Source organism: Wyeomyia smithii, chromosome 1 (assembly GCF_029784165.1).
Source record: "Wyeomyia smithii strain HCP4-BCI-WySm-NY-G18 chromosome 1, ASM2978416v1, whole genome shotgun sequence".
In the NCBI taxonomy this organism is placed as follows: Eukaryota; Metazoa; Arthropoda; class Insecta; order Diptera; family Culicidae; genus Wyeomyia; species Wyeomyia smithii.
In genome coordinates this window covers 20,876,205-21,020,383 of record NC_073694.1, presented here as the reverse complement: position 1 = coordinate 21,020,383, position 144,179 = coordinate 20,876,205, and the positions used below count along the sequence as shown (strand labels likewise).

Here is a 144,179-nt window from a genome sequence, read left to right as displayed (position 1 = left end):
TTACAACCTTTTTAGTAATTCATATTTAGCTCTGTTTTGCAAATTTGCTTTTAAAACTGATTCGTGCTGTGGTGCAGGCGTGTTATTCTCCTCAATATGTGAAAAGGGCAGAGTAAATATTCACCGCTCACTTTTTGCCCAGCATGTGCGCTGCGTGTGGCAATTTTTTGCACCAAATTTCTTTTTTCTGCTTTGTGCTGTGTTTCTGCCGCTCGCAGAAAAACTAATACACTTGCTGCTTACACCACACCTGAGCAGAACAAGAGTTTCGAATCACTCTAGAGTGTCGATGTCAAAGAACGAACTGTAGAACGGTTTAATTTGAACTAAAGTAACTTTTTTTTGTGAGAAAATATTAAAATACGTTTAAAAAAGTACTACTTTCGAAAAGTTTTGCTTCCAAAATGTTATTATTTACATTTACTTAGATGGTAAAAACTGTATCTAGTAGGAAATTTCCGCAGTTTTCAAGTTAAACCAATGGATCTAAATGGTATACATTCGAAGTTAGATCCACTCCATGGAGGAGCATACAAGAAACTTTAAAGTTACATATTCCTAAGTAGATTAATGTTAGAACATATGCGAAGACGATTTTCTTTCATCGAATGTGGCCCTCTGTCAGCCCCTGAGATTTTCCAAACAAGGAACCAATCACTCTGTATGTTGCCGTAAGACGTATTTCTAGATTAAAAATGCAAGACTGCATACAACATAAGTGAGAAATGGCACGAAGCAAGATTCCTTTTGGACCTTTAGTCATCATATTTTTTATCTCTATATGATTTTTTGGAGCTCGTTTGTGATTTCTATTAAGTTCTGAAAGTTTGCGCTGAATATAATAAAGTTGAGCAGACAAGATATGTGAATCAGCATTAGGATAAAAAGTAAACCAAAAGGAGAGAAATTGGTACACACATTTCGAAGAGTATTTTTTTCAACTCATTTTTAAAATGAATTGGCAATATTTGTTAAAATTTTTAGTTTGAGTTTCAACAACTGAGACGCTCACGGCAAACCTAAAGAAACGATTTCCTCCTACTGATTAGGGTTGACTTATGATGCTAGGAACTAGACTCTATCAAATCCGTGAGACTTGTACCCTGTCGAAGTTCCCGTGGCCTAGGAACAGAACATTGCTTTTGCTGTGTTCTATTTCCCGTGACGACTGAAGACGTAGGAATGCCCAAAGATAATCTCGCCCCTGAACGGCACGAACGAACAACCGGGGCTGTCCTTAGAAGCTTGGAAGCCAAACTTTAGATGATCTCGACTGAACAAGGACAGCGTTTGAAGACGTTCTTTTCTGAGATATTTCTGAACGCAGGGTAATTAGTCTCGACCGGTTCGAGGATGAACAGCAAATAGTATTGTGATCAAAAACGGCACTTCTCACAGCGCTGCTAAGCGTTCGCGCATAGCAGCCAGAATCGATTCGTTCCCCTGGCGTCTCATGGCGGCGATCGCCCTCAAGGAAGATCGCCAGACGCGGCAAACTTCCGCATCGTTTTTTTCTTCCTGTGTTTGCACCCAACAAATCACCGTTTTCCTGTTCGGCATAGATTCCGGGGCAATTATTAACCCCCCAGTCATCATCGCATTTCGCACCGATGCTTCAATTAGAACATAGACAGACTCGGTTGGATTCACTAAAGTGCGAAGATTCTCATTTGGCAAGCGAGAAAGAAAAACCTTCAACCTACAGAACGAAATGAGCCACAATTGATTCCCGCCCCATTATTCGATTGTTCAAGGAAGAAGCGGAGGCCATTATCAAAAAGTCTGCAGCTCCCACGATTGTTAGGTCCCCAAAATCCGGTAGCCACTAATTGCCCGCGCCCTTGTGCTAATCAACTTTCTTCGATTTCACGACCGGAAGTCACCTGTACTCCGAACGATCGATCGATCGATCGGTTGGGACCTCCCATCGTGCCAAAGAAGAAGTCACCCCATCGAGTCGCTAATGATCTTAACCAAATTTGGACCACCAGGCTAGACTTTCCACGTTGGATCGTGTCGAAATTTTCGGATTCGGACCTTTCCGGGTTAATTACGAAGAGCGCGCGGATCAAATCTTATCTGCCGGGGTACGAAATGCAATCAACAGTTCGAGCAAACCTTTTTAGGGTTGGAGGGAAGTCCATAAGTTAACTAACATCCCTCCGCGGTCCGCGGTCCGTCCGTCCCCACAGAGCCAGAAGGAAGCAACATACGAGTACGAGAACCACTTCGCGAAGCAGAAAACAGAAGAAGAGAGTCTGCTCTGGGTGTTTGCATTGTGGGAACAAAATTAGTTCCATTTTTCATGTTTCACGATTTCTGCGGTTCTTCCCCTCGGCCGCCGGCCGGTTCAAAGCACTGTTGTTTATTACCCGCATCTCCTTCCACCGGTTCCACGGTCGTCAGTTCCATCCAACCGTTGGCAAAACTGGCCCCGAAGGGGACTCTGAAGATGTTGTTCTTTACCCCTGCCCCTGTTTTGTCCCCTGCCGTCCGTCCGTCTGTTTCGCGACTCAAAACTCATTCGGCGTACGTTGTTGTTGTTGTTGCTGTTGGGGAGAGGGGGAAAAGAAAGCCTCTTTAGGAGGCTCCAGGCTTGGCAGATTTGATTAAGAACCCGCAAAAAAAAAGAACAACTTGGAGGCCAAGAGTCGAAGAGTGGTCATCTAATCTCGTCGATCACCCCGTCGAGAGTTCGTTTCGTTTGGTTCGACCTGAGGATGATACTCTGTGGGATAGCGAACTTCTGCTTGTCCATTCGTGTGTGTGTGCTGGTGTGTGTAGAAGGGCCCGGAACGAAGTTAGCGAATTTCCCAGTAGAGTGGAAGATTCGATTCCATTTCCAAACCCAGGCGGCGGCGGCGGCGGTCTGGCGGTAGATTCTTCCAGCAAACCCGATGATGGTTTTGGGAGAATCCAACCCTATTCGAAACAACAGATGTTTGTTCTGATTCCGACTCGCTGCTTTGTGTAAATAATCTGGACAGGAAAACGGAAATGTACGGAACGGCAAAAGTAAACAAACGAAAAACAGTTCTTGGATTGGTTTTTCGCTCTTTGCGAGCCGTGATGGAATGGGGGGATCCGATCCGATAAATCAACATCTTTAAAATTCGAGTCAAACTTTGATAATGAGAGCGCTTTTTTCCTCTGATTTCGGACAGCGCAGCTGACGGTTCCTCATTTTTCCCAGTTTCCGCTTTGTCGACTTTTAATTGAAGTTTACCAAAAGGTAGTTCGACCTAGTTGAAATGACTGTTCTATTCTGTAGAACGGACTTTTGATTGAAAAGTATAAGCGAAGACATGGAATTAAAAAACTTTCCCTTTGATCTTAGTTTTTCCTGAGTCACAGATTTGTTCCGAATCGATTGAATGTTTGTGGTAATATACAGCTTGTATTTCCAAGCTCGGTGTTCATATTGATTTTTTATCCATTTTTGTCAGAGTTACTTCCTTTGTCAGTTCAGAACAAGAATTGAAATTAATAAATACTAGAACTGAACACATACAACAAGAAAAAAAATGTCAAAAGGGCCAGATGTACTTAACAGAAAAGCAACAAAAATATAAAAATTAAAAAATGTGGCAGAAAAAATGTTTTAAAAAAATGCAACAATATGTGCACAAAAAAAAACAATCTTCAATGGGCTCAAAAATGTACTACAAAGACTGCTAGAAAAAAAAACAGTTAAAAAATCTCAAAACAGGCAGTGAAACTTCATGACAAACGTTACTGAGGGTCCAAAAAGGTACCAAAAACATCGAAAAAGACAAAAAAGAATTCAAAATTGAACAAAATAACCTAGAAAGGGAACTGCAAAACGTCATGACAGATGTGCGAGCCAGGAGTAATTTTCTAAAGTGATCTAAAGAACATAAGTATCGAACCGAGAGGCAAATACTATGCCAAACAAAGTGTGGGTCAAATCGAATAAAAAAGAAGGAAAGGCAACAAGCCGGTGGAATCGATGAAAGATGAAAACAGATTCAGGAAATAATAAAATCAGACTGAAGATAACAAAGGTAAAAAAAAAAGAAAATTAAAATCGGGATAAAAGCGACCAAAAAAAAAGTCAAATTGAGTGAAAAAGCTCAAAAACAAGGATCGAAAAATGAACTGGGAACAAGAAAAAACATTACCAATCTTGAAAATTACACAAAGGAAAATCACAACCATAGAAACCGTCCCAAAAAAATTGGGTGTCAGGAAATAGCAAGAAAAAACACAATAAACTGCAAGATACAAACAATGTGCACGAAAAAAGGACAAAATGTGGCACAAAGATTACAATAATACACAATACGTAAAATGACACAAATGGGGTTTACGATATTTGTAAAAAAAAATACAAAAAAAAACATAACAGATAACAAACACTAGCGAAAAGGGTTTCGACAAACGAAATAAAAACCGAAAAGCACAGAAAAGTAGTCGAACAAAACCTAAAATGCTCTGTAATGTATTTAACATATAGTGAAGAAGCAAAGTAAAAACAAGTCTTACAAAATGGCTCAAAAAGATACGAAAAAGCCAAAAAAGACGTTCCAAAAACACTACAAGCAGATAAAAGAATACAAACAAGACCTAATCATCATTTGAAAAGAAAGGTAAAATTTATGAATAAAGCTTCAAATGTATGATTAAGACTTGAAGCCTTATTCAAAGAGTTTTAAAAGACTCGTAAAACATGAGTCACCAAAAGGGTAAAAAAACGTATGAGAAACAATTTAAAATAAAACAAACAGAACGAAAGCTAAAGTACAAAAATGATTGCAAAAATAGGAGAAGACAAAAATTACAAAAAAAGAGAAATGGATTGAAAAAGGCATAAATCAAACCAAAATTGCAAGAAAGAGAAACAGCAAACAAAACGTACCAAAAAAACATATAACATAAGTCATGCAAGATCTAAAATGAACTTAAAAAGGCACCACAAAATGAAGAAGTAGAGTACGCAAAATAAGATATACAACATATGCCAAAATTACAGGAAAAGATTCAAAAATCTCAAAAGAGGTATCAAAACGACTCAGAAAAGTAGAAATCATGAAGCCGAACTTGTATAGAACTCAAGCATGATCTAAATGCATTAAAAAAAATCCATAAGAACATCGGAGAAAAAAGAAGCGCAAAATATGAGTCAAGCAATAGAAAAAAGCTCAAAAATCGTTACGAAAACGAAAGTTTACTGAAAAACCTAAAACGCACTTGAAAAGTCTCCAGAAAGGATGAACAAATTAGACAGTTTTCAATAACTCGCAAAACTGAACGAAATACGGATTACAAAATAAGTGAAGAACACAAAAATAGAACAATCGACCAAAGTGATGGAAGAGGCGAACAGACTCATGACGAGTAAAGCAGGCACAACTAGGTTTAAAATCAAGACCAAAATTAGACACACCTAAAAATTTGATTAAAGTCGAAATGCAAGCAGAATATAAAAATATATCAGAAAACGATAATAAAGTAGACAACAAGGCGAACAAAAGACCTACAATGTGCACAAGAGAACAACAACAAAAAATGTTGAAGGCACAAAACAGTTACTGAGAAATCATAACAAAGATACTAGAAGGATACTGACGTATCACTGGTTGACTCCGTGACGAAAGACGACTCCTTCTCACTATGCATCTTTCAATGACTTAGCTTCTTTATAGTCCTAACAGTCAGGGTTTTCAAAATTTGAAACATAAAATTCACTCGATGCTTATGACAAACAACACTGCAACGTTTACTTGGTACTGCACACCTCTATAAAGACGAGGAATTCGTGTTTTCAAGGGTTGTAGTAATCCCTCATCAAACAAACATTGCTCTGTTGATGAAAAGCGTCTTCATTCGATTTCTTCATCACAGAAACGACGATTATCATTTTAAATCTTTTCCGTTAAATTTATAGTCTGATAATTGATTCCGGGACCGGGTAAATACTTCAACCAGTATTTGGAGAGTAAATGTTAAAAGAAAACTATTTCAGGCTCTCGTACCACCGTACAATGTATTCCTAATAGCTACCTTTAGAGTAACGAATAAAGACGTTGCGATCACCATTGGTATTTGAAGCATTCTTATCGTCCTGTTCCTGATGGCAATCCGGTTGTCTTTTTGACAAAGCTCCACTGGAATCTCTTTACAACATTTTTCTGCAGTGCTAACAATTTCCAAACAAGAATGCTGTATGATCGCGATTTTCAAAAAAAAAAAAAACGCCATGTCGTAGTCTGTGACCGTCTAATTTTCTATGTGAAAAATCACATTTCCACTGCTCAGCATAGTTTTTACCTGGGCAGATCTGTTACGACTAACCTCATGGAATTCACATTAGTTTGCTTACGTTTTCAAGTCGATGCGATCCATTCGGATTTACAAGCTGCGTTCGATCGTGTTGATCACGGTGTATTTGTTTTGTCCTATATGGAATTCTCAACTGCGACCACAATCGTTGATCTTTAGGGAGAAGGATGTTTTATGTGCTAAATGCGATTAACTAGGTACTTCAACTGACATTGTAGCTTCGTTACGACCTAGGGATACTCCGTAGCAACTTCGAAGTACCCCAAGGCAGTATTTTGGGATCTCTACTATTTTCGTTATTTTTTAATGCTATAGTAGCAGACTATGACTCCAAGAGCTGGTTGATTCTTTCGCTGATTGATACCGCCCTAATCATATGTATTATTGTATTGATTAGTATCCCTTAAAGCTCCGTAATCAGATTTAACTGAAAAAAGGGTGATTTATGATTATCACATTACTGCAAGATACTTGAAGCGACGTTGCCACTGATCTTGCCGTTATATTGGTCACTAAACTTACAATCCAACCGACAACCCGACCTGGTTTCGAGACTTGGTGAGGAACTCGACGATCCTGGTTCCTTGAAAAATCTTTACTGATCACTAGTGCGTTCCATAGTAGAATCTACCTGCGCCGTGTGGGATCCATATTGAAAGTTTTGGACCCAACGTATCTGTCCCTGATATGCTCTTGGTTGGCATAGCACTATTAGAACTGCGTCAAAGTTGCACCTAAAACTTCATCATAACTGATTTAATGACAGCAAATAACACTATTTGTACTGCTTTTTAGATTTTTATGTTCTATGCTATTTTTAAATTCTAGTTCCCATTTGAATGATATTTTTAACTCTAGTTTTAATCTCCCTGAGAACCTATTTTGATACGAGCAATTTTGTAGAGAATAATTTTTACTTATTTTAACACAATCATTTTGATTTATAAGCAACTTTTTGTGACACCTTTTTATATTACTTTCATTGAAAAATTACAAAAGGGAGATTATTATCAGTGAAAAGGCACAAAAATAAAAAAGAAGAAAAGAATTTTTTGGAAACGTGTCGTCCCGGTTAGAAAAAAGATATCATTTTCCAACGTCTCAGAAGAAATATATCCTAAATTTATTACCCAGATTGAACAGATCCTTTGGACTCGAGAAAAGTCCATCATCAAGTAGTTCATCATCGCAGCCCTATTCTCACCGCACCGAAGCTTCGCCAGCAATAATTACACCACCACTCGAACCCCAATCAATTGGACCACAATTTTATTCGAAAACCATGCCGCGAAGTATCGCATCAAGTGGTACCATCTTCGCACGACGTTTGGGAAATATTTCGCACGGTCTTCGAGAGATTCCCGAGAGCAACAACAGCAGCAGCAGTACCGACTAAAACTGATGATACCCTTAGTCGACCACGGAGTTCGGAAAAACGGCTTCGCCTCTTAGCCGGCCAGCCACTCAGCAACGGATTCTGGGACGGTTAGGACCCGCAAAAAAACCAAAAGAAACAAAAAATAACCACCTATCCGAAACCACCGCAACGTTAGACCGATGATTATTTAATTATGCTAATCACACACACAGCCACATCAAGGGGTCGTTATGAGCTTGATGGAGATGACCGTTCAGTGCGAGTTGAGTTGAAAAGGCAACCAACGAAAAAAACCAAACTTCGACGGATCGCGATCGAGAAGCACCAGAAACACAACCACAATTCATGAGTTGGGGGGGGGGGGGGGGGGAGTGAGAGCGGAAGGTCGCGAGGAGCCAAGGGGAAGAGCTATTATTTGCTCAATTTCTAAATGGATCAAACGTTGGGGTTTTCTTTTTTTATCGAATCGATTTTTTTTCTGTTGTTATTTTCCGATCTCCTTCTTCCCCCCATCATCTGCGCGCGCCATTCTGCCATTCTTGGGGCTTGGTGAAACGTTCGAATTTTACCCTTTTCGCGCGGTGATTTGGGCGCAGCAAATCGAAGCTGATGAGCAATCTTAAGGAGAGATGCTCTGCCCGATAATTACCGATTTCTTCTCGGTTGCGCTCGGGACGGATCCCGTAGGCTACGGCCGCCGCGCAAAAATAACGAGCGCGCACGTACATATATGGTTCGGAAAATTATAGGTTCCTCGGGAACCCCTTCGGAGGTGCCCCCCTTTTGGGCGCATGGAGGAGCGAGAAAAAAAAACTTTATACTACCTATTAAATTTACAATCGCCAGTTTCTCGCGCACTTCCTGCCGGGAACCTCCTCTTCTTTCCTGCTTCTTTCTTTCTCTCCTTCGACCGATAGAAGCGGGCACCTCGGATTAGCACACGCATGCGTGAATGCACCAACCGACGCACCGGGGGCACTGGCACTGTAGCTCTCTTCTTGTAGAAAAAAAAAACTGGAGTCGAGACCGCCGGAGGCTTTATCCAGAGCAACTTGCTTCACTCTGCTTTGCCTCTGCGAAAAAAAGGCCTCTGTTCGAAGCAACGGTAACTAAATACTCTAATTTAACGGCACTTTTCCCCACCGCACTCCCCGGTCGATTCGGTTCGTTCCTTCCTTGGTTCTTTCTTTCCTTTCTTTCGTTCCCTCCATATCTAGCCGAATAGAAATAGCCAAGTGACCGGTGCTAACAAAAATAACAACTCCAAACAAGAGCAGAAAAGGCAGAAGCAAGCGAACATCTCTCAACATCTTGTCAGTCGAGGGTCGGTCGGTCGAGGTGGCCCGGCAACGACGTGCGACTAATTGCGCGCGCGAAACCGTGAGATCGGCCCTTCCAGTGCTGCCAAATCCCGGAAGTGCCCTTCCGGCCAACCAATCAAGGTCAAGGCCGCAAATGGGCAAAACCTCTTCCACCTTCTTGTTTTGATGAACGAAAGTAGGCACCTCTGGCAACACTGCCGCCCGCTGATTTTGCCAATCAGATCACTTGATCTGATTTTTGCGCGAAAAGCCGCAATCGACGTTTGCATCGCCGCTTTCGCCTACTCCGATACAGGCTGTCGGAATTGCCCGGACTTTGACTTAGATGGTGTTTCTTTTCTTGTTTTTTTTTTCGTTCAAGTAGTGCTAAAATGAAGAAGAATTGCTTTCAAAACATAGGCTAATGAGACTCGGGTGCGCGTTGAGTTGGGAAAGGTTAATCCGCGCTTGGCTCAAGTCAATCGCCAATTGCTACTGCGGGAACTTGGGAAAGGTGACCTCCATCGATCGATTGATCCAACAGTAATTGAGACGCATCAATATTCCATCAAAGAGCACTATAGAGTGAGTGTGTTTTTGTTTTTGTTCGCTGGCTTTGTTGGAGAAGGTCTAGAGGATGTGGCCGCTCCGGGAAGCCGTCGAGGGCTTGCTGCCTCCTCATCAGCGGTCGGGTGATGCATTGTGGACATCGAGGGCCTCCTCGATTGCACTTGTGCAGACCTTGGCGCGAAGCATTGGCATTGGCTGTACTAACGGAATGTGGTTTGCCACTCTTGCGACAGAAGGTGGAGAGAAAATCTAGAGCAGGGTTTGAACGACATTACGATGAAGTTCGAGTGCCAAAATTGGTCAACATACAGTTTAAAATATTTTGAAGGCCAACGTAAGCCTTGAACGGTGTCGGTAGAGTAGGTGTTCTCGAAAGTAGCGAATAATTGAAAACAGACCAACAAATCTAGAAACCAAAAGCGAAAATATGAAGCGACACCAAAACTGAAGCAGCTCAAAGTAGAACAACACGAAAGAAAATATGTATTCGAGATAAGGAATTTGTTAGCTTTTGGACTTTTTAACGTTACTGTGTTTATCTAGCGTTTCTAAGTGTTTTGAAGTAATTTTGTATCACTTTTTGCGTTTCTGAGAACTGTAACGTTTTTGTCACTTTTTATAACTTTCACGGCTGTAACATTTCCAATGATTTCACGAGGTTGTTTGACGACATTTGATTGTTTTTTTTTTTTCAGTCTTTTACACTTTTTTTTTGGTAGCTTCGACCTTTCTATCCAACATGTTAAATGAAGTTTATTTTGCGGCTATTCATGTCGGGTTTCACACGCTGGAATTTATGGAATTTTTGTGGATTCCTAACATATTTTGGTTGTTTTTGTGTATATTTGTAATGATTTATTTTTTAGTTTGCAACTTCTGTTATGTGATTTTCATTGTTTTTTTACTAGCATTATCGTTTCGACTTGATTGTTTCCTGTCTTAGTTGAATTTTCAAATAGATTTTCACATTTACGACGTTTTTTGACATTTATAAAACTTTAGATCCATGTTTCGTAATACAAAACTGTGTTTGTCAGTCTCATATCGTCCTGCGCGTTTGAAAAATAAATTTTATTCACTTGTCCACTTCATCAAGGCCGTTATGGACCTCCGGCTCAAATGCTGCTATGAGCCTAGACTATGTTGATAACAAAGCATTTCTGAGAAGTTAGTAACAACTTCCTGCACCAGACAGAGAATGGTCTCAAAACTGATGTCTTGGAGGAAAACATGCTGGTACATGCAACAGCAGACTTGTAGCTCTTGCTTCCTCTCTCACACGCCCTAGATGTTTGATGCACGTCCTTGGCTCAGCACGCAGCTAATGAAGAACAGCATCATACAGCAAAAAGATCTCTTTCATGGTGCCTTTTCTTCCAATCTCTGTAAAAAGACCATAACCATAGAAACTCGTATCACTCTCAAGTTTTGAATGTTAACACTATACAAGTGACAGATTGACGCTAGGTGACAGGATCGTCATATAGAAATAAAAATAAAAAGTCTCTTCTTTTACCAGGTAAGCTACATGGAGTACCCGGTGTTTGATTGTTTGCTTGCCTTTTTCGCTTTGTGCCATCTTCTTGTATTTTGATTTTCATATGCTATATTATACTAAGACACAGAATATTAATGAATTAATGGCTGGGAAAACCTGCCTTGAAAATTTGATTACAAAACACATGTATATTTACTTTATAAAAATCATACAAAAAATAGGATTTTGTCCATAAAGATTGTATTCCAAGGCTAGATGACGAATGGGTTCATAATTACTGCGCTGCAGAGGTAGCTCTAAAAGTCGCTGTTGTCGTTAAGGATGAGAGGGTACAGTAGAAAGGACGGCAGAATATTTGAGCAGTCAGAGACGCCAGTTAAAATTTCATTAGAAAATAACAAAAATAGTAGAGATCCCAAAATATTACCTTGCGGTACTCCGGAGTAGCTACGGAACCAGCTAGATTGCGACGTACCCAATTTAATGGTAGTTTTTCGATCATGAAGAAATGAATTAATCTAAGCTACCATCTCAGTCAATCAGCACCTACTATATCGCAATTAGCACATAATATGTCGTGATCGACACGATCGAACGCAGCTTTCAATCCCGTAAAGACCACATCGACCTGAAAATTTTGGTTCATACCATGTCACCAAACTGATGTGAATTCCAGAAGGTTAGCGCTCACGAATCTAGCTTTGGAAAATTTTCAAAAAAATCAAATAAGTTCTTTAAGCAGACAGTATGTGAAGTAGGGAGAGCGAAAAAAAAGCCGACTGGAAATATGATACAGATTTGGAAAAATATACCGCATCCCGACGGGACTTTTACCCGCAATCTCCCTGTCTCCGGCATGATATTTTGACCAATTAAACTACGGGGGACGGTGGTACTGTTCCACAATCTATATCGTATCACATCCCGCTGCCGCCTTATTCTATTGCTCATCCCTAACTACACACAATGCTGTGCAAGCGTTATTCATAGACTGAAAGGAATGTCTCATCACTCACAGAAAAGTCAGCTGATGGATTACTCTTTTAGACCTGTGTGATCGAGACCAAAGTCAGTCTGCTTATTTTTCGCTCTCCCTACTTCACATACTGTCTGCTTAATGAAGTTGTGTGTTAACGGGTAAAAGCCGTTGTTAAAAAATAAAAAAAAATAGAAATTTAGTTCGGAAAATCAAATAACTTGACCAAAAATAATAATCGAAATGAATGATGTGTGATAGGAAAAAAAGTGGTAATTTTTTTGCCGTAGAAGTAAACTTTTTAAAAAGACTTGTATGGGTGTAAATGAAAATCTCAAATCGGAACAGGGACAGAAAAATATTCTCCAATTTCAAATGCTTGTCACTCGGTTTGCTTTCAATGTATATTCTTCGTTCTTGCAAAAACGAAACAGAATCAAGATAATTTTGCGAAAAAGTCAATCATATATTAAAAATCAAAAACAAAATACAAAATTAACCCGTTAAGTCCCGGGACGGAACTTGTTTTTTGAAAATGCTCGTTCTCAGCACTGGAACGGCCGATTTGGGAAAATTGAAGAGCCAAGTTGAAAACTACTGTGGGAGACTGAGAAAATAAGGTTCCCATGAAAATACGTACTTTAGTAAATTTTAACTCGTTTTTCTCAAAATATTTGCATGCTAAAATAAATATTTCATCGCGTATTGGTTCAGGAGACCTTACCGCAAAAATGTAGAGCTAAAAATTTGAAGAACGGCTTTGTTGTTTGAATTTTTATTAAAATACGTAGTTTTCTGATTTTGTACTGATACAATTTGGGAACTCCGAATTTCACTCTTACATACCATATTTCATCCACCTGACATGATTTGATACATGGAGCAATTGATACGTATGAACATTCCCAGTGTTTGCTCAATCTGTTTGAAAAATTAGAAAAAAACACAGACATATTTGCGTCTCACAAAAACGGGGAGGGGTCCAGAGGGGTGGCACCTTTACCAAAACGTCCCGGGTCTTTACGGGTTATAACCTAAGAAACGTCACAAGAAAATATCAACAAAAATATACAGAACTAAACTCAAACCCAAAAAAAAACTGAGCAAAAACAAGTAAACAAAGTTGAACGAAAAAATCGTTTGAAAACAATAAAAAAATAGCTAATGCAATTACTAAACAGAGAGAAAATTCAGAGTCGAAAAGACCCAATCATAAATGAGAAGAAACTGATCATGAAAAAACTAATTAGGAAAATATACGAATATTTTATTCCACTTTTTTCTAATTTCTATAACATTTTTTCGTTTTTCTTAACATTTTTATGTTCGCTACATTTTTAACACTTTTTTACATATTTCATTCAATTGATTTTAAAATTAACTAACACAATATGAGCAATTTATGATATTTTTCATACCAGATTGTTTTCTTTTTCTTCTGAGACGTTAGCTAAAGGTCAGAAGCTTCTCTTTTCTATGCGGGACGACAAGTTTTTTAACGCAAACTGATGGCAAGATAAAACAAAAAGTCCAAAAAATTATAAAAACGAGTTATATAATCAATAAATTACACCGGTCGACGAAAGCAAAGAAAAAGACTGCAAAAAGGGAGACATTTTGGATTTTTAAACAATTTAAGGGGATTTTGGTGCCCCTAGTCGCCTTTGAAGAAGTGCATCAAAAAGCCCCAAAGCAATTACTTGTCGGGTTCATCGTTTCTACGTTTGCTTAGGGGACGACTTCATTGAAGATTTTGAAGATTCGACGCGCTTCCGAGACGGCTAGGGGCTTTTCAGCGCTAGGGTGAAACCTGCGTTGACTAAATATTCATAAAGTTAGTAAAAATATCATTTCTAAAATTAAAGTCAAATATTTAAAGTACTCAATAAGTTCATATGAACTTGCAATAAATCAAATTTTATTCAGAAGAGAATCAATTTCAAAGGTGCATAAAAGATCATTTAAACGAAAAAAGTGTCATGGACAAATAGTACTATCAGAGGCAATAGTTCGGAAACACTTAAGACAATCAAACAGCAAAAAATAATAATCGAAATGAAAAGGAATAATTTGATATGTGATAAGTGAAAACAATCATTGGATTTTTTTTTCAACTCAAGGTAAAAGTTGTTATAGAAGTCAATAGAATGAAAAAAATATTAACAAGTCAAAAATATTTTAATTAAACAATAACGGTATCGGTAAAAATGAAAACCACAGTTGAAATCGGTATCGAAATCCTCTTGAAATAATCTTGAATTCGTCAAAATATACTTGAAATAGTAAAATTCGCCGAACATAGGGGCCGTTCCTAAACCACGTGGTCATATTTTAATCACTTTTTATAACCCCCATACCCCCCGTGGTCTTTTGTGGTTTTTTAGTCAAGACTCTTCCCCCCCCCCCTCCCCCCCTTGCGACTTCAACCACGTGGTCTTTTCATTTATCAAGTGCCGAAAATTCACTTAAATTTTGACGTTTTTATTACTAAACTTTCAGTACCTTCAATATTTTGAAGAAAAAATGCAAAAGCTTCATTCTTGACTTGCAACAATAAATTATAAGTCAAGAAAAAAAACCGCGTAGTCGTTTCGTTACCCCCCAGCCCCGCGCATGGTCTTTCGTGGTCTTTTGACAAACCCACCCGTCCTTTCCTTCATGACCACGTGGTTTAGGAACGGCCCCATAACATAACCCAACAATAAAAAAAACTCCAAGCAAATAGTAATCATCTCAAAACATTCACCACGAGGTTTTGAATAGCAAGTAGGTCAGCATAAAGCAGAAACGGCTCATAAAAAAAATAACAATATGGCATATAACCTGTGATGAGCTTTTCGAAACGATTGAGTTCGAGTTAATGAATAAAACAAATGTTTACACTAACGTTTAACGTACAATTTTCTGAGTTGCTATTTGGCCCAAGCTCAAGCCGCCAACGATATTTTAAAAATAATCTGATGTGTAGAAAAATTAGTGTTGCATAGGGATACTACATCTCCCCCCTTTGGGAATAAATGACAATAGCATTCTTGCCAAAAATTTTCGTAAGCTTGAACATCGCATCGTACCTTGAGATCAGCTGGGGTTCGGGTGAAACCTGTGTGTGACTAAACATTAATAAAATTAGGAGAAATATCCTTTCTTAAATTGAAGTCAAATATTTGAAGTTTTCAATAAGTTCATATAAACTAGAAATAAATCAAATTTTATTCAGAAGAGGACCAATATCAAAGGTGCATAGAAGATCATTTAAATGAAAAAATCGTCATGGACAAATTGAACGATCAGAAGCAATAGTTTGGAAACATTCAAGGCAATCAAACAAAAAAAAATAGTAATTGAAATGAAAAAGGAATAATTTGACATTTGATATGAGGAAACAATCATTTGGATTTTTTTTCAACTTGAGGTAAAAGTGGTTGTAGGAGTCAAAAAAATGAAAAAAATAAGTCGAGAATATTTCAATTAAACAATAACGGTATCGTTAAAGATGAAAAACACTGTTGAAATCGGTACAGAAATCTTCTTGAAATATACTTGAATACGTCAAAATATACTGTAAATAGTAAAATTAGCTGAACATAACATAACCCAACAGTATTGAAAAACTTTAAGCAAATAGAAATCATCACAAAACAATCAACACAAGGTTTTGAATAGCAAGTAGGTCAACATAAATCAAAAACGACGCATGAAAAAAACAAAATAACATATAAGCTGTGATGGGCTTGTTGAAACGATTGGCTTCTAGTTTATGGATGAATCAAACGTTTACACTAACGTTCAATGTACAATAATTTGTAGTTGTCTAAGGTGCTATTTGACCCAAGCTCAAGCCACCAATGATATTTTAAAAATAATCTGATGTGTAGAAAATATAGTGTTGCTTAGGGATACTACATCTCCCCCCTTTGGGAAGAAATGACAATAGAATTCTTACCAAAAATTTTCGTAAGCCGATTTTTTTTACAACTTTTCGTTTGTTTTTTTTTTGCTGAAAGTTTTCGAATTTTTTTTTTTACATATTTTTAGTTCACTTCAATTTATCTACTTTTATGAAATACTTATTTGTGGCTTCTTTCGTCCAACAATTAGATGATTTGCTTATCACTAATAGTTCTAATACTTGATTGAAAACCTCATTCTTATATTCGAATTCTTGATCAGTTCTAAGAACCGATGGTGTTCTGTTTATTTTCACGACTACTCGTACAATTTTCACATTGAAGTGTAGTTTTTATACAATCTGTAGATTAGAATATAGGTTTTTTTATGTTTGTTAGCTCCAACATCATCTCTTGTGGGTATGCCATGGTAGTAGTTTATTATTAAACTGATTCCAGATATGTTTTCAATATATTTAATCGGCTGCTATAGTAAAAGTTTTATTTGTGTTGATTCTTTGTTGCAAACTTGTTTGAAAGATGTTAATTTTGTCATTGTGAAGATTTCACTCTTTAGCACTCTAGCAGAGACATCTGCCTTGTGTTGTTTGTATTTGCACCTATGTTTTCATTAATGTTGGATAGTTTAGTATGGAAAATTGATGCTTGAGTCAATTTCTTACGTATACTATTACGTGTGGCTGCGCGCTGAATAATTAATTTGGGTAAATTGAATGTTTGGTCGGTTGTTGAGGGCTTGACGAATGTTAAATGTCCTCATTTTTTCTTCGACATCAACTATGGTTTGTTTTCAGCGTAAACTGGCTGGTCATTGAGACACAGAAATAATTTAAACATAATAAAAACTTTGAAGAGAAGTCAAAAAAATGGGAAAAATGTTGTTGAAAATGGTATTAAAATTAACCACGTGGTCATGCTCTGATCACTTTTTATACCCACCGTACTCCCCCCCCCCCCCCACGTGCAAAAATGCAAAAGATTGATTCTTGACATGTTGACAACAATAAATTATAAGTTAGGAGAAAAGACCACGTGGTCATTTCGTCCTTTTTTTTCCTACTTTTGACAAACCACCCCGTGCCCCCGTTTATGAACTTTTTTCCTACTGAGAATAGATTGATTCTGTTCAATAGTAAGTGATCATTCTGCTGGGATGTCTGTTTATCGCCTGGTGTTTGTGGCGTTATCGGGGTCCAAAAGTGTTCTTGCTGTTCTGTTGGGTGTAGGCGGACCAACATTATTTGAAGAATAGGTTAATGTTTTAATATGTAGAGAATTGGTTCACCGGTACACCATAGAGATACTACATCATCCCCCTTTGGGAAAAATGACAAGAGCATTCCTGTAGAAATTTTTCGTAAACGTGAACCTTGAGTACACAATTGTGTTGTTTAACGACTTTTCCTTCGATTTATTGTACTTCAAAGTTATTTTTCATGTCTAATACGTGTGAAAAGTTTTTTTTTTTTCAAATCAAAAATGGTCGATTTAATTTTTGCGTATTTTCCTTAGAGATGATTTTGCTCAAATGCAAATTCAGTAAAACCATAGTGACAATAAGAACGTAACAAGTAACAAAATCAAATAAAAAAATAACCAAACAACCAACATGACATAAAACGTTGTATATACATTTTAAACGTTGCAGGAAATGGCATGAAAAAATCACTTTATTCGCTCGCATAGGAGTGAGTAATACTGGAAACAGCGAAAAAATTATGATAACTCAAAAACAGTATAAACCACAACAAGAGGCGGTCAAAACAAAGAGTAGTGGAAAAAACGTCGCAATCAAACGACGTGATGATTAATTATAGAAAATTATAGAGACTGAAAGGCTTAGTATGAGTACAAAATTGAAGATAACCTTAACACAAAAAAAAACACAAATTGATGAGAAGAATGTTAAAGTATAAACGTTTTTTGATGAACTTGAAAAATGTGACCTTTTAAAGTCAGTTTTAATAATGTTGAGGGTCATTATCAATGTCAGTTTAAACAATGACCCAAAATTCAGAAAGAGTTGAATTTGTTCAAAATAGAACTGATCTTTGAGTTTTTTTTATTCTTGATGTTTTCTAATAAAACATCAATTACATTTCAACCCTCGGAAAAAGAAATACAAAAAATAATAGTCATCTTTTCACTTGACACATCAATTAAATCTGATAAGTGCTGAGCACATTTTTTTGTATTCGATATAAATATCGATAATGGAATCGCATATTACAGACCAGCAGTCCATCGACCTTTTAATTCGATAATTCAACAGAGCAATGAGATTTCCATAATTCGCATAATGCAAATTCATCAAAAATCGATTATTCTCATCCAATCGAATCGGATAAGCGGGAAGTTAAAAAAACTGTAGGTTCACAAACCCTGCACCGTTTGCGCTATTAATAGACCTCTCTTGAGCACCACCGAACAAGCCACGAATCGATGTAGACGCAGCAAAAACTCGAAACGAAAACATCATTTGTCATCGGGATTGTACATCGGAAACTAGCTCCCGGCTCTTGCAGCTCTGGCAGACCGCGAGCGCGCGCGCTCGATCGCTTACCGGTTCTAGAAACCTTACCGGTACTTACCACTCGTCAACAAGAAGCAACAAGCAGCCGGCGGCGATAATATACCGTGTACAGATCGATAAACGTGTTCTATTTTAATCGTCTTTGGCGAAGAAATCTTTCTCTCTATTGCTTAGCTCAGTAGTAATAATAATAATAACGACGTGACTCGAATCTCGGCGCTCGCAGTTCACCGGAGCCGATCGATCAAGAGAGGTTCTTACCCTCCGCGCGCTAAAAACCAGTCTCCAAAAAGTTACGCAACCAACCCCTCGTTCTCAACATTTGCGCGGTGTGCGACCCACATCAACTTATTATGCGATGCGATGCGATGTGGTCCGGTTTGGGAAGACAGATCTGCATTCGAGTCGCGTTGATGATTGTGCGATCGGGGTTGGCTTCGACCAGTTGACCATGATCTTGAGTGCGGCCGCGGGACGCGGTGCTGCTGCGGCAACGGCCGTGCGAACTTGACCGAAACCGGTGATCGGTGCGCGCGCGGTGATCCTTTTGCGGAATGCAGAATGTTTACCTGTGTGACCATAAATATAGAGCAGCAGCAGCAGCAGCCGTCAGTAGTGCTGTTGACCAACACTTGCGCTCTGTAACCGAACCGGATCGGTGGTGGTCATGGTCTTGCTCTTGGAGGCTCGGAAGCGCGAAAGCAGCAAAAAAATCGTGCAGATCAACTTATACTCGAGTAGAGGCGCGTGAACGCGAAAAGGAACCAGTTTTTACAGTAATAATAGCAATAATACGCCACTTATGGAAAGAAACACTGACATAAATTTCGAACAGAGTGTGGCACTCATGCTTCGTACCACCTCACCCCGGAGGAAAACTCACCCCCTACCACACACCTCCCCCACCCAGCACAGAGTAAGAGCAAAATAAAAAGTAAGTCAATGTAATCAAAGCCAACCAAACGCGCTGTGGATGCTGTGAGGGAAGATTTGGAAGATCTCCTCCTTCCGTTCACGTCTCCGTCGAAACGAAGGGGGAGAGAGCAACAAAAAAAGCCTCTGCCTACGGCAGCTTGTTAATGAGCCCCACCGGTGTGCGCCTGTCGCGCCCAAAAACCTGCCAACGGTGAGTGAAAGTATCACCCGCTTTTTTGCATTTCCCACCGCTGTTGGACCCCTCGAAATTAATGGTCACTTTTACTCGCTGCCGCCCAATCGATCAATCAATCACCAAACACGATCAAATTGTGGGTCATCTTCGTTCGAGCCACCGCCTGTCATAGTTTGTCTTTTTTTCTCTCTCTCTCTCTGTCTCTGTTGTTGCTCGGTAGGTTCGTCACTTGCGCATCGGTTGAAATTACTCATCGGCAATAATAATAATAATAATCGTCTAACATCTCCATTATTGTGACCTCCTTTTAACCGGCATTTTTTTTTCTTCTCATTTTCCCACAGGGTATAAGGAAACAGTCGCCATGATCAGCAGGAGTTCGAGCCTCAAGGGGCTCGAATCGATAGCAACCTTTCTAATAGCAGTCACGATACTTCTAGTCGGGACATCACAAATTAACGCTGGTAAGTGTTAGTTTAACCTATTTCCGGAGGAAAGCCGGAAAATTTGTAGTTAAAAAAATCTTAGATTACTGCTCTGTGAAGAAGAAATGCCCAATTAGTAAGCGAAATGAAATTATTTTTCTTTTGAGTGGTCATGTGTACAGTAATTGAGCAAAAATTGATGGCGATGGTGTCATAAACCCGCACCAGGCTTTTATCTCCCGGAAGGGTAATTGGAGCAGTTGGTTGGGAAGATTCATACAGGACGACGACGACAAGTACAGTTATTCTGGTGGTTTCTAGCAGCAGTAGTAGTAATCAAACGGTTTGATTGGGCTGTGAATTGCTTTATCACTTCGCCCGGGGAGATGAATCTTCTGAAAGGGAAGTTGCAGCTACAACACTAACCAACTTTACGATTCTAATTAGTTGTGCGTTTAGAGCTTACATCGAGTTTCAATCCTAATTGTGGTTAGACTGAATACCGTTAGGTTTTTTCTTCGATTTTCACTTTTCAATTACCCTGCAGTTCTTGAAGTGTGTTGAACTTTGACGTACATTGAAAACGATTAGAAAGGTGAACTCAAGAACTGAAACTGATTTGAAACTCAGCTTCAAATGAGTTGGAATCGAACTAAAATTGAACTGAAACTAAACTGAAACCGATCTATTGAAACTTCACTCAAACTGAACTGAAGCTACGCTGAGAATGAACTGAAACTGAGTTTAAAACTTACCTGAAATGGATTTGAAATTGAACTAAGCTGAACTCAAACTGAACTGAAATTTACTTGAAACTAGGGAAAAAACTGTACTGGAAATAAACCGAAACTTAACTGAAACTGAACTGAAACTTAACTAACACTTAACTGCAATTGATCTGAAACTAATCTGAAACTGAACTGATACTTAACTGTGACTATGCTGAACTAAAATTCAACTGAAACTGATTTGAAACAAAGCGTAAACTCAACTAAAACTGAACAGAAAATAAAATAAAATTTAGCTGAAACTGAACTGATATTCAATCAAAACTTTACTGAAACTGAGCTAAGACAAACTTCAACTGAACCCAAATTTAACTAAAACTGAACTGAAACTGGTCTGACACTGAACTAACAGTAGATTGAAACATAAATGAAGGTGAACTGCGTATGAACTGAAACCTAACTGAAGTTAAACTGAAATGAAACTGAATAAAACTTAACCGGAAGTGATTTGAAACTGAACTGGAACAAAACTAGAACTGAACTGAAACCTAAGTAGAACTTACCTGAAACAATACTAAAACAAAACTGAAACTGAGCCAATACTGGTCTGAAACTGAATCGACAGTTAATTGAAATTGAACTGAACTGAAACTGACCAGAAACTCAACTGAAACTTAACTGAAGCTGAACAGGAACTGGTCTGAAACTGAACTGAAACTCAACGGAAACAGTACTGAAGCTGAACCTGAACCTAATTGAAATTGACTTGAAACTAAACTAAAACTTAACATAAACTGAACTGAAACTAAATTAAAACATAGCTGAAACGAACCTGAAACAGAATTGAAAATTATTTGAAACTGATGTAGAACTGAACCGAAACTTAAACTGAACTGAAACTGAACTCTAACTGAACTGAAGCTCAACTGAAACTGAACCAATAGTGGTCTGAAACTGAACTGAAGCTGTACGGAAACTTGAATAAAATTGGATTGTCAGTGAACTAAAACTAATCTAAAAGTAAACTAAATTTGAACCGAACTAAAAGCTAGAGAAAAATACAGACAGACAAAAAGAAGGTTCGAGGCACCTGTCATAAATGACGTGGGTTTGGATCTCACCGCTGTTAACACCTCTACTTCGAAGTGGCAGCAAACAACAAATTACACCGACTCAATCCAACTCAAAATTTTAACTGGAACAATGATCACAGACACAAGTTCACGGAATCACCTTCAAAGATATCTTCTAGAAAGTTGTTTCTTTTACTGATGTTCCTCATATGCTTTAATAGAATTTGTTATAATTTAGAACGTGACTATAGAACGTGCCTTGCCTGACAAATAGTTTCTTCTGCAATGTTGTGTAGAATTCTATTTCAAGAATGTTTGCTAAAAACCACAAATATCTAGAAATTCGAATTTCAGAGATACAGTACCTTGAAAAAAATATCTTTTTAAAAACAGTTTTCTATTCATATGTTCAGCTCTAATACCTCTAACATGACTGTTTTAAACAACTTTGCAGAAAAAAATATTCGTCTTCGAAAGTTAGGTGTGGAATTGTAACTAATTCCAATGAAGCATATAAAGACAGAACTAAATTGGACTTAAAACATTTATTATCTCCGTGCGTTTCTTGATGTGGCCCCAGTAGTGTGGTATTTGTTTGTTGGGCATATAAACGGAAACCTAGTACACGTGCCGGCCGCTGTACTGTAAGGAGCGCACAAATGCATGTAAAAGCCGAAAAAACATCAGGCCATATACTCGAAATTACATTTAACCCAGTCTAGTTTCGTGTTTTTCTGTTATTCATAAAGTTTTAGGCATTAGATTTGTATATATGAATGAAAAAGTAGCTCTGAAATCTGATTTTTTTGGGGTTTTCAGCATACAGTTTTGTAATGAAATTCTGCACAACTTGACAGAAGCAACTATTCGTCTAGCAAGTCGCGTTCAAAAGTTAGGTGTGGTACCCTCTATACGGCGAAAATTATAACTAATTACGTTTAACCATATGAAGGACAGCAGTAAACAGAGCAACTAACTAGAAGATATGGGTAACATAGGACTTTAAAAAATAGTTTTGCCATCCGTTTTTTTGGTTTGATACTGTTTAAAATCATCTCTAATGATCATCATCTCCAAGATGGTCTCGAGGTACGATGCTGGCCCAACAAGCCAGTCGTCGTGGGTTCGAGTCTCGGCTCGGGAGAGACTGTTAGTGTCAGTAGGATCGTAGCGCTAGCCCCGCAATTGTCCTGTTCAGTAAACAGTCGGCTGCGAAGTCTGTATATAACAAGTTCCGGATCGGAATGTAGCACCAAGGCTTTGCTTTTACTGCCTAAAATCAGCTGCGTCTGTCAAAATGTTTTATGGCGCTGCATCTCTCCCTCTCTAATGAGACGAAAGCATCTTGAAGACATATCTTTAGGACTGCTAATAACGGAGGAAATCAGTTCATTAATTTGTACGATAGATAACATAAAGGAAGTCGAAAATTATGAAATATTCAAAAAGAATAAAAACAACGAGAAAAATAGACAACGAACGCAAACGCTATGAAAATAACCAAAGTAAATTTTGTACTGGAAATAGTGAGCAAAATGTTTTATAAATAACCCAATCCAGTGCTGATAAAAGTCATTTTCCCCAGCAAAATTCTTCGATAATTACAGCCAATCATTTTCAATTTTCACTTCCAATGATCGCAGCACTCTTTCAGATACACTAGATTTTCGTCCTAGTAACGTGCTGTTATACTCAGATGAAATAGATCGCGCGCATCGTTCTCGGTTACGGAATCAAATTTGACGACAAATCCAACCTTCAAAGCGAAAAAGAAAAACAAACAGTCCACTCAACCAATATGAACCTCACCGAAACACTTTTTCACTGACACTGACCGATGCCTTGACAATCTTCGTTAACTGATAAACTGATTTTTTTGTCTTGCTTCCATCGCATGAAATATAATAAGGTGTTTTGACAGTTCACTTCCATGCAAAAAGCGGGAAGGGAGAACTCCGAAACGATTGTAAAAAAATAACGTTTATGGATGCTTTTTTTCACTTTTACTCAACAGTGTCAACAAATACCAACCCTGACCCAATCTCGAGATCGGTTGTCTTTTCAACGTTTTGTTTTTCTTCCACTTCAACACTATTATAAAACAAACTAATTTTACGCGAATATAAACTGGGATTGAATAAAACAGTCGATTATGGAAAACTTACGAACCTTACGCAACCCTTTTTATTGCGATAATATCGATAAGAGCCGGAAAACTATCGATTTTATCAAATCATTGACTACTAAGTGTTCTTAGCGCCACCATACATTGCCACATGCTAATAAACCGTTGCATCTTTATACACATGAAGCGAAACTCGCTTGGATATCTGTTATCTGTGATTGTACTGTGTCATGAATTAAGAAAATTCGAAATTTGTATTATATCCAGAGATACATTTCAAAAGGTCCTATCTGCTTTGATCGATTTTTTGATCGATCACTTTAATATAATCACCACAACTTATTAAACACTAGCCTTCTGAACGAAAACCACGCTTGGGAGAATTACTAAAAGAAGCTACAGAAAAACGATGAAAGCATATAGGACCTTTTGAAAAGTTTATCTGGAAATAGCGTTCCTTCACTAAATCATAAATATTGTCCACATGCCGTTTCCATACTAGGGGAAAAGCTTGTTCACCTGAGCTGCAACCTCGAAGTAAGAGATGAAAATTTCGGCTAATAAGGCGTCATCCATAAATTACGTAACGCTCATAGGGGGGAGGGGGGAATCCTGAGCGTTACTGTTTGTTACACAGGGGAGGGGGGAGGTGAGTTCAGCGTTACGTAACGAAAAATCTCTGGAGAGACTCTCCAAAAACGAGCATTTTTATCAAGAAAATCCTTCTGCAGCGTTACGTAATTTTCATGGGCGTTTACGTTTCGTATTGATGATCGAAATCAGACGCTTTATTTAACATACTTAGAATAATCCGATTTAAGTCAAATATGCGCCATTTTGTTCGCAAACTTGATGCCATTTAGAAGGCAACTTCATGATTCCCCCTTTAAAAAACGCCCCCTCCTTATTTGCAAAAAACTCAGACAGCCAGTTTTCACAAGCCTCTTAGATTGTTTGCATAGACCGGAAGAGATGCTTATCACTCGGTGTCAGGGCCGGACTATACGGTGGGTGCCTTAGGACATCCCATCCGAGCTCTCGTAGCTTCTGGCGGGTCATCAAAAATGGGTGAGGCCGAGCGATGTCCTGGTGGAAAACATCACCATTCATATTAATCAATTCTGGCCGCTTATGTTCAACCGCCTGTTTCAAAAGGTCGAGCTGCTCACAATAGAGAACCGAATTGAGGGTCTGGCCATAGTTTAACAGCTCATAGTGGATGATTCCCTTCCAATCCCACCAAACACACAGCAAAACCTTCCTGGTCGTCAATCCGGACTTGACGATGGTTTGGGGCGGTTCACCGCACTTTGACCACGATTTTTTTCGCTTCAAATTATCGTACGCTTCCAAAAATGGGTCGAGTTCATTCCGTTTCGGCAGTGCATCGTTGGCGTTGATTCGGTCTGAGCGTTTTTTTTGCGTCAACTCGTGTGGCACCCAAACATCCAGCTTTTTTGAAATCCAATCTTCTGCAAATGGTTCCAAACAGTTTTATGGTCTATACCCAGTTCCTGGCCAATCGAGCGAATGCTCACATGCCGGTCTACTTGGATGATATCCACGATTTTATCGGTTTCTATGACGATTGGCCTACCAGTACGGGGTGTATCTTCGACAGCCACTACACCAGAACGAAATCGATCAAACCAACGCTGTGCAGTGCGAATCGTTACAGTATCGGGCCCATAAACTACATAAATTTTTTCGGCTTTCTTCGTTGCATTTTTACCTCTCAGGTAGTAAAAACGTAAAACATGACGAATTTCTTGCTTGGTGGACTTCATCTTTGGCGCTCTATAACTTAAGACTGAAACGTACGATCACAACACTGTCAAAACGTCACTTGTAGCACAGATGATCGTCTCTAAATAGCCGTATAGTATGACCCGACGCGATAAGTATAACACAAGATATGTTCAATTGTTACCATCTATTGACAGAATACGACATTTCTTCTTCCCCAACCCAATATATTTGTTTCAATTTGGATTTGGCGGGGAACGTTCGCTTAGGAACACGGTAATAACTTTAGGAGATACTTGGTCTTCCTCTTGGCGGATACACCTGCTTAACCTATTCCACCGATTTTTTACGCTTTCTCCCCGTGTTACGGGATACTTTCGTTGCTCATCTTCTAATCACGCAGCCATTTTTCACGATGCGTGCACATATATTGGATAAACAGGGCACATAGAGATAAGTGACTTTCCACCTACGCACACTAGTAAACGTGTAAACCCGTGTAAAGTTGCTTTTGTTTCCTCCAAACTGTAAATCATCGCATCTCGTTGCTTCGACTTTTATCACTTTTTACCATTTTTGGTCGATTATGTTCAGCAGCTTCTTCCGATTTCTGATCACGAATGAAAAAATTATTCAGAAACAAGTTTAAAACATATAATGGGTGTTCAACTGAATATTTGTTCTGCTGCTATAAACATAGCATTGTAAACAAAACTATTTGTAAATATTTTCCTCAACTAGTTGCACTAACACGCTCGCACGTAAAAAGGTCTATAGCCAACGGGTTTTTATGAACTTTTGGTACTACGGAAGCTAGTGGGATTTGAAACATGTAGTTTTCTATCTTTCATTCGTGCGAAGTCCACGGTCCGGTTTCCGTAGTCTAGAACAGATTCCAGGATTTAGAGTACAGCTATTAAAGACCAGACAGGGCTAAAAATCCAGAATCAAACGGCCAGGGTTCAAAGTCTGGAGCTCTGCGTGAAAATTCAAAGTCCAGGGTTCTTAATGCAAAATCTAGTTTTCAGCTTCTAGAGCATATAGTTAAACAGTTTTTCTCAGACTCAAAAACCCATACTGCACTCAATGATACAGTGTTAAAAATCCACTCTAAAATCTAGAGTCCAGAGTTTGCATTCAAAAACTATAACTCAACGTCCAGAGTCTAGCGTCTGGAGTCTGGAACAGGAGTCCAGGATTTAAAACACAGAGACTGAATACTGGCTACCCGGAGCCACACCAGACTGCAGAATCCAGAATCTTTTCTATAGTATAGAGTTCAGAATCTAGAGCTCATATTACTGAAAAGAATACGTAGTCTAGAATGTTGAGTTTTGAGTTCGCTGCCTGGAGTCGAAGGTTCGAAGTCTAGAGTTTGAAAGTATGATTCCACACAAGACTAAATTTAGAATCCAATCCTAGATCCAGAGTCTAGATTCTGTAGTCGAAGTTCACAGTCCAGAGTTTGAACATTGATGACTAGAGTCAAAACTACTTCAAAGATTAACGGAATTCAATCTAGAGTCTGGAATCCGGTTCAAAATTTTCAGTCTGGGCATGAGAATATAGAGTTTACAGTGTAGACTACAGTGTCCAGTCCAAGGTTTGAAGAGTCTAATACAGAGTTCTCTATGTAAAGTACAGAGATATTGAAAATTAGATCATACTAAATCATCCATAATCTAAAGTCCAGAGCTTAGAGACATGTGCATAAACCTAGAGTTTAGGGTTTGGGATGTGAACTTTAGATTTCAGCTTCATAAAGACCATACTATAAACTGTATAAGTGTACCGTTTAAATAGTGTACCGTTGAAAGCTCAGAGTCTAGGGTTTGTGGAGTCAGAATACAGGTAAAGTCCACAGATTTGACTGTTCCTAGGCCGCAAGTGTGTACGCTTGGAACCTTTTTTCGTCGACGGGGACAAAACGACGCAGAAACTCAACCGGACTGCGTTTGAAGTTTGAGTTTTGAAGTGGTCTTACGGTTGCGCTTGTTGTCCGGAGTGAGCAAACGCGGCACCCATCGCACCGACAGCTTTCTCATGTCCAAACTTTTCATACAAAATATGATTCAGGTGGTCTTTTTAAATGCCCGGTATCTCAGCTATATCGCGCACCTTCAATCAGCGGTCTTACAATACGAAATCGTTCACGTTAACCTCGCGTTATCCTCCGTGGTAGCCATTTTCGGGGCACCACTCATTAAAAATCGACGTGCAACCACGTTAAACTAATTTTTGATCCTGCCAAAAGCAAGAATCGAATCACCAACCGATATTGTTCTTTTTCCATTGTTATCAAATCTGGCTCAAATATTGACAGCAGTCGTTTACGAGAATGTAATTAACGACTGTAAATCTCTCTTGTGACAGTGGCGCCTTTAGGCGGTGAGACTAAGTACTAATTATTATGACTTATGAGTCGAGAACAAAAAACCTGCATAGATCATTGCACGGCGACGTCACAAAACAAGAAGAAAAAAGATATTTGACAGTTGTCGTGGGTTTGTTTACATAGTAAAATTTTCGGCTCGAATAAAAATGCGGAAGTGTCTTGTTAAAAATTGCGTTTTCAAGAATAAACCAAGAGATTACAGTGATGAATTCGCATAGGCGGAGAGTTTTTCCATCTTTTTCGTACTCGTATCATTCAAAGTGGATGGAACACCTTGTAAACAAACCCGGGGGAACTATCAGAAAAGTGAGGTTATTTTTCGTGTGCAATGATCTGTTGATGATAAACTTCTCTAAAGTCAAAACATAGTCATAGATAAACTAATAAAGGTAGATAGGGTGAAGGTCCGAGAGAATGCTAATTTTTTGTACAGTCCTGAATCCAAAGTCCAGCGAGTTGAGTTCTGAAATCGGAGTCTGGAGTCCAAGATTCGAAGTCCCCAGTTTGAAAACCAAATTACACACAAGAACCAGATTACACAATAAACAAAACCAGTTCAATTCAGAGTGAGTCTAGAGTGAGTAATTTAGATTGAAAGGTTCAGAGTTGAAAGTCCGGAGCCCAGTCCTAAATCCAGAGTTCTGAATCTAGAGATCGAGTTTGGCCCGAGTTCCGAGTTTAAACATCAGAGTCCAGTACAATCTCATGTTGAGATTTCCAGAATCCACAACAGAGCACCCAGTGCAAAGTTCAAAATTTCAGGATCCTGGATTTCCAAGATGGAAAATCAAAGTCACGAGTCCAGCTCAGAAGAGATGCAAGAGCTCAGATCTCAAAGATCAAGTTCTGATTTCCAGAGATTGTAAATCGGATTCCAGAATCCTTATCAATGAATGAATTGTTTGAAAAATAATTTTGAAATATGCTGAAAAAAGTGTTTTACTAATGCCTTATGAGTGTTACAAATTCATATCATAAACAGTTCAAAAGATCAAAAACTGCGTCAGGGTTGTGCTAGATTTGATGTAAACGTAACATGAATGCAAATGTAACGTTAGCTTAAGCGCTTGATGTTGTCAATTACTCAGCACCCGATTATTCCAGGTCAAACATGCTTCCGAGACTCTTCCGATCCCCTTGCAGAGGGTCTCAAATATCGTTTTAAAGATCTACAGTTGCTTTCACATAACGATGATAATAATGATGATAATGACGGCGATGTTAATGATGATGGCATGGGAAAGGGGGAAAACCCGTAAAAAAAACAAGTGGTAAAGAATGTTCTTCCCACTCAATTTCCAAAGACGAATGACATGTCCGGTACCGTTGTCTTTCGACTTCTCCAGTGAAACTGTCAAAAAGCAAAACAAATTCGCCGTCTGTTGTCTGTTGTTGGCTTTCATCTCTCCCTCTATCTTCCGAGAGGCTGGATGGATGGAATCAAGTGCACTTCATCACCCGAGGGTCGGACGGAGAGCAGAACGTGTCTTGTTGCATATTTGGTTAAATCATTACCTTCCGAAACAAAAAACCACCGTAAATTGACCACTTTAGTTGAATGTTTACGGCAATTAAAACGAACTTTATCTCCCTTTCTTTCCATTGTTGGCCGGGCAGACATTTCTAGATTGCGGGATTATTTCATCATAAAAAGGAACGATAGGAGTGAGAAAGATAATGAAAAAAAAAGGAGAGAAAAAGGAGAGAAAAAGGTTACGGGCCAAAGCACGAAAGTAAGAAAGCTAACTGATATACCGATTAGTGTCGATTATCTTGAATTAAGCTTGTAGCAGCAGCCAAAGCGCATGAATCGATCACCGAATCCAGGACATCGAACCGGGTTCGTGCCCACAAAATTGGATCACCAATCATTGGGAGATGGGCGGAATCCGGTGAACTCTCTCGTCGGTAGCGCCACGCGAAACTGGAACAATTTCCAACAAGCACTACTGAAACCTGCGTCGGCCGACCGAATGGACCAATTTTTTCTTTATTGACGAAATCCGTTTCAGTTTTGCGTTGCATTCGTGTGCACCCCGTTTGTGGGCTCGATTGCACGGATTGGACAAAAACTTCCGTCCGCATTTATCCTAGCGTTGATTTGAAAGATGTTCCACCCTCAATTAACACCAACGACAGCCACGCGGAAGTCAGCAGGTTGGCGTTTGACCGTTGTTTCCGCTCAATGGACCTCGAACAGTAAACAGTAGAAACGCCCCCTTTGACAGCTCTGCTGCTGTGGAATAAATCTACAACAACAACAACAAAAAACTCGAGCATAGAAAAGAATAAACTGAAGCTCTCAGCAGGTTCCGTGGCTCGCGGTTGCAAAAAGGTTAATTGCCACAATTAAGACACGCCGTTTCTGCACTGTCGGGGACGGTCAGACCTGTACTACCTGCCCGCGCCACCATCTTTTGGTTTTCATTAGTTTTTTTTTTTGGTTGGTGGAATCTGAAACCGTAATAAACAGCGATGATGATGCGTTTGATGTTCTGTTCTCTGCGCAATTGCAAGTTTCCATTCTGTGTGTAGCGAATGAGAGCATGGCTAAAACTATGGTAATGAGTTCCGTTTTTTTTTTTTTGGTTTGGTTCCTGTGCTTGGTCAAGTCCTAACTTGATTCGGAGCTCGGTTGCAAATTGTTGCCGAATGACCAGTCAGAAAAATTTGATGCTGTTGCTACTGGCGCATGTGCATTCGAGGGACAAGGTCTGCGGCAGTTTAATCCAAGTTAGGGGTCGAAAAAAAAAACACCAGCTTCAGAACTTGGAGTTCTATATCTATCTTTATAAACTCCGAATATGCTTTGTGCTCTGGTCTAGACTCTGGATTCTAGACTGTTGAAACTTTGGAATTCGAACCATAAAATATATAAAAACACCAGCTTCTGGATTTTATGGCCTCTACACTGTTGAACTTGAACATAAATCCAAACTATGGACTCTAGTCGACGTCGAAACTTTGAACGCTAATTTATAGATTCTACAATTAAACTTAGACCTGTGGGCTTTTCTAATTTTGTTAGCTGGATCTCTGATAGTAGAATCTGAAATCTACGTTCAGGATTTTCTTTTCTACACTCTGAACTGTTAACTATGGATTCTGAAACTTAGAGACTAGATATAACTTTACTGTACGAGACTGTGGTGTGGAATTTGAAGTCTAGACTACACTCTCCGGACTTGGAATTTTGAATTCTAAACTCTGCGCTCTTAGGATCTCTTCTCTCAAGCGAACTCGAAACTCAGGTCCTAAACTCTGAATTCTGAATCATACCCTCTGAATCCGTGGTTCCTAGATTCTAGAACCTGTTCTGCAAAGTTGGAATTAAGACTAAAATTTTTTAACTCCGGCCTCAGAGTTTTAAACTGGACCCTAGACTCTGAAGTCTGAACTGAATCCTCGAAATTTCAACCTTAGTGTGGATTTCTGTCCTTGGTGTTTAAGACTTAGGACTGGATTCTGCACTGTTGACTTTGGATACTTCAGTTCTATGTGTAACCTCAGATTCTTTAATGTGATATGAACTCTAATAAAATCCTGGACTTTGAACCTTACACTACAGACCGTGGATTCTAGACGCAAGACTTTCAAACGGACTCTAGACATTGAACTGGAATCTAGACTTTCAGAAAAAAGATTTTGAATTCTGAACTCCACGCTTTCCGCGTTTTGGTTTTTGGACACGATTTTATAAACTAGACTATGAAATCTAGACTTTAGAGCTTTCCACTCTGAACTCTTTACTTACTTTCCGATAGACTTTGAATGCCTCTGGTGTGAGCTCTAGAATCTGTTTTCCAATCTCTAAAAATCATAGATTTTGGACTTTGAGATATGTGTTCTTGATTCCCATCAGAGAGGGACTTTGCTTACCAAAAACTCTGAATTAGTTTAGACTATGGGCTGAGGACTGGACTGTGAAATCTGAACTGTAAATTTTATTTTCCAAAATCTTATCCTAGTGTACTCGTGTGAAATCTGGTTTCCAAATTTTGATTTCAAGATTCAGCTCTTTGAATTCTAGACTCTAAATGGCATGATGGCTGGGCATGATTGATTGCACTAGACTCTGGAATCTAGACTTTAGAGTTTTCCACTCCGAACTCATTACTGACTTTTTTCTGGGCTCTGGATTCCTCAGTCTGGTGTGGACTCTGGAATCTGATTTGCAGTCTTTGAAAATCATGAATTTTAGACTCTGAGATTTGGGCTCTCGATTCTCATCTAAGGTAGACATGTAACTCGGATTTCCTGACTTTGAATTTTGAATCCTGGACTCTGAAATCTGCACTGCGGGCTCTGAAGACTGCAAACTCTGATTTTTAAAATCAAGACATTGAACTTCCCTAGTAACAATATTGGTTTAATCAAAGTTTTGTAGCGCTTAATACAACCAAAACAGCGCTATAAAACTTTGATATAACAAGTTTTGTTACTTGGGTTTGAGCTACAAACGCTGAATCTTTTATCCCAGACTCTGGACTAGATTCTAAAAATCTTCACATTAGTGTGGACTCTAGACACTGATGCTCCAGCTCTGAACTGTGATTCTATAATCTAGACTCTAAACTGAGGACTAGACTTTGAATTACAGTTTTTAGGATCCGAATCCTGGATTCTAGGCAATAAACTGAATTTTTACTTCTGGATGCTTAAGTAAAGTTTGGATTTACAGCCTGATCTCATACAAATATTTAGTTTTGATGTGTATTTTTTGTCGCATTAATTTTTTTATTCTGGAGCAACCATTGTTCGGTTCCAAGTCTGCACTTTTGACCCTAAATTAGAATCTAGACTTTGGAACTTCGCATCTTTTACTCTGTACTCTAAAGTTAGGAGTTCTGACTCTAGACTTTGCATTTAGAAGCTCAGAATCCAGATTGGATTTCGTAGACTTATGCCCGGCATCTGGGTTTCAAATCTTATATGCTGGGCTCCGAGCTCCTAAGTGAGCTCTGGATTTGGATTCAGGATTAGGGTTTGCAAACTTTGAACCCTGCTTCCTGCGGCCCTAAATTAGAGACTCTAGGCTTTGAAATGGGCTCTGAGATCTAGAGTATAATTTATAGTTTCAGAATCTAGACTTTAAGTCTTGAACTACGGACTGTGAAATTAGGATTGACATTTTATTAAGACTTCAAACTGGCAACTACCAGCTCCGGTTCTGGGTTCAATCTTCTGGATTTTGAATTGAACTATGGATTCTTCTAAACTTCGAGTGACTCCAAATTCTAAACTCTTAATTGGCCTCTGGCTTCTTGAGTATTGTGTGGAACCTGGTTTTGAAACTCGAGAAATCCTCTGGATCCTGCATTCTGGATTCCGGATTATAGACTCAACTCTTTGGACTCAGGATTCTTTGTTGTGATGTGATTCCAAGGTCTGGGTTCTAGACTTTAGACTACCGGATTCCAATTCCAGACTCCATTTCATACGCTCTGATCAAAACTTTGGAATCAGATCTTGATTTTCGATTCTGAATTCTTTAGTCTGGACTACAGTCTGTAGACTGTAGATACCAAATCCTAATCTCTGAACTCTGTACTCCGGCCGCTGCGCATTTTTAACTCCGAACCCCAACTTCTAGACTAAAATCTGATGTGAACTCCGGCATCTGAGTTCATATCTCTAAGCTTTAGATTTTGCATGTTGAACTCCGAGCTCCGAGTTCTTTATTGACTCTGAGCTTTACACTCTGCGAACCTAAATTGTGGACTCTAAATTGTTGATATCTGGAGTATGAACTCTGGTTTTCAGAACTGAAACTTAAAATCTTGATCTCCAGACTCTACATGTTAGACTAGATTCTGAGAGTCCGTACATTATATTAATACTGTACTGCGAGTTTGAGCAACTCTGAGCTTTGGTTTCTGGAATCTAGCTCCTAGATTTAAGATTGGACTCTGAACTCTCAATGCCGAGTTACTCCAAACTCTAAACTCTGAAGTGGAATTTATATTCTTCAGTCTTGTGTGGAGGCTGGTGTCCAAACTCTGAACGTTTTATGGACTCTGCAGTAGAGACTGAACTCTGCATGAGGATTTTGGTACGCAAACTTTGAACCTTGCATTCTGCGGCCCTGATTGGTAGACTCTTGGCTTTAGAATGAACTCTGATACCTGAAATATAACTCTGGATTTGAAAATCTAGATTTTGAAATTTGAACTCCGAATTCCGAATTATGGACTGGATTCTGGAATATTTGCATTTTATTTGGACTGGTCTCCAAGCTCCCAACTCTTTGGTTTATGGACTCTAGATTCTAGAATATTGATTAGACTCTGGACTTTCGACTCTGATTTCTTCCAAACTCTAAACTATAAACTGGACTCTGGATTTCTCAGTCATGTGGTGAAATTGGAGTCCATACTCTGGACGTCTTCTAGACTTTGCAGTAGAGACTGTACCCTTTGGACTCCGGAATCCAGAGTCTTTATTTATTCCTGGACGCTGAATCCTTCACTATAGACTCTAGACTCTGGACCTAGAATCCAGTTCTAGAACGCTGAAAAATATGATTTGAATTCTAAATTATAGACTCTAGATTTTTCACAGGATACTAGAAGCTGAATAACAGACTTTTGATTCTGATTGCTTCATTCAGATTGTGGCCTCCTAAGCTCTGTTCTAGACTCCGGGTTCCAGACTCTGACTTTGAACTGCACTTTGGACTATAGACGTTGAAATTCTACCTGTGGACTTTAGACTTTGTTATTTTTCTTTGTTATAGAATTTTTCAGCTGTTGGACTGGTTCGTCTCATACTGATATAGACTCTAGTATTCTAGTTTTTAATCTAGAATCCTCAACTTTTAACTTTAAAATCTGAACACTGAACTTTGGACCATGAACTGGACTCGGGCTCTGGACTCTGATATCTGTAATTTTATTCCTTAATTTCGGCCTGGATTATAGACCCAATTTTTTTCTCTGTGGACTCATCACTGCGACCAGGTGTTTTCTGCACTCCGCACTTCATATTATTGGCAGTATCACTATTGAAGTAAGTGATACGCTTATCATTCATATCCGTGCTTGTGTGTAAGGTTTTTTCTTTCCGTTTCAAGCTTACTGCTCTACTATACCGAGGATTCTCCACTGTGGTTTTAGCTCTGAATTTATTCCTGAACGCTGTGAACTCTTCACTATAGACTCTGGACTTTTAATTGGATTATATAATCCAGAATCTAGTTCTAGAATACCAAATTATAGGATTTGGAATCAGAGCTTGACTCTAGATTCTAAATTCCTAAGTCTGGTTGTGGCCTACGATATCTGCAATCCTGAACTCTGCTCTAGGCGTCTGACTCTGGACCTGGAACTGAACTCTGGACTAGACTTTCTGTTTATCTCTATTATAGAGATTTTCAACCTCCAGACTGGTTCGAATGGTTCTAATGTAAACTCTAAATTCTGGTTATTAATCTCTTGACCCTGAACTGTAAATTTCAGAATCTGTACTCTGAACTTTGGACTTTAATTAGATTTTCTGTTTATTTATTTCCTTCTACTTCATCTGACTTTACAGGTTCAAAGAAAGGCGATCGGGAAAAGCCATTGTATAAACTGACACATTACTTTCGAATACTAAAAAAATTGGCACAGCGATACTGACATGGTTTAGTAGAATAGCTCGTGGACTTCGTCGAATTGCCGACATAATGAGGTTATCGGTTCATTTAGTCCGTTCTCGGGAACTCCAGTCTCAGCGGTTCCCTCCGACGTAAGGGAAAGTCAAGAAGTATGCACCGGATGTGGTTTTTAGCAATGTTCCACGGTAGCAATATGAGCATTTCTTCTGGGTTGCTTTACACCGACTAATCCAAAGATCCGTGTAAGTAGTCCATACTACACACGCAGTCTCGAAGGGAGATCGTACTGAAGCTCCTTGCAGTCCTCAACGTTCCTTTGAGGTGTTATATTTTCAAGTCGTCAGCATACATTAATCGTACTATCGGAGCAAGCAGAATATGTCGTTGAAAAGTATTAGGAGTAATAGTGGACCAAGGTTGCTGCCTCGGGGAACGCCAGAGCTGTTTGTTAAGTAACCGGAACCGCCGCTGCAATTTCAACGCAAGGTGTGACTCTAGTCAACGTGTAAAAAATGATGGGCTTCCTAAACGGCGAAAGTATATACTGTGTCGATTTGATCACGATTTTCAATATCCATCAGCCAATATGACGTAAACTGGGCAAGATTTTCACCAATAGATCACTCTGGAAAGAATCTAGTAGAGACTGAGCTCTGGATCGGGATTCAGGCTCCCAGACTTCGAATTCTGCACTCTGCGGCCCTGAGTTGTAGACTCTCGCTTTGGAATGAACTCTGATTTCTCAAATATAACTCTGATTTTTAAAGTCTAGGCTTTAAAAGTTGAACTCCGGACTCTGAATTTCGGATTGGATTCTGAGAAATTTTACACTTTACTAAGACTCCAAGTCTCCAAGCTCGCGACTCTGAGCTAGGGCTTGTGGAATCTAGCTTCTAGATTTTGAATTTTGAATTACTCCAAACTCTAAACTTTTAACTGGACTCCAGATTCTTCAGTCTTGTGTGGACTTCGGACGTCTTCTGGATTCTAGATTCTGATTCGGAGACTCAACCCTTTGGACTCTGGATTCCATTGAATTTATTCCTGAACGCTGAACTCTTCACTATAGACTCTGAACTTGCAACCTAGAATCTAGTTCTATAACGCTATGATTTGGATTAAAAAATCTAGACTCTAGTTTTTGCTTAGGATACTTAAAGCTGAACAACAAACTTCAGATTCTGAATGTTTTGTCTGGTTGTGGCCTCCTTCATCTTCAATCCTAAACTCTTCTCTAGCTCCAGGCTCCAGACTCTAGAGTTTGAACTGTACTCTGGACTATGGTCTATAGGCCTTATTTTACAGTTTCCAAACCATGGAGTCCAAACTTTTAGACTAAACTCAGGAGTCTAGGCTCCTGAGATTAGAAACCAGAGACTGGACTCTGGTCTCTCAACTCTGAACTGGAGACTGGATTATTCAGTCTTGTGTGTGAAACCGGGCTTCCAGACTCTGGACGTCTAATTCTGGATTCTAGATTCTGACGATCCCTTACTGTGGTATGAAATCTGGATTTATTTCTGGACGCTGAACTCTTCACTTTAGACTCTGGACAACCGGATTCTAATTTTAGAATTTATTTTCTTCTACTCTAGAATCTATTTTCTACGCTCTGAATGAGAAAAGAAATATATAGACTGTGGAATCGGAACTCTAAATTTGGATTCTTTAGTCTGGTTATGGCCTCCGGTATCTTCATTTTTCTAGACTTTAGACTCTTGATTTTGAACTGCACTCTGGACTACAGACTTTGACGAACTTCGGACTGTATATTCCAGACTTCTTTTTATCACAAAGATTTTTGGCATCCAGGACTGGATCGTCTCGCTTCAATGTAGACTCTGGATTCTGGTTTTTAATCTCTTGACTGTTCAGAATCTGGACTCTGAACTTTCTATTTCTTATCTGCTATACAGTCTCAATGAGGGACGATGGGGAAAAGCCTTTGTCTCGTTTAGATTGCATTGGGTACCGGAAAAAGAAAAGCCAAGAAGCAAACGTTTTTAGGAGTTAGGGTAGTGGCCCGAAACTCTCCGTTATTCCTAACTACAGATTCCAACTGACGTCGTTTCAGTTTGTTTTTTTTTCAGATGATGATGAAAAAAAACTAAGACAGATAATTAAATCTGTATAAATTTTCCATTAATGGTAATTATTTTATCTTATTTGCAAAAAAAATCTACGCCCTTGCGAGCGGCCTTCCGGCGGACGAAAACATGCGTGTAAGCATGTTTCCAAGCACTTTCTTCGTTTTTTTTTATTAATTCCTCCTCCGTTTTCGCGACAAAATTGTTGGAATAGATCTTGCGCTCCAAATTTGCCCAGAAATTCTCAATGGGACGCAGCTGGGGGACGTTGAGCGGATTCGCCGAATCGGTACCACATCAATATTCAGCCGTTCCATCTCCTCCAACGATCGCTCCGAGTAGTGGGCCGAAGCCAAACCTGGCTAGAACACCGTGTCTTCGCCCTTCTGGTATTTCTTGATGAACGACGCAACTTTGTACTTTAAATTTCCCCGTTCACGGTCAGCCCGGAGCGAATGAAGAACTTAAATTTCTTGGGGAACTTAAATTTCACCTCGGAGTTCACTTCCTTCGTGGAAGTGCACTACGAAGTACCCTGCCAGTCGTTGCCATCCAGGGTGGTGAGATAGGTCTCGTCGTCCATCACCACTGCCACGTCGCGATTCATCGGGAAAATCAACTTGACCATCTTATTCAACCGCTGTCGCTGCGTCGTTGTCTGCAGCTCCGAGACCAGTGGACGGGACTGCCGCTTCCTGACATGTATGTCCATGTTCTCCAGATACTTTTTCACTGTTTTACAGCATGCGCCAACCTCCCGGCCAAGTGCACGCAGCGATTTAGCCACTTTTGCCTCGGTCTTCCTCTTCAGCATTCTTTGAAGCTTCTTGTCCCTCAGGGTCGTTGGCCGTCCGGAACCGGCATTTCTCTCAATGCTGTAATCGTTGTCCAATAATGTCAAGATGTCAACGTGCCGCACGATGTCCGTTTTTGACGCGGTGAGGTACGCGCACACTTCTGAACGGAGTAGCTTCACTTTTTTCGCCATCACAGTTAGAGTTTGACTGATAGAGCTGTCAATTTTATTTTTGCTAACTCATGGGTTACTATGATTGATGATGCATGGGTAGTTTCGTCAGTGCGATTAAAGGTAAACCCATGAAAAATGGGCAATTTCCGCCCATTTTTTTTACCGCAAACGTTAATGGAATTGAAGACACATAAATCTTCAATTGATGGAGTATTAAAGGTGCCTCAACAACATTTAGCAACAATTTTGCAGCGAATACTACTCTGATGGAATCACGCTTTCTATTCCAAGAAGTCTGCACCGGATGTCGTATTGTGGCATGTTAGCTGCGTTGTTCTACGGCTACAATCTGAGGGCAAATCTCATGCATTTCTTCTGGAAACCGGGCAAGTCACGAGGGATGATCGCACCAGCGATCAGTACAATTACGCATTTGCAATTACGTCAGAGTAATGATTGCGAAAAGTGAGACTTGTGTTCAGCCGGACCCCCAGATCCTTCATTGAATCAACACGCTCAAGTTGAGTTTCTCAGGCACCAATCTTAGAAGAGATCGATCATCCACCGAAGTTTCTTGCAGTTCTTAATGGATGTTCCGTATGATGTAATATATTTCCAAGTCGTCAGCATACACTAATCGCACTCCATATGGGAGCAAGCAGGGGCGTTGAAAAATATTAAAAACAACAGTGGACTAAGGCCTTGGGGAACGTCAGAGCTGTTTGTAAACGGCCCAGTTTATCAGTGTTCAATGGTCAACACGGTCGAAGGCGGCCTTCAAATCAGTATATACTGTGTCGATTTGATTGCCATATTCAACATGCTTCAGGAAATATGAAATAAATCGAATAAGATTTGTATCAATGGATCGCTTGGGAAAGATTCCGTGCTGGTCCAGTGAAATGTATGATTCTCCTGTCAGAACCCAAAGTAGTTTGAAACCTGCACAAAGCGATGTAATTCTGGATCTGACTCTGATCTCTGCGACCCTAATTCTGGTGGAATTTGGACTGGATACTTTATTCCAAACTCTGGATCCAGTACCTAGGAACTTAACTGGATGCTGGATTCTGTAGACTGGTATGAAACCTGGTTTCTAAACTCTGGGCTTTAGACTCTAAATTCCTTTGGTTTGAAGTGGCCCCGGCATCCCTAAATCGTGAATGCTTTTCTAGACTCTAAACTGTTCAACTATCTTTTGAAAATCATTCTGCTTATATTATCTAAAGTAAATCATACTCTTTTTTTATATGTTATTTTTCCATTCTCTATGTTTATTTGCTTATATTTTGTAACTATTTTGGATTTTTGTGTCTATTTTCTCAGGATTATTGCTGTCCCGTTTTTAATTTTTTTTAGGCTCAGTTTAGCTCAATATGATTCTATTTCAATTTAGTTTCAGCAAAATTTTAGTACAAAATCCGAATTTGTTTCATTGAGATTTCATCCTTATGATTTCATTTTTATTGGATTCACTTCTTGCGTATCAATTTAGCCTAAATTTAGTTCCATTTCGCCAGAAAAGTTTCAGTTCAATTCCACCTCCATTTCAGTTCAGATGCAGACAATCTTCGATGGAACGACTCTTGTATGCCATCCGATTTCACGAGCAGAAACTTTTTTTGCGGTTTCCACCCTGCAACCCCGCCAATAGAAAAGTTCTAACGATGCTCATGATTAACAGTATTGTTTTTCTTTCAACAACTAATCATCCCATCTTGCTCTTGCTCGAAAACAGCCACGGCCTACTGTTGCGTGACACAACCGCTGCTGGCGGACCTTGAACAAAAAAACAGGCGCTCTGCGAAAAGAGGAAAAATAGCAAAACATAAAACAAATCACTGCAGAATCTCTGCAGATTCTTCCACCTTCTTCTATTGCGCGCTCTCGGGAAACTATCGCGATGAAACCGATCCGGCTGCTGCTGCCATCATCTGGCAGCCATCTAAAGTATCACATAAATCATTATGCAACTTTTTTTTCACTTCTTCTGTTTTTGTCTTCAATCTACGCTGTCCCTCGCCCTTCGTCCGTCCGTTACGAGCGGTTAGTTCCGCTGTTGGTGCGAAGCTTCCGTGAATCGGTCCACCAGATTCCTAACCCCAAAAAAAAAAACCCACAAGCAGAAGAATGGAAAAACTTCCAGAAATTGAGATTTCACACAACCAACCGCCGGTCGCTCCGTGGAATCCGCTTCATTCTGACAAACAAAGCAAGGTGTCTGCATCATTAAAGTTTGCCCGTTTTTTTTCCTCTTACCTTTCGTACCTGAGAGTCTGGTTGGTGTCGACCTAGCTCATTGCCAAGTTCACTACCGTTATAAACTAGTTCCTCCTCCTCCTCCTCCGTCCTAGGTCTGCGCCTTCGACCGAGTCACACCTGACTCGTCCAAGGAGGAAGAAGGCACACGCGCAAAGATGCACACGCAGCAGCAGCAAGACGATCATAAATTATACGCCCTACTATGTAGATTTTATTCTGCTCCCGGCGGAGGGAGAATGCAGAAATTAAAATCAATGTCACGCCATTCGACGGCCCCTCTGGAAGCGACGACAGAAGCAATTAAGATCTGGCTGCGTTCTCGCTCGAATCTAATTTTCTTCGAACGAAAAATAAATAAACAAGCCACTCGGCGTAGAAGATTCTCGGCCAACAGGGGAGAATGAATATTCATCTAGTATCGTTTACTACTTTGATAACGGTTTTCCCCGGGAGAATCTGGTTTAGCCAACTAAAGGCGTCATAAGTTTAATTTCTTGTGGGAGAGAGGGGGTGACGGCGACGTCTAATTATAGCAAATTTCTTGTTTTCATCCCGAAAAGTAAACATCTCATCGTAGGCTTCGACAACAGACAAAAAGCGGTGGTGTAGCACACTGACAGAAGCAGGTTTTAATGCAATCCGATAAAAATCTCCCCCCGGTGCGCTCCCGTGTGAAGGTTCCGGCAGAATGTAAACGACACAAACCTGATAGCCATCTTTAATTCATGAGACCTGTGTACCTACCTGGAAACAACCGAAATAATGACTGGATGGATCCCAGCGCTCCGATATGGGCCCTTAATTTTCCTTCTCTGGCACTTTGTTGGCCACATTCTGACCGTTCCGAATCCGCTGCTTGACAGACTAGTTACTAACGGTTACTCTTCTTTCTTCGCTGTGGAGAATGGAATGGAAGAAACGAATCGGACCGGACGGATGATGGGGATGATGCATCATCCGTCCGGTAGGTCGCTCCCGTAAGCTGGCCCGAAAAAGGGATGATTTATCTCGATAATTAACTTAGCATCTGTGTGCATTTTGCCACCAATCGCCCCCGACAGCCGCCGTGGACGAAACGTAACGCAAACAAGATATGACAGAAATGATTCATAATTTTTTGCTATTTGCCAATTTTCCTTTTGTGCGTGTGTGGTTCGTACCTTTGTCAAAGGGATGGAAGGAAACAGGGTCGTAAAAGTCTGTTTCGGTAACAAATTGAATCGACAGCCGGATTGATGGCTCTTTTTTTTTTCGCAGAAACTTTCACTGGGAATTGTGGTTTTATGAGAGCAGGGTTTCATGACTTGTTTATGTTCTATGTTAACGTTTTTTGTTTGTTTTATCTCTTCAGCACCTATGTACGAGAGCGATCAGACTGACTTAGAGAATTCCGGCGAAACGATGGGCTGTTACTACAATTACCATCCCTACAGCGAAGGCGACCGCATTATGACGAAGGAACCCTGCCTCAACTGTACCTGCCACGATCGTATGCTGATGTGTTACCTGCGGGTATGCCCCTTCACGAAAGCGATCGGCCAGAACTGCACGATGGAGAAGCGCGAGGACCAGTGCTGCCCGGTGATCAAGTGCCCCGAGGTCGAGGTGGTGGTGGACCATCAGACGACCCCATCGACGGCCGTTGGCGCCCCCGATCAGTACGGTTGTATGATCGATAACCGATTCTATCCCGACGGAGCTCAAGTAAGATTCGCTGAAGTGTTCTCAGTGTAAGTAATTTAACAACCTGTTTTATTGATTAGGTGCCATCAAGCCCCCATAAGCCTTGCGAACTGTGCTACTGCATTCATAACATGACTACCTGCGTGATGCAAGAGTGTACGTTACACATCGACGGATGCCAGCCAATCTACAACCGGGGTGTGTGCTGTCCAGTGCGATACGATTGCGGTAAGTTCCTAGTCTAGATCAAAAGGAAAGTCTTCACTAATCTCCTCCTTATTGTTATACAGACCACGAGCGAGATTCTGTTCCACTGCAGTTGGAGGACGAGATCACCACGACGGTACGCCCAACGCCTGGCTTCATCCTGCCGACTACGATGTCCCCACCGGTCACGACGGACTGCGTCCATAACGGCGAAGTGTACGCGGACGGTGCGCTGATCACAACCGAAAAACCGTGCGAACACTGCTACTGCATGCGTGGGGACATCGTGTGCGCCGTCCAGGAGTGCGGAACCCCGCTGGAGAACGAAGGCAAGAACTGCAGAGCACTGCCGCCAGCACCGGACCAGTGCTGCCCGGATACGTACATGTGCGACGGTGGAATGGACGCCACGACGATCCAATCGGACGAGCAGCTAGCGGGAGAAACGGCGACCACAGTCAAGGCACCGTCAGCCGTTGCTAGCGACGAAACAAAACCGGAGGAAGAGGAAGACACTCAGCAACAGCACGTACCCCACGAAGGAACCATGGTTGATGATAGCACCGACAGCGAGGAGGACGACTTCCCCGCGGGACCTATCCATCACGACGTTCCCACCAGTGATGATGATGATTCGGAAGAAGCGAAACCACAAGCTCCGATCGAGGCAGTTGCAGATGAGAAACCAACGGCAACTACGACCCAACCAAGTGTTGCAGCTGACGAGAAGGAAGCCACTACCCAAAAACAACCAGAAGCTCCTTCCGCTGAGGAAGAAAAACCAGAGCTAACGACAGCAGCTCCGGCGGAAGCGGACGCCAAACCAGAACCAGAAGAACCAATCGTCAGCCACGATGTGCCAGAAGAATCAGTCACCACCGAGCGTCTGGCTGAACCCGAAAAAGACTTAGCCGCACCAACCGTTGCCAGTGAAGAAGACTCCGCCACAACCGTAGCACACAAAGAAGCGGACGCTGAAGCTCCGGAAGCCACCACCGGCTTCGCTTTTACCGCCACTGACGAAGATGTTGCTCAAACAACGGTAAGCCATACCTACCTACCTCCGCTGCAGGATTCGGAAACCACAACCACTCGAGTAGCACCAGAAGAAGCCACTACCTCCGCTCCAGCTGCCGACGAACTTCCAGTCGAATCGGAATCCGACCAACCGGAAGCTTCCGCCACCACCTTTAGACCACTGGAATCGACTACCTACACTAAGGAACCGGCCCACAAGTACGAAGACAACCAGCCCGAGCAGGACTTCGTCGAGCTTCCGCCAGCTGTCGTCGTAACTGAACTCCCACCAATCCCATCCAGTGAGACTCCCACCACTGCCAAACTACCAGAAATGCCCGAAGAGGAACCCCAAACCAGCTACCCTCTGGAGGCGGACTCACACGTTCTAGATGACAAGGCAAGCTCAACCACCAGCCCTGCCGCCGATGTTCCTGCTGTGGAAGAGGAAGACGAAAAGCAGCCCGATCTAGACGAACCAGTCGAAATGAACACCGTCATCCCGCTGGAGGACGACATCAAGAAACCCGCCGACGATATGTTCCCCGCTGCCATCCCCGGTGAAGGTGACTGCTTGGTAGATGGTAAGAGCTACAAGAACGGTGCCTCCATCCCGGCGAACAGTAAGTGTCAAGTGGCCTGCAGCTGCGCCAACAGCATCGTTCAGTGCGAGATGGTTCAATGTGCCGCCGCTCCAGCCGACAAGGACTGCGCTCCGGTTCCGGCCGCCCCTGGTGAGTGCTGTCCGACGTATAAGTGTAATGCCGTCGATTCGGACAGCTCGGATGAATCCCAGGTGCAAGACGCCAAACAACCTCAACCCGCGGAAAGCTCATCCACGGAAAGCTCATCATCGTCATCCTCCTCCAGTGCCGACGAAACAGAAGAATCCAAGGAGGAAGACGAAGAACAATCGGAAAGTGATTCCACCTCCGACGACGAGTACGACAGTGGTGAAGACGAGACCTCCAACCAGATCCAGGACCAAGCAGCACATACGACGAAGCGTCCACTGGTGCCCTCCACAACCGCCAAGGTCGAACAGGATGAACCTTCGAAGAGTGAATCTGATTCCGAAAGCGATGAAAGCGACTCCGAAGAGGAAGACAAACCAGCTGAGGCTACCACTGCAGCACCTGCTGCTACTGCTGCTGCTGAGGAACCAGAAGCCACCACCCCGGCAAAGGTCGAAGCAGAACAAGCCCCCATGGACGATGATGACGCCGAAAAACAACCCGCTGAACCAGTCGCTCCAGTAACAACTGCTGCTGCTGCCGAGGAAGAGGTTACTACTGTTGCGACAGCCGCCGATGAAGAGGAATCAAAACCTGTTGCCCCTGAAGTCAGTGACGAAGTCGTTCAACCCGAACTACCAACCGAAGTGACAACGGTGAAAGTTGCAGTAGCTGATGAAACGGAACCAGAACTGACCCCGGCCAGTGAGGCTGATGAGCTAGCTGCCCCTGTCGAACATGACGAACCAACCGCTGACGATGAGAATGAGATCCAAGAAGTTCAAGCAACGACCTCGCGAGTACAGGAACCTGCCGCCACCCAAACTGTCGAACGAGACGAAGAGGAAGAGGTGTCCGCTACAACCGCAAAGGCCGAAGAACCTAGCTTACCTGCTGCTGCAAATCTACCAGTTGCCACCCAGGATGAGGAACAAAAAGAAGAAGAAGAAGTGGAAGCAAGTCCAGCTACGACTGCCCAACCTGCTGCTGTTGCTGCTGATGCTGAACCAACCGCTGTCGAGCAAGATGTTCCGGAGGAAATAGCACCAGAAACCCCAGCCACAACTGTCGCACCATCCGCGTACGCGGAAGAAGAAGAAAAGGTCAGTCCTGTCGAACAGGACGCTCCGGAAGCACCCGAAGAAGCACCAGCTACCACCGCCCAACCTGCCGCTGCCGATGAAGTTGTACCAGCGGAGAAGGACGAAGTCCCAGCACCAGTTGAACATGATCTACCGGAGGCCCCAGTGACGGCAGCTGAAGCTGCTGAAGAAGCTACCACAACGGTAGTCCCATACGATGACGGCATTCGATTCCCCGTAGATGAAACCGAATCCGATCAGGTACCAGAGCTGACGAAACCTGTCGTCGCGGATGAGCAGGAAACCGTACCAGAGCATGACGATAGCATTCACTTCCCCGATGAAGAGGAAGAAGATGATCACGAAACACCAGTGCATAAGCCCGATGTGGTTGATGATCATGTACCCGGACACGTAGGTCATGAGGAAGAAGCGGAAGAAGAGGAACCGAAAGTAACCACCGCTAAACCAAGTGAGGACAAATTACCAGCGGTGCAAGAAGTAACAACGGCCGCAGCAGCGGAACCTGAGCACGATGCAACGAGCGCACCAGTGAGTCACGACGAATTACCGGAAATGCCAACCGAAGAACCACGGCCCCACGTGCCGCTAGAAGCGGACGATCAAATCAAGGAACATGACGAAGAGCATCCGGCTACCACCGTGCGAGTTGAAATGGCTCCTGTAGCTGCCGATGAGGAAGAGCAGAAACCGGTCGTCCAACCTGCTGCTGCCGAGGATGAGAACGTGAGCTCAGAAGAAGACCAAGAACACGTTCCGGTAAGCCACGATACCGGCGCCGAAGACGAAGACAGTGACGAGGACACGGCTCACGTTCCGGAAGTATCGGCTCCAACCTCGTACGAAGACGAACACGACGAGGAAGATAAACCGACTGTCACAGAGGAGCCAGCTGTTGTGAGCGATGAGAAACCAGTGAAATCGGAAGAGAAAGAGGAAAAGAAACCAGTTGAAGAAACGCCTGCAGTTGTGACGAGTGATGAAAAACCAACTGAGGAAACACCGGTGCCAGTAGAAAGTGACCAGAAACCGGTTGGCGAAGAGGAAGAAGAAGCGAAACCCGCTGAGGAAGAGACTCCAGCAGTGGTGAGTGATGAAAAGCCGGTTGATGAGGAGGAGGAGGAGGTAACGAAACCAGCTGTTGTGAGTGACGAAAAACCAACAGAAGAAGAAGCGAAACCAGAAAGTGATCAAGGACTTGACCAGAAGATCGACGATGAAGAGAAACCTGCTGAGGTTGAACCTACCGTGGTTGAACACGACAAGGAAGAAGAAACGACTGCCGTGAGTGACGAGAAACCAGAGGTTTCAGCGGATGAAGAAAAGGCACCAGCTCTTGATGAAGAAGTTCCAGCAACGACCTTCGCTCCTGTGCAAGATGAGGTTAAACCCGAACCGGAATCCGATGTTAGTCAAGCTCCAGTTGTGGACGAGAAGGAGGAAACACCTAAGCCAGCAGTGGTAGCCGATGAAGACACGACTCCGGAAGATGAACTGGAAAAGGAACAACAAAAACCAGTGGAAGACGAGGAAGAAACGGTTGTCACTACGGCTGCTCCGCAGAAGGATGTAGAAGAACCAGCTCCAGTTGACGACGATCACGTACCGGTTGAAGCTGACGAAGAAGAAAAACAGCCCACTACAGTTGCCCCAGCTAAGGACGAAGAAGAAGCACCAGCTGCTACGTCGGCTCCTGCCAAGGATGAGGAAGTACCAGAAGCTGACGAGGTAGAGAAACCAGCTGAGGAAGTGGAAGACGAGAAGGCACCAGCTACTACACTGGCACCAACCAAGGTAGAAGATGAGGTGACAGAGTCAGCCGAGAAAGAAGAGGAAAAACCATCTCCAGTCGCCGATGAACAAGAAACAGCTGAAAAACATGACGAACAACAACCAACAACCGAAGCACCTGCTGCTGCTGCCGCTGATGATGAAGTAGTGGAAACAGCTGAAGAGCATAAACCAGAGGCTGACGAGGAGGAGGTGAAACCTACCGAAGCACCAGCTAAGGATGAGGTAGAACAAGAAGAAGTCAAACCAGTTGTTAAGCCAGTTGAACCAGTAGAAGCTGAGGAGGAAGTCCCTGAGTTGGATGACCATGGCCAGGAGGAAGACGAAGAACCAACGGAGGTAGAACCAGCCGGCACAGCTGACGAAGCAGAGAAACCAACTGCAACTGATGCTACGGTAGAGGAAAAACCAACGGCAGCACCTGAATCCGACGAAACTGAACCGGAACAAGACAAACCAGCTGTAGAAGCTGAAGCACCGGAAAAACCAACCGAAGCTCCAGTTAGTGCCGATGAAACGGAGAAGACTACCGATGCTCCAGTGACGAGCGACGAGGAGGAGCAACCGAAACCAGCTGTCACTGCGGATGAGGCCGTACAACCAGAGGTAGAACCAGTTGAAGCCGACGAGCAAGAAGAAGCCAAGCCAAGTACTGTTTCTGCACCGGTTGCCGATGAAGAGAAACCAGAGGAAGATGAGAAAGCTCCGGTGGAAGCAGAGGCTCCAACTACTGCTGCAGCTCCAGCTGCATTGGACGAAGAAACGAAACCTGAAGCTGATGAAGAAAAGGAGGAAGAAAAACAACCTACGACTGAGACTCCAGTGAAGGTCGCCGATGAAGAAGAAGCTCCTGCGGCTCCTGAGGCTGATGAGGAACAAAAACCGGTCGAAGCTACTACACTGTTGGCAGCCGTCGAACCAGAACAGCCAGAAAAGGAGTCTGATGAAGCAGAAAAACCAACTCCCGAAGCTGACGATCAGACGAAACCCGCTGTCGCTGATGAGGTAGAAAAGGACCAGGAAGTCACTGAGGCGCCAGCTGCCGTTGCCGATGAGGTAGAAGAACACAAACCCGAAGAACAGGAACCAGAGAAACCAGAGCCAGTAGCACCGGCTGCCGATGCCGAGGAGAAACCTTCTAGCACTGAAGAAGAGGAACCTGTCAAGGTGTTAGATGAACTTCCCGCAACAACCGCCACTCCCGTCGAACAGGACAGTGAGGACGATGTCGGCAAACCTTCACTCGAGGAGGAACCATCACAAGCTCCAGTTCAGCCAGCTGAAGACGAGGAGGAAGTACAGCAAACCCCAGTTCAACCAGCACAAGAGGATGAAAAAGTGGAAGCTCCCGAAGTGATTACCCCAGTTCAGCACGACACAGAAGAAGCAGAAGAAGATAAACAACCGGAAAAACCCGAGCCTGTGGAAGCTGATGAGGAGAAGCTTTCTGAGCCAGTTACTACTGTGGCACCTGCCGTTGCTGCTGCAGATGAAAAGGAAATGACAGAGGCACCAGTTGAAGCACCACTTGAAACTGAAATAGACGAACCTGCACCGGTACCAGTGAGTGACGTTGAAGAGGAAGCTCCAGAACCGACTACAGCCAAAGCTGAAGAACCCGAAGCCCCAACGACCAGCGCTCCTGTTAAAGCCGACGAGGTGGAAAAGGAGGCAGAAGTAACAACACTTGCGCACGAAGAGCCCGCTAAGGAAACAACCGTCGCACCAGCATCAGAACCAGCACTTGAGGACGAAAAAGAGAAAGAAAAACCAGTTGAGTCCACCCAGGGCGAGCTTCCCAAACCGAGCGAAGAAGAGACTCAAAAACCAGTGGATGCTGATGAGCCTAAACCTGAGCTTCCAGCGGAAGAAGAAGAGGACACACAACAGGTGGCTAAACCTGTATTCGATGAGGAAGCTCCAAAACCAGCCGCTCCCTCAGCCGAGGAGGATGAAGACTCACAGCAAGCGGCCAAACCAGTATTCGATCAAGATCAGGATAGCCAGAAACCTATTCCAGAGGTGCCAGTCGAAGACAGCTACGTTCCACCGAGCTCCACTGAAAAGCCCGACCAATCCGAAACCCCGGGACCATCGTACGGACCTCCTGGTTCTCACTACGACAATAACTACATGCCACCTCACTATCCACCGGTGTCGTACGAGGATGACTACGCGGAAGAGGAAGACCCGACGGCATTCGGGCCCGGAACCTGTCGGTACGGTGGCAAACTGTACGTGTCCGCCCAGCAGATTCCCCGCGATGACCCGTGCGATTTCTGCTTCTGTTTCCGAAGTGACATCATCTGTCTGCAGCAGTCCTGCCCACCGCCGATCAGCGGCTGCCACGAGGAACCCATCTCCGGCTTCTGCTGTCCACGGTACGAGTGCCCCGTCTCGATGGCTACGGTGCTCAATGTGACGACCAGTACGACCACCACCACGACCACCCTGCCGCCACACTTCCTGTCACACGCCTACAAGGGCGCTGTAACGAAGCGGGGTTGCCAGATTCAGGGCAAGGCGTACAACGTCGGCGAGACGGTTTCCTCGGCCAGTGGGCCCTGCATGCGATGCACGTAAGTATTTTCCACGTTGCTTTTTGGAACGAAGTCTTGACATTTTTCGTTTTTTTTTTTCAACAGGTGCGGCGGTGACGGTCAGATGAAGTGCGAACCGAAGGCCTGCAGTCCCGAACCGATGCTGCAGCAGATGATCGCCGTGGCCGCCTCCCGACGGAGATGAAGGGACTACTAAGTCGAAACAACCAACGGATTGGGATGTGCGAGAGATACACAAACACAGACATACAGAGAAAGAAAGAGCGAGCGAGAGCGAGAGTGAGTATGCGAGATTGTGAGTAAATTCAACTTAGGAAGGTAATCTCGAGCTAGAACACTTTTTTTCAAAACGGGAGAGACAAAGTGAGAAACTTGTAAGATAAGACGGGGAAATGCCAACTTTCGCGCAAAGTGACGGAAGTGGCCATTTCGATGGTTAAGTAAAACGGAAGGGAAAGAAGAAAGGAGAAGAAACAACAAAACGTAAGAGACATCACACGAAACAAAAGTAGCTCACAAATCCATACAGAAAGAAGCATATTGTCACGCACACACACACGCAAACATACGGACAAAGAGTTCAGAGACAACGATTTTTTAACGCTGAATTAGCGGGCAGCCATTTTGTGTTCCACACCGCAAAACCATGGCTGACTGCAATGAGGGCGATGAATGGGAACTTAAAGACCTTTTTTTTGAGTTTTGTGTATAAAAAATTGTTTCACAACAATACAACAAATTAGCAGAAACAAATTAGACAAAACGTCGGAACGTGATCGTCGTGTCTCAAACAATTACTTCTAGTCTCTCTGTTTTTTTACATTTACAAATAGAAGAAAAAGGACAAGAAAATAACATAACAACAACAATAACAGTAAAACCCGCGTTACGAACAAAAAAAAACACAAACTCACATTGACATTGAAGCGCTGATTATTTTGTCTTTATGTAGTTGTTTGTTGGAAGAACGCGAACGCGATCAGTAACAAAATCACAATCGAAATTACGATCCTATTACAGCATCACATACACATCGAAATGACAACCCACATCCTCACACACACACACCCACACACTCAGAGCGCTCTTGTAAGTGTAAATTGAACCTCAACGTGAATGTTATTTTTTATGCTTGGATATGAATATGCATTTCCGTTTTTTTACGTGTTAAATTTATTGATTTTTGATGTAACAATCGTGTAGTAATCCAGTAACAATAGTGTATCACACCGGTAAGAGGTGCATCGACTCGCCCCTCGTAACTTTAGAAAAATTGCTCACAAGCGACCAAATTTTTATTCACAGCAAAACAGACGACGAAAAACGCTCCCCGAATTTTCGACCGACAGACTGGCAGCGCGCGTGACAGGTGACATTTCAGACGTGTCGATGATCAATGGATTCCGTGGACGTCTGAATTTTTCCATAACTTCCACTGAACTCATTAACTATTGACAGTGTTACCGGCGTCTAGCCGTCTGCTAGCTAGGAAAACAGACACTTTCGTTTTTAAAACTGAACACAAACGAGGACGAAAGATGTGATATGTATTTATAGAGAAGACAAAAACATTCCATCTTTATAGATTTTTGCTTCGATTTCCAACCACAAAAAAAACACACATAGACAACCCCAACCTCGTTTGGAGCCAGTATTCATTCAACAGCAAGCAGCAGGAATTTACCTTTTTCCGACTCTCTGGTCGTCTCTTGATTCTTTTTTTTTTGTTTTTTGTTTGTTTGTTTCGAACGGTGTTCCGTTTGTTTTCGCACTTACCCAATCGAACCAAGTTTGGTTGGAGAGAGAAAAAAAAAACAAATATTTTATAAACCAAGATCGCGATCGAGTCAACTGGCAACCACACTCAGACACGCACACACACACGCGTGCGTGTGTTTTGAAGGGGGGCGAGCAGAGAGCGTGAAAGATGTAAATATTACTAATTTATAGCGAAAGATTTAGAGAGCGAGAGATCATCCGATGACACTAGTAGGGGTTTTTCTCTTTTCAGACTTTGTCGAATGAACGAAATTGTTCGGAAATAATAACAAAAATAAAATAAAAAAAAGGAAGAAACCACATAAAAAGAGAGAGAGAGAAAAAAGAAATATTTTTATCTTAGTTTACGTGTTTCTGTCACTTCTTTTATACTTGTATATTTGCCATAATTTTAATCAGTTTAATAATCAAAATGCAATTTTTCAAAATAATTTTGAAGGAAACGAGTTAAGCAATATTGCACTTTAGGAAAAAAAACCCTCCCGTAAGTAAGAAAGGAATAGAAAACATTTAAATAAACAAAAAAAAATCCAAGCGAATATTGACTATCGATTAAAATGTATTACTTAGCTATTAATTTAATCAAAGCAACCCATACTTTATAGTAGAACGAACCGCAAAAAAAGACAGACAGTCGCCAGAAAAGTAGTAGAAAAAGAAAAAAAAACATCATTTCTGCATGTAAAAAGTATTGAAAAAAAATCACAATCGGATCGACCCAGAATATTAAACATTAAACGGAATCGAAAAAAAAAATCAGGTGACGTGATGGCAGGAGAGCGAAGAACGCGTGAACTGGAGCGACGTTAAGCTCGCCCGTGCTGTACTTTCTTACCCGACCTGACTCCGGAGCCGGGCTCCGGTCGTCGTGCCAACACCAGTGAGAACCTCGAGATTGTAATTTATTAACTAACTTTTAACATTAACGTTTTTTTTTTTGCTTCAACGGTTCCCGGGGGGTCACTAAACGCGCACCCGCTGAGATGTACTTATAGTATCATAGTACTCGTATTTTGTTTTTAGAACTTTGACCAATCCTCGATAGACACTGTGAAAATGAATCATGTTACTTTCGCTTAAGTTATTACACGTTAGAAGAAGAATAGAATCAAAAACTGGAAAACAAACCAGGATAACGGTAGGAAGCACCCCTAGTTTGCCTCCAGCTGGTATCCTTCTGCGCGATGGCCTCTTCCTGTGTCTATCGAACCTTTTAGAGAATTAACCCTTGCTTTGATTTAATAACTCGTTTGAAACCCCAGTAGTGGAGCCCGCCACAGGCGGGAAAGCAACACAGCACGGCGGCGACCAGAAATCTTGCTCAAGTTCAATTTTTAAGTTATTTAATTTAACAAAAAACATACAGACTCAAAAAAACACACACTCATCCAAGCAAGTTATGCTCCGGTCGAAGCTGAATGAGAGAGCACGTATAAAACATGAAACAAAAAACAAAACGGACACACCTCAAAGTTTCCTTTCCCCGAAACGGCGAAAGCTAAACAAACACACACACACAACCCTCGGAAGAATAAACTCCATTTTCTTCGAACGTAGAAGAAAATTAGAATAAAAACAACGTGCGCTCGGACAAGCATATGACAACAATTACACAATAGCCAACAACGCGAGCGAAACCGAAAGGAGACACTAGAGACAGATTGACAGATAGAAAGAGAGAGAGAGAGAGAGAGAGAGCGCGCGCAACAAGAACGCAAGAATAAAGAAGAATTAAAAAATAAATCAGGATATTTTTAAGTGTCCTTTTATACTGAAGAAAAATTTTTACGTAAAAATTGAATAAAAAATAACTGACGTGTTTTGATTGCCAACGAGGATCCGAAATCATTGCCCCATTTTTTCCCAAGAAGTGCTGTCTGCTAATTTTGGTTTGAGCTGCTGTTTGTTTTGAGTAAACATTTTTAATTTGAGTACATTTGCCATTAGAGGTAAGTAATTTTTCATTGCTGTTCAGTTCCCATTTCAGATTACTCAGCCTACCGACTTGATTCCACCGACAGTTTAATTCAGAGACACATTTTTTCTTACCATTGCGCCAATGCAACTAGCGGCGGGTGTTGGAAACTAGTTCAAAGTAAGGTAACAGAATATTATTTTACGGAGCTGCTCTTACATTTTCCCGCCAACATTCCCGCAGTTAGTAAATGAAATAAAGCCATAGTGTTAAATAAAAGTTACAGAAGTTCTTACGAAGGTTTTCGTAACTGCGCTATCGTCGAAAAATATCTTCCGGATGAGCTACGACGGCGGATAGTAATACATAAGGATAGATCGCTAACGGAAATCGTAGAGACGTGGGCGATGATGGAAGGCGCGACCAGCAGATCAAGGCTATTGATTCATTGAAAACACCTGATCGGGCACAGAATAAAGAAGAGAAGATTTTTCAAGTGAAATTGGAACACAATACAAAGTACACGAAGCTGTATTTAAATCGAGGTTCATCGCAAAATGGAAAAACTTCTCGCAATTGTTCTAAGCCCAGAAAGCGATTTGTTACCTGCTACTGTTGTGGAGTAGCCGGTCATTTGGGAACATTTTGCCATTTGTGTAAAAAAGTTAGGCATTTTGAAGCGGTGTGTCGAAAGCGTATCACCGAATCAGCTTTCGCTTCAGGAATAATGAAAACCAAGAAAATTCGCCTAATTGAAACCAGCGACAGTTGCGAGCTACTACAGATAAATTACCTCAGTTATAAATCTTCAGTGTTTTCAAGTGATTTGAAGGTATACTACTGCTTTTACGATTGTAGGCGGAATTTCTCTTAAGTTTGGTCGACTCGAGATCCGATAATAATGTGATTAATCAGGAGGCCTGGCCTTTTTCAAAACTACAACGTATCAAGTTTATCAATATGATGAAAAGATCGGGACAAATTATCAAAGGTTATGGAAGTAACCTTATAGTATTTTTGTAGAACATTTCGACTTTCTAAAAAATCGTTTTCAGGTTGCTCAAACGTGGTCAAATAGGTCTAACGAAAGTTATAGGGTAAAAGGTGTGCATCACCAAATTATGTTACAAAGGTTGCGTGAATAGCAATCTGCCATCTGACGAATTCCTAGGGTGGTCGTATGGGTCTAGCGGAAGTTATAGGGTAAAAGGTGTGCATTTTGTCAGAGGTGTTACAGAAATGCTCTTGGTGATGTTTGAAACACGAAAAATACCCATCACCAAACTATGCTTTTTAGTTAGCGTGCATAGCAATCTGCCAACTGACAAAATCCTAGGGGGGTCGTATGGGTCTAACGGAAGTTATAGGGTAAAAGGTGTGCATTTTGTCAGAGATGTTACGGAAATGCTCTTGGTGATGTATAAAACATGAAAAATACCCATCACCAAACTATGCTATAAAGTTAGTGTGTATGGTAATCTAACATCTGACAAAATGCTAGTGTGGTCGTAAAAGTCTAACGGAAGTTCTAGGGTAAAAGGTGTGCATTTTGTCAGAGGTGTTACAAAAACGCTTATGGTGATGTATGAAACATGAAAAATACGCATCACCAAACTATGTTACAAAGCTTGCGTGCATGGCATTCTATCATCTGACAAAATTCTTAGGTGGTCGTATGGGTTTAACGGAAGTTATAGGGTAAAAGGTGTGCATTTTGTCAGAGGTGTTACAGAAATACTCTTGGTGATGTTTGAAACACGAAAAATACCCATCACCAAACTATGCTGTTTAGTTAGCGTGCATGGCAATCTGCCATCTGACAAAATCCTAGAGTGATCATGTGGGTGTAACGGAAGTTATAGGGTAAAAGGTGTGCATTTTGTCAGAGATGTTACGGAAATGCTCTTGGTGATGTATAAAACATGAAAAATACCCTTCACCAAACTATGCTATATAGTTAGTGTGTATGGCAATCTAACATCTGACAAAATTCTAGTGTTGTCGTAAGGGTCTAACGGAAGTTATAGGGTAAAAGGTGTGCATTTTGTCAGAGGTGTTACAGAAATGCTCTTGGTGATGTTTGAAACATGAAAAATACGCATCACCAAATTATGATACAAAGGTTGCGTGCATGGCATTCTATCATCTGACAAAATTCTAAGGTGGTCGTAAGGGTATAACGAAAGTTATAGGGTAAAAGGTGTGCATTTTGTCAGAGGTGTTACAGAAATGCTCTTGGTGATGCATGAAACATGAAAAATACGCATCTCCTAACTATGCTATAAAGTTAGTGTGCATGGCAATCTAACATCTGACAAAATCCTAGGGTGATCATATGCGTGTAACGGAAGTTATAGGGTAAAAGGTGTGCATTTTGTCAGGGGTGTTACAGAAATGCTCTTGGTGAGGTATGAAACATGAAAAATACCCATCACCAAACTATGCTAAAAAGTTAGCGTGCATGGCAATCTGCCATCTGACAAAATCCTAGAGTGATCATATGGGTGTAACGGAAGTTATAGGGTAAAAGGTGTGCATTTTATCAGAGGTGTTACAGAAATGCTCTTGGTGATGTATGAAACATGAAAAATACGCATCACCAAATTATGTTACAAAGGTTGCGTGCATGGCATTCTATCATCTGACAAAATTCTAAGGTGCTCGTAAGGGTCTAACGAAAGCTATAGGGTAAAAGGTGTGCATTTTGTCAGAGGTGTTACAGAAATGCTCTTGGTGATGTATGAAACATGAAAAATACGCATCACAAAATTATGTTACAAAGGTTGCGTGCATGGCAATCTGCCATCTGACAAAATCCCAGGGTGGTCGTATGGGTCTAACGGAAGTTATAGGGTAAAAGGTGTGCATTTTGTCAGAGGTGTTACAGAAATACTCTTGGTGATGTTTGAAACACGAAAAATACCCATCACCAAACTATGCTATATAGTTAGTGTGTATGGCAATCTAACATCTGACAAAATGCTAGTGTTGTCGTAAGGGTCTAACGGAAGTTATAGGGTAAAAGGTGTGCATTTTGTCAGAGGTGTTACAGAAATGCTCTTGGTGATGTTTGAAACATGAAAAATACGCATCACCAAATTATGTTACAAAGGTTGCGTGCATGGCATTCTATCATCTGACAAAATTCTAAGGTGGTCGTAAGGGTATAACGAAAGTTATAGGGTAAAAGGTGTGCATTTTGTCAGAGGTGTTACAGAAATGCTCTTGGTGATGCATGAAACATGAAAAATACGCATCTCCTAACTATGCTATAAAGTTAGTGTGCATGGCAATCTAACATCTGACAAAATCCTAGGGTGATCATGTGGGTGTAACGGAAGTTATAGGGTAAAAGGTGTGCATTTTGTCAGAGATGTTACGGAAATGCTCTTGGTGATGTATAAAACATGAAAAATACCCTTCACCAAACTATGCTATATAGTTAGTGTGTATGGCAATCTAACATCTGACAAAATGCTAGTGTTGTCGTAAGGGTCTAACGGAAGTTATAGGGTAAAAGGTGTGCATTTTGTCAGAGGTGTTACAGAAATGCTCTTGGTGATGTTTGAAACATGAAAAATACGCATCACCAAATTATGTTACAAAGGTTGCGTGCATGGCATTCTATCATCTGACAAAATTCTAAGGTGGTCGTAAGGGTATAACGAAAGTTATAGGGTAAAAGGTGTGCATTTTGTCAGAGGTGTTACAGAAATGCTCTTGGTGATGCATGAAACATGAAAAATACGCATCTCCTAACTATGCTATAAAGTTAGTGTGCATGGCAATCTAACATCTGACAAAATCCTAGGGTGATCATATGCGTGTAACGGAAGTTATAGGGTAAAAGGTGTGCATTTTGTCAGGGGTGTTACAGAAATGCTCTTGGTGAGGTATGAAACATGAAAAATACCAATCACCAAACTATGCTAAAAAGTTAGCGTGCATGGCAATCTGCCATCTGACAAAATCCTAGAGTGATCATATGGGTGTTACGGAAGTTATAGGGTAAAAGGTGTGCATTTTATCAGAGGTGTTACAGAAATGCTCTTGGTGATGTATGAAACATGAAAAATACGCATCACCAAATTATGTTACAAAGGTTGCGTGCATGGCATTCTATCATCTGACAAAATTCTAAGGTGGTCGTAAGGGTCTAACGAAAGTTATAGGGTAAAAGGTGTGCATTTTGTCAGAGGTGTTACAGAAATGCTCTTGGTGATGTATGAAACATGAAAAATACGCATCACAAAATTATGTTACAAAGGTTGCGTGCATGGCAATCTGACATCTGACAAAATGCTAGGGTGGTCGTAAGTGACTAACGGAAGTTATAGGGTAAAAGGTGTGCATTTTGTCAGAGGTGTTAGAGAAATGCTCTTGGTGATGTATGAAACATGAAAAATACGCATCACCAAACTATGCTTTTTAGTTAGTGTGCATGGCAATCTGCAATCTGACAAAATCCTAGGGTGGTCGTATGGGTCTAACGGAAGTTATAGGGTAAAAGGTGTGCATTTTGTCAGAGATGTTACAGAAATGCTCTTGGTGATGTTTGAAACATGATAAATACGCATCACCAAACTATGTTACAAAGCTTGCGTGCATAGCATTCTATCATCTGACAAAATTCTAAGGTGATCGTAAAGGTCTAACGGAAGTTATAGGGTAAAAGGTGTGCATTTTGTCAGAGGTGTTACAGAAATGCTCTTGGTGATGTTTGAAACACGAAAAATACCCATCACCAAACTATGCTTTTTAGTTAGTGTGCATGGCAATCTGCCATCTGACGAAATCCTAGGGTGGTTTATGGGTGTTACAGAAATGCTCTTGCTGATGTATGAAACATGAGAAATACCCATCACCTAACTATACTATAGAGTCAGCGTGCATGGCAATCTACCATCAGACAAAATCCTAGGGTGGTCATATGAATATATTGGATGTTATAGAGTAAAAGGTCATCGGTCGAACCAATCACAAAACAACAAAAACACGATTCTTTCAGTTTTATTTATTATTCGGTAAAAAATGCATGAAATTTTAGTTTTCCTTAATTTTCACTTGTTTTTTACTTTTATTCAGAAGTTGTGTGGAATAGTTTTCCTTAGCTTTTTTTAGCTTGATTCTTCTGCACTGCTTAACTAAAGTTGGCCTTCTCCTGCGCCACGGTAAACGACTGTCCCCCCTCCTGTCCAATGTTTGAATGTAAATTACCATTATCATTTCGTTCAACTCTTGGCTTGTATGCTTTTTGCTTCTTTACTCTACAGTAAGTTTTTTTATTTGTTTTTTTTTGTCTTAGTTAGAAACACAAAAGTTTACTGCTTGCTCTTCTAGCCGACTCTAGTTTGACAATTGTTAATTCGCTGCTGCCACTACGTGCGTGTCTGTGTGTGTGCACACGCGAGTGTTTTTTTTTGTGTGATTACTTTGCTTGATTTAGCGTGTAATTCGTTGATTCAATGACAAAAGGAAAGAGGGAAAAAACCGATTTTAAGCACATCCAAAATAGTTACGATCATAGAACTGAAAAGGTGTTTTTTTTTTTTTTTGTTTTGCATGCTCGCAAGGGAATGTGTGCGTCTTAAATTTTTGGGTTTGGTGTATGTATGTTTGTAAAGTGACATTTTAGAAGATGACTAACTACAAAGTGGAGAAGATATAATGATTAGATTTGCGGTTTTGTTTAGTTTGATTTTCTCCCGTAAAGCTTTCCACAGTAGAGAAAAATAGTTTGGCCTTTCGTTTGGTCTTTTCTCCCGCATTCCGCTTGGAATCACCTCTAGCGGACTGTCGTTTTTGTTTGTTTGTTTTATTTTGGGACAAGGAATTTATTTACATTTTGTTGTCTGTCTGTGAATTCAACTAATTTCTTTTCCTCTTCCACTTCCCGCTCTGTATTGCAGCCTACAAAAGCTTCACAGTGCACTAAATAGTATCACAAAGTACAACTTTTTTCTTTTGATATTAGTTGATAGTAAGGATGAAACGTCTAGCGGTAAAAATACCTGCAAATTGTGCTGTTTCCTTTGTTGCTAGTGCAATCCTGCAGCAAGCGCCGCTTGCTTGATTTTTGTTGTGGACTTTTTCGACAGAAATTTCACCAGGGGTGTGTGTGTTTTTGTTTGATAACTTTGGGACTCACATTTGAAGGTTACAAAAATGGTTTTTGGATTCAAAATTTCACAATTCTTAAACCACGGGCACGCGGGTTTGCTCTAAAACGACCAAACCACGTGCGTCTCTCTTTCAACTATGTTTTTTTTGTTTGTTATTTTTGTTTACGATGCGATTATTCCCACGCGTACGTGCGTGTGTATTAATGTGTGTTACATTTTGGCTTTAGTATTTTTTTGTAATATGTTCACATTTAAATACGTCAAAAGGTTGGAATTTTTCTTTAGTTTAAATCTTTTGCTTTTAATTATTATTATCCTACTAATGAAAGTGATGAATTTAATGGTAGGGAATGATTCAAAAACACTTAATAGGAATACGATTTTTTTTGCTTTTGCAGTTCGACTAATGCTGATAACTTGTGATATTGAAAGACTGAATTTAAAAGGCTCTTCATTTTTTTTCTTCTCTACTACATTATGAACGGTGATGCAATTGTGACATTTTCATGTGACAGAAAAAAAAAAATTAAATGGTAAAACATGACCTCTAGTAGCTAGTAGTTTAATTTTTAAAAGATTTAAAGAGTTCTGCATGCCGTGCTATGTGTCTTGCCAACCCTGTAATGTTTTTTTTTTCGTTTCCCGAAGGTGGGGAAAATCGCCAATTTTTTTTTTGTATTTTTTTATTCGCAAACTCTTATCGAAACTTTCGTATAATTGACCACGCCTAACAACTGTCTGACGATTTCAAAGCATGTTGGAAAAGATTAATAGAATAGTTTTAAATATTTCTGTTAAAGCTTCCGCTAAGTTTCCGTGAACAGTCTCTGGATGTGAATGAGAAAAAGGCATGATATGATGATGCGTTCGAAGCAAGATTTCAACGGAGAAAATCAGGAGAAACTATTGGTTCTGTTGGCTTGACTAAGCATGTCTCGGCTAAAATCTTTTCCGCCCATCATTCAACCGGATTTTCGGTTGCACCTTCCATAAAAATACGTTCTAATTCATAGCTTTTCTTCTAGGTTATTTTAAACTTTCGTTTCATAGTAATATGTTTTACGATATAATTTTTTTTTGACTAACAATAAATGTGTGTGCGCAATTGAGTTTACAGTAAATTTCCTTTCAAAGGTACAAATTTTATCATATCTTTTTCTCGACCTCCATCCTCCTCCTACCCTCTCCTTCTTCGACTTCAAAAACACGTTAGTATTTAGTAATAATCATATAATAATACGGTTGCCTGCATGCTGCTTGTTGTATGTTTATGTATGTATGTTTCAGTACAAAATATAGGCTCTACTGACCCAATAAATATATTCGTTTTTTAGTGTTCCCCAAAACAGAAAACAAACTAAGTTTTTTTGCTTGCTCCAATTCGAGTATATAATTTTTCTTCAATTCTCGTAAATAGATAGATAATAGATCTTCGATTCAGCTTTTGGTTTTAATCTTATTTAAATAGGATACCCTCTTTGATTTTTTCTCCTTCCTCAACTTACCAGGACAGAATATATGCACGGAAACAGGTACAAAATACGAGTAAGTAGCACGAATCACCAATTATTTGTTCTTTTTTTAGTTTTTGCTTTGCTTTAGTATTTAATCTCACATTTTTAAACTGTCAATCCACCGAAAAAAAAAAGAAACAAGTTTGGGAGCACTGCCAACTCAGTCGGAGGGAACTGCCAGTTTTTGTTTTTTTTTTGTTGGTAAAACAGAACGAAAAAAAGCTGACTTCTCATCTATAGCACCTGGTGTTAGATAAAACAGAAAACAAAAAGCCTAATCGAACTTCCCATCCCACATTCCAATTTGTTCAAATTTTCAGTTTAAACTGTACCTAATTTTGTGCTTGTTGTTTGTGGTTCTCCTCCTAACCTCACACTTTCTCACTAAACAATCTTTTGCTTCTGTTTTTTTTTTTGCTTTGATAAAATCGTTCCAAAACAAGCTCATCATCTACCTTCTTCTGTTTAAAGCAGTTGTTTATTCCTCTTCATTCCATGCAAAATAGTTTCTTCTGCTCAAAACATTCAACGATTACAGATGAAATCTTACAACTAGAAAATGTCTGTATGTGTGTGTGTGGTTGTATTTACGTTACGCGTTACGATTGAAACACCCAAAATGATGCGGTTCAAAACAAAACTCGTCTAACAATCATGCACGGACTAAAAACTGAATGGCACAACTAGATTTCGGGTTAAATTTTTACGTCTTTATGTTTAAAAGGGGTTTGGTTGCTCAAACAAACTCTAGGTCACTCCCTGGCATCAGCGAAATATCGACCGCTACCGAGTCACGATCAACCCGCTCTACTGGTTGCGGCTGCTGCTGCTGCAACCCAAGTTCCGGTTGCTGGGGTATGACCCCAGCCCCGGACGAGCTGCGACGCAGCTTGCTCTTACTGTGGCGTCCTCCGGCTACGACCGCCACTTCGACGATATCCTCGCTGATGACCGTGCTCTGCCGAGGGGAGAGCCCTAGCTAGTTGAATCAGGAATCCACCAGGACGTGCCATCGCGTCACCAGCTCCGATCGGGGGTTCATCGCGTCCCGCATGTCGCCCCAATGGGCATTCTCCTCCGGGCCGCTCGAGTTCAGCCCCAGGCTGAACCAGCCGACCATCTCGTTGCGCTTCATGTTCCGCTTCGCGTACACCGACACCATTAGGGTGACGTCGTTCAACTGGAATAAGGCCACCTACAAAAACAAGAAAAATCTCAGTTTCACTCAATCCCAAAAGGTTGACCAACAAACATGGGCGTAGCCAGAATTTCAAATAGGGGGGGGGGGAGCAAGCTCTTCAAAATTTTTGAAGTAAAAAAAGGTACACTAAGGTCGCTTTTTACGCGGCCTTTTTACGTGGATTCCGGAATTTACGCGTTTTTTTACCGGCACGTATCCCCTGCGTAAAAAGCGACTTTAGTGTGTTTTGAAAAATAGAAATAAATACTAGTCTTTAGTGATTGTTACATCAAGTCAACCAGTGAAAAGTTGTCCTTGACATCAGAGTGGAAAATTTTATTATTCTTTGTCCAACCTCGAATATAAATAGATGTTCTTTACTAAAAAGTCTTCAGTTCATTTAAACCTTTGATCATATTATTTTGGCGACGAAGATCTTAAGAATCCACGAACATAGCAGAAGATAGAGTTGATCAGCAGCCGCAACGGGAATTAAAGATACGATTCACAAGATGGCCCAAATTTTACAGCGGATAGCGGTCCAGCAGCAGCAGCGTCAGTATCAAACCCCGGAGCAGATTTTAGAGTCCCTCTCTTCGAACATCATCGAGTTTGTCTTCGACGAAGAAAACGGAGTTACGTTCGGACGTTGTTGTTTAACCGCTACCAGGACCTCTTCGAGAACGATGCAGGCCAGCTGAATGATACGGCAAAGGTACGTTTACTTCTCCGGAAGCTGGACACCCATTCGCACAGCCGCTATCTCAACTACATCCTGTCAAAGCTTCCCAAGGACGTGAAGATTGAAGACACAGTCAAGATTCTCAATAAAATTTTCGGGCATCAAACATCAAACGTTCCGGAAGCGGTTCATGTGTCTTTTCACGATTGTTGTTGACCATCTGCCGATGAACACTCAGCAAGCAGAGAGCACTCAATCGCTGTTCAAATATTGTTGACCTCAGCCAGGTTTTCACCCGACGTAATGTGCTGAACGAGCGTTCAATCGTGTATGTTTCCATGGCCTTCTCAGTCGCAGGGAAGAAAGAACGGGCTTTAGCTAGCAGGTCTATAAGATCCAACTCTTCCAAGTTCTTACGATCTGCTCTCATACTGCTGCAATGTTAATACAAAACTTCCACCTCTCCAACAAAATGGTCAACTTCATAAAAAATTACGAAATTTTAGGTTTTGCGCTTGAACTCTTCCAACTAACACTAACATCATCGAACCGTGTTTCCAGTGAGGTTACAAGAGAATCAAGGTAAGGAATTGTCACAGCTCAGTTCCAATACTCCAAGCTGCAATATCCTTGGTGGATCAACTGAAAAACCTGTGCAATTCCACGCAACGAAGCGCAAGCATCTCAATTATTTTTGATCTGGCTGTTAATTTACACAGATGTTTCTATGGGCTAAAGATGCCGTTTTGTGCTATTAGAATCATTGAAAACAAAATTCTGCACCAATGTCAACGTTTCGGGTGGGGGGGCAACGCGCTCCCCCCTGCCCCCCTCTGGCTACGCCCATGCCAACAAACCTGAAAGATAAACGTCTCCTTGAACAGCGGATTCGGTTGACCTCGGCGAGTTGAAGTCTTCGCCCTGGCCATCTCCTGTCCCATGCTACTGACCAAGCAAAGCTTCACGTACGTGTCGGGTACCTTGTTCAGGGCAAGGTTTCGGAATTGGCTGCCTTTCACGATCTGCAATCCAAAAAACTCCTGTTGATGCGAGTCGCAAACTCAAATTATAAGAGGGGTTGAACCTACCTCCACTGTGAGTCGGCCGGTAGTTCCGTTGTAGCCTAGTCCAAGCAGCAGCTCGGAGACACCACCGTGCTGCATGGAGGTCGTTGAACCCGTACTGTCCGATCGCGCCAGACTTAGCAGGTCGCTTGTTGATCCGGTGTTCTTTAGTAAAAAAAAAAAAACGAATAATTCATTAATATTCTAGGTAATCTTTGGGCCGCTGATTGCTTGTTGAATTTTCTCAAAAAAAATAAATTGGAAAATTAATTCTAAGATTCGTCTAAATCTCGTTTGACACAGTTCTAAGCTGAATAAACATCCAGTTTGGATTTATGCTAGACTTCTTCTAAATATGGTATGAATTAAATCTGAGACATCTAACATTGGTTCAAAAATTCTTGTCCGAAGCTCGCCTAATCTAACATTGGAGTGTGTTTAGCCCAAACCTAAATCTAATCTAGTTTTAGTTGGAACTGGGTTTTGTCTGGATCAAGTTCAAAACTTCAAAATTAAGGCAAGAACTAGAGCCTTAATTTGATCATGATTCCTTATGGATTCGGTCTTGATTTAGTCTATAACCCGCCTAACACTGGTCTAAGTCCGTGAACATCTAACATGAATTTGTACAAGATTTCGTGTAAATCTGGTACAAAGTTAGATTTTGTCTAGATCTGGTCGGAAATCAGCCTAAATCTGTTAAGAATCAAGCGTGAATCGAGTAGGCGGTCAGGATCTAACCTGGAGTTCATCTTAATCATAAATACTTTATTTTGCCTAAAACCTGTCTAAATCTGGATTGCTTTGGGTTCTCAAACGAGTTTATTCGAACTTATATTCAATCCGAATTTGGTAAAAAAAAATAAAACTGTTAAGATGTTATCTGAATCTGGTTTGAATCCAATGGGAAACTTATTTTAATCTGGTCTGAAACTAGCTTATCCCTCTAGTGCCCAGCCAGACCTCGGTAAAATCACTATGAATTTTTATTAACATTTTTTAAGTATTTATTGCAGCTTTTTAGAGGTTCAACTGAAGCATGTCTTAAGGCGGCAACTCAATTGAGATTGGAGAACAAACTCGGGGATTTGGAGTAGATCGTGCCAAAAATCCCATCCAAAAATTACTCTGGACTTGCTCAAAATTAGATATTCAAATAGATTCAGTCTGAATTTCGCCCAAAGCTGATTTTGTTAATTTTGGATAAAATGTAATCAGGATGATAAAATATGGATTTACAGTGGAATGCCACATCTCAAGGGACCGTCGTTATAGAGAAATGTTGCAATAAAACGAAGAAGTTTGATACACGTGAAACAGAAGAAACCATTTAGAAGGTCGTTATAGAGAGGTTTGTCACTGTAAAAATTGTCACTTAGAGGGATTCGACTGTAGTCCGAATTTGTTCAATTTTTTTTTTAGTTTTGATTTGAACCTGTTTTTGTCTCAATTTAATATAATCTGAACTGTTTCTAAATCTGATCTAGTAAAGATTTGACATAGATTTAGCTTGCATGTTGTGTAGATCTGCTATTAATTTGATCTGACATGTTTTTGAATCTGACTTGAAACAAATTCTGGACTGGATTTCATAAGAATCGAATTTTGGATTGTTCAGAAGTCGCTCAATATTGTTCATGATTGAGTTATGGTTTAAATTACCAAATATGCATTTAATTCAATCCGAATCCAGTCTGAATTAATCTGGATATAGTCTTATGTCAGACTATAATTATTCCGAACCTGGTTAAGATCTCGGATCGGATTTGATCTCTGATTTATCAGGTAATTCTGGTCTGGATTTTCTTCTGGATATAGTTTGACACTAGTCTAAATTTGGCCTGGAATTCAGAGTCTGAGTTTAGTGCGCATGTTGCTGAAAACTTGTCTAAATCTGGTCAACTCAGATATCAAATCTAGGGGAACTCAAATCTAGGGGAACTCGTAGCTTCAGTTACAGTTACAGCTTTGTAAAAAGAATGGTCAATGACATGAGTTAAAGTCTTAGTAGAATCAGAGGGTTCGCTGTTTTACGCAAGTATTTATTCTCAGGCTTAACCCCTTTCCCTACCAATTCCCCCTTGACCCTTCCCTCACGACATATTGCAAAAAAAAGTTGAAATAATACCCCTCCAGGTAGTTATAATTACCGATACTTGGCAGAGTTATCAACGAACGTCGGTAAAGAAGAGCAGTAGAACCTCATATATAGGCGTGGCGATGGAAAGGTAAAAGTATAAGTATCCGTCACTGACTACGGTGGAAACATAACCTTCCTGTATTGTGCCGTGTCAAATAAATGTTGTGTGAACAAAAAAAACGTAACCTTCCTGTCCGTTACTGGTCATTAGAGATGCCTCTGGCAACAACAATTTTGACACTTCCTTCTTTATTTCCACAATCGATCGTAAGGACGTATCCGGCACCGTAATCGATTTTTACAAAGCGGAAGCTTCTGAATTGTTGTACATTGAAGATGACAAATTAATTCAATCAGAAACTCGTGTCGAATCGAAACTGGATTTTGTTTGTATATTGTTGAAAGTTATCCACGTTTGGTTTGGTCTAAGTCGGTAGGGGATCTACTCTGGACCTAGTCATCCAGATAAGGTTGAAATCCAATCAGTTCAGTATTATATCTGGCTTTGTTTTGGAACTTGTCTGAATCTAGTCTAAGTCTTTCTGGTTTAAATCGTGTAAGAATCTTGTTTGAATTTAGACCAAACTTCTACCGGATCCGATCTGAAATTCGATCAAGATTTCTTTTGATTAGAGTCGTGATCTAGTCTAAATCATTTGGAACAGGTTTAATTCTAGTAAGGATTTATTTCTGAATCTGGTGTTCATTAGGTCTAACTGAGATTCGGTCTAAAAATAGTCTGAATCTGGTAAGAATTTGGTCTAGATTTTGTCTGAATCTGATTTAAAGCTGCTGTAAATCTATTCGGGAGTTGGTGTAAACTTGGTTGATTTTAATGCTCTAGATTTAATCAAGATTTGTTCAGGATCTGGTCCAAATACAGTCTGAATTGGTGAGATCCCGACTGGAGCTGAATAATCTAGTCCAAAACCCACCTAAATCTGGTCCAAATTTTAACAACATTGAGTCGGAACCGAATCTGCGTTTTATTGAAGTAGAATACTTCTCTCTGGAAGTTCGGCTACATAGGGATGTGAAATGAAAATCTAAACCCGAAAAAAGTGAAAAATATGTCCAATTTCAAATGCTAATAAATCGGTTAGTATTCGATGGATTTCCTTCGTTCGTGTAGCAATAGATTGGAAAATCTTCTAAGATTCTTCTCAAAAGAAGATACTTGTAATTTTATTATTCACACTATTGTACTATTGAAAATAGTCAAGCCTTTTCAAAACGAAAAATTCGACCTCTAATTGGTTGTTATATGATTGCTTCCCAAGCACGGTCGACAGAATCATATAACTTGCAATTGAAAACATGCTATTCGGCCTATATGAGAGCCTGTTTCAGCCGAAGCCGCTCATAATAGTTCTAGACAACGAAAACAGCGTCCTTCCTTAGCAGCAGCACTAGCCCTGTACTTGGTCACCAGCGTGTGTCGCCTGACTGCCATTATTCCCCCCGTGTTCGGGCAGCATGAAGATTGCCATCAGGAAATCCAATTTTGAACAACAAAATGCCTTTTTCAAGGCAAATAAACAAGTCATTGAAAGTTAATAGTTTTTGACAACGCAAGCAAGCATTCTGTGTTGGATCCTAGCAATTTAAATTTGTCACACCCGTCTAATTTACTGAATGTGAAATAGCTTCCACAGTGCATGTTGTCTGTGTATCTTAATTCCTCCACTGTCAGGGCAGCTCAAAGGTTGCGATCAGCAACCGATTTTGAACCGCAAAATGCCTTTTTCAAGCCCTGTTAGAACGCATTCACAAAAGCAGTTAGTTCGACTTTGCAGAGCTAATATGAAGTCGATTTAATCAATCAGCATGAACAGAATTTCGTCGTCTCCCAGCTGCCAAGTTGCAACATGATGCAACACGCAACAGCGAGCAAACGTAATCGCTTGATGTTACAAGCCGCAATACGGTTAGGGGTAAAATCGTTGCGTGTGTGAGAGCACCATCGGTTTTTATTCGCTGGATACAAAAATCAAATGCGAATTGTGGAATAATTCGTCTGAAGAACATTACAAAATGGTAAAACAGAACAGAAAGGCGTGGCCTATTTCGTAGCACCCTTCGACTACAAAAGAGTGTTTCTGGGAAAACTAGCTAAATTCATTAGTCGAAATGACAGCTGGATGGACCGTCCACAACGTTAACAGCAGTAGCAGCAGATATCAGCACTCAGCAGTAACAGAGGATAACAGCGGGTTGCACCTGTGGCTGCCTTCAAATTAAACAAATCATTGCCCTGTGGTTGGTCACCACGTCTCAGGCCTCTGCCAGGCTGAACGCCAACGCGAGCGATCGGGCGAGATTTTCGCCGTACATCAGCCGGCACTTCCTCTGATGGAAAAGTTGGATCATTTTGTTCAGAAGAATATAACTTCGGTAATTTTACAGAGATGCGATTGCATTATATCCGATATGGAATTGAACAATTGTTCTTTTGAGGACAAAGAAAACACTTAATCTGAGGAGTTAATAGCTTTGGGTACCAGTAGCAGTATGGTAACAGCCTCAGCGGTGCAGCCGGTACTTCCATGAGGCCGAAGTTACAAGGAAGTAAATGGAAGCGGCATGGCGAAACAGTTCGGGTGTGCTTAGACGCGCGTCATTTTTCGTTGTTGATATTATTCCCCACATGAAACGACGCTCTTTCGTACGATAGCGGCGGTATAAGCGGTAGATGCATTTGCCAACACTTACTCCAGTGAAGCCGTGTCTAATTCCAATATGAAAACACCTTTATATTGTGTCGGCCATGCGCATTAGGTCTCTGCCAGGCTAAACGCGAAAAGCTGCGCGAACCGATTCGCCGTAAGTAGAGCTGTGTAAAAGTATTCTACTTCATCCTTGCGGTCGTGGCTTTGCACACAACCCTCCTGTGATTTTTTAATTTAAGCACACATTTCTAAAACTTTAGTCTGAATGCTTCCTGGATCTAGTTTGGAACTAATCAAAGTTTAGTCTAAAAGTGACCCAAATTTCACCTCAATTCAGAATGGATTTGGTGTAATTTGAAAATCGTGTTAATCTAATTTAGAGAAAAATTGCCATGAAACTAACGAAAAACGAGCCTAATTTTATTTGGTTTTCGTCTAAAAATTTCTCTAACTCTGAACTGAATCAGATTTAAACTAAATCGGGAGATGGTCTAAAACTCGTCTAAATTTTGTTATTTTTTTTTCAACCTGGTAAAAATTTGAGTCTGAGTTTGGTCAGTATCAGCCTGGATCAAAAATGAATTTCTGGTCAAAAATCCTAAATCTAAACCTTATCTACATTCAAATGGGATTCGGGGATACATTCTAATCTGGATTGGGCAAAAATTTCACTTGGATGTGTTATACATGTCGGCTAAACCTATTACGAATCTAGTCAGAGTTTTAACTGGATCTGATTATATTTTGTTCAGGATATAGTGTAGAGTCGGTTCAAGAACTACTTTGAATCAGGTTAAAATTTGGTTTGCATTTAATTAGGATTAGCTCATGATCTGGTTCAAATTTATTCTAAACCTGGTCTAAACTTGTATTGGATTCAGTTTGAATCTTGTCTAAAAGTGGTCGGTATGAAATTGATCTATATTCAGTCTTAAACTTCTATTCTGGATATGATCTGAAATATAAAAATATCTAAAACTGCTCTAGATTTGGTTCAGATTTATTCTGAAACTAGTCTGAATCTGGTTTGGCATTGGGTTGAACCTATCCAGAACCTGTCTGCATGTGGATCTAGTCTGAGTTCTCAAACAGTTTTTTTTTTCAGTATTTGACTTGAATATATTATGAAACTGAAAACCAAATTATATGTTTTGTCATATGTTTCTGGATATAGTCTAGGTCAGGTATAAATATAGTAGGAATCTGATATTCAGTCAAAATTAGCCCAAAATCTCGCCGAAATCAGGTCTAAACCTAGGTAATGTCTACTCTTTATTCGATTAGGACTTCTGTTAAATTTAGTCTTACTCTGGTCTGGAGAAGAATTTGGTCTGGATTTGTTCTGAATCTTATCTAAAACTCGTTTAAATTCCGCCTGGAAAACTGGTATGAATCTTATTGCAATTTGGAGTATAAATCAGATCTCAATCTGGTAAGAATCTACTTCTGATCTATGCTTAAACTGGTCTAAATTGAACATGTTCCAAATTTGGTCCGGATGCAGTTCAGCTCTAGCTTAGTTTACGTTTAGCAGATATCTGGTATAAAATTTGCCTGAATCGGGTTTCAAATGGAGTCAAATTTACCTGGGTCTTGTTAAAATTTGTTTTAAGCCTGGCCTAAATCTGGTGTGAAAGTGCTCTGAATTTGATCGAATATAGTTCAGATTTAGGCTGGCATTGGTCTCAATGTAGTCTGGACTTGATCCATGTTTAGTTTGTGACTGGTCTGGATTAAACCTGAATTTTTTATAGATTGAATCTGAATCTAGTATGTATTTGATCCGGGTACAGGAAACTATTCTCTTTCTAGTCTTTACTCAGTTCAAACCTGGATCTGATCAAAATCTGATTAATATCTAGTTTGTATTTGGTATGTGTTGAGCCTATTTAAAGTGAATATTTCATTTGATTCTGGTCTGGATACGTCGTTCTGTATACTGTCTGGATCTGGTGCAAAACACATGTCAATTTACTTCAGGATTTATTCTCACTCTGACCTGGGGCTTGAAACCAGTTTTAATTTAGTTTAGATTTTGTCAGAATTTGTTCAGGATCTGGTCTGAAAGCAATCTACTTTTAAACTACTGGTTTAATCGAGTTAAAATCCAGTCTAAAATTGGTTAAGATTTTTTCGGAAACTGGTCCAAAACATGACAAGTTTTACTCAAAAACTCAAATTGATCGTGATCTGGTCTGGTTCTTCAACTGGATTCAATCTAAAATTGATCAAAATTATAATGGACTTTGGTAAGTAGTAAGTTTAAAATTATTCATGGTTTGCTCTGAACTTAGTTTAAAACTAAATGACGTATAGACAGATTCAATTGCGCTCATGTATAAATTAAATCCAGTTTTGGCGTTAAATTAGTCCAGATAGAGTATAGAACATCAAAAATCTATAACAAATTTAAATCTGGTGAGCACCTATTCTGGATCTAAGCTGAATTTCGTGTGGATCTAGTCTGAAGCTCATTGAATTCTGGTTTGGCTTTAGATTGAAACTGGTCAGAACCTGTTTTAAGGTGATGACAATCTCAACTGAGTTTTTAAACAAATAAATTCTGTTCACATCTGGTGAGAATCTAGTCAAATTACGATTTAAAATCAGCCGAAAGCTAACACATATGCATTACGAATCTGTAAAAAATATATAAGGGGCCATCCACATACCACGTGGACAGATTTTTAGCGATTTTGACCCCCCCCTCCCCCTCCGTGGACAACTGCCCATATAAATCCTAAAAAAATTTTTTGGACCGTGGACATTAGCCAACCCCCCCTCCCTCCCCCCCAAAGCAGGCCACTTGGTATGTGGATGGCCCCTAATTAGTTTAAATTTTTGTAAATTTGGTCCTTGGACGCATTTAGTCCAGACTGAGTCCGTAGTTAGCAGAGATCTGAGGTAAAATTTGTACCTTATTCTGGATTTAATCTAAACTTTGTATGAATTGATTCCGAATCTAGCATGAATTTGATCCGAAAACAGGCAACTATTTTCAATCTGGATCTAGTCTAGGCTCATAGTTCTGCTGCACACGGTCTGTTTCTCGTCCGAAACACATCTCAAAATTGTCTGCATTCGAGCTATTTGCGACAGGATTTATTCAGACAGGATTTTTTATGGACCTGGAAAACATGTAAATCAGATAAGAATCTAGTCTGAGTTTGGACTTTTTCTAATTTAGTTTAGATTTAATCAGAATTAGTTCAGTATGTGGTATGAAACCAATCTAGCTGGATTTTTACGGAATCGATTTTTTTCGATTTTTTCGGAAAAAAGTTTCAGGCGAAAACTAAATTCAGTCGTGATCTAGCCTAAATTTTGTCTAGCCTTTAACTGAATTCAATCTTAAATTGATCAAAATTCACTAATAAACTAGTCCAAATTCAATATGAATTTATTTCAAATCCAAACTAGATTTATTCTGAATGTATTTTCCCTACAACTGTAGAAGGTCAGAATTTCATCTAAATCTTATCGAAGGTCGTTATGTATTTTACCGGGATCCTATCTAAAATTCATCTAGGGTAGGTCTGGATCTGCCCTACAACTACTCTAAATCGAGTTAAGCTCTATCTTGTTTCTATCAAAAATTTTAAACCGGATTTGGTCAAAATTTCTTTTGTTTTGAATATTAAGTTGAAACTGTTTTGAATGTTGCAAAAAATTCAGAGCTGGTCATAATTTCGTCTAAGACTACTCTGGATTTGGTTTGATTTGATCAAAATCTAGTGTGTATCGCATGAGAATCTCTGTATTTGGTCTGAAACTAGCAAATCTGGTTCGAGAGCTGGCAACAAGGCCAATTAAGTGCTGTGCGCGTACTGCCTCTATGAAAAATTTTAGTCGTAAAGCCTGTTTCCCGCGAAATAAAATAGTGTAATTAGTGTAATCGGGAAGTTCCGGTTACCCTGTTATCTAGAATAGGGAAGGAGTGAATCACAGGACCGCTCTGGGCAGGATAAGTATCGTTATATTTCGCAAGTCTTTTGTTTGTTTTGTGATCAGTTTGACCAGACACAAAAAATCACCTATCGAGAAGTGAAATTAGTCACGCTTGCAGTGCCGCTGCTGTTCGCTGGCGGGTAGACGAACTAGCCAATAAAGCTGCCCATAAACCAAATCTGTAAATCTGTTAGTTTGTTAATCCGCTTCGCTTATATGTACTTAGTTTAATTGTGTAGTCAAACATTTATTTGTCGCGAGTGAAATTGAGAAATATATATTCGTTTCCTTCATTTTGCTAATTTACGATTTCTATAGCTTTTGGACAAATGTTTTCTAAATGTTCGCATTTTTTTTAATTGACCTATTGAGTTCATGTCTCTTGTTTTCGGGTTTTGGTTGGTTTGGGTTTTTTTATAAATAAATTTTGTACTTTAATGATTATGCAAATTTGCATTTTTTCAGGCAATCAATCGGGATCTTCTTTACATGCCCTAATGCTTCTCATGGTGTTTTATAATTCATTTTAATTGGTCTCACACTGGGCTTTGGATGCATATAATTTTACCGGTTTTTTGTACTAAAGCGAGTGTTTTTGCTTTTTCGTCATACTAGTGGTCGGTACGCTCTTGTTTGCTTTCGGAGAGGGCAGTTCAGTTTCGCGCGCGGTAGTTTGACTGCGCTCAGTGTAACTATCTTAATACAGCGGTTTCGAAGTTCAATGGCCACGCGTAAATGACCATTACATCGTATAATGTTTTTTTTTTTCGTTACTCTATCGGTTATTTGAGCGCATTATCCATCATGTCACAAAACAACGCGGTACGATGTTTGCGTAGTTTGCGTTCGACGTGCGGTTGTTGCGTTTTACAAAATCCATTCGTTTCTAGGTAAATTTAAATAGTTCACGGGATGAAACGCGAAGGTTGGTGTGATACAGACTGTTGACGATTGGTATGTTGCCGATGATAACTTGTAACTTCGATTATCCTGTATGCCGATACAGCTATCGTGGCATGGTTCTTTTTATATCGTCTCCTGGTGGCCGGGTGCCCAGAGACCGCGAAGTAACCATATCGTGCGCGAATTTGTGTAGAAAAGATCGCACCATCAACCTCGATGGATCCAGATCAATTCCTTTCCACTAACACTGATTCCTTGCTTTGATACTTGTGGATGATGCAGAGGATTCCTCGGTCTCTAGTAGCAACAAGTATTAAACTAACACTCCCGATATCCCTTCCTCTATTGATCTGCATTGGGAGTGGCCAGCTACGTTATTGACCAGTGAAAAGAAAGATCACCAGGAGTTGTACACTGAAAATGGCTTGCTACTTCTAGGCACCATTTTGACGGTTCTTTGTGCAATTTCAGCTGATTCTGATCAATCGCGGGCAACACACGGGCGATCAAATATGCTATGCTATGCTATGCTATGCTATGAAACTAGCAAATCTGGTTTGCATAGAAATAGGATCGAGTCTTTTTAGATCTGAATCTGTGCAAAGTTTTGATCTAAGCCTAACAGTAATCAAGCTTGGAATTGGTCTAAATTATAGTTTAGATTTCGATAAGAAATTCCCTGGATCTAACTAAAAACTAGTATATAAATTGTATTGATTTGCTTAAGCTCTAGTTAAAAATTAAATTTGCTCTGATTTTCGTCCGAATCTGGTTAAGCTTTAAACTGGATTCGGTATCAAACTCGTTTAAAAATCGTAGAAATTCCAATCTGAATCAGAATTTGTTCAAAATTTGGTTTGTGCTGGTCTCAAGTTGGCGAAAATCTGATCGCAAAATTTGCACAGAGTCTCATTCGAACATGGCCTGAATTTGCTCCAAAATTCTTTATAATACTCTTATTTATTCTTCTGAATCTAGTCTTAGTGAAACGTTTGAAACATCCATGGATTTAGTCATTATCTCATTCACATTTGGCGAGAATCTAATCTGGAGCTTATCGACATCTGGAATTTAGTCTCAAGCTGGTTGGAAACTTATTTAAACTGATAATATAGAAAGTCTGGTAAGAATTAAGTGTGGTGAGAATTTAACTGAGCTGTGGTTGAACCACGGCCCGCGTCCGCGTTGAGTAGAGACACTTAGATTCAAGCCAGATCTGGATTTGGTTTGAGTGAATGTGATATAGATTCGATTCGGGCATAGATAACTTTTCTGTATCCGCTCTGATTCGATTCGGATTTGGATTTAATCTGATTAAAATTAAATCTGGATTTGGTCAAGTTTAAATTCGTCTGAATCTGGTCTGGAATTGGTCTTGCTTACGATATAGGTCTGGTCTGAATACGCTTGATAATCTGGAATCCATCTAAATTCGACCTTGATTCATTCAAAATTTGACCTGGATTTTTTCATGATGTATGGATCTATTCCAAACTGGTCTACAGGGTAATTATTGCAAAAGGAAACAGAAGATCGTTAACCATGTTTTTGGCAAGTAAGTGAAAACTTTTGGAATAAAAATAATTCATTGAGTAAAAACAATTAGAAAAAATAACAACTAATTCAATCTGTTTTCCTTTAGACTCGACTGAATGTCATTTTGAGAAATTCCTTTCCAGCAAGTTGAGCAAACTTGTGTGCTTTCGTGAGCAGGCCTTTGCTTCTGAGGTCCCCCAAATCGAGAAGTCCATCACATTGAGATATGGTGTGTTTGGAGCCCACTCAACCTTGGTGACGACAGAGAAAAAGTTGACCTTGCACCAGTCTTGAACATTCCTCTTTGAGTGTGAGCCAGGTCTTGCCTGAAGGCCCAGTTTTGATTGATGTCTTAAAATTCTGGTATAAGCTTGAACCTAGGCTGATACAAAACTAACTCTAGTCCGAAGGATCATGATCAAGACTGATACTGTCTTTGATATAGAGCTGCGCTAAACCGAGGTAATTTCTCACTCAATCAAGATTTCTATCAATAATGTAATCCTAATTTGGTCTAAATTCATTCTGACTTAGTCTTTGGATTCTGTTCGAATCTGTCCTGATTTAATTGTAGTAAAAAAACTAATCTGGTCTTGATCTAGTTTGCAGTTAGCCTATATCTGGTCTAAATTGAGTTTCAATCTGATCTAAGGCTGATGTATAACGGGTAAGAATGTTCTTTGGATTTAGTCTTGAATTTCTCAAATGTGGAATGAATGTGAGCACGGATCTGTCTGAATTTAAATAATTTTTCCACAGATCTACAATAATTCTGGACTCAGGAGGAATTGTACATGGAATTCGTCTAAAATACCATAGATTTAATTTGCGTTCTAGTCTAAAACATTGGTTTTAATTTTAATAAAGTCGGTCTAAATCCGGTTTTGTTTGGAAATAGATTTAGTCTTAAACAGATCTGAGCGTAGTTGAACCTAATCCGGATTGGAACTGCATTATGTTAGTAATTTCTACATCTATTCTAGAACTCGTCTCAACCTGGAATCCGGTCCAGTCATCTAATTCTAGTTTGAACCTTATATAAAACAGATCTAGATTCATCTGTCAATGATGTGGATTTGGTTTGAAATTCGCTTGAATGTTTAGTGTCTAGAACTCATTCTAAATTTGCACTGCATTCGATGGGAATCTTGTTTGAATTTAGTCTTAATTTGTAGTGCATATAATCTAGTGTAAACAACTTGAGTTAGATCTTTGATTAGATCTGAAGAAGATTGAGTCTTAAGACTTGGTCAAGACCAAATGCATGGTCTAAACTATATGAGAATCGCAAATGAATTCAATCTAGACTTGGTCTGAAATTGATGTAAATCCAATCTGAAATTCATTCTAACCTTGAAAGAATTAGGTTTGGATCTTAAACTTATCTAGTTCGGGTTTAACACTGGTCTAAGTCAAGTACGAATCCTGTATGCATTTGGCCGGAAAATTCTTTTGAATTTAATCTGGTAAGTCATTAAAATTAGTCTGGATTTACCCTGAATTTCCTCTATATAGGATCTGAATCTGGCCTGCATTTAATTGTCCGGCCTGCAGATCTTGTGTCAGTATAAATCACTACTGCCAGGCTTAAATAAACTGGAAGAAATTTAATATGGTAGAAATCAGAGTAAAAGTGTGGTTTTTATGGTTAGGGCATACATATAATCCAAAGTAGAACTCAGTTCAGTCTCAAGCTCGTTTAGATTTATGTCTGGTCTGAAATAGTTCCTTATCCAAACCAAAACTCATTAAATCAAAACAGAAGCTGGTCTGGATTTAGTGTGGATCTCACGATCTATGTTCAACATTAAATTTGAAACGTCTTCATCAGTTCATCAGTTAGTTCAACTTACCGCCGCATTTGCCCTCGGTTCCAGTGGTAACCACAGGTTGGTTTCCAACTCCAAATCGATGTTGGCGAAGCTGACAATCGCTTCTCCAATCAACCGCTCACGCCGCATTCGCTCACATCCGTACACGCGAATACGAAGACCCATCGAGTTCACCTCCTCCGGGTTGACCCGATGCAGCAAGAAACTCTCCATAAACTGTGGATTCTCACCGGACCGAATCTTGGTTTTGTGCTTTTGCTTTTTGCTTGGTAACATCAGTAGCCGGACTTGGGTGTGCGTCGTCGATTGGCTGGTTTTGGCACTCGCCTCAGCCGGGTTCGGTGCACTACTGGCCACGACACTCGCATTGCTGCTGCGGGACGGAATTCCACGGGCCTGCAGCACATGCACCGTCATCTTGCGCATCGGTGCATCGTACAGCAGGGACACTTCCAGCACTCCATTCGGACTGCTGGTCGAGGTTGGACTCTCCGGTCCGAGACCGATCGTTCCGGCGTCCGACTTGAGAGACTTCAAATCGCTGGTGTCGAAAAGAGGCTCCTGTGAGAGGACCACAATGCACTTTAAGTAAGAAGAAACGATTATTAAAAAACAATTTTTAGAAACTATCAAGAAAGAACACTTACATCCTGATTGCTGTTAATATCGGGCACATCCTCCAGACTATCCTGACGTTGAACCGACATCCGGCTATATTTCGCCGTCTCGGTCAAACTGCCAGCATTGTTATTCCCAAACTCCTTTCCATCCGCCAGCGTTTCTTTACCCGTTAAACTCCCCGAACTACCCAGTGTTCTACCATCTGCCGAAGGCAGAATCAATCGGCGGTCCTTCTTTTCTCCGCCCACAAGCCCCGTATTACTCTCAACTGAAGCTTCAACGGAACTGTTCGAACTGCACTCACTACTCGAGTGGGGCATCCCGATCTTACCCCGTTCGGCCAACGCCAGAGGATCCCTCGAGGACGACCCGTGTCGACGACTACCGTGATGATGATGGCCATGATGATGAGGATGCTGTTGGTGGTGATGACCATGCTTCTTGCTGTCTTTCCGTGTCAAACCGCCAACTTCGGACGGTTCGCCCTGGGCACCAATGGTAACATGCTGCAGACCGCCAAGACCGGGCACCAGATCACCGGAATCCAGCGGTCCCAAAGCCCCGGCTCCATAGCGCGAAAGCTGACCACTGTGTAAACTGCAAGATTGTTGCAACTTCAGCCGCCGCAAAATTTCCTCCTCCGAGTCGGAACTCGAATTTCCATCGTACGCAAATCGGCTGCCTGTGGAATGTGTGGAAGTAATAAATTCGATATTGTTAGCAGATCTAAGATAACGCGGTAACGAACTGCGCTGCTGGTGGGCGCCCAGCAGTGTAGAATTGCATCAATTACGGAAATCCCACTGACTGACTGACAGGTTTATGGATTATGCACTCCTTGCTATGGCCCCACCCCATCTGTGGCCTGTTGTGGCCGGGAGACATAAAAACTGCTTCGGCTCTCGTTATCTGCCTGCACGAGGCAACTGTGGAAAAACTGTTGCGTTCGGAAGCGTGACATTATGAAACAGGATATAATCCAGTGGCAGTATCGGGGTTTATCTAGGCCACAAACCGGACCGAAGCTTAGGGAGTGTGTGTGCGTAGTGGGGAGGAAAGAAAAATAACAAGACATTCGACTCACACCCTCTTTTTTCGAATGTCTTTCTGCTCGAAAGGTATAGCAATCATCTTGAAAATCGAAGTTTCAAATGAGTAACAGCTGGGTCGCTTTTCCCCAGTTAAGTGTCAAATAACAGGTATGATTGCATATAGATTACTAGTAAAATTGTTTGCACTGATACACTGCCGGTACCTGGATAACTGTCCCATAATGAAAAACAACATGTTGAGAAAACGGCGATTTTATGTTATCCGTGAATTTTCGGATTTCCAGCAATTACATCCAGAACCAATGACTATACCAGTTTCTTGGCACCATAAGTTTATCGATGAGAACAAAAAACCATGGATGGAATTGGTTTACGTTATATAACTTGAGAAAAAGACAAAATGGGACAAAATATGCGGGTAAATTTCAAAAGTACTCGCATATTTTGTCCCATCACATATGCATTCAACCAGCAACCGGCGGTATCATTGGCAACGTAGATTGTACTACAGAAAAACAACATTAGTCTAGTTAATTCAATGACATACTTCTGTATGCCTAAAATAATCCGATATACACTAATCTGGAGCAAAATTATATGTTTGCAGTTTGTACCACTCTGCAGTGGGACTGTAATGCGGGTACTTTCAATATGGGACAAAAACAACCTGGTATTTTTTCCTTGTTTTTCCATACAAAAGTATCAATTTTAATTTTTTTCCAGAAAATATGATAACAATTAAGTCGATTCCCGATATTAACTCAAAAGTGACCAAAATCAGTATGGGACAGTTATGCGGGTACCGGCAGTACAGCTCTATTTAAGTTTTTTCCTGTTAGGCGGCAGCCAATATTTTAAAATTAAGTAAAGGTACCTACAGCAAAAGTTGAATAAAAATTCAGCAAACATTTTTTTTTTTCACAACCAGCAAACATATTGGGTGTAATCATTTTATTTTAAAGTAGGGGGGTAAAAAGAAAATTACCTTTAATAATTTTCTACAAAGGCGTATGCATTTTAGCATGCACTTTTCTAAAAGTATTATAGCTCAAGGACCATTTATTGTGTAAAAACGTGTGATAATGAATTGTGAAGAACTAATAATGCTTTGTGAAAATAGAAATCTTTCCAAAAATATAAAAATATAAAACGTTTCTTTTTCATTTTGAGCCTTTGTTAACTTCAAAAAGACTTCCTGCACAACTCTGATCTTTTTTTTGAAATCATTTCTTTAATCTTTGGTTTAAGTTTGGTTTATTTGACACGGCACAATTCTTCAATCTTTAGATACGTTGTTTATTTTTGCTGTTCAATATTTGGTCCGTTCCTGACTCAATTTGGAGTCTTTATTTTTGTGGTTATGGCCGGCCTTAAATATCCGTTTTTGGCCAATCCATGCATATTTTTAGATTGTATTTTTGTTTGTTTTGGTTTTTGTAATCGTTAAAAAACTTTTCTGACCTTTGTTTTGAATTATTAAACTGTGTTTATTGAATTTCTGCAGAACACTGCGTGTCTCGTTGTTCTCCAAATATTTGTTCGTAGGTAGGAGAAAAACTTTCTCGTCCGCAAAATTCTCTGCTTAGCCCAAATCAAGCGATGAGTTTTCTCCCCAAGAAATTTTCCAAGCCAGCGTTAGCGGTAGAGCCGTAGAAACTGTCCAGTCCAATTTGGTCCTCATGCCTCATCGTCTATGCTCCTGTCGGGAAATTTATCTGATATGGTCGGTAAGTTTTCAGTTGTGGCGAACATAAATTCTTGTTAAAATCCTCCTGTATTCACGGTCAAGCCGGCGTATTAATAATCAAATAACATGAAATTGTTTGGCACCGGAAATAATGCCGAACACTGCTCAGAAACGCATCTTTTTCGAATGATACACAAAAACTGGTATGGCTTTAGTACCCAATTGGAAATCATTCCTAATTTGGCCCTTCAGGAAGTTCAAAAGCGCCATTCAATTTGACATATTTTTTAATCTTATGATGTCGAAAACAAAACACTGGAAACTTAATATTAAACCTAAAAATCTGGTTTCTCATGGCGTCAGCTTTACTCATCGATCGAAATGAGATAATAGAAAACCAAACCGTGTTTATACAAGTTGAATGGTGGTCCTCTCTCTTTCTCATATCTTTCTGTGGCGACTCGGAATCAGGAATGCCAGAATGTCTTATAAATAACCGCAATCTTTTTGTCTAACCCTCGAAAGATACTCTGCATCGATTTGACTGTTCGCTTTCAGCAATTTGCGCTCTTTTCTTCTGACAGTGTGTAAGTTTTTCGTAGTTTTTACTTAATCAATGAAGAAATGTTAAAACCTAAATTCTGGTCCATTTCTTCACTATTCTAAGCTAAATTTGAGCTCATATTTTTGGCCTGTTATGTCGTTCTAAGCCATTTCTGAGCTTAGGGAACCTTTTTGTCCAAGTCGAAACCAATTTTTTCTACTTTTTATGGCCTTTGAAAGCGTTTTTTTCACTGTTTTGAGATCAATTTCTTTGGGGTTTTCTGTTTTTTGAAGGGTTTTTTGTTTTTCCACATTTTTTTTTGGCTTGCTTGCTCGAGAACTACAGCGGCAGGAAGTCGAAATCGCAGCGATTCAGGCGGTTCGGTGGCCAAATTCCGGAGAAAGGGATTCCTATTGCACACACTTCTTTCAAGTACCACATCTACTACAGTGGCGGCAAAGCAGCGGAACGGGGCGTCGGTTTCGTAGTGCTGGGAAACCAGAAAACAAGAGTCATCCGGTGGAGGCCCGTAGATGACCGTATATGCGTGTTGAGGATTTAGGGGAAAATTTTTCAACTACAGTTTGAGCAACACCTATGCGCCGACAAACGACAAATCTGATGACGTCAAAGATGAGTTCTATGCTAGAACGAATCTATGACGAGTGCATAAAACATGACGTAAAAGTCGTCATCGGAGATGCAAACGCACAGGCTGGAAGGTAGGATTTCTTCCGTCCGGTCATTGGAAGGCACAGCCTCCACTCGTCAACCAATATAAACGGCCTGAGGCTGATAAACTTTGCCGCGGCCAGAGGAATGGCCTTATGTGGCTCCTATTTTCCACTTTGAATATTCGGAAACACACCTGGAATCATCCAAATGGAGAAGCCTGCTCCCAGATCAATCGCGTAATGATTGACGGTCGGCACTTTTCGGATGCTACAGATGTTAGGTCTTTTAGGGGACCAAACATTGACTCTGACCATTATCTCGTCGTTTGTAAGATCCGCGCACGGTTGTCGAACATGCTGAAATCTCGCACAGAGAGGATGACGCGTTTCAACATTCAGCGGTTGAAAGCTGATGGCGTGGCAGCAGAATACGCCAGAGAGCTGGATCAACGGATCGCAGAACAGCAGGAGGAAGAAGTGGAAGACGTAAATGGGCTGTGGAGCAGTATCCACGGCGCCATCGAAACGACTGCGAGAGAGGTAGAAGGTACGACGCGTGGAAGACAGCCTAATGGCTAATCAGACCATACTTAGGATCTGGGTGGATGAACAAATGCCGAGCGACTGGTTGGAAGGCCTCAGGGCCACCGACTGGATTGTAGTAACTATCGAGGCATTACGTTCCTCAACTCCGCATACGAAATGCTCTCCAGTATCCTGTTCTCCAGGTTGAGACGTTAACGGAATCCAGGCTGGTTTTCGACAGGGTCGTTCCACGACGGATCAAATCGTCACCCTGCGGCAGATCCTCGATTTGTTCCGGGAGTATAACCTGCAGACGCACCGTCTGTTTGTGGATTTCAAGGCGGCATACGACTCAGTGAAAAGAAACGAGCTGTGGCCAGGGATCGTCTAACTACTCAGAGCTGTGCAAAAAATCTTCGTGCGTCTCGCAGATTTTTGTGCACGTCTCCAATATTTGGAAGGAGTAAGAGACGAAGGAGAGCGAGATTTTATACTTGAGAGTCAGAGATCGGGAGCTACTCATTTTTTTGCGTGCAAACAGCGTTGCCAGGTATCCAGATTTAGCTGGATTATCCAGATTTTTGAACATATATTCAGGTAGACAGATTTGATGTCCAATTATCCATATTTCTTATGAATGATCCAGTTTTTATCCAGATTTTATTTTCTCTGTTCCGCAAAAAGGTCATCACTTCAAATTTGGCGCGAAATTTTGCAATTTTGTCACCTCAAATTTTACGTACCCCAAGACTTTTATCCGAAAAATTTATCTTTCACCCCACGAAATGACTTCCAGATTTTTTTCCAGATTTTTTTTTTTTTGCCTTTTCCAGATTTTTAAAAAAATGACCTGGCAACGCTGCGTGCAAAGCACACGCCGTTGGGAGACTGCACAATAATTTCTAAAGAGACGAGTAAGAGCAGTTCGGATTGCACTGTACATTTCGTTTCCAAAGAGACAAGTAAGTGCAGTTCGCATGTCACAGCACTCTTTATCCGTCTCTTTCCGGGGATGTCTCTGTGCAATTTTGTGCAATGAAAGCGTTCAAAACTTGCTACGAATGTTGCAATAAAATCTGTGTAGGGGGATGAGGGGCATAATAAGCACACGGGGTGTAATGGGCACCCCTTTTATATGCGAAACTACGCATTTTTTAATACAATGTGGTACAGTCAGGTTTTTTACGCGGTTTTTTACGAGGTTTTTTTACGCGGATTTTTGAATTAACGCGGTTTTTTTTACGCGGATTTTTGAATTAACACGGTTTTTTTACGCGGATTTTTGAATTAACGCGGTTTTTTTACGCGATACCGCGCTAATTCAAAAAAATTTTCACGAATTTCCGAATTAACGTGGGTTTGGAACCAGAAATGTTTAAGTGTTTATCTAGTAAAAGACATAGTCCAAAAATACTCTCCGCTCACCGAAAGATCAGGAATGACCTTTAAAGAGGACAATTAAATACTGTATTAAATACTGGTTCTAGAGTGTCTCGGGTTTTTTCTAAAGCCCTTCTTGCTGGACTACTTTACGCGGATTTTTAAAAAAACGTGGTTTTTTACGCGGATTTTTGAATTAACGCGGTTTTTTTTACGCGGATTTTCGAATTAACGCGGTTTTTTTTACGAGGTACGTATCCCCCGCGTAAAAAAAACCTGACTGTACGTGGAACTGTTCCGTAGTTACTACAGTATATCTTGATGTAGAACAAAAGAGATTTGTCTGTTTAAAACATGGAAATATACTGAAAAAATCAACTTGGTTCCCGGATGTTGGAAAAATTATTATTATTGCGCACTACAAAATAAGCTTATACGGTCGTGGCTCAGGTATGTAGACACATCAATATGACGTATGGGTCGTACCCCAGATTTCACCCTCATTGACGTTTTGATTTTAAGCGATAATTAGTGTTAAAATCTCATATTAACTTTAACTAATTCGATAGGAGCGAAATGGTCACCTATAGTTGGGGTGAAATAAGACAAGGTGTGTTGTCACATAAATTTACCTGAAATTCATCTCAGTAGACTTGTGAGACTTGTTCTGTTTCCATAGTCAGTGTTTGTTTACAGTGATGGTGCGAACATATATTAGAAAATCTTTGAAGCCGAATCGGTCAGAAAAAGGGACTGCAGGCAGAATTGCCCGAAAAAAAATTTACGATGTATTTTGCGGTGAGAACAGTAAACGGACAATGTTTTTTTATTGTAACCGTAAAAAACACGGTATTTTTACTGTAAGCTTGCAAACGATTGTTGTCATTACCATGTTTCAACAAGGTTTTTTGTTGTTGAATCTACCCCCAACAATAGCTTTATCATGAAAAACATTGTCAGTGACTTCTAAATGTATGGGAAAAATACCTGAACAAATGCTGTTAAGATACATAACGACCCCCCCTTTTCATGGTAAAAATGGCAAAAACGAGGTTTTTTATTGTTCTGGACTATGATATTTACACTAGGGTCTTTTTTTACGCGGTTTGTTTTTATGCGTTTTATTAAAAGCGATTTTTTTACAATAACACGGATTATTTTTACGTGATTTGTAAGACTATTTGTACACGGTAGCAAATAAGTTCAGTGTAAGTACATCTAATCTCACCCCTAAAAAGCGGTTCAATCAACCGCGTAAAAAACGACCCCAGTGTAATGTGAAATTGATGTATTTACGATGGAAAACATAGTTAAATTATGGTATAACTATGTACAATTACAGCAACTTTAAAGGTTTTATCAATGTTATTTTTTTTCGGGTGGCCACCATAAGGCGCGACGGGACATTTACGAAACAAGCCGCCAAGTATCATGGCATCTCGCGACAAACGTTGGCCCATTAGTTGTACTTCTACACAGATATATTCTATAAGAGTGCTCATTATGCCCCAGTGGGAAGCTCATTGTGCCCCACACATCGACTGATTGCTAGTTTTATAAGCATGAATCTAATTTGTGTTTTTCACCATTATACGATAAACTTTTCAATTTGTGAATAGTGTACCTTCAATTATAAATAGTCAATTCAAGTTTTGCACTGAAGACAGCCCTTAAATTTTTGTCGTTTTCCATGCTTAAATCAGCAACCGAATTAGGAGCCCATTATGCCCCTATTCCCCCTACGAGTCAGCAGGAAGCCGCAAACGGGCAAAATTTTCACACAGCACAGGCATAATCAGGGTTGCCACTCACATTTTTAAATACATTTAACTACTGCACAAGAGCGGGGGCCTAGTGTGGTTGGTAACGTCTCCGCCAACCACGCTCGACGCCTGGGTTCGAATCCCACCGCCGACATAGGTGTCGATGGTTGTGAGGTGGCGTGATCCACTCACAACCAACCCAAGCGGTCTAGATTCAATCCTAGCCGACACCGGGAGATTTTCTGAGGCGAAAAATCTCTGGGATCACGCCTTCCATCGCATGAGGAAGTAAAGCCGTTGGCGCCGGTCCGTTAATAAACGGGTCGTGAGTTAGGGACCTGGGTGTGGAGTCGCCTCCCTGGGCGTCGGTAATTGGCCACAACAGTGGCGGAAATAGACCGACGGAAAATGAGCGAGAATAAAAAAAAACTACTGTACAAGAAATGTAAAGCTAGCTTATTTTTGTTGGTTTCGTTGGAAAGTCGAGAAAGTCCGTAATCAATGATATCTTTAAAACGTCGAATTATAGAGAATAAGAAGCACCTAGAAAAGGAACAATTTCCTCTCTTAAATATTTGATAAACATGGGTTTTGTTGTTAACTAAATTAAATTTTAAAGTCTACTGTACAAGATGTTCTTTGACGCCTCTTTATGTTTAGGTGCTATTTAACTTTAAAAGCATTAAGCTGTGCCTTCATTTAGTGTTGTAAGATCAATTTTCTTCAATCTATTGTTCAACATAGAAGCATACCTTTCAGAACAATAATATGCGTTGTACGGTTCATTTTTCATGTATTGAAAAGGTGTGATCCACATCCTCATACAACACAGATAATCGTTATGCGTGAAAATGTCGAAGAATAAAATCTGTATAACTACAGATTAATCTGAATATGTGGCATCACTGGCTGTGATCAAAAACTCTCTCAACAAGGAGGCACACAAAGCCCAAGAAATTTTCTGAGGTAGAAACTACCGTGACTGCGGGTAATTCTGCGCAGCACGTTTTCCACGCACTCATATTAAAAAACTATTTTTTAACAGTAAATTTTACTAAAACACAGTTGATTTGTGTGCTTTAACATGTGCATAGCATAGTCTGCTATAATAGTACAGAGATTAGGTATGTTTTAGTAAAATTTACTGTAGCAAAGTTTAGCAAGTTTTATAAGCTGAGTGCGCGGGAAAATGTGCAGCGCAGAATTACCCGCAGTCACGGTACGTCTTTCTGCACTATACTGGGGTAAATTCTGTGAGGTCTCCTGAATGACACGAAAGGGATCCGATCTGCTTTTACTCGTCTCTTTGGAAATTGATGTGCATTCTACTCGTAAAAAAATGAGTAGCACCCGATCCCTGAGTAAGGGACATCTCCGGAAAGAGACGGATAAAGTTTGTTGTGACATGCTACTTGCACTTACTTGTCTCTTTAGAAATTTATGTGCAGTCTCCCAACGGCGTGTGCTTTGCACGCAAAAAAATGAGTAGCACCCGATCCCTGGCTGTGGCAGAACATGCTGGAGCACGGTTTCTCGGCGAAACTAATTAAGCTGAGTCGTATGATGCTGGAGGGATCGAAATCATGCGTGCGGATAACTGGCGAGACATCAGTTGCGTTCGTAATGTTGGATGGACTGAAGCAGGGGGATGCGCTCTCTAACCTACTGTTCAACATCGCCCCTGAAGGTGCAGTACGAAGAGCAAACGTGCAAAGAAACGGTACGATCATCACAAAATCTTACATGCTCCTTGGTTTTGCGGACGACATTGATATCACTGGTATCGACCGTGGGGCCTTGGAGGAGGCCTTAAGGCCTTTTAAGAAGGAAGCAAAACTATCTTCAGTAGAGAACCAGAAAAAGGCCGTCGACTTCGTGGTAGGCCTCGCACACGGTTGATGTGCGCGGTAGAAGAAGATGCACGATCTGCTGGTGTACGAGTTGACTGGAAACGGAGTGGATCACGCCACCCCACAAACATCGACACCTATGTCGGCGTTGGGATTCGAGCCCAGGCTTCCAGCGTGATTGGCGGAGATGCGACAAACTACGCTGAGCCCCACGCTATGATTTTAAATAATGATTTATCTAATGAGGGCTCGACGATTCCATTCAGTGTAACAAAGTTTGGCGTTACTTGACCAACAGATCAGCTCTAAACTAGCAATACTCAGAGGGAGAGATAAGCGGAGAAAAATTTTGTGAGCCAAACGAACTGCCAAAACCTGAGCTAAATGAACAAGAAAAAACACATTGAGAGGTATTGCAATCAGGTATGATAAAGGTTATATCTATTTTCACACGTTTTTCATGAGCTATTGCTAACCGATGAATTCGGAATGATCTAAAACTGCATTATCACAGTGATTCATAATCGGAGGTTCACGAACCTTTTATATGGTTAACAAAATAATGACCAATTGTGGTGAAAGTGTATTAAATTAAACTTTATTATTCCCCTGGACTTTTATCGTCACCACCGATTACACGAGTCGAAAGAAAAAATTAGTTAACATTGCGCTTGGCAAATTGACGATTTTTTCATCGCGTATCTCTCTCTATGAGTATCTCTACTCCATACATAACCCCTAAAGAACCAGCGATGCAAGCAACTTATCTAGGAACGACATTATCTTAAGGTAATAGAAAACCCGAACGTGTTTGTTTCTCTCTCTTTCTTATATCTCACTAAGGAAAAATGACTGGACAGTTAGAGCTCAAACGTGGGACACTAATTTAATTTTGTGATGATCTTCGAAATGGTCAAAAATTAAACGTGAATAATATCAGAGATAATTTACCTAAAACTTGAAGCAAATATTTCACCAGGCTGTAGTTTACAGTTGATGTGATGCTATCCACGAGTTTGATATCAGTTCGGTTTGATCGCTCGCGCTGACGGTTGTGGTTTTTACTTCACTCCGTTTCGTAACGCGCTTTTGTTCTCGGGCTATTGTTTGAGTGGTTATTCTCGTTGCTTTGTTAGCGCCTTCGATAGGCTTTTGTTTTTTGTGCCATTATACGACTATCGCTTTGTTCCCGGTTGTACCACGTGTGACTAAATTGTACCTTGAAACACTCGCTCCAATTCGTCTGGTTCGAAGCCAGAAGGCGGTCCTTTGAGCTCACTCCGGACCGGCCTAGTACCGTCTTCCATCGTGGGTGACCCTAGCACAGGTGGAAGCGGCTTTGCCAGTGATGGAACAGTCAATGGAACCCCAACCAGAAGAACGTTGCCCACATGGATGGACCCCAACTGCGACTACGGTGAATTGACACTGCTGCGAATGGAAGCGATCGACGGGAAACTTCATCGCAATCCCTTTACCATCCGTACATCCATCGAGTTATGTACGGGGGACAAAATTACCTGTGCCTTTCCAGAGAGTCGAGGTGAGTTCTACACATTGAAAGTGCGGAACCCAAATCACGTAAGGAAACTGCTGTCACTGACCGAACTAGTTGACAAAACCAGCATTCGCATCATCCACCACCCCACGCTGAATTGCAGCAAGTGCGTTGTCTCTTGTTTCGACGTTATAGATATACCCGATCAGGAGTTGCTCTCATCTTTGGCCAACCAGGGAGTCATCGGAATCCGACGCTTCACCAGAAGAGATGATAGTCGGATAGTTAATACTCCATCAATGATTTTGGCAACTATGGGCGCCACTCCACCTACCTACATTGATTTTGGATATATCCGGGTAAACACGAGGCCATACTACCCGTCCCCAATGCTCTGCTACAAATGCTGGAATTTCGGACACACTCGCGTAAGATGTCAAGCTACAACGATTTGTGGTAACTGTGCTGGTGATCACTCCCAAGAGGAAAATGTGGCGTGCCCGAACGCATCCTTCTGTCGCAGATGCAACAGTCACGAACACGGACTCTACAGCAGGAGTTGCCCAACCTTCCAAAAGGAAAAGGAGATCCAAAGACTACGAGTCGATCACGGGTTGAGTTATCCGGCCGCCAGTCGACTTTTCGACAGTCATAACAACACAAGGAAATATGCCACCGTAGTTAACGCCAGCAATGAAACCGCTTTGACTGAACTAACGCTGAAAATTAAGGAGCTGAAGGAAAAATTGAACGATAGAGACGAAAGGATAAAGAAGAAACTCGTAAACATGCTAAAATCACAGCACGACGAAGCAATTACCAAGGGAAACACAACACCTGGACAAGCCACACAACTTCTAACCAAACTGAATGAACAACGTAAAAACAAAAAACTTGGTACCGCAGACCAAAAAAAAGTACAGGAACAGTCGAACAACCAGTCCACTCCCAAACGGAACCCCTCTCCTACAGGAAGTAACAGCAAGCACCTCAAGAGCAAGATCCCTAAGACTCACGCCGAGATAATATACAGCGACAGCTCTATGGAATCCGGAGAGGAGGCTCTTAGCGGAATCGTTGAAGAGGAGATGGATATCGGAGCAGTAGAAATTTGCTAAAAAGTAAAAGCCTCGTACCCTACCCTTAACGTATCCAACGTCACAAATCATCTTTAGCACTTTCCCACCAACACAAAAATCCACAACTACCCGCAACAACAATGAGGCTATAGATTATGGAACTACTGACATATACAATAGCATCTATCTGACTTCCACACGAACGAACCGGAGTGAACGCCAAATGGCAGCACCGACGGTCGAGGTCAAGGACAGTCCTGACGATACCTCCCCGCGGATTAGTACATCCGCACAGTTAAAAACCGAAACCCTTGGAGTCTGCGAAACACAAACAAATGACCATCACAACATCGGAGAGTTTGACGAAATGAATTCATCCAACGCCGCACCCATTGAACATAGCATACTTGCCCTGCAGTGGAATATCAATGGTTTCTTCAACAATCTACCAGATCTAGAAATCCTTGCCCAACAACACCAACCTCAAGTCATCGCTCTACAGGAAATTCACAGAGCCGACCCAAGTGCGATGAACCGTACCCTTGGAGGACAATTTGACTGGATTACCAAACGTCTCACGAACATCTATCACTCTGTAGCAATGGGAATCCAAAAAGGTACCTCGTATGATATATTACACATAAACAGTGATCTCCCAGTAGTAGCAGTGAGGACCCTGTGTCCCTTTCCACTGTCAGTAGTAAGTATCTATCTACCATGTCAGAAAATTCCAGGTCTGCAAAGAAAGATGAGGGAGGCACTCCAACAGATACCGAAACCCAGGCTAGTTCTGGGTGATTTCAATAGTCACCACCCCAGCTGGGGCTGTGTTAAGGCCAACAACAGAGGATCGATTATTGCTGATACCATAGAAAATGCCAATCTTACCGTCCTTAACGATGGATCCCAAACATTCATACGAGGCACCACGAGAACCGCCATCGATCTGTCTCTGGCAAGCAGCAGTGTCGTCCATCGACTAGGTTGGAAAAAATATGATGATCCTATGGACAGTGACCATAACCCGATACTCATCTCAACCAACGACAAGCCGGTTAGTACATTGAGAAGACCCCGCTGGCTCTACGACGACGCAGATTAGCCCTTGTACAACTGAACTGTTTCGACAAAGCTCCGGGACTCAACACCAACTAACATCGATGAGCTCACGAATTTGATTATCGAGGCAGCCAATGAGGCAATTCCAAAAACTCCGAAGCTCCGAAGCTGCAGGCTATAGACCAATATCCTTAATGAGTTGTGTATCGAAGACAATGGAACGGATGGTCAACCGACGCCTCCACCACTTCCTTCGACACAACAGCTTGCAAGACAGCAGGCAACACGCTTTTCGAGCTGGGCATGGAACTGGCACGTATTTCGCTGCACTAGGCGAAATTCTGAAAAAAGCTAAGGACACCAATTCGCATGCTGAAATCGTCTCAGTTGATAACCAAAAGGCTCATAATCGCGCCTACACACCTATTGCCGTCCAGCAGCTGATAAACTGGGGGCTTTCAGGCAATATTTTGCACTTTATCAACAATTTCCTCACCGGAAGGACTTTCCAAGTCCTTGTCGGTAATACAAGATCTGCAGTTAAGCGCGAAGAGACCGGAGTCCCTCAGGGCTCAGTATTGGCTGTAAAGTTGTTTCTCATCATCATGAATACAGTTATTCTTCAGCTACCCAAAAACATATACGTTCTTACCTATGCAGACGATGTGCTTCTAATATGTTTAGGAAAGACTTTGCCTGCACTGCGCAGGAAAGCTCAAACGGCAGTACGTGCGGTCGAAAAATGGGCTTCAAGATCCAGTTTTCGACTGGCTCCGGAAGAAAGCGAATACATGCATTACTGCAGCGGCAACCACAAGGGAACTTCGAAACCGATTACGCTATACAACAGAATAATAAAGCTCCGCAGAACAATGCGAGTGTTGGGAGTAGTACTGGACAGCAAGTTATGTTTCACACCGCATTTTATTTCAACAAAACAAAGCTGCCGCACCAGATTGAATTTACTCAAAGCAATTTCTGGAAAACGAATCAACGGGAACAGGAGGGTAAGGTTCAAAGTAGCCAAGGCCATCCTTGACTCCAAGCTGACGTATGGCCTGGAATTGACTTGCAGCGCTGTGGGTAACATGGCCAACATTTTGGGACCGACGTACAACACGCCACGTAGGATTGTTTCGATTTTATTGCCCTCGACACCAATTCTGACTGTACATGCTGAGTTAGGAACGCTCCCTTTTGAGTTACTATTGTACTCAATCATCGCGAAAAGAGCCACTAGTTATGCCGCAAAATCTTCATCTAGTGATAGAAGGGTTCACCTCCTCAGTGAGGGGGCAGAATCCTGGAAAAAGATTGCCAGCCAAGCACTCCCCCCAGTGTCAAGAATTCACTGGAATGGAGATCTGGGTTGGTGGTTTACTCCTCCATTTACCGACAAAACATTAACCAGCTATGACCGTAAGAATCAGAATCCAGCACTTGTACAGCAGGCAGCACGAGTTTTGATCGATGAGAAGTACAAAAACTACACAAAGCGTTTCACCGATGGATCGAAGGAGAGTGGGAAAGTCGGTTTTGGAGTCCACGAACACGGGATTGATCAATTTTACAGATTACCCGACTGCTCGTCTGTTTTTTCCGCTGAAGCAGCCGGAGTTTTTGTAGCATCCGCTATGCCTGCTCAAGGCCCCATCGCTATCTTCACTGATTCTCTTAGCGTAATACAGGCATTGGAGTCACCCAACCCTCAACACCCATGGATCCAGGCAATCTTAAAGTATGCCAAACCTGACTGCGTTTTCGTGTGGGTCCCGGGCCACTATGGCATTTCAGGAAATGTAAATGCAGATCACCTCGCTGCTCTTGGCAGACGAGGTATATTATACACTAAACAAGCTCCAGCTATGGATATCCGAAAAGCCATCGATAGAGGCACTCGCGAAAAATGGGAAAACGTGGTGCCAAAACCGCACCTTGTGTTTACGTAAAATTAAAGACACCACCGAAGAGTGGCCCGATCGTGAAAACTGGAGAGAACGGGTTGTCCTTTCCCGCGTACGGACGGGACACACCAGAATAACTCATGATATGAGCGGAGAGGGTGCCTTTAGAAGATGGTGGATGGTGTACTATCTGTAGAACGGAACGATCCATTGAGCATATCATTTGTGTATGTCCCGAATTTTGCAGCCAAAGATTACAGAACGGTATCTCCAACAGCCTTAAGGAAGCTTTGAGTGCAGAACCAGCCGCCGAAAGTAACATACTAAATTTTTTAAAGAATTGTAATTTATGCAACAGTATTTAGCATCTATAATTATTTTATATTGTATTTAAATTACCTGGGGTGAACCAGCCACAGGCTGAAAACCCCATAATAAAAAGCAACTACTACTACTGCTACGAGTTTGAACTTCTAGCGAGCTGTCAAAATATGAACGCTTAAAAAAGTCAACTCATGCAGAAGTCAAATGCGTACACGGTTGGTAGCGAAAGCACAATAATAAGTAGAATAATGGGGGAACTGCTCCATTATTCATCTCATTAAGCCGATATACACGAAGAATGCACGGATTGAACACCAAATTTTCACGAAATTATTGAATAAATAAACAGAATACGTCTACGTGCTCTTATGGAATCGTTCAGCATTGTATATTTAGCTAGATTTATCCTGAATTTTAGCTAGATTTATCCTGAATTTTGAAAAACAAACCATTTTTCACAACGCTTCCATATCCATCTCAAAACTTAAATCACTGCTCAATTATTCATCTCACGACGCCCCTATCTTTATCACACTGTTAATCATGAATGAATCACATTAACATGAATGAACGTAGCTGCAGCCCGTCGTAGTAGGTTACCTAGATATCCGCTGTAGTTGTTTACGTGCAAATATGGTAACCTAGGTAACCACTGCAGTGCTGTCCATTTCTGTCAATTATGTTGGAATAAATCAACATTTTCAGTATAACTTTTTCGTATTAACATAAACTGATTTGGCAACTTTTGATTTTCTTCAAAGCAGTGAAAAGAGATGAAAATACATACAGTTGAAATTTAGGAATTGTAGAAATTCATCTCATATATTTCTACTAATTCAAGCTTTTTGGAAATTTGAGGTAAAAATTTCAAACATTAAAGTACTATTAGTGTAGTGAGTGATTTTGTTTAGTGATTAAAATCAAAAGTGGCACGCTAGTGATGAAAAAAAACTTTGGTTGGCTGCTGAACGAGTCCCGTTGTAGCCGCGCGCGAATTTTGTTTTCTGAGGTAGATGATTGACATGAATGAGTTTTCGAGTGCAGATGCCCGACTAAATATCAAATTTAGTGCTTTTAAGTGAGTTTTTTAAGGATTTTACTTTATAACCAATGTAAAGTGAACTAAGAAGAATCCATTCCATGGATTAGCAGATTGGTTTAAGAAGAAAATATGCGTTTTTTCCTGCTTTCCATTGTGTTTACATGTTGTATGAGATGAATATACGGGCTGAGATGAATAATGGAGCAGTTCCCCTAGTTGTTAGAGAGGAACGCTGCCAGAGCGAAAATATGAGATATCTAGGGGTTCAGTTCTTTTGATATCGTGGGATATTTTAAAAGCGGGCGGGACATTTAAGAAGAACGCGGGACGTTTCGCGGAACGTATTTCAACGCGGATTATTTTGTTGAAACGCAGTAGTGTCCCGCGAAACGACGTCTGTCCACTTTAAACTAAGGCGACTCAGAATCAGTGATGCCAGGATGTCTCATGAAAAGGGCATCATTCCTTTAAGAGCAGAGTGTTGGGCTCCATTTCGGTTCATTTTATGGCCTTTTCTGACTATTTATTCGCTCCAGGAGCTGAATTTGAGATTAGTTTTTTGGCCATTTTTACACTTTGAGAATGTTTTTGCAGTATTTGGAACTCTTTTTAGGCGGATTTATTTTTGACTATTAACTTTTATTTTAAAGTTGTTTTCTCGCGCAATTTGGAATCATTTTTTGTTGTCCTGTTGGCTCTTAAAAAAGTTTTTTGCTATTATCAGAGCAATTCAGAATCACTTTCTCTTTGAGTTTTTGTTGTCTCCAAAGGCCGTTTTCGTTATTCTAAGCTCTTTTTTTATTATTTTCTCGTTGCTATGTGATCTTAACTTGGAATCTTTTTTTCACGAACCTTGCGAACAATTCTTTTACTAGTCTGAGTTTAATTTTAAATCATTTCTACTAAAATTTTCAAGCCTTTTAAGTTTATTTTCTCATTCGGGTCTTCTTTCTGGCACTAAAAGAAGTTTCTGTCTATTCTGAGTTTGATTTAATAACTTAGCTCAATTTTAAAATCTCTTTTTGATCTTTTCGGACCCTGGGAATGGTAAGCCTAGTTTGAAATCATCAACCTTTTCTGGCTTATAGAAATTTTTATTTTTCAGTTCATCAAAATCACTTCCTCTCTATCCTGAGCTTATTTCACCTATTTTAACTTCGTTTCTATCTATTGAGATATGAGAAAAAATAAACCTTCGAATTCCGTGTAGAAGAAGGGGGGATAAATGTTTGATCAAAATGTACTGGTCTGTTAGGCCAGGTTTGCGATCTTATTCAGAAAAACAGTTTCGAGAAAATGCCAGATCTCAAGCTGTTATACATTTCTAAGCAATCATCGATTAAAATCAATGCTGAAATTTTTGCGTGAACAAATGTTTTCATCGCAACAGGTGTCTTCACTATTAGTTAACTCTCCTCAAAATGTAAAACTGACGCATCGATAAAGTTCTTGAGTCTTCCCCAATTTTTAACTAAACTAAACTCACTGTAAACTCTGTGAAAGCAGAGTGCAAAAAAATGCCTATAATAACGCACTAAACATACACCACTTCTATGCGATGTGCGATGTGCGTCGTCATTTTTGTCATAGTTTTCCTATAGTCACCTCTCAATGCTCCTTAATTGCCCAAATTGAGGAAAGTGTCAAGCGGCAGCAGTTTTTTGCAGTTTTTTTTCTTCTAGTTTGCTTCATTGCAATTAAATTGCTGAAGATTAACTAGTTGAGCCACTTAAAGTTCAAAGACTGATTCAATTATCTGGATTATTATTATTATGTTGTTCCGTGCTATTCTTTCGCAACAGTTTCTATCAAAGTTGTCAATAAATGATAGAAGTTTAATTGACAGATTTGAAAATTGGTGCCGATTTGAAGATTTCAATGTAAATGTTAGCAACAGTTGCTCTGTGAGTTAATACAGTTGCCAAGAGCTCGAACCGAATGATTGTTATAAATAAGATTATTAAGACCAAAATTTAAACATCGCTGAAATCATCAAATTTTGAAAAAAAAATAATAATTTAAATTTTATTTCATGCTAGTTCAGTAAAATAAATAATATTGTTCGAGTGACAAAACCCATATAATACCTCTAGGTGGATTATTTCGTAACGTTTGCTCCTTTTGATGGCAACCGCAATCGAATAGGCGTTATGTTGCGTCGTGAAAATTTGCGCCTTGCCGCAGCGCTTTCACTGCGCTGGATTTATGGCTCCAATGGGATTCTAATTAGCGACTGTAGAGGGCACTAAATTCTGCAGTTCGTTAGGGTTATATAAAGCCATAGAAAACTTGTAATGAGGAAAAAAAATCTAAACCCCCTCCCCAGCATGGAAAAAATGCATTGCATGCCACCATTTTTTTTTGTTACTTCTCGCGAACACGTGCAAATAGGGTGCGCTATTCGCGGATCCGTTTGCAAACACGTGAAAAACGCGAACTTTTCCACGGGATACCAAAACCCAATCGTGGACTCTCACGTTTTGCCGAATGCATGGCATAGAGAAACTTTTCATCCCAACGATTCTTGTAGCAGGACCCCGATTGGGAAATGTGCCAACAAAACTTGAACCAGAAGGAAAACGGAAGCAACGGAACCAGTAATGCAGAACAACTGTTTTTTTTTTTCTTTGTTCGATGGAAAGCGCAAACACAAAGATACACTGTCCAGCATTCTAGCAAGGACACCTTAGCACTCAATATCCACCACAGGACGAGGGTTTCGAAGAAAATTAAATAAAAGCACCCATGGTGACACGATCCAGAGCGGAACAATAACGAAACAGTTGGTTGGACTGATTTTTCTGAATAAACATTATTCACTGAATAACAATGAGTTTTGCTTTGTTTCGCATAAACATGAATGTAAATGGATAAAATATCTAAAAAGTTTTCGCTTATTGAACTTGATTTGCAATAAACCATCAACTTTAATAAAAGAGAAATGATTCTTGTTGTGAAATTTTCAAAACAACTGTTTCAAAACAGCAGAAAACTGATATGTTTTCGCCCTGAGGGCGCGAACATCGCGCCCCCAATTAATCAAGGTTCGCTCTAATTATTCCCAGAAAGTCACTTTGTGCACCCACCTTGGCTTCGATTGCGATTATTGGTTATTGTTGGTATACTTACGAATCGTGTGCACCGTTTTCGCCGAAAGCGTATTCTCATCGCAGCACGGGAAGCTTCCGGGTGTCGCAAAGCACCATTTCCGGTTGATGTACAGAAACAGAACCAGCAGCAGGGCGACGAATCCGAGTGCTGCTCCCAGAAACGTGGTGGTCTCCATGGAAACTAGATGCGATAGAAGGGGAGAAAGAAAGAAAGCACAATAGTCAAATTTCTTAGAAAGTATTATAAAGTGGGGAGGGTCTGCCAGTCTAGACTGGCAGACTCTTTGTTTCGTGCTATAATTGACACCAAATTTCGTTGCTAGAAAGCAACAAAGGCGCCAGAAGGTGTGTCCCGGATTATGACAGGTGTTACCGTTTCCACAGGAGAGTAATTTGCCAACTGGAAGGTCACTGTCCCAGCTTTAAAAACTGTTGGATTGTTTTCTTAGCTTCCTCTGGATAGCGGAATCGTAGCATTGCAGGTTCTTGATGAATTATAAATACCTTGGTCCACTTCGATACACGCTGATTTGAAATTCTCTTTAAAAATTGCCCGTCAAGTGAAACTAGCAGGAGGAACACAGATTGAGGACAAGGTAGGAGGAGGAGGTCACATATCGATTATGTCCCTACCCACAGTGACACAGTCGGAAGGCAAGCAAGGCACGGCCGGACGTTTATATGCACAGCCATATGCTGCTGCAGGACTATCGCCTCTTCCTTGGACTAAGGGGAATGAAACGCGACAGCGAGAGGGGGTCACCAGAAGTCATTTGTTCATGAAAATATGACTCATCGTTGGTGATAAATTTTAACATTTATATATGAATAAATATTCCCTTCGGGACAACAGTAGCAACGTCGAGTATTGAGTTTCTTGAAATAAATGTCAACGGAATCGTCATTTGCGTGCAATTGCCGTTCGAATGACCCAGCTAAAACGTAGCGTCCAAGCAAATGGACACGCATTTTTTCTTAGGGTGATGTATCATTATCGGTCCTACTTTTTGTTGTTACGGTGCATCGGAATTCAAGTCACATTTTCACTTTTAACGTCACACATAGGTATAAGAGTTATACATTCAACGAAACAGGTAGTTATTTCTAGCCTACAAAAATAGTGGATGCAATATTTGACAAAAATTGCTTTAAATAAACTATATTTTTAAATCATATAATTTGAATCATAATTACACGAATTGAATAATGATGATGATGTTGAAAATTGTAGAAGATCAAAAGAGGTTGAAAATTTCGAGAAAAAATAGTAGGAGGGTGGTATCCGTGATACGACCGCGTAGTTGACGTAGGACTACAATAGTTTTATATTTCCCTTTGAGGCTCTGTTTGATTTGAGCTCGTTTTACTTCTAGCACGGTTCGATTTTGGCACACATGTGCTAAAACGAGCGATTATGTCTAAACACATTTCTTAGTCTTCTTGATAATTTCAACAAATTTAAGCTCAACATCCTCCAAAAGAAAGGTATTTTGGTTCTTTATATTGCCAAAGCGAATGACCGGAATTGGTAAAACGGTTCCTGGAACATGACCGGAACATGTGCCGGTTATATGTATAACAGTGCTGATAAAAGTCATTTTCCCCAGCAAAATTCTTCGAAAATTACAGCCAATCATTTTCAATTTTCACTTCCAATGTTCGCAGCACTCTTTCAGATACACTAGATTTTCGTCCTAGTAACGTGCTGTTATACTCAGATGAAATAGATCGCGCGCATCGTTCACGGTTACGGAATAAAGTTTGACGACAAATCCAACCAAATGATCTTCACTTCAAAGCGAAAAAGAAAAACAAACAGTCCACTCAACCAAAATAAACCTCACCGAAACACTTTTTCACTGACACTGACCGATGCCTTGACAATCTTCGTTAACTGATAAACTGATTTTGTTGTCTTGCTTTCATCGCATAAAATATAATGAGGTGTTTTGACAGTTCACTTCCATGCAAAAAGCGAAGAGGGAGAACTCTGAAAGGATTGTAAAACAATAACGTTTATGGATGCTTTTTTTTACTTTCACTCAAGAGTGTCAACAAATATCAACCCTGAATTGTATAATGATCATGATCTAAGCAGTACTAAGCCTCTAATTATTCGGGTAGTAATATCAAGTATCTAGGTCATCAGCCTTAATTCATCAAGCGACACCTCAAACGACTTGAACTAAAACTAGTTCATTGGAGGAAATATCCATGAAAAAACGTTATGAAAAGAGAACCGTTCATTTTTGGCAAATTTTGCCATGTCGTGTTTGGCAAAATCAAACGGCGTCTGTTTTGATTATTTATTTGCAGCACTCTATTTTAAAAGAAAAAATGTTCTCCTTAACATTGATGAATATCTTTCATTCTAATACAGTCAATTTTCTTCGATACGCGAAAAGGCAAGCTTCTATACAGACCTAAATTGAGTACGATTTAGTAGAAATTAAACAATATTTATTTGTTGTTATGGCTCACTCTCCAATCACCAAGCGGCAAAGATGTCACATAATAAAATTTTCCTGCAATTACAAGTTCGTGGAAAAAATAACGATAAAAAATTACAGTTTTTGAACCAAAATGTTATTCACAGAAAACTTAAAATGGACATGAGAAAAACAGAGTGTAGAGTTTAAAAATAAACAACGCGATTATCTGTACAATGAACCTAATTTATATACTCTGCTATCTGCCTCTACCGACACGTACAGAATTTTGCTGTCCCCGGTGGCGCAGCGTATTTTGCGGTACCCGAATAATCATATTGAATTCTGATATTTGCTACTACATATACGAAACAAAAAGACGAAGAAGACAATTTAAACGGCAATTCGATTGTATTCCAGATCGCCAAACGATACCTACGCGTTAACCCAACACGCCCCATTGTGCGTCGACAACGGCAATGTAGTCTTAACTTGGATTGGTTGCACACAAATGGATATCGAGTTCTACTGTACTGATAGACGACGAGTGACCAACCAGCGCTCTATTCATACATTGCTAGGTGCAGTACTGTTGCCTGTGCCAGCATGTTTTCCATCAAGACATCAGTTTTAATAACATTCTGACAGCAGAACGTGAAACTGTCTGATAGTGGAGGTGGTTACGAACTTTCCGAAAAAGCTTCACCTTCAAGACATCAATATAGTCTAGGCTCATAGAAGCAAACGTTAGTTGACCTATTGGGACGGGGGGATTCTGTCAAATTTTTTTTTGCCACTGCTATACGGGATATCACAGCAACCAGTTGGTGTCTATTCATGAAGTCTGTGCCAGAGGTGCTCGCATGTGATTGGTATATTGTTCGTAAAAATTCGACCTTGAAACTTTTATTCAATTTTCACTGTTAAACAATGAAATGATAATGATAACTGAGGAATCACAAAATTGTCCATCATTTTATCAATCCAACGACATATTGATTATTGTAATCCATCAATTGGTTACATCAGTATTACAGTTTAAAATCTTTCATTCCAACGTTACACCTTGGTTTTAGTTTCCGCAGAATGTATCTCGATATAGTGCGGTTAGACGTAGTCCTACGTCAAAAACTGAAAATGTTAAAAAGAAGCTCGGATTATTAAAATGTCATATGGAGTCAAAAACATCAAAATTGATAATGGAGTTGATGATCCAATACTCATTGCTTCCTTCTTGATTTTTTTTCTTTGCGTTTAGTACCAACAATGTTGATATTTTTCACAAACACAAAGAATATATGATACTTCGAGATAATGGAACCGCTTCTTCGCACGCCTGCTCTCCGCACTCCACCGCGTCATTCTGGTTCAAACCGTCCAACGCCACGAACGGGTTCAAAATTATACCACCTAACGTGGTGCATGATGTAAAACAGTCAAGGGTGGCACGGATTAAACTAGTTTCGTTGAGAAACTGTGTTCGAGCATAATTCACCATAACACATGCACTTAATTTAATCGTTCGCCACCTTGAAATCTATGAATAGCCTGTCGAGCCTACTGCGAAGCATGATGCGAGAGAGAATTTTGTACGCAAGCTTTCAACACTTTACAAGCTTTCTCGACCTCCTTTAAGGCCGGTGGATTCCCTGCTTATCCACCCTCCTAAATTTCATTTCTGCTGCTTTCGACCCTCATCGTTTATCAGATTCCCTTCTTAGATTTCTCATGGCATAGATCGAAGTAGTCCGGATCTTCTCGGTCTCCAATCAGTTCTCCAAGCCACTGTGTGACTGTGTCTACCAATTATGGATTCCTTCTGGCACAATTTGTACGTCTTATCGAAGCTCATATCTCACGTCATCGGGTTCGTCGTTTGTCAGTGAGTAGAGTCAGACTAACAGCAAATTTGGAAGCCGTCCGTACGTCACCGCCTCTGCTGGTAGGAACTGGAACCTTTTGATATAATTTTGTTCACATGTTTATGTTTATGTGCAAATTTCTACGTTGCGGAATAGAGTGTTCTGAAGGATTATTCATAGATGTAGAAAAACGGCAACGAATCTTCAAGAAAACCAAGAGTTAATAGGGACCGAGAGCTGAGGGAAAATAATACTAAAATACGATAAGTCCAACCCGCCTTCTCAATCCAGTGTATAGCTCGAGGGTACGCTGATAATTATCAAACTACGCGGAATATCCTCCTGAGAAGGCTGTAGTTCTTACAGTGCCGGTAAACATCCGAAACGGTTCTTGAAACAGAATTTGGTGGCCTATGAGCGTGTTAGACGTTTGTATAGGCAACGAAATTAAACGGTTGTATTTTGATGGACGACGAAACCTGCGGAAATGGATTTCATGGAACTTTGTCGTCAAAAATTTTACAAGGAAGTTGTAGCTGTAGACTTGGGCCTGTAACGTTAATTAAGGGGTTATTTACCTTTTTAGTTTTCAACAAACCGAAAAATTTTTTATTGCATTATCTTCAAATACAACATCTTGAGAACATTTTCACAAATGTTCATAAAGATCTAGGCAATAGGAAGAAAGTTAGAGCGATTTGCAGCGCGCCTCGCCACGGCCGCATAAGCTGAACTAGAAAAATTTACACGCGATTATCTCGGAATAGTGTTTTCCGGAAAATAACCTTGCCGTGATCCTAATTGCGGGAAAACTGCTGAACCGATTTCCTTCACCTTTTTTTTTTAAATTTTCGTTATTAAATTCGCAGGTCCTTGAACGATCGCTTTTTGAAACATACAGATACAGTGCGTCTTGAACTGTCCTACAGATCAGACGTTTTTTCGGTTGCTTGTGGACTGGTCTTCGACTGCCTATAGCTTCAAAGTTTGTGTTTTGTCAGTGTGTCTTTTAAAGACTACCTGAAAGTTATTTCCCATCAGAGTTTCTCAAGACTACCTACTTTTGAATTTAACATTTGTTTTAACTTTTTTCGTATCACCTGAAATGGCTGGACGGAAAAAGAAACCTCGCATCGCTGCGGGGAGGAAAAGAGAGGCATCTCTTTCTGACACATCGAGTGTCTGTAGTGACAATCCTTTTGATATTTTGCCTGAGCAAGAAGCTGGTGAAATGGAAGTTACCAATAATGAAACTATACAAAATATAAAATCTTTAAAAAAGGAGAAAGTTCCACCTATTGTGGTAACTATTTCTTCTGAATTTAATATATTCAAAAAGGAACTTTCAACGTTTGTTTCTGACGTTAAAGTTACCTATCAAATTGGCCGTAGAGGTGAATGCCGCTTATTAGCCGACTCAGTAAAGGGTCGTGATCGTCTTGTTCAGTATTTAACTGACAAGATGTACAAATTTTTTACATATGACACCAAGAACGCCAAGCCGTTCAAGGTTGTCTTGAAAGGTCTCACCAACGATCAAACCGTTGATGAGATCAAACTTACTTTAACAGAATTACTTGGCATAGCCCCTACCCAAGTAATTCTAATGAAACAAAAATCACGAGGCGAAAACAGTCAGAGAACTGGAATTTCCCTTGTTAATTATTTAATTCATTTTAACCGCAATGAGGTTAACAACTTAAAATTTTTTGAAAAAGCACATGCTTTATATAATGTGCGTGTAAAGTGGGAAACTTATAGGAAGTATGGCGGAGGTGAAAAGCATATCACCCAATGCCGTACTTGCCAACGTTATGGCCATGGTTCCAAATTCTGTAACATGGACCAAAAATGTCTTAATTGTGGAGACTCTTCTCACAAAAAGGACACATGTCCTGTGAAAGAGAGTAAAAATTTTCGCTGTGAGAATTGTAACGGCAACCATATGTCAAATTTTTATCAATGCCCAGTCCGTTTAGCAATTGTTAAGGCAAGGCAAGGTAAACAAAATTCAATTTCTCAATTAAAACCAACTTCAAAACAAAATTCTCCAAGCGTACCAGTGACGCATAGTTTACCTACTCCTTTGCATACCCGTTTAACTTATGCACAGGTTACAGGTAGTTCGAACATTATACCGCCTAGTGTTGGTAGTTCGAAAATGACCGTTAATATGGGTAAGCAAAACACGCTAGAAAATAATTGTAAACCTATTACTCCAGCTAATATTGCTGCCGAAAATATTTTTTCTAATGTCAACTGCCTGGAGCCTATTACGGCAGGTAAACTTTCTTTTTTTGCAACAGGCAATTTTCGATCTTATGAACGCCATGTTGCAGGCAAAATCAATGTTTGAAGCCATTCAAATAGGCACAAATTTTACTATTAAAATTGTTTCTAATTTAAAATTTAGCAATGATTTTAAATAAAACAATTAAAATATTAAATTGGAATGCTTGCTCATTGAAGGCCAATGAGAATGAGCTTTTTAATTTTTTAACAGTAAATAATGTGCATATTGCAATTATTACTGAAACATTTTTGAAACCTAACATAAAATTAAAATATGATCCCAATTACGTGGTTCATTCATTGTTATTCATCGCCGAATCAAACATCGTGCTCTTCCCCATCTTGAGACGAAAGTTATTGAAACTTTGGGAATTGAAGTTCAAACTGAACTTGGGATTTTATTTATTGCCGCAGCATATTTACCATTTCAATGCACACGCGAGCTCAAAAATTATTTTAAAGGTGATTTACAAAAACTCACCAGAAATCGTTCGAAATTTTTCATAATCGGCGATTTTAACGCTAAACATCGTTCATGGAATAATTCTCAAAGTAATTCCAATGGCAAAATTTTATTCAATGATTGTTCTTCAGGATACTATTCTATTTTGTCTCCGAATAGTCCTACATGCTTTTCTTCTGTAAGAAACCCTTCAACAATTGATTTGGTGTTGACAGATCAAAGTCATGTATGTAGTGATTTGATCACACATGCTGACTTTGATTCTGACCATCTTCCAATAACTTTTTCTTTATCACATGAATTAGTTTTAAACCCTATGAGCTCTGTTTTTAATTATAACAAAGCTAATTGGGAAAGATACAAAAATTATATTGAGAGAAATTTCAATAATGAGCTTGATTTGCAAAACGAAGTGAATATTGATTCCGCTTTGGAAGCATTAAAATGTGCAATTGTTGATGCCAGGAATTATTCTGTTCCAAAGGCTCAAGTGAAATTTGATTCACCAATAATTGACGAAAATCTTCAACTTCTAATTCGTTTGAAAAATGTCCGCAGACGTCAATATCAACGTTCTCGTGACCCTGTTTTTAAAACTATTTATAAAGATTTACAGAAAGAGATTAAACATAGATTTACTCTTCTGAGAAATCAAAATTTTGAGACTAAAGTTGAAAAATTGAAACCATATTCAAAACCATTTTGGAAGCTGTCGAAGATTCTTAAGAAACCTTCAAAGCCTATTCCAGTTTTAAAAGATGGTGAACGTTTTCTTGTATCCAATGAACAAAAGGCTCAAAGACTTGCTCAGCAGTTTGAGAGTGTTCATAACTCAAATTTGAATTTTGTGAGTCCAATTGAAAATGAAGTCACACGTCAATTTGATTTAATTTCTTCCCAGAATTTTTTACCTGCAGAAATAATTGAAACTAACTTGAATGAGATTAAATCAATTATTAAAAATTTCAAAAATATGAAAGCACCTGGTGACGATGGAATCTTTAGTATACTAATCAAACATCTCCCTGAGAGCACAATGGAATTTTTAGTGAAAATTTTCAATTGCTGCTTCAAAATTGCATATTTTCCCAAATTATGGAAAAATGCAAAAATTACTCCAATTTTAAAACCGGATAAGAACCCAGCAGAAGTTTCAAGTTATCGACCAATCAGTTTGCTTTCTTCAATAAGTAAACTGTTTGAGAGAATTATTCTTAACAGAATGATGTCACACATCAACGAAAATTCAATTTTTGCAAATGAACAGTTTGGATTTCGCCATGGGCATTCCACAACTCATCAATTGCTCAGAGTTACTAATATGATACGAGCTAACAAATCTGAAGGTTATTCCACTGGAGCTGCTCTTTTAGACATAGAAAAAGCATTCGACAGTGTTTGGCATAAAGGTTTGATTGCGAAATTGCAAACTTTTAATTTTCCAATTTTCCTAATCAAAATTTTAAAAAATTATCTTACTGATCGAACTCTGCAGGTTGTCTATCAGAATTCAAAATCTGATAGATTTCCTGTCAGAGCAGGTGTGCCTCAAGGTTCAGTCTTGGGTCCAGTCCTGTACAACATATTCACTTCAGATCTTCCTGATTTGCCTCCAGGATGCACAAAGTCATTGTTCTGCGATGACACAAGCATTTCCGTAAAAGGAAAAAGTCTTCGTGTCATATGCAGTCGATTGCAGAAAAGTTTAGATATTTTTTCTTCCTACTTGCAAAAGTGGAAAATCTCTCCCAATGCTTCTAAAACTCAAATGATAATTTTTCCGCATAAGCCTAGGGCTTCTTTCCTCAAGCCAAACAATAATCACGTTGTCAAGATGAATGGGGTTATTTTACGTTGGTCCGACAAGGTTAAGTACTTGGGACTAATTTACGATAAAAAACTTATTTTCAAAGACCACATTGAGAGTATACAAGCCAAGTGCATCAAATATACGAGATGTTTATATCCTCTCATTAACAGGAATTCTAAACTTTGTTTAAAGAACAAACTTTTGATTTACAAACAAATTTTTAGACCAGCAATGCTTTATGCTGTACCGATCTGGTCAAGTTGCTGTTCAACAAGGAAGAAAACGCTCCAAAGGATTCAGAATAAAATTCTGAAAATGATTTTGAAGCGTCCTCCTTGGTTTGGTACACTCGAATTACATAGACTTACTGGTGTTGAACCATTAGAAGCTATGTCAAATAAAATTATTAACAATTTTCGACAAAAATCGTTGCAATCCTCAATTGCTACGATAAGCTCTCTTTATAGCCAATAAGTTAGCAATTAAGTTAGTTGTAAGTTTACTTCCCCTTTTCTGACAAGTAGGTTTAAATCCCTACGAATGATAAGTCCTAATTGCGAAAGCAAACAAATCCTAACAATTAAAATTACAAATTTCTAACAGTGTTGAGAAGTCACCATTTGTGATTGGACACACATACTCATTATTTACTAATATTTATCATAAATACTTAAGCTACTAACAAATCCCCCATTAAAAAAAAACACAGATACATTTTGCCGCAAAAAAATTTTTAATGCAATTTTTTGCGCTCAAAACGTGCATTTTTTGGGAAAAACGTTCCCGTTTGCACTGAAAACAAAATACTCATAAAACCGATCGTTCAAGGACACGACACACTTCTAAACTAATGAAATAATATGAGTTTTTTGATTTCGGTTGACCCGCTGAGTCTCTATCAGGATCAGAGGCCTCTGCAAAAAATAGCGTTTCGGGGAAACGGCCATTACTCCAGTAATAATTGGTATATCTCAAAATCAAACGTATTTTTTTGTTGTTGATAAACTGTACTTTCAGAAAAGTATCACTTTGATGCAATGAAAATGGTGCTATGCACTTAAAAATAAATTCAAACTTCCCTCATTTTTCTCGACCAAAAAGGTATATAACCCCTTAAGGTATTGAATCTTAATACACAAATTTCGATCACTGTTGGGCCTCTATCCAATGACACGTTTGATCTGTTTCTCTTGCATGATGAAGCTAAAAAAGCGGGAGGGACTAGAGTGTCTGTTTCTCAGGTTAAGGGCGGCTCACAACAGCGTCTGACCCGGAGCGGGCGGCTGAATTAAGTAACGTGTTGTAATTACACTACGAATAATCAGGAAAATGGGGGGGTCCCCGTGATTCTGTGGTTAGAGATGTCGGTCGCCTAGCTTTTCCACACGGTTGTGATGTCGGGTTCGATTCCCGATCGGGTCGAGAATTTTTTCGAGCTGGGAATTTTCGCGACTCAACTTTGGGGTACGGTGTATTATTGTACTTATCCTACAACATGCAAAATGTGCCAAAAACAATATCGATAACGAATTCTCTCAACTAATCTTAGGTGATCGAGACCGCTATTAGCCCTGCAGGCTAGTGTTCGATAATATATACTCAGGAAATTTCACTCAGAACATTCGGCACGGCCCTGCAACAAGAAATGGACCCCGAGTACAAGTTTTCACTCGTGGTCCGTTTCTCGTTTAGGGTTCGTGCCGAATGTTCTGAGTTAAATTTTCCTGCAAACTCGCTAAATTTTGTTGGCGGAGCCAGGGTGCTGCTTGAGTAATTAGAATCCCCTCATGTTAGCCACGTAGCTCTACAGGAGATCTGTCGTAAAGTGAGAAGATGTGGAGATTCCGTGGCGGCAAGGTCCAGTTCTACAAGAGCGGTGGAGCAATCAACGAACTGGAAACGGGTTCTTGTGTGCTGGGTAGAATGCAGGATTGTGTGATAAACTGGAAGGCGGTCAACGAGAAGACGTATTTGTTGAGGAAAACGTCGTTTCTTCTCCTATAGTATCATCAACGTGCACTGCCTGTACGAAGGTAGGCCTGAAGACGAGAAGAAGTCCGGTGTTGAATAGACCGGTGATAGGGCCTCACAGCCTGCCCACCGACACGAACGACAACTGTCAACGATGCATCAACTCCGTAGCTCCTCGAGGCATGATGATTAAAAGCACCTTTGATCATCAAGCATACGCTTTCTTCGGGGTGCGGATATAGAATCAAACCAAGACCTACATGTGCAATTCTACGGTATACACATCCGGCAGTTGCACAACCCGCATGCTGGATGGGGCAAGCAATGTTCGGCCATCAGAAAATCCACATCGTCGAGCCGACAAAATGACTGGTTTTAAGAGGAATGCCAACAAGCTAAGGAGGGGTCAAACTAGCTTGGAAACGCTATCTAAGCATTACCACAGGAGAAAACGTGGCAAAATATCGATGAGCTCCAAAGAAGTTGACTACGATTCTGGTGAGAAATAGCGGAGCAATGGAAGGAGGTGGAAAGAAGTTAACCATAGAGTGCCTACGAACGATAACAGTGTTTACTAGTTCCCGATGACTACCGGCAGAGCCTTATAAACACGGCAAAGAGGCCTAGTGCCAACGGCACTCCACTGTCATTTCCAGGATTTGGAAGACTATCGGAGAAATAAATGGATGGACCCATCTATAAAAAGGGCGATTGGCTACAATGCAGCAACTACCGTGGCATAACATTGATCAACGCCGTCTACAAACTCCTCTCCGAAATTCTGTTCCGTCGTCCTCCAGCAAAAGGATTCGTGGGGCAGTAGCAAGTGGCATTCACGCAACCACGCGCTACTACGGATCAAATCCTCCGGAAGTACAACGTGCCCACACATCACGTTTTAGCGGACTTCAAGACAGCGTATGATACAGTCGATCGAGACTAGCTATGGTAAATAATGTGCGACTACGGTGATGTGTTACGTGTAAGTTTTAATATTAGATACGGTTTTTAGTGCTGGTAGTCAACCCATGGGCTTCACAGGCGACTTTGAACCTACACAAGACTAAAAGTAGAGGTTGAAAACCAAGAAAGCGAGGGGCTCTGGAAATGCGCCTTCCACGGATGGTGATCATGGACGATGATGAGCTCGAAATGGTAGATGAGTTCATATACTTGGCATCTATGGTAAAATGACCGACAGCAACACAAATAAGGAGATCTAAGTGTTGCGAACAATATTTAGTAGAGTACAAACCGAAAGCGAAGAGTGGCGCAGGTGCATGAATCACGAGCTGCAGGCACGTTCAGATTGCAATGAAAAACTAACGCAAAACCCTAGGCAGGGATTTCAGTGAGAATCAGTGTTTCATAGTGTGCAAGGCTCTGTTAGCAACCGCTGTCCACTCCTCAACATCACAGCTTCTTTCATTTTCGCACTTTGATAATGTACTTACCAAGGTAAATAGATTCATCAACTGCTGTAAATGATACTCCATCAATCACCACCCCGGCGGAAACATACCCCGCTCTCTACCAGCCACCTATAGTTCATTTTGGCAGCTTATGGCAAGTCCTATTCCCGTAGCTTCCCTTCTGAGAGGTACAAGAGCCTCTTCCACAGCTCTGCGGTCAATTCCAATTATGCCGATATCGTCCACAAAACCTAGAAGCATGTGAGACTTGGTTATGATGGTGCCACTTCATTACACGCCAGCCAGCTCTTCATATAGATGCGATATTGAACAATAGGTTTGATTGCCTCTCAGAGTAAAGCAAAGCCTTCGTGCTACATACCGATTCGGAACCCGGCCTTTTGATTATTTTTACACAGACTTCGCAGCCCACTGTTTAGTGTACAGAACAATTGCGGGGCTAGAACTACGGTACTACTGACAACTAACCCGGGCCGAGATTCGAACCTACCACGACTGACTTGTTATGCCAGCATTGTACCTCGAGACTATCTAACGCCATGAAGCCATCAGATATCTCACTGGCAGTTCAAAGTTTTGTTGGGAAACCATATTCGAGCATAATCCGCCAAAACTCATTCCTCTTAACTGAATCGTACACTGCCCTGAGGTTTATGAATAGAGTCTGCAACTTGAGCTATCGAAATTTATCGAGAATTTGAATTTGTGTGTGCGTCCTTTTCGAAAACCGCATTGATATACGCCAACATAGGTTTCCTGCAACGGCGGAATTTTGTATTCGGTGTTGAAATAAGCTAAATATGCTTCGACAATTGCTACAGTCTAGGCGGTTGGCTTTGTTGTAGATCGGACACGCGATACCTTCCAATCAGTCCTGGATCAATTCAACATTAGACCACACTCTCTCGGAAATGTTATTTCCAGCCCCTGGCCATCTCAGATTTATTGATAGTCAGATCTCTACTGTTTGTTCAGGTTTCTTCCAACCCGCTTATTGATCCCCCCATCAACTTTCTAACCTGGATTTGCAACCGTCGTTGTTCTGGATTTAAATAAATTGGAGATCCGGGAGAAATCTTGCAAACCACGAGACAGTGATCCGAGTGAACGTTTGTTACACTTAAGAGCCGTTCGTCAGGAACATCTGAAAAGTGCCGACCATCGATCGAAACATGGGGCCGTTTGGGTGCCTCCAGGTGTTTTTAGATCGTCGTGTACTATAAGACATTGAAGTTCACCTATCGTTTATTTGACACGGCACAAATACAATTTAATGTTTAACGGCGCCAATTATATCTGATGACTTAAAATCTTTAAGCAAATTTTTTATACTTGCTGCCGACTACGAGTTGAAATTAAGTCTATCTTAAAACTAGCATTTATTTTTCAATCATTGTTTTGTAGTTGAATGGTCGTATGATAATCGTCGAATGGCCATGAATATGCAGCATGTATGGATTTGTTCTGCTAAGCCACGATGTTATGAGCTGGGACAGGGGCTTGTAATCCTCGGGTCCTGGAAGTATTGTGCGGGGTTCAGTTGCTGGTTATGGTTCGTTGTTGTTGTTCGCTGTTGTTCAAGCCAAGATATCACGAAAGGCCTCGGGTTCTCAGGTCCTGGCGGATTCGTGTGGGGTTCAGTTGATGATTCCAAAATCGAGGTCTATGACGTGTTCTTGCCGTTTTGTTGAATGTGGATGGAAAGGAATGGGACTAGACTGGAGCGTGGATGGATTTCAGGAAAATGTATATAAGGGACATGTAGGGTAGGTCACGACTCGCCAAGACATCACAAACAGGAACAGCTGGTCCTTTACCCTCGGCCCGGAGGGAAGTTATTAATTTAGACCTGGCGTCACGGTGTACAGGGCATGACCAAACAACGTGCTCTATGTCGTGATAACCTTCACCACAGGCACAGATACTACTTTCCCCGAGCCCAATACGACGGAGATGCGTATCAAATCTATAGTGATTGGACATAAGCCGCGACATCACGCTTTGACAGACATTGAAGTTAGTGTGTTTCTTGAGGTGTCATATTCATTTGTGTTGCAATTTTATTTTGCCTTCCCGTTCCACCACCGGCTGTGTGCTGCAGTTCTGTTTACTAATACAATTGACAATAGCAGCAATGGATGTGAACCTGTGTGAAGTTTGGCAGCTGTCGGTACGGTAAAAGATGTGGAACCTGTTCGCAGGTAGCTGTTTCCTGAAGCCGCCGCCGAAGATGATGACGCTAGTGTTGGAAATATGATCATAAGCTCCGTTCATTATGCCGCATGTGTTACTGTACAGATTTTTTTCGTACTTCTAACTATATTGAACGTAGGGCTATCCAGAACGTGTTGAAACATGTTTGAACATGACCATTTATGTCCTGCACAAAATCCATAGAACGTTAAAAACAAAACAGTCGTTTTTCGCTTTTTGCATTCCTACACACCGCTTGCAGCAACAGTTGATCTCGCATGGACGGAGCTTATTCGGCTGTTTCGCAAGCCCTGACAGCCTTTTGAAGCATAAGAAAAACGGCTTCGTGACAGGAATGTGGTTTTCATTAACCTTCATTGAACCCTTGTGTGGAAAACCACACAAATGAATTTTGTTTTGATTTTTTTTCGAAAACTTCTCGATCGATTTTGATGAAACTTCTTGACAATTCCTAAACCATCAATCTTACACAAAATACATTTTTTCCAAGGGAAAAATATTTTTGGTTGATGAGATATTTAAAAACTTACGTTGTTTACCCTGGTGTGTGGATTTCCACATATACAACATTCGATTTTTTTTTGGACAAGAAACAACTTAATTTTGCCCCAAACATATTTTTTTCATTGATTGCTTTCATACCTGAAGCTATAGGTACCAATTAAATCTGTTTAAAAAATCGAATAAGGTGTGTATGTGTGTGGAAGTATGTGGAAGTATGTGTATGTGTGTTTATTTTCATTCCTACGACCAATATATCTCGATTTTCTCAGCAACGGCTGAACCGATTCGGTTGTTCTTAGTCGCGTTTGGAAGAGCTTAAAGTCTTGTTAGTTGATGGAAAATATCGTTTTGATCCGAAAGTTCATACAAAAATGACGTAACAAATGGTGATCAATTTACATGCGAACTGATAAGCTAATTGATTTTTTTCATCGGTTTAACTGATTTTAGAAATGTATAAAGGTGCATTCTTGTAATTCGCATCAAAATCAAATCAATCAAAAGGCTACGTGGGACATGTGTAAAAGTATGTGTTTATTTGTTTCATCCCAGTGTGAGAATTTTCACACATATGGGTTACGAATACGCTAATGCTAAAAGTACCTATTTAGTGTTTGCACAGCCTGGTTGAGCAGGGTTTAACATTTACACAGTTTTATGTCTACTGCAAGACAAGTATACTCGCACTTTTAGGTGTATTGAAAGAAATTTAGAATGGATCTCCCGAGATGGTCTAACAAGCCAGTCTTCGTGGGTTCGAATCTCGGCTCGGGAGAAACTGTTAGTGTTAGTAGGATCGTAGCGCTAACCCTTTACACTAAACATTTGACTGCGAAGTCTGTGTATAATGAACGAATCGGAATGTAGCACCAAGGCTTTGCTTACTTTGCTTAGCATAGATTTCAGAATATTCTTACGAACATTTGCTCCATTTGGTCAAACCGATGTTAGGATGTTTAATTGGTCTCATATCATGTAAACACGTTTTGTTTTGTAACTTTTGCATGAACCATCGGATCAAACAAATGTCCGATGATGACCTTATAGCCTTCAAGCCCTTCCAATTGCAGCCAAGGAAATCAAATCAATACATCCATTGCTGAGATAATTCAAATGTATTTTTCAAGATTGTTTTTGTACACTACGCATAATATTCTTCAATTGGTTACCTCCAAAATACTGCAATGTACTAGGCGTTTCCACAAGTTTTGTTTGGTTTTTTTTTTCCACGTACCTTTGGAAATTATCATTTAATTTTAGGTATATCTTTGAATAAAAATCTACCCTTCAAATCCTAACAAACGCATCTAGCACCAAAAGGACTCAAATCAGTCAAACCGCTGAAAGAAAAAGTTGAAGAGGTTGTTTATAAGACACGACCGCAGAGGTAACGTAGAATACGACAGCCTGTCTTATCCCAATGTATTTCTTGGAATAGGCTTGGGAATGCACTGAATTTCTGGTAATTCTTCAGATAAACTTTGAGGTTAATTGTGTTTGTCAATGCCATTTATTGACAAGTGAATATTTTTTCAACATGGCACATTTTTTATTTAGTTTTGAATGATTCACAGTGATAATCAAATTCTACATGAGGTGACTTGTTGGCAATTACACTACCCGTCATAAGTTTGGAATCGCTTTACTGAGTATTGCAACACCCAGTTTGAATATTGCAACGCCTCTTGAAAAGTTTAGCATCACCTGGAATAGGCGGATATCTCGTGTTTTTGACAACCTAGAAAGTTGCGGTGTTCAGCAAACTTGTTCAGAAGGCTAAAGGCTTCTAAATGGTAGACAGTTCAATACTGAATTATCCCGCTATGCGGCGCTAGGGTGCAGCAGTTTTTCATACTTAGACTTCAACTTATCGCGTGATCATTACTACCCACAAAGTTGCGGTGTTCGGCTTGTGCCACCAGTTCTGGTCAAGCATATTACAGTTACAGTTACAGAAATTTGCCCATTTTGAGTGATGCTAAACTTTTCGGGGGTGTTGCAATATTCAAACTGGGTGTTGCAATACTCAGTAAAGCGATTCCAAACTTATGACGGGTAGTGTATATATGAAAATTTCAACCGCTATACTGCTAGCCACGCACGCTATATAGCAAGCCACGCACTCTAGCCACACGCTCTATAGACATGCACAGACACGCTAGACATTCACACGCTATATAGCAAACCACTCATGCTATAAAGCAAGCCACACGCGCTCTAAACATGCACACACGCGCTACAGGCATGCATACACGCCATAAACATACACACACGCTAGTCACACACCTTATATATTAGGGACACACGCTTCAAATATTCACACACGTTATGTGCATACACCCTGTATATACATACGCTGGATGATGGTGGCTTCTCAATCCACCTGGCGGTGCGAGTCTCATTCAGTTTCGGGTTGTTTTTTGCCCAACAATATCTGAATCGGATTACCGCTGGTGGGGTCCAACTCAGATCGAAGGGGAGCCGAACTGAAAGAGGTAGGACTGAAGCTAACCACTAACACCGCCGCTGTTGCCCGCTTCTGATCTGACTTCGCCTACTGCCATCGGTGTTGATGTTCGCTGTTGTTGCCTGCTGCTAGTAAACTGTTTTGCTTGAGGAGAAACAGTCTCTTATATAGGTGGTGGTGGTGGCGGCGGTAGCGGTGGTGGCGATTGCGGTGGTGGTGGCGGTGCCGCACGCGCTCTAAACATGCACACACGCGCTACAGGCATGCATACACGCCATAAACATACACACGCTTTAAAGCAAGCCACACACGCTCCAAGCATAGATGCCAGTTCTAAAAGGTATGCTATTCACGTCGATGCATTAGTATTAGTGATCGTTATGAACTTTTTTCAATTTTGTATGACATTTGAAATGATTTTGCATTTTAAACTAAACTTATAAAGCATACTTTCCTGAAAAGTTATATAAATGATGTTGAAACATGTTTTATTTGTGGGGAATACATAAACATGCTACGGTTTAGGTAAAATATGCGGTTTTTCATCAATTTGCCGGTAACCTTTGTGCACTTTTCGTTTTTTTCTTGTACTCTAATAGGGCTTCTAAATAGAGTCGCTTATGTTTCATACAGTAACAAAAGTCATGAGCTATGACAATGACTAAGATTATGCTCCAACTATTAGAAATATAGCATTTTTATTTTTTTTATTTCGACATATTGTCGCAATTTTTCACACTAAATCTAAATTAATATGATTTTCTAGTGTGTTTCAACTGGAGATTCACTCTCCAATCAAAAAAATCAGATTTAAAACAACATAAAACGAGAAATTTCCAAAAATGTTCTGGATTCCTTACAAAACGCGAAACTTTTCATAACGAGATTTGTTTGTGTGCGTGGATAGACAAAAATTTAGCATACCTTGTAGAACTGTCATCATACTTGGACACACGCTAACCACTACCACCGCCGCTGTTGCCCGCTTCTGATCCCATCGCCTACTGCCATCGGGGTTGATGTTCGCTGTTGTTGCCTGCTGCTAGTAAACTGTTTTGCTTGAGGAGAAACAGTCTCTTATATAGGTGGTGGCGGCGGTGGTGATGGAGGTGGTGGCGACGGTGCCCCACGCGCTATAAACATGCACATGCATACCACCGCCGTTGTTGCCCGCTGCTGATCCACGCTGCCTTCGCCTACTGCCATCGGTGTTGATGTCCGATGCTGCTGCCTGCTGCTAGTAAACTGATTTGCTTGATTTGATTGATTTCTTTTGAAGGGACTTTAACCCCAAACGGTCATTCGTCCCTAGATTTGCTTGAGGAGAAACAGTCTCTTATATAGCCCAAAGAGTGCATTCCCGGCTAACTAGGTACTCCATTCTGTCGTCCTATTTAGGGAAAGGCAGCAAGCGACCAATCAAAAGTCGACATTTGCGTTTCGACAATGTTCAACAATTTTCAATAGTACAATAGTTTGAACAATCGGATTACAATTTTCTGCATTTGGACGGGTGCTTAAATGTTTTTCCAATCGATTGCTGCAAAAATGACAGAAATCGGTTGGAAACTGACTGGGTTTAAAACGTTTGAAATTGGACAATTTTTGTGACGCTCTCGATGTTTTCGGTTTTGAAATTGGATCCCTGTATTGAAATTGGGTCCCTGTAATTGTTGCCGTAAGACGTATTCTACGTCAAAAATTGGTTAGTTTATCAGTTCCTATATAAGCTGAATACATTTCGTTACGTCATTTCTGATGAACCTTCGGATCAAAACGATATTTTTCGTCAAATGACTAGACTTTTAGCTCTTTTAAACGCGACTTAGAACAATCGAATCGGTTCAGCCGATGCTGAAAAAATCGAGATATGACGGTTGTAAGAATGAAAATATTCACACATACACATACTTCCGCACACATACATACCTCATTCGATTTTCGAAACAGGATTATTTGGTACCTATAGCTTCAGGTATGTATGCACTCAATGAAAAAAATAAGTTTGGGGCAAAATTAAGTTGTTTCTTGTCCAAAACAAATTCAAATGTAGTATGTGTGGAAAACCACACACCAGGGTAAACAACGTAAGTTTTTTTAGGATGCAATAAAGGTTGAATACAAATGATTCTATTCAGTGCATTCCATTTTTCTGACATTCTTTCTTTTTTTTTCTGCACACACTGTTCTTGATTTAACCTTACAAAATGTAACCGCATGTTTCTTTCTTCAAGACGAATAAAATACAAAATCCCAGTTATTATTTAGTTAACTACGTTTTGTTCGAATGATCCCAAATCTGCCACTGACCAACAAAAAGAGATCAAAACAGTGCTAAATCGATTGGTAATAGTGACATTTTACCAGGAAGTTGCTTAAGTTTGTTAAGTGTTTAAGCCATGAAGTGGACTGTTCAACATTGGACTGTGTTCAGCCGGAACAAAGTAATGTATGACTTCGCGACCATCTAGTACCGCCTAGCTTAAGTGTAAAGTGACGACGAAAAAATAATGGAATGCCAGTACATATGTCCAGTTGTGACCACATCCCTGTCACGAACGTAATCCCAATACATTTTGCTTGAAACCGTTTTTCCCTAGCTCTACACGCTCGTAAAAAATAACTCTAAAATGAGTAACATTTGACGCATTTTCGTAAAAAGTGGAACAACTCCTAAATTGAGTAACTCCACAAATACTCAAAACTGAGTTACACTAGGCGTTTTTAAAATGAGTCATTATTACTCAACATTTGAGTACGACATTACTCATTTTTTGGGTACAGTTCAGTTTCATTACTGGCTAGAAATCCGCCACGACCAATTAACGACACCACATGTTCATCAATAATTACCTTGTAATAAAAGTAAATAGTTATAATGCCTTCTGAGGCGCACACAATTAAAAAACATATATCACAAACTGAAGCACATCATAATCACCTTCCAAAATGGACGTCGTTATATGCTACGTACATTCGTTGTTTTGCTTTCGTCTCGATTAGACGCAAATTGTTTATCTCCGTTTGAGTTCGCAAAATAACAATACACGAGTTATCGTACGGGTGTTTTTTTGTCGATTAGTTCTTGTGCTGCGCGAAAACAATAGCCTGTTATATATCGGCAGAAACATCTGCACACTGGTAGGGGCAGGCTACCCCGCCAGTGATTCGATACGCAGCTGATATATCAGCAAGAATAATTCTCCCGCACCGCTGTTACCCCGCTAGCAGCACGGACCACCATACGATCGAGCGAGTGGAAGTCAACTACAAGTGGCATCTACAAGGTCGCGTGTAGGACACGGCCACTGCGTCTCAACACGAAGCTGGATCGTCATTGTTTGTTCTGCGGAGACGCTCGATTAATTCTACTATCAGCCGTGAGGTCGTGACTTAGACGTTCGGTGAAGTATTACCTTTAGAATTTTTACTATTATTATCAATATTATTACTATGTTATAATATTATTATTAATATTATTATTGATATTATTATTGTTATTATTAATATTATTACTATAATTATTATTATTATTATTATTACTATTGTTATTAGAATTAGTATTACTGTCTTTTTTTTTATTTGATCCATTGTAGATTGAAAAATTGTTTTTAAAATTTAATATCAACTACTTGAACCCCCCCCCCCCCCCCATATTCGAATATTTATCGTTTGTGTGCGGTAGAGCGTAATGCTCCCGCAAAATGGACGACATGCAGGTGCAACTTTTCCTGGAGGTGGAAACAAACGGGGAAGAAATTGAAATTTCTCCCATCAGCTCACCCCTACCTTCCCCTGTGCCCTCCCCTTTGCCAAGTCCTGTACCAAGAGTACCGGAAGTACGGGTAAAAGCTTACCCAGATGCCGCTGGCGGTCCCTACGTTGTTTTTTTCCGGCCCATAAAGAAGCCATTGAATATTATTCAAATTGGCAAAGACCTGGCAAAACATTTTTCGGCTGTTTTAAAAACCCCTTGATGCGAAGTGTAAAGATACTGGATTGCAAGCAATTGCATTCAGTATCCATCGAAGAAGGGAAGAAGAAATTCCTCCCTTCGGATTCCTTCCGAGTAACATTCGCCGGATCCGCGCTGCCGAACTACGTCCGCTTGGGCAGGGTTCGTCTACCTGTACGCCTGTTCGTACCGCGGGTTATGCATTGCCAAAACTGTAAGCAGTTAGGTCACACAGCCACCTACTGCTGCAACAAGGCACGCTGTAGCGGAGGCGTGCGGAGGCAATCATGCTGAGAACGCTTGCAGTGGGGATACTGAAAAGTGTCTTTATTGCGAGGGAACTCGGCATGACCTTCCGGCATGTCCCGCGTACAAACAGCGCGAGGAAAAAATTAAGCGTTCCCTTAAGGAACGATCAAAGTGCTCTTTTGCAGAAATGCTTAAGAGGGCTGAGCCACCCTCGACAGGAAACATCTTTTCCTTTTTGCCAACCGATGAGGGTACATCTGACGATCCCGTCGAAGGGTGTTCCTATGCCTTGCCAGAGGGATCTAGGAAGAGGAGAATGCTCAACTCTCCTAATCTTTCTCGTAAAGGTCGTAAGATAACCCCTAGCGGAATGACCAATAAGACAACACAAAAAGGAAGCGGTGAAGAAAAACCGAAGCAAGTACCCCCCGGTTTTAATTTCAAATCAAACCAGGAGTACCCACCGCTTCCTGGGGCACCAAAAACCCCTCGTGCACCCATTTCTCGATCAGAAGACATAAAAGAAACAGGGTTCATAAAATTCTCTGATATTGTGGACTGGATATTTAAAACATTCAACATACCAGATCCCCTTCAAAACATTCTTCTTGCCCTTTTCCCAACAGTGAAAACCTTTTTGAAGCAACTCACAGCAACTTGGCCCCTCATTTCAGCTATCGTATCTTTCGATGACTAATACGTTGAAAGAGGTTAGGAATTTTGTCACTGTGTTACAGTGGAACTGCAGAAGTATCATCCCCAAATTTGATTTATTTTCACATTTGATAAACACATACAATTGTGATGCGTTCGCGCTTTGTGAAACTTTTCTCAATTCAAATGACCAACTTAATTTCCACGATTTTAACATCATTCGTCGAGATCGAGACTCACACGGTGGAGGGGTACTTTTAGGGATCAAAAAGTGCTATTCTTTTTTCAGAATCGACCTCCCCTCGATCTCGAATATTGAAGTTGTTGCCATTCAAACGAATATGAATGGAAAAGACCTTTGCCTTGTTTCGTTATATATTCCCCCATCCGCGCGGATTGAACAGAAGCAACTCCTTGATATAGCAGAATTGCTTCCCGCACCTTTTTTGATTTTGGGAGATTTTAACTCTCACTGTTCGCTATGGGGGTCGCTGTACGACGACAACCGATCTTCTTTAATCTGTAACTTGATCGACGACTTCAATATGACAGTTTTGAATACTGGGGAAGCGACACGCGTACCTAATCCTCCAGCACGTGAAAGCGTGCTTGACCTATCCCTCTGCTCGACATCACTAGCGTCAGATTGCCAGTGGAAAGTAATCAACGATCCCCACGGTAGTGATCATCTTCCAATCGTTATATCAATTGCTAATGGTTCAACTCCCCCGAACCCAATCAATATTTCCTACGACCTTACACGTAATATTGATTGGAAGCGTTGTGAGTCTATTACAGCGGAATCTATCGAGACTCACGAGGAACTTCCTCCGGAGGAAGAATACGCGTTCTTAGCTGGCTTGATAATCGACGCCGCGACGCAAGCTCAGACGAAACCGATACCCGGGGTAACGATTAGACAGCGACCTCCCAACAAATGGTGGGACAAAGAGTGCTCTGAGCTGTACGTGCGAAGGTCCGCGGCGTATAAAGACTACCGGGAGCACGGCACTATCAACCTGCTTCGAAAGTACGAGGCACTGGGCAGGCAGATGAAGAGCTTAGTAAAGGCGAAAAAACGCGGGTACTGGCGGCGGTTCGTAAACGCGATGTCGAGGGAAACAGCGATGAGCACTCTTTGGGATACCGCCAGGCGCATGCGGAGCCGTGACGTTTCGAATAAAAGTGAGGAGTATTCAGATCGCTGGATACTCGATTTGCCAAAAAGGTCTGTCCGGACTCTGTACCGGAACAGAAAACCTTTCGCGACGCGTTATTAGTAACTACGGAAGAGCCTCCATTTTCGATGTTGGAATTCTCAATGGCTCTCCTGTCGTGCAACAATAAGGCTCCAGGGTTAGATAGAATAAAATTCAACCTGTTGAAGAATCTACCCGACTCTGCAAAAAGACGCTTGTTGAATTTGTTCAACAAGTTTCTTGAGGTAAATATTGTTCCGCATGACTGGAGGGAGGTAAAAGTCATTGCTATTCGGAAACCCGGGGAACCTGCCTCTGATCACAATTCATATAGGCCGATTGCGATGCTCTCTTGCCTCCGGAAATTAATGGAGAAAATGATCCTCTTACGGTTAGACAAATGGGTCGAAACAAATGGTTTACTTTCAGATACTCAATTTGGCTTTCGCCGGGGCAAAGGGACGAACGATTGCCTAGCGTTGCTTTCTACTGAAATTCAACTCGCATTTGCTCGAAAAGAGCAAATGGCTCCTGCGTTCTTGGATATTAAGGGGGCTTTTGACTCTGTCTCTGTAGAAGTTTCAAGCGCGAAACATCATTCACAGGGACTTTCACCAAATTTTAATAACTTTTTGCTCAATTTGTTGTCAGAAAAGCATATGTATTTCTCACATGGCGATTCGACAACTTCCCGAATTAGTTACATGGGCCTTCCCCAGGGCTCATGTTTAAGTCCTCTCTTATATAATTTTTACGTCAATGACATCGATGAATGTCTTGCAAATTCATGCACGCTAAGGCAACTTGCAGACGATAGCGTTGTATCCATTACTGGTAGCGAGGCTAGCGATCTGCAAGGACCATTGCAAGATACCTTAGACAATTTGTCTGAATGGGCTCTTAAGCTGGGCAACGAATTCTCTCCGGAGAAAACTGAGCTGGTCGTTTTTTCTAGGAAGCATAACCCAGCTCAGCTGCAGCTCCTACTAACGGGTAAAACGATCTCTCAGGTTTTAGTCGCTAAATATCTCGGGGTCTGGTTCGACTCTAAATGCACCTGGGCTTGTCATATTAGGTACCTGACACAAAAATGCCAACAGAGGATTAATTTTCTTCGTACGATTACCGGAACTTGGTGGGGTGCTCACCCAGGAGACCTTCTAAGGTTATACCAAACAACGATATTGTCAGTTCTTGAGTACGGCTGTTTCTGCTTTCGCTCCGCCGCGAACACGCACATTATAAAATTAGAGAGAATACAATATCGTTGTTTGCGTATTGCCTTGGGTTGCATGCAGTCGACCCATACGATGAGTCTTGAAGTGCTAGCGGGTATTCTTCCGTTGAAACATCGTTATTGGAATCTCTCTTACCGGTTGCTAATTCGATGCACAGTTATGAACCCATTAGTAATTGAAAATTTCGAGAGGTTGGTCGACCTTCAATCTCAATCCAGATTTATGACTTTATATTTTGACTATATGGCTCAAGATATTAATCCTTCTTCATACGATTCCTCCAATGTCGCACTTTTAGATACTTCTAATAATGCTATATTCTTCGACACCACCATGAAACAAGACATTTCTGGTATCCCGGATCAATTGCGACCCCAAGAGATCCCTAAAATTTTTTCCAATAAGTTTGAACATGTTAGTTGTGATAAAAGGTTTTACACTGACGGATCTAATCTAGATGAGTCCACTGGCTTCGGTGTTTTCCACGAAAATTTTACCGCCTCCCACAAACTCGGTGCTGCTGCTTCCGTGTACGTCGCAGAACTTGCTGCTATTCATTACTCTCTTGGAATCATCGAAACCCTATCCATAGACCACTACTTCATCTTCACAGATAGTCTCAGTGCCATTGAGGCTCTGCGATCAATGAAGCCTGTGAAGCACACCCCGTATTTCCTGGGGAAAATACGGCGGTTTTTAAGTGCTTTAACAGATAAAAATTACCGGGTTACCTTAGCGTGGGTCCCTTCTCATTGCTCGATTCCGGGTAACGAAAAGGCTGACTCTTTAGCTAAGGTGGGTGCTATTGATGGCGATATTTATGAAAGACCAATTGCTTATGATGATTTTTATAGCATTTTGCGTCAGAGAACACTCAACAGTTGGCAATCATCATGGAACTCAGATGAACTGGGACGGTGGCTACATTCCATTTTTCCTAAGGTATCGACGAAAGCATGGTTCAAGGGGTTGGATGTAGGTCGGGACTTCATTCGCGTGATGTCCAGACTTATGTACAATCACTACACGTTAAACACGCATCTCTTTCGTATAGGGCTTGTAGACAGTAATCACTGCGTTTGTGGCGATGGCTACCATGACATCGAGCATGTTGTTTGGTCGTGTACCGAATACTGTGGTGTTAGGTCCGAGCTTATAGATTCCCTTCGGGCCCGAGGAAAACAACCGAACGTACCCGTTAGAGACATTCTGGGAAGCGGTGATCTCCAGTACATGACACAGCTATACTGCTTTCTGAAAAACGCTGACATTAAAATTTAAAATTTTCTTTGTCTATTTGTCAGATTAAGGATACAAATATGCTATGCTGAAGACACGGAAACGAAGAGCCCGCATCTATGCTTACACAAATATTTTGAACCCACAACAAACAAGAATACAATTGCTCTACCAGTTGAAAAACAAAGTTCCAAAATAGTTTTAAGTCAAAATTGTATCTCCCCTCCTCTCACCTTAAATCCCCACTAGCTCGTAGTCGGCCGCGAGAATAAAGAAAAGGCCTCCCTCTTTTCCCTGCTAACGTAGAATTAATACGAATTGTACTTGGCTCAGTAAAACAGAAAATGTATCGTGCCGTGTCAAATAAACTAATTTATTTTAAACCTTAAATATGCTACGTTACTCAGAAAGAAGTTATATGAAGGGAACCCAAAAAGTGAGTCAAAGTTACTCAAAATCAAAAAGGACTTCTACTCATTTTTTGACGTCTACGAACACCGTTCTAAACTGAGTCAGAGTTGCTCAATTCATGAGTTATTATTTACGAGCGTGTATGGCCCGATTACACGTCAAAAGGCTGGCAGTGCTTGCGAAACAGCCGAATGAGCTCCGTCCATGCGAGATCAACTATTGCTGCAAGTGGTGTGTAGAAACATAAAAAGCGCAGATAGACAATTTTGTTTTGAACGTTTGATGGATTTTGTGCAGGACATAAATGGTCACGTTCAAACAGTTTTCAATATGTCCCGGATAGCCCAATAGTCAATATACCTAGTTAGAAGCACGCTAAAAATCTGTACAGTAACACATGCAGTGGTCTCCGTGGCTCTGTGGTTAGCAATGTCGGTCGGTTAGCTCTCCCACACGGTTGTGATATCGGGTTCGATTCCCGATCGAGTCGAGGATCTTTTCGAGCTGGAAATTTTCTCGACTCAGCACTGGGGCACGGTGTATCGTTGTACTTATCCTACACATACAAAATGTGCCAACAACAATATCGATAACGAATTCTCTCAACTAATCTAGTTGATCGAGACCGCTATTAGTCCCAAGGATAAGCGTGCGATATTGTTGTTGTAATACATGCAGCACAATGAACGAAACTTATGACCATGTTTCCAACACTAGCGCCATCATCATCGGCGGCGGCTTCAGGCAACAGTTGACGTGACATCAGTCAGGTTGTGGCTGATCGTGGAAAAAAATTCAGTAGACTTGAGTAGCCTTTCAGTTCCATTTATCGTACCTGAAGCCCCACCGTCCAAGTTACCTTTCAGAATTTCTATCATTAATTACTGACGGATGTATGTCAAATTACCCAGTGATGCTGTCAGATTGCTTTCGAAAAGCAAGGTTAATGGCCCCTTAACATTTGTTTCTTATAATGTCGGCCTTTTTCTTGCCCTGAAACAACAAGCTTTAATGCCTTCTTCATGACCAGAAGACTTTCTTTAGTGAATTTATTCAAAAAAAAACTCCAACTCCGAACTGAAGGCAGCCAGAAAAGAATACATGCAAAACCCTGCAGTTCAATCTAAGATAAACCGCTTTATGACTCGGACGATGGAAACTTCTGCTTTTCTGACACGCCGCAGTACTCTTCAAATGCTGTTATCAACTCATTGGACCCAGGACACTCTTAAAAAGGAATTATGGAAGCCTCTGATTTTCATCTCCGTCTTTCAGCCAGTGTGTTTGCTAACGAATCCGCTTCTCGTGTACCAGGTTTGCGGATCTATTACCACAATGATTGTTCGTAATTCGTCCGTCACAATCGGTAAGCACATTCCTGCATACTTTCCAGTTTGTTCCGGCGTTCCTCAGGGAGGTCACTTTGTACCATTTCTATCTCTGTTGTATATGGACGATGTAAACTTTATTCTGATGTGTTGTAAATTATCCCATGCCGATGACTTGAAGCTGTATTAGATGATAAGGCAATCAAAAGACGCATTGTTTCTGAAACAGCCATTGCAAGCTTCCACTGACTAGTGTCAACTCAACCGTATTTCACTGAACGTATCCAAATGTTCGGTCATCTCTTTTAGTCACAGGTGCTCCACTCTTCATTTCAACTACGCTTTGACAGGCATACACTTGAAGCGTGAATCGACGGTGAATGGCCTAGGGATCCTAATTGATACCAAACTGAACTTCAAAAATCATGTTGCATACATCGTTTCAAAGGCTGGGTGTCCTGTTTCGCTTTGAAAGAAGTTTAAAAATATCTACTACCTCAAAGCTCTATCTTTGTGGTTGTACCGCCGCTACTGGAACACGCGTCTTTGGTCTGGGTACCCTATAATTAGGATGGGAAAAAACGTCTTGACGCTGTTCAGCACAGATTCATCCACTTCGCTTTACGCTATCTCAGGTGGGAAATCCACGTCACCTTCCCTGCTACAAAAATTGATGCTTGCTGTTTAGGTTAGAACTTTTGGAAGATAAACGCAACTTAGCTAAAGCGTACTTCTTCAAGGCAATATTGACTGCTTACCCATCGCTAGTTTACATAGTTATTCTTGTCTTGATGCTGTCTTGAAGCCTTTCAGGTTGATCAATAAAATTCATTCTCAGTTATCGAGTAACCACAGTAATCACAACCACAAGAGCATGTTTTGGACAAACTCTACATAAACAGGTTTAAAGTTTTGCTACGCCTAAAATTGGATTTTTTCTCATTCTATTGTATTATTCGACACTATAATACTCTTGATAGTATGTAGTTTACATATCAAAGAATTTCTTTTAATACCCATTATAAAAAATTATGAATATAAAAAAAACACAATCAAACATATATTAATTTGATCTTAGGATCCCTAAAACCACTACTAAACTACTAAAAATTGAGATTGGAATTGCTTATTATGACATAATGAAATTTGCTCAATTTTAGCTCAGTCACAAAAAAAAGATTCTAAATTGAGCTCCTTAAGGTTATGAATGAACTAATGTGACTCGAGATCAAGCTTAGAATCCCGAAACTTAAGGCTTCCATGGGTCGAAAGAGGTAGTAATCCCAAGTAATGGTCCAAATCGTTTTGAAAGAAATTCAAATTCACTTTTGGATTGAACATCTTAGACCAGAAAATCGAATAAACGGTAATCTCAAACTTGACCAAGCGTTTCGAAAAATCGCTTCTCAAGACCAGAAAAGGCCAAAACACAATCTTGGATTAAATAAAAAAAAACTAATACAAACAACCTTACTAAAAATCAGAATAGGCGAATTAAGAAAATTATCGCAAATTTATCTTAAATAAATCTTCTAAAGATGAAAAAAATATTCCAAATTTAGTACCGATCTTCTTATAAAGCTCCAAATCTAAAAATTTACATTTTCGTGAAGAATTTTCAGAGATTCAAGATGTCACAAAATACGAGAATTTCAAATAAGTTGATAATAGCAGAAAATACCAAAAAGGATCTACAACATTACAGTATGTAGATTGAAAATGTCAAAAATTTTGTAAACAAGATAAAAAAGTGACAAACAAGGTCGAAGTGATGAAAAAAGAATAAAAATAGGTCGTAAAGGTTACAGATATTTCAAAACAGGAGAAAATTGTGAAGAATAAATTCGATAATATCAAAAACGTTAGAACGGTTGAAATGTTCAAAATAGTAAATATTATCAGTGTAGATCTAAAATGGTTGAAATGCAAAAGAAGCAAAAGCGATAAAATTTGTTGAATCAAAACTTTTATTAAGATAAGACACTCAATCACGGAGAAATATAAGGGCAAGATGCGGCTAAATTTGAAGTGTTCTAACAATTAACTTAGGCGTCGTACACAAAATATGTGATGCAAGGGGGAAAGGCGGGGGAGTTGAGTTTGTGTTACTTATTGTTACATATGAGGAAGAAGAGGTAGTTGACGTAACTGTCATATTTTTGAAAAATCAAAAAAAAATTGGTTTTTTCACGCTGCGTAATTTGTGGGGGTGGAGTCAGAGATTAAACGTTACATATAGTAACTTAGGAGGGGAAGAGATAAAATCTAGATTTCTGGCGTAACAAAAACGCCAAAAGTCCCTACTTGTGTGCTGTAAGCATTGCTAAACAAACAATTTGATAGCAGCGTTAATCACCATACAAAATAGCGTAGCTAAGCGATAGACGCTAATCGCTAAACAAACATTAGCAGAGTTTCTGCTTATCACTTATCGCTAACTGCAATATTTCAGATAACTCATTAACTAATAATTAGCATCGCTAAATAAAGATTGGTCTAATGATGACACATAACCTTCTGCTTTGAAAATTCGATTCGGATTGCAGCAACTCGTGGCTGTGACACTATTATGGGGACGCAGGGTGGTTTGCCCACCTGTCAAAAACACACATCGGAGATCCCAGTTGACAATTAGTCACCTAAGGATGTCCTTCGGAAAAAAACCTGCCCCTGGTACTTACCGTTTAGGTAATTATCGACACCAGCTATCAGGATCATGTTTCTGTTCTGACCAAATGTGACGGATAGCCTTCAACCCGTCGTCGTCCGCTCGTTCGTCCGTTCGTTCGCGTGTCGCAATCGGTCGTTTCGGAGTTTTCCGATATTAAAATGTCACCCTCGAAACGCCGAATCGAACTTTAGGATAATGGGGGCAACCGCCCTTTCACTGACCCTCTGCTTTCTCACTCTCTTCGAAAGTAACGAGCCCCTCTGTGTACGTCGCACTTTGTTGCTTTATTTTCAACACTAACTTCTTCGTCGGTTTTAAAAACTAGTGCCGTATCGATCGACAACTTTGTAATGGTTCAGACGCGGCTACACACACGTGTTTTCTATAGACTGGCAGCACGTACTGCCATGAACAGGACTTTCTCTCACTATGCTTGCTCTCTCTCTCTCCCCCACTCTCGCGCACAAGGATTATCCCGTCTTTGTCGAGTTTGAAAACAAACAGACTTTTTTCCCAATTCTCGAAACTCACGTTACACAAGCGGCAGTCCTCCTGGTGGCAGTCACACTCATACAAACGCGCGCGCACCCGACCATTGATGCTGAGCACGCACTTTTTCTCTCCCGGTTTGCCCTTTTTCTTATTTTTTCACACTCACACCACCGCACGGTTAGGGAAAATTTTCATTCAATTTTCCACACTGCCACTGACCGATCAATTTTCCCATCTACCTTCTGGAGATCAAAGATCTTTGACATCGGAACGAAATCCGAAATCCAAAACCTGCCCCCTTCCCGAAGAAAAAACTTAAACTTAGCACCAACTTCACACCACTCGCTCCTAGTCGGGCTTTCGTTCCTCGAAGAAAACCCAAATATGTCGCATTTGGCCTTCTTTAATCCTATCACATCTCTGGTTCTTCTCAATTCCTCATTAAACAACGGATTATCCTGTTAAGTAACTCGAACAGTTTGAGTTTTTCACTCTTTTAACGCTTTCGAAAAACAGATTGCGAAACAAAAATTCGTCATACGCAGCAGACGAGAAAAACTTCTTCCCTGTTTTGGAATGTTCCGTATCCGCTTTCGGGTTTTTTAGGCACAACGAAACAATAAAACCAGTTCCTTCTGCACACTACATTGCAGTTTTAAAATACACCAGCCGGATTAGAAAAAGTGTCTCCATTTGTGACAATGACAGGCTGCTGTCCACTTGGTGGTGAGCCCGTCGTCCGATAACGGCAGGAGACGATGCTACTCGGTGAAAAGGATTTTCCAAACTGGTTCCTCCTTGGGACGGTGGGAGGTGTGTCACCTTCCGCAACACCAGGATGTGGAGATATTGAGAGAGAGAGCGAGTGAAGTAACGCAGGAAGCTTCGCAGCTGTTGGGAAGCTTTCGGAGGGAGCTTTTTATTCCTTTCTCCTGACACAGTGATGGTGACGGTTGCGCGATTTTCTCCTATCGTTGATAGGGTTTTGGGACTTTTTCATGCGTCCAAGGTTTGTTGACCATTGTGGACAGCAGAAAAAGAGCAGCAAAAATAGTTCATCAAACTTTCCAATACGTGTGTCCTTCAAGACGCCTAGATAAATTTATTTCAATAATTAATTTTAAAACCAATATGTGTTCTATGATCAAAATGAAAGCAATCGACTGGCTTTTTTTTCGATAATCTTTCAAAAACTATTTAATAATCTGTAAAGCAGTTTTGGGCCTTTTGTGGTTTTAGGAAGCGATTTCAGTAGTTTTCAGTATCTGAATTATTTTATTTGGGATCATTTTCTTCTTGTGGCTTCCCCTAGCCTTGAAAAGTACTTTTCGGCAAGTTTGATTTTATGTGATTTTCTTTTTTAATTAATCTGTTCAGAATTGAAGCATCTTATAGAATTAGTTTGTAATATGAAACCTAGAGGGAACCTTTCTTGTTCTAATGAATCGATGTAGAGAGATAAGCACCTACCGTAGAGATAAGCTATTTTTGCTCTCCTGAGCTTCACTATGAAATTCTGAAGATTAAACGCGCTCTTGGCTTTTAACCATCGTACGATAAGGTTGTGTTCCTTTCAGGCTGTCCGAAATCGCCAATACGTTTCTCGTGGCCACTGATAGTTCGCTCGTGTATCGAAGACTTTGAACATAAAAGTGGTCCTTCGAACCGGATCAGGCTTCCGGTCGTTTCGTTGAAGATTGGTGGAGTGACCACGTGAAACGTGGGATTCGGACAGCGAATGTAGGTAGTGAAATTTGGACAAGGAGTCCGAATATGAGAAAAATGTGCAATGGACGCTGATGAACACATGTGAATATAAAAAAAAATTGAAGACTTAAAAGAAGAACGTTTGTGCGGAGAAGATTGATATGAAACTTATTCGATAAGTGAATGTAATATAGCGACAAGGAGAAGAGAAAAAGTGCTGCTTAAAAGTTTGAGTTGCAGTGTACTCAGTAGCATTGCTCGATGCTAGTTAGATCGCCACGCGAATCGGCTTGACCTTTTATGAATGTTCTTTATGCTTTAGGTCGGTCTGGGTGGATTAGATAGCGTATAATTCGGGCAAGATGGCAGCTGAGAAAAAGCTGTTGATGACGTCGTACACTCGCATGATTGACTCTATTGAGTCACGTGCTGAAAAATTATTAATTTTCGTGCGTTCTTTTGATACCGAGAAACAAGATAAATTACTTCTCGAAGATATACTAGATACGGTTGAAGCTATGCGTTCTTTATTTCATGAGACTGAGGTTAAGTTGTGCGGCGTGATTAAGGAAGATGAGGTGCAATCTTGGCAGATGACTAGTGAGAAGTTAGAAGATATGTTTGATGAAATTCGGCATCGTATTCGTAGCACGTTGCGGGAATGTAACCAACCTAAGCCCGTAAGTGCCCAAGTCGCGGTTGCTCCTACACAGCAAACACAGTCGAAACTGCCAGAAATTCCCCTCCCTCGTTTCAATGGCCAGTTAGAGGATTGGCTCTCCTTCAAGGGTCAGTTCAATTCACTTGTTAAACGCCGAGAAGGTCTTTCGGAGAGTGAAAAGTTGTTTTATCTAAAGGCCGCTATTCAAGATGGCGCAGCTCGCCATGTTCAATCTGCTGAAGACACGTTTTCGTCTCTCTGGAGAGCTCTTTGCGGTGAATTTGAGAATAAAAGGCTTCTCGTTGATAAGCACATTGCCCAGTTGTTCCATGTAAAGCCAATATTTCGTGAATCAGGGTCAGCGTTGCGATCGTTGATTAATGACGTGTCTCGTAATCTTCGTGCATTGAGCAATCTTGAATTAAAACTTGAACCTTTGTCTGAACAATTTGTAGTACATTTGATCTGTTCTCGCCTTGATTCTCGTACCAGAAAGGATTTTGAGCTAAATCGATCGAAAAGCAGTTACCCTCATGGGAAAAATTGCTCGAGTTTCTTCAATCTCGTTGTAGATGTTTGGAAAATATAGAACACGAAAGCAAGGTTACCCAAGTCTCAAACCACGGTGCTCGCCAACAAGCAACCAGTAAAGCATTTCCTGTCAGTGTTGTTTCAGCCAAACCAAACACAACTTGTTTCGTTTGCAAGGGTGCGCACTATTTGAGTCGCTGTGAACAATTTCTGAAGCTAGTCCCAGTTGATCGATTTGCAAAGGTGAAAAGTTTTGGTCTTTGCTTGAATTGCTTTAGCAACAAACATAGAGTGGCAGATTGCAAGTCCAGCTCATGTCGTAAATGTGCACGTCGACATCATACCTTAATTCATGAATCTGAACCGAACCCAGTAAACGCTGGTGCTTCGTCTTCCACGACAACACACACTTGTTAGTGTTGTACCATCATTAACCACCACCTCACAATATGTTCTCTACACAGCTGTGGTGCAGATTGAGGATGAGTACGGTAACTCCACACAATGTAGAATATTACTCGATTGTGGATCGATGCATAATTTGATCTCCACGAGCATAGTAAACGCGTTACGTCTACGCAAATTCAGTACAAATATAAGCATAGAAGGTGTATCTGGAACACCAAAATTGATTAAGAACATGGTTGGAGCACGGATTCGCTCAATCTCTAATAAAAATGTTTCGATGAACCTGAACTTCCTAGTGATGAAACGAGTCACATCCGATTTACCAATACGATCATTTCCTATCGATCCCGGAAGAATTCCTGTAGATGTACAGCTTGCAGATCCTCAGTTCAATCGGTCGAGACGAATCGATATGCTTTTAGGGATTCAAGCATTCAATGATTTATTCACTGGCCAATCATTTTCATTGACAGACGATGGCTCGTTCTGGTGCAAAGAGACAGTTTTCGGCTGGGTGGTGGGAGGAGCAGTCAGTACACCGAAAGGGCGGCTTACTGCTACGAACTTTTGTGGAGTAGTAACGAATGAAAATTTGAGCGAGCAGATCAGCAAGTTTTGGGAGATGGAGACTTTTCCCGAACCTCGAAATTTGACCAAAGATGAACGAGCAGCCGAACAAAGTTTTTTGGATACGTCGATATGAAATTGGCCTACCATTAAAATCAACTATCGATTCACTAGGTGACTGCCAAACGATGGCTTTACGACGATTTGTCCAAATGGAAAGACGATTGATTCACGATGCTACACTACGAGATCAGTACTTAGCATTTATGAGCGATTATAGCGAGCAAGGTCACATGATCAAAGCCGAATATCCTTGTCCTGATGGTTTTTTCTTGCCTCATCATGCAGTGTTCAACCCCGCGAGCACTACCACGAAGACACGAGTTGTTTTCGATGCGTCGGCATCCACGACGAGTGGAACGTCTCTAAATGATCATTTACTCGTCGGGCCGGTTCTGCAACGTAAGCTAACTGAAATTGTGTTTCGTTTCAGGGTACCGAAGATAGTGTTTACTGCGGACATTACACAAATGTTCCGGCAGATTGTTATTCGACCAAGCGATAGAAAGTATCAACAAGTTTTTTGGCGTGCGCGGCCTGAAGACCCTTTGGAGGTGTACCAACTAGCGACAGTCACATATGGCACAGCATGTGCCCCATTTCTAGCAACTCGAACACTGGAGCAGTTGTGCAAAGATGAGCGAAAACGATTTCCTTTGGCGTCCCAGGCTGGGACTGTAGACTTTTATGTTGACGCCCTACTAAGCGGAGCAGAAACAATCGAGAAGGCATTGGACCTACAGAACGAGTTTATCCAAATGATGGCTTCAGGAAGATTCAAACTACATAAGTGGGCATCAAACTGTCCTGCATTACTGGAATCGGTTCCGAATGCTGATAACGAACAAATTGCCTTTCTTAAGGATGAAAAAACGACACGTACCCTGGGTTTAACGTGGCAACCCCGACAAGACGTATTCTTAACAAAACTGCACGAAATAGATTTCCACAACGGTCCAGTAACCAAACGATCAATCTATTCAGATATAGCCAAATTATACGACCCTTTGGGCTTGTTGGGACCAGTGATCTTCGCAGCAAAGATACGATTGCAACGTTTATGGCAGCTTGAGGTTGAGTGGGACGTTGTGTTATCCGATGATGAAGCTGAACACTTGACTACCTTTCGGAATCAAGTGGTACAGATGGGAGAAATACCAATCAAGCGCGGTGTCCTTCCGTACAATTTCCCTTGCCAAGTGGAGCTTCACGGATTTTGCGATGCGTCCAATCTCGGTTATGGAGCATGCGTATATGTACGTTCGATTAATAATTCCGGACATTGCTCAACTATTCTATTAACCTCAAAGTCTCGAATTGCACCACTGAAAAACGCTAAACCGACAATACCGCGTCTTGAACTTTGCGGTGCACGTGAACTTGCCCGATTAATTTCAAATATAACGCACAATTTGAACATTACTTTTTCCAAAATTGTTCTTTGGTGCGATTCCACCACCGCTATTTCTTGGATAAAGACCGACCCAAGCAAGCTGAAGACATTTGTTTGCAACAGAGTTATCGAAATACAGCAACTGACCAAAAGTATGGAGTGGAGACATGTGAGCACAAATGAAAATCCAGCAGATTTCATATCGCGTGGACTATTACCTAGCGAGATCCGAGCATGCAAGCTTTGGTGGTTTGGTCCGACATTTCTGACCAAAGACGAGACAGACTGGGGTGTTCTCAACAACTTCCGATAGAACAGCTTCCAGAATCGCGAAATCCTTCAATGAGCTTCGCGGTCATCGATACATCCGAAAAATTCATCTTGTTCGTCAGGCAGAGCAGCAACGCAACGTGTCATGGCCTTTGCACTGCGATTCATCGACCATATTCAGCGAGGTAGTCACAAGGATCATCGATATGGGCAGCTCACCATCCAAGAATTAGACGAGGCAACGAAGGCGATGATCAGCATAGCCCAGAGAGAAGCGTTTCCCAGAGATTTCCGTTGTCTTGAATCTGGTCAGGTAATTCATCAACAGAGTAAGTTAACTCAGTATTCAGTGTTTCTAGATAAAAGTCGTTTTGCTGTTATGCGAGTTGGTGGAAGGAATCATAATGCTTCATGGATACCGATACATCAGAGGCATCTCATGATATTACCACCTGGTCATCCATTCACACATGCAGTTGCAAGAGCATATCATGTTGAACTTCTGCATGCTCCACAACAGCTACTCAACGCGTTGCAAAGAAGATATTGGATAGTACACGGTCGCAGCACTGTACGCTGGGTCATTCGACGGTGTGTTACTTGTTTCAAGGCGAAACCAGTGACAATGCAACAGATGATGGGCAACTTACCGAAATCACGCCTTGAAGGTGGCTACACATTTCGAAATACTGGAGTGGATTTTTGTGGTCCTGTGTATGTCCGTCAGCAAAATAAGCGGTCAACTGTCGTGTATAAGGCGTATGTGGCAGTCTTTGTTTGCTTCGCCACGAAGGCGATACATTTAGAGCTGGTTTCCAACCTAACGGCGGATGCATTTATTGCCGCATTACAACGCTTCATTTCACGCAGAGGTAAATGTGAACGATTGTTTTCCGATAATGGTCTGAATTTCGTTGGTAGCAAGAACAAGTTACGAGAAATGTACGATATGTTCCGGTCTCAGCTTTTTAAGCACAAGCTGGACGATTTCTGTTCAAAGGCAGCCATAGACTGGCACCTTATACCGCCTAACGCTCCACACTTCGGCGGATTATGGGAGGCAGGTGTACGATCTGCCAAATATCATCTTAAGCGCATAATAGGGACGGCTAATCTAAATTTTGAAGAGTATGCAACCGTTCTTGCGCGCATCGAAGCCGTTCTAAATTCGAGACCGATTACACCAATGTCGGTAGACCCTAACGACGTCGCACCTTTAACCCCTGGGCGCTTTTTAGTGGGACGACCTTTAACGGATGTTGCTGAGCCCGATGTCACCGATCACAAAGAATCAACACTCTCCCGTTGGCAGCGACAAACACAGATGGTGCAACATTTCTGGCGTCGTTGGTCAAACGACTACATTACGACATTGCAGAATGGCAACAAATGGCACGAACGTTACCCAGTGAAGAAGAATCAAATGGTCATCGTACGTGAAGACAATCTCCCTACCATGCAATGGAAACTCGGCAGGATCAGTAACGTCATTCCGGGCCCGGACGGTCTAGTGCGAGTTGTGGACGTGCGTGTAGGCAATAAGCTGTTCCGACGACCAATTGCCAAGCTGTGCCTTCTACCAATAGCAGACAACTTCCCATCGGCCGACAACGATTATAATAATGATTGAGTGATTGAAATTTTTCAATTTCAATGGGGCCAGCATGTTCAGAATTGAAGCATCTTATAGAATTAGTTTATAATATGAAACCTAGAGGGAACCTTTCTTGTTCTAATGAATCGATGTAGAGAGATAAGCACCTGCCGTAGAGATAAGCTATTTTTGCTCTCCTGAGCTTCACTATGAAATTCTGAAGATTAAACGCGCTCTTGGCTTTTGACCACCGTACGATAAGGTTGTGTTCCTTTCAGGCTGTCCGAAATCGCCAATACGTTTTTCGTGGCCACTGATAGTTCGCTCGTGTGTGCAGTTATCGAAGACTTTGAACATAATCATTTGTTGTTTTTGGAAGTCTGAAGATACTTTTAGAAGCGTTATTAGAGTTTTCTTAGAGGTCTTATTTCGAATGTCCTTCATGTTTGCTGTTTCAGGCCTTAATACATATTTTTATTATTATAAATGATTTTCTTCGTTATTAAGAAAAAGGTTTTCAACAATTTTCGGTTATGCTGTTTGAGAGTAAATTTCTGATATTCTGAGTATAAGAGCATAAAGGTTTCTTCATCTTGGTGTGCAGAATGCCATGTCGATGGGCACCAAAATTCACAGGAATCGTTAAAAACCTATAATCCTTTTTCTTGCAATTTGAACTTCAAGCCACCAAATGTGTTTAATTTCGAAATTTCCTGCTGGTCTAGAATTCCGTAGAAGAACGATTTACAGCATTGTTTGTCTCATGAGACAATGACCAACAGGATTTCGAGTGGAAATATACGCGATAATAGAATGCGTGAATATGATAACCCCTCGCTTGCTCAGTGGGTAATGGGCGAGGGAAGAGTCATGCAACGTTTGGAAACGAGCCCACAGCTAGCCTTCATTCACCACTTTATAGTTCATTCGACACAAAACACATCGGGAAACAAACCAACTTACAGGGGTGAACCTCCAGGCCAATATGCTGCCACACGACTCCGACAAACTGAGAGATTTTTGTAAAACACCTAAGCGACAACTAAATTTGTAAACGTCGAAACGAAATAAAAAGCCAGGTGTGAAACCAAGGGAAATCGCGCTTTAAAAACAATCGATAGATAGCTTACATGAGCTTACATTACTAATTTATTTCCCCTGTCCCGACATATTGTTTCTTAACCTAAGTTACTTGGTTTACTGTTCCTGTTCCTCCGGATCCGTATAACTAAACACGAGTCGGCGTCCCGAACATCGTGGCGGTTGCCGATTTTCCGTTCAATGGCAGTGCTCGATCGTTGTGCCGGGCCAATAGCGTCCAGCCAGCACCTTCGAAGGTATATGTGCGATGGATTAGCGTTTCACAAAATGGCGGGTTCAAACTCTCTGACAATGGATGGCACCGCCTCAAGCGTAGAGCTAGAACCAAGAATAAAAGGCCCCTCGAGGACCTATTCGACGGAAATTAGCCATCTTGTTGTAAGAACTAGTTACCCCTACTCTTAATCGCCTTAATTTCTAATTCTTATATCTAAATAATTGGCTTTACCTTTTTTTTCCTTGTTTTTATAGATATACGTATAGTTTTAAGCACTATAATATTAAGATTTACATCAGTTAGGTCTTTTTTACAAATTCACATTTTTGACATATTCAGTATTTTAACAACTTGACAATAACAAATTTTAAAACATTCACCTAATAGTACAATTTTCTAATTAATCACTGCGAAAACTCCCCGTATTTTATACATAGCGTAAACCTCAAGTACGGTAAAAAACTTTATACGCGCACCTCTGAGTCGTTAGCTGTTTTAGCCGAAAGAGAACCCGCTTAGAATTGCCTCGTCGCTTTATATGTGAACTGTCATTTCCGAATCGGGAGTGCCACGAACACTCCCGAGTCGTAATGAACTGTTCGGTAGGCCACTCATTCCTTTTGACCCACCCTGTGGATCCGAATACCTAGGTTGTCTCCTCAACGCATCTGTGAACGAACCCTAATGAGTGACCCCTCCGTCGCAGACGCGACGCGACAGACTTGGAGGGATATCACTCAACCCTGCTGAAGTAGTAATGGTGATACTATTGACAAGCTTTCCTATATGGGTGACCCCTCCGTCCTAGACGTTAAACGACAGACTTGGAGGGATAACACTCATGTAAATGTGCTCTGAATCCAGGGTAGGATCTGGGAGGTGAAGATTTTAACCGGGCAAGTCTGGATGAAGTTTCAATTGTGGCGGAGCCAGCACACGCAATGTAACCGAAGGTTACAAATACGTGTCTAGAAACGAAGTACAGACACGCAAATATTTGCATTTTCTGCAATAGTCAGGCACATTTTCGTTTTGGCCTTTTCTGGCCTTAGGAAGCACATTTCGGCGAATTCGGGCTTAATTTGGGATCATTTTCTTTGTTGGCCTTAGAAAGTACTTTTCAGCGATTCTGAGGTTAACCTGGAATCATTTTCTATTTAGGCCTTTTCTGGCCTTAGGAAGCACTTTCCGGCGATTCTGAGCTTAATTTGGGATCATTTTCTTTTTAGGCCTTTTCTGGTCTATAGGAGGCGTTTCCGGCAATTTTGAGCTCAATTTGGAATCATTTTCTTTTAGGCCTTTTCTGTCCTTGGGAAGCACTTTTCGGCGATTCTGAACTCAGTCTGGGATCATTTTCTTTTAAGGCTTTTCCTGGCCATAGGAAGCACTTCTCGGCTATTCTGAGCTTAATTTGGGATCATTTTCTTTTTCGGCCTTTTCTGGCCTTAGGAAGCACTTTTCGGCGATTCTGAGCTTAATTTGGGATCATTTTCTTTTGTGGCCTTTCCTGGTCTTAAGAAGCACTTTTCGGCGATTCTGAGCTCAATTCGGGATCATTTTCTGTTTTGGCGTTTTTTTGGCCTTTAGAAGGCGTTTTTTGGCGATTCTGAACTTAATTTGGGATCATTTTCTAATTTGGCGTTTTTGGCGATTCTGAGCTCAATTTGGGATCATTTTATTTTTTGGCCTTTTCTGGCCTTAGGAAGCACTTTTCGGCGATTCTGAGCTTAATTTAGGATCATTTTCTTTTTTGGCCTTTTCTGGCCTTTAGAAGGCGTTTTCGGCGATTATGAGCTTAATTTGGGATCATTTTTTTGGCCTTTTCTGGCCTTTAGAAGGCGTTTTCGGCGATTCTGAGCTCAATTTGAGATCATTTTCTTTTGTGGCCTTTTCTGGCCTTTAGAAGGCGTTTTCGGCAATTTTGAGCTCAATTTGGGATCATTTCCTTTTTAGGCTTTTTGGCCTTTAGAAGGCGTTTTCGACGATTTTGAACTCAATTTGGGATCATTTTCTTTTTCGGCCTTTTCTGGCCTTTAGAAGCACTTTTCGGCGATTCTGAGCTCAATTTGAGATCATTTTCTTTTAAGGCTTTTCCTGGTCTTTAGAAGGCGTTTTCGCGATTCTGAGCTCAATTTGGGATCATTTTCTTATTTGGCCTTTTCTGGCCTTAGGAAGCACTTTTCGGCGATTCTGAGCTTAATTTGGGATCATTTTCTATTTTGGCCTTTTCTGGTCTTTAGAAGACGTTTTTGGCGATTCTGAGCTTAATTCGGGATCATTTTCTCTTTAGGCCTTTTCTGGTCTTTAGAAGGCGTTTTCGGCAATTTTGAGCTCAATTTGGGATCATTTTCTTTTTCGGCCTTTTCTGGCCTTAGGAAGCACTTTTCGGCGAATCTGAGCTTAATTTGGGATCATTTTTTTTGCCTTTTCTGGCCTTTAGAAGGCGTTTTCGGCGATTCTGAGCTAAATTTGAGATCATTTTCTTATTTGGCCTTTAGAAGGCGTTTTCGGCTATTCTGGGCTCCATTTGAGATCATTTTCTTTTGTGGCCTTTTCTGGCCTTAGGAAGCACTTTTCGGCGATTCTGAGCTTAATTCGGGATCATTTTCTCTTTAGGCCTTTTCTGGTCTTTAGAAGGCGTTTTCGGCGATTCAGAGCTCAATTTGCGATCATTTTCTTTTTTGGGCTTTTCTGGCCTTTAGAAGGCGTTTTCGGCGATTCTGAACTCAATTTGCGATCATATTTTTTGGCCTTTTCTGGCCTTAGGAAGCACTTTTCGGCGATTCTGAGCTTCTTTGGCAACATTTTTTTTTTGGCCTTTTCTGGCCTTTAGAAGGCGTTTTCGGCGATTTTGAGCTTAATTTGGGATCATTTTCTTTTTCGGCCTTTTCTGGCCTTTAGAAGGCGTTTTCGGCGATTCTGAGCTTAATTTGGGATCATTTTCCTTTTTGGCCTTTTCTGGCCTTTAGAAAGCGTTTTCGACGATTTCGAGCTTAATTTGGGATCATTTTCTTTTTTGGCCTTTTCTGGCCTTAAGAAGGCGTTTTCGGCAATTTCGAGCTCAATTTGCGATCATATTCTTTTTTGGCCTTTTCTGGCCTTAGGAAGCACTTTTCGACGATTCTGAGCTTTATTTGGCATCATTTTCTTTTTTGGGCTTTTCTGGCCTTTAGAAGGCGTTTTCGGCGATTTTGAGCTTAATTTGGGATCATTTTCTTTTTCGGCCTTTTCTGGCCTTTAGAAGGCGTTTTCGGCGATTCTGAGCTCAATTTGCGATCATATTTTTTGGCCTTTTCTGGCCTTAGGAAGCACTTTTCGGCGATTCTGAGCTTCTTTGGCATCTTTTTTTTTGGCCTTTTCTGGCCTTTAGAAGGCGTTTTCGGCGATTTTGAGCTTAATTTGGGATCATTTTCTTTTTCGGCCTTTTCTGGCCTTCAGAATGCGTTTTCGGCGATTCTGAGCTTAATTTGGGATCATTTTCCTTTTTGGCCTTTTCTGGCCTTTAGAAAGCGTTTTCGACGATTTTGAGCTTTATTTGGGATCATATTCTTTTTTGGCTTTTTCTGGCCTTTAGAAGGCGTTTTCGACGATTTTGAACTCAATTTGGGATCATTTTCTTTTTTGGGCTTTTCTGGCCTTTAGAAGGCGTTTTCGGCAATTTTGAGCTCAATTTGAGATCATTTTCTTTTTCGGCCTTTTCTGGCCTTAGGAAGCACTTTTCGGCGATTCTGAGCTCAATTTGGGATCATTTTCTTTTAAGGCTTTTCCTGGTCTTTAGAAGGCGTTTTCGGCGATTCTGAGCTTAATTTGGGATCATTTTCTGTTTTGGCGTTTTTGGCGATGCTGAGCTCAATTTGGGATCATTTTAATTTTTGGCCTTTTCTGGCCTTAGGAAGCACTTTTCGGCGATTCTGAGCTTAATTTGGGATCATTTTCTATTTTGGCCTTTTCTGGTCTTTAGAAGACGTTACTGGCGGTTCTGAGCTTAATTCGGGATCATTTTCTCTTTAGGCCTTTTCTGGTCTTCAGAAGGCGTTTTCGGCAATTTTGAGCTCAATTTGGGATCATTTTCTTTTCCGGCCTTTTCTGGCCTTAGGAAGCACTCTTCGGCGATTCTGAGCTTAATTTGGGATCATTTTCTTTTTTGGCCTTTTCTGGCCTTTAGAAGGCGTTTTCGGCGATTACGAGCTTAATTTGGGATCATTTTTTTTTGCCTTTTCTGGCCTTTAGAAGGCGTTTTCGGCGATTCAGAGCTCAATTTGCGATCATTTTCTTTTTTGGGCTTTTCTGGCCTTTAGAAGGCGTTTTCGGCGATTCTGAGCTCAATTTGCGATCATATTTTTTTTGGCCTTTTCTGGCCTTAGGAAGCACTTTTCGGCGATTCTGAGCTTTTTTGGCATCATTTTCTTTTTTGGGCTTTTCTGGCCTTTAGAAGGCGTTTTCGGCGATTTTGAGCTTAATTTGGGATCATTTTCTTTTTCGGCCTTTTCTGGCCTTTAGAAGGCGTTTTCGGCGATTCTGAGCTTAATTTGGGATCATTTTCCTTTTTGGCCTTTTCTGGCCTTTAGAAAGCGTTTTCGACGATTTTGAGCTTTATTTGGGATCATTTTCTTTTTTGGCTTTTTCTGGCCTTTAGAAGGCGTTTTCGACGATTTTGAACTCAATTTGGGATCATTTTCTTTTTTGGGCTTTTCTGGCCTTTAGAAGGCGTTTTCGGCAATTTTGAGCTCAATTTGGTATCATTTTCTTTTTCGGCCTTTTCTGGCCTTAGGAAGCTCTTTTCGGCGATTCTGAGCTCCATTTGGGATCATTTTCTTTTAAGGCTTTTCCTGGTCTTTCGAAGCACTTTTCGGCGATTCTGAGCTCAATTTGGGATCATTTTCTGTTATGGCGTTTTTGGCGATTCTGAGCTCAATTTGGGATCATTTTAATTTTTGGCCTTTTCTGGCCTTAGGAACCACTTTTCGGCGATTCTGAGCTTAATTTGGGATCATTTTCTATTTAGGCCTTTTCTGGTCTTTAGAAGGCATTTTCGGCAATTTTGAGCTCAATTTGGGATCATTTTCTTTTTCGGCCTTTTCTGGCCTTAGGAAGCACTTTTCGGCGATTCTGAGCTTAATTTGGGATCATTTTCTTCTTTGGCCTTTTCTGGCCTTTAGAAGGCGTTTTCGGCGATTATGAGCTTAATTTGGGATCATTTTTTTTTGCCTTTTCTGGCCTTTAGAAGGCGTTTTCGGCGATTCAGAGCTCAGTTTGCGATCATTTTCTTTTTTGGGCTTTTCTGGCCTTTAGAAGGCGTTTTCGGCAATTTTGAGCTCAATTTGGGATCATTTTCTTTTTCGGCCTTTTCTGGCCTTAGGAAGCACTTTTCGGCGATTCTGAGCTTTATTTGGCATCATTTTTTTTTTTTGCCTTTTCTGGCCTTTAGAAGGCGTTTTCGGCGATTCAGAGCTCAATTTGCGATCATTTTCTTTTTTGGGCTTTTCTGGCCTTTAGAAGGCGTTTTCGGCGATTCTGAGCTCAATTTTCGATCATATTTTTTGGCCTTTTCTGGCCTTAGGAAGCATTTTTCGGCGATTCTGAGCTTCTTTGGCATCATTTTTTTCTGGCCTTTAGAAGGCGTTTTCGGCGATTCTGAGCTTAATTTGGGATCATTTTCTTTTTCGGCCTTTTCTGGCCTTTAGAAGGCGTTTTCAGCGATTCTGAGCTTAATTTGGGATCATTTTCTATTTGGGCCTTTTCTGGCCTTAGGAAGCACTATTCGGCTATTCTTATTTTCTTTTAAGGCCTTTTCTGGCTTTTAGAAGGCGTTTTCGGCGATTTTCAACCTAATTTGGGATCATTTTCTTTTATGGCCTTTAAAGGGCTCAGAAAATGTAGCTCTTCCGGATGATTTAAAAAGACAGATATTGCGACTTTTATGCCAAATTGGACTACCCCGAAATACACGATTATCACAGTCGAATCTCGCACACGATTTCGCCCATCGCCCAGATGGGTATCGATACTAGCGCAAAAAAAATCTCTATCATGACTGCTACCTTGGTAGGTTAATAAGAAATCACTCCAGCAATGGTCAGTGCTTGATACCTATATGTATTATTAAAGTATACTTGAAACCGTGTAGTCTGGTATCGATACAATGACAATTGAGAAAGTATCGATACTCAGTATCACCACATACATAAGACATACGTAACACTCAGGAAGAAATCTTCCAAAAAAGTTGGTACAAAATGAACTACTCGAAAGTACCAACCTCTGTGAAAAAAACCTCTGTTTGAGTTGTTTTTGAAGGCAGTGTACATGCGCAGCCCTGCATTTGTCTCGTTCCTACTTGAAAAATGCTGCATTGATTTTGTAAATAACTTCTTGACAGTTCCTTATGGGATTTTCTTGGGGGCTCGATAAGGCCGAGAAAAAAAAAATTATTTTGTTCATTATTTATCGAGCAGTTTGACAGGGCGAGGTACGGAGTACTATGGGGCAACGTGTACCAGAAAAAAAACGCCAGTGTTACGTATGTCTTATGTATGTGGTATCACCCAATCAATCATGTAACATTTAGTTTTGTTTTGATATTCAACCAAATTTTCAACAAAAACTGCTCAAAAATATATACTTAATGTTGCAAATGAAAAACAAAATAAACAATGAACCCAAAAAAACTGCCACTGTGCTACTGAGGTGTCAATTTGATAAAGCGAAATAAGAAATTGGGCAATGAATGATTATCACAGAAGTCCAAATAATTATGCAAGGGGCAATATAGCTAAACAGCCCAATCACATACATAAGACATTCGTAACACTCAGAAAGAAATCTTCCAAAAAAGTTGGTACCAAATGAACTTCTGAAATGAACACTCTGAATAAAATCACCGTTTGAGTTGTTTTTGAAGGCAGTGTACCTGTGCAGTCCTGCATTTGTCTCGTTCCTACTCGAAAACTGGTGCATTGATTTTGTAAATAACTTTTTGACAGTTTCTTATAGGATTTTCTTTGGGGCTCGATAAAGCCGAGAAAAAGGAAATTCATTTTGTTCATTATTTATCGAGCAGTTTGTCAGGACGAGGTACGGAGTACTATGGGGCCACATACATAAAACATACATTTTTCAAGTAGGAACGAGACAAATGCAGGGCTGCGCATGTACACTGCCTTCAAAAACAACTCAAACAGAGGTTTTTTTCACAAAGGTTGGTACTTTCGAGTAGTTCATTTTGTACCAACTTTTTTGGAAGATTTCTTCCTGAGTGTTACGTATGTCTTATGTATGTGATGGGGCAACGTGTACCAGAAAAAATCGCCA

The 144,179-nt window shown here is 40.7% G+C and overlaps 2 protein-coding genes across 5 annotated transcripts in view; one reads left to right on the top strand and one right to left on the bottom strand.

The window, feature by feature from the left end:
* LOC129719112 (titin) overlaps positions 1-53,672 on the top strand; it is a 145,435-nt gene extending 91,763 nt beyond the window's left edge. For all 4 annotated transcript variants that reach the window (XM_055670511.1, XM_055670512.1, XM_055670514.1 and 1 more), the window contains exons 3-7: positions 19,923-20,042; positions 42,338-42,690; positions 42,750-42,897; positions 42,960-50,100; positions 50,167-53,672. In XM_055670511.1, the coding sequence (XP_055526486.1) occupies positions 19,943-20,042; positions 42,338-42,690; positions 42,750-42,897; positions 42,960-50,100; positions 50,167-50,266 (7,842 nt within the window). In that variant the 5' untranslated portion in view covers positions 19,923-19,942 and the 3' untranslated portion in view covers positions 50,267-53,672. The remainder of the gene's footprint in view (positions 1-19,922; positions 20,043-42,337; positions 42,691-42,749; positions 42,898-42,959; positions 50,101-50,166) is intronic.
* A 5,098-nt stretch (positions 53,673-58,770) lies between these two features.
* LOC129726801 (synaptotagmin-16) lies at positions 58,771-129,155 on the bottom strand. The gene is made up of 7 exons (XM_055683918.1): positions 127,878-129,155; positions 97,498-97,659; positions 78,014-78,669; positions 77,388-77,948; positions 64,363-64,503; positions 64,132-64,296; positions 58,771-62,607 (listed from the first exon to the last, which is right to left on the bottom strand). Exons 1-7 carry the CDS (start codon positions 127,912-127,914, stop codon positions 62,401-62,403), a joined length of 1,929 nt encoding a protein of 642 aa, XP_055539893.1. The 5' UTR covers positions 127,915-129,155; the 3' UTR covers positions 58,771-62,400.
* Between the last annotated feature and the right edge of the window lie 15,024 nt (positions 129,156-144,179).

Excerpts from the sequence above, each read along its gene's own strand:
- LOC129726801 (XM_055683918.1), bottom strand. The coding sequence starts at position 127,914 with ATGATCCTGATAGCTGGTGTCGATAATTACCTAAACG. Across the intron at positions 64,504-77,387 it reads AACCGAGGGCAAATGCGGCG|AACACCGGATCAACAAGCGA; the intron begins GTAAGTTGAACT and ends TTTTTACTAAAG. Across the intron at positions 62,608-64,131 it reads AGGAGACGTTTATCTTTCAG|GTGGCCTTATTCCAGTTGAA; the intron begins GTTTGTTGGCAT and ends TTGTTTTTGTAG.